Genomic DNA, 144179 nt, shown 5'->3' on the forward strand with positions numbered 1-144179 from the left:
AGTCACCTTAAAACAATACACAGGAAACATATTCACACACATGGAGCATGGGTATTAAAGGCACACAAATACTTGTTTTAAGGTACATACATGACTCGAAGGTATGCTGAATTCCTGTTATTCAATGTACAAGAGACAACAACATGTTTTCTACACGCAGAACTACAAACTTCCCATCTGAATGATAAACATAACCGAACAGTTACATTTTAAATAATAAGTGTGTCTCGACGCACCATTCAGGCAATGTGGAAGAAATGTGGAAGAAGAATTATCATCTCTTTAATTGCTTACTAAAAATGTATATTGCCAGGCTAATGACCAATGTTTTATTGTTGTAAAATCAATTAATAATCCCATTACTAAAAAAACATAACTAATGGTTGTAAAAAAATCTAATAAAGCTGCCAGATATAGTATATTATTAGCTGGGGGCTAAAGCGCTAACACCTGTTTGAAAAGATTGCCAAATTTTTCATTGACTGACTTCAGATTGCGCAACCAGTGTGGGTCTTCAGCCATTGATTTTTTAAGCCAGTTATCTGCTGAGTAAGCTTTATCAAACACTTTCATATCAAAGACCACTTCCATTAGAGGACCTCTGATTGACCTTCTGTAGACATTGTTCCATGTTTGTAGAAAATACTATATCGAGTAGAATACTACATGACAATAAGCATTAGTCTATTATAATTCAGTTTATCTTTTATTTCTGAATGTCCTGGTGCTTTCTAAATGCTATGCTAAATTATTATTCTTCCACAAATCTGACAAAATTATATTTAAGTGCGGTTGGCTAAGAATAAGTGTCCCTGGGAACACTCCATGTTCACATTTTTACTGTTCTTATAGGGGTAGATCATGTGGGCTAGCCATTCATTTCTGTGGGCTAGCCATTCATTTTACATGGTGCCATAGCTCCTGTATGGGCAAAAGGGGAAGAGGTTGTCATGATCCTACCCAGGCTGCGGAGCTGCATACCTGTCTTGTTTCAGTTTCCCTCTTTTACTTTGATCCATTCCTGGATTTCCTGTTGCTCTGTTCTGATCTTCCATTCCTTGCTTCTGCTTCAGCTCTTTGCGTCAGCTCTGTTTCCTTTATAAGGTGTGCCCCACCTGTGTGTTCTGTTTGTCTCAGTCTTCAGTCTAAGGTATGTCTCAGTGCTATGTGTTTGGATTACATGTATGGTTTGTTTTGTACCACTGTCAGCAGGGATTAGCGTTAGGACCCAACGTCATTGGAGTACTTTGGCGTAGTGGTGGGCTAAGCATACTATGGCCATATGATGTGACGGAATCTCCAATTGTTATCTCATAGTTCTAGGCTAGTTCCTGTATTCATGTTTGTCTGTCTCTTATGTTTCTTGCCTGGTCTCCCTATCCCTTGTTTGTTATGTTTCAGCCATATTCTCTGCTTAGCTTCCACACTCCCAGCCTGCAGCATCCTGCACATGAGTCTTGTGCTATGTCTCATGCCTGTTCCAGGGTGCCTGCAGGATTTACCTTCATTCTGGTTTATATCTGCTGCTATATTAGGGCGCTGGTATCTGGCTGCACAACCCTAGATGCTCAACACCTGGGTGAGTGCCGTTTGTCCCACACCAGGCCCTGTCCTGAGACTCCGCTACGGCATACTGAACTCCTGAACTCCATCTTCGGGCGCGCTGGGTCATTACAGTCGTCCGTATGCACCCAGTTCCCTGACAGAGGTCCATCTGAGCAACCGTGGAAGGTCTATAGAACATCATTAAATGGTCTACCACAGACTCCAGTAAATATCCACCATGAGCAATGTTGGTGCCTACCTGTGCCGGCCTGTAGACTACCCCCTCCTGAGCCAGCAAAGGTAGGTGGGTGTGTGTGTGTAACAGGTGTGTGTAAGTATGTCACCGCATGTGTGTTAGTATATGGGGGACCCCGGCATTTTTTGTTACGCCACTGACAAGAGGATGAGATCAGTTGCACAAGTGGCAATAAAAGTACATGGGGGTTGCCATCATATATTGCCAACTGGGCATTTGGTCAGTGTGCCCCATGCCGATTCTGGGCCTGTCTACAGAAAGCAAATCATCTCCACATATGTATAGCTTATGCTACTTATCAGCTGGAGAATGCTTAAAAAGTTTTAATCCTACATTACAAGAAACCCTACTTTGCTCAAGAAAAATCCAAGAAAAACAGAGCATAGACATGGATCAGTGGACCCAAAAATATCTAGATAACCAAAGCTTACTCACAGCTAGGAAAGAAAATATACATCTGCTCCAAAGATATTTTATTTTACACTTACAATGATTTAATGTGATAAGTTTAAAAATGCAGTGTGAAACAGTCTCTTATGAGATATTTTGGCAATTTATCTAATTAGCTTTAATTTATTATACCCTCTCACTATGTACTTTTGAATGATAAAATGATCATTACTAACTAATTCAAGATTAGAAAATAATTGATCTTACAGATCGCTTATGCATGATAAAAGAACATTACTGAAGCGAGAAACACTAGCACAGTGGGAAGAAAACACGTTGTATAAATGAAATGAGTGCTGATGAAATGGAAGGTTCGAATTCTTCCTGCAGCTAAATCCTGTAAGAGTCTAACACGGTCTGTAATAAGAATATTTACTTTGTAACCTTATTGCGGATTTATTTTACAAGTTGTACAGTGATTTGGAGGATTTCCATTATTTATGAACTATTTGACCTTGATCTCATTAAGTACTTCTGTTAATTTTGTCGCCGATGAGAAGGTCTTAACAGTGGGGAGACAAAAGGACTATATTAGCAAAATGACAAACCACCCAGCAGCTTTCTTGATGATGTTTGAGCAGGGTCCTTCTCACCTTTTGTATCCGAATCCGAATTGGTATGTGATGCACTATTGGTTATCTCCTGTTTACCCAATATTCAATGCGGAATAGGATGATGCTATATAAATCAATATAATAACAAATGATAGAATATAATAAGATTAACTGCAGAAAAAGAATATATATTGAAAATTCTAATTAAAAAAGATGACACCTTAACATTGTAAAACAAAAAATATATACGACAATAAATTGTGCACAAAAACATTCTTATTATGGATAAAAAAAAAATAAATGATGGGATAATCTAAAAACCTGAGGTCACGTGAGATGTCACTGCACGGATTAGCTTGTAGAAATGTAGAAATCTACTGCCTATACTACACTTTACAAATGTCCTTCTGCAGCGTTCATAGGGGGAAATGGTATATATAAAAAATAAATGTTTTCTTCCAAACACATGTAATTTATCAACTTTATTCTGAGCTGCACCTTACAGTTCATCTCTGTTTTTACTTTTTAACCTTTGATTTACAACGCAGAAAGATTTCTGTGAAACTAATTACACGCCTTGTCAAAGAAACTAGGTTCGGGACGCTAAACAATGTTATTTTCTTTTGATTTGGCTCGATTACTCAGTGGGTGGAAGGGGCGTATTTTGAAACGAGTTGCAATTGGAAAATCGGGGGGGTAAAAAAAGATCATATTTATTGCCTTTCTGGGCAGTATAAAAATAATATTAGAAACGAAGCACAAGAAGACAATTTTTTTTTTTTGTTTTCCTTATTTTTTTTATTCTGCGTAGATATGGAAGGCAACAGACCCAGACTGGCCATCTGGCCCACTGGGCAAATCCCATACTACCCAAACTCCAGCTCCAGTGGCAGGTCCCGCAGTGTGTGGAAGGGGCTCGATACCCGCGGCTGTGAGAGTTTAAAACCTAAACTCTTAGTGTCCTCACACCTAGAACAATGGAGAAGTACTGGATCAGAGGTACGTAAAACTGAAGGGGGTAATTGAAGAAGGGGTTATGTTATTAAAGGGAAAGGGCATTATGTTATGGGAAAGGTTAGAAATATGGCCAATAAAATAAGGTAATTATGGTTTAAAGCTTCAGAGCGAAACTTGACTAGGAAAGGGGGCTGGGAGAAAGAATGATGGACGAAGAAGTTGAAAGAAGGTTCACCCATTAACTCTATCAATCCAAAGTGCAGGGAAACTTTTACTATATCGCAGCCAACATACTCTCTCTTAGAACAAATATTAGCTTCACACTTTGGTTGGCTTGCGCCTTCCGTTGTATACATCTATAAAAGAAATTCTAAGTATGCTTCCTTGTTAGCTGTAACCATCTGCTGGGTAATGCTCAACGTCCAACATTAGAATTTGAATAATACTTGTATATTTCACAGACAAAAACCATAGGTGCATTCACCCTTAACTTCATTATACTGAGATCTTAAGGCAGATGTAGTGCTATATATATTCAAGGTCCTGCTTACGTGCAATAAAATTTGCAGATGATGCAGATTCGAAGACACCTACAACATTTTCTTTAAATATAGAACGAAAGAGAATGTTGTTTTACATATTCTGCATACGATTACCTTATGCTTTTTTTTTAATATGTATTTTCTACCATGGGGACAGTCAAAAAACCATTTGGCAGGGTGATTCGTGTTCATGATCATGAATACATATGCTCATTATTTATATCTGTCTTGTAGGTAAGTCACCAGGTTGGATTGGCCGTAGGCTTTTGTTAACATGACCTCACCCAATGGACAATGCTCTGGAAACCAACCATCAATTCCAATTAAATCCAATACAGATGGAGGTCAATCTATGCTCTGAGTCACAATCCAGGTGTATGAATAATAATAAAATTGGGATTTAAATGCAAAAATGGCAGATTGTTTGTGTGTAATTTTTAAATATCCCCTGGGGCCCCATCTCATTCCTTGGTGTCCTATCTGCCACTAGCTGGTACTCTCACAGCATAGTAGCGCTACTGTTCTGCCATCAGGTGGTGATAATGTGTAATTGTGCCTACCACACACCTATGTACCGTTCATTCACACGCACACACAGAAAAACTCTGACTTTCAAACCATAGCACATCTTTCTTTTTTCCAAGAAGCCTTTTTCTGTTATATAGTTAGCAGAGTAAATGTGTAACCATTTAATAAAGAATGATCTCACTGTATGTTCCAGATCATAATCAAATAGACCTCATGAGTAGTGTGGATAAATCCACATTATTACAGCTTTTTATTTCTAAGCGAGACAGGATTCCGTCTGCTCCATTTTCCATATTACATAAAGTCCCTTTATATTAGCTTTTTGTATGGCAATAAAATATGTACCTGAACCAATTGGTCTGTATTAAATTCTGATTTCTTTATTTTCATCCCCTTCAGCTTGGGCCCCTTCTACAATATTTGATGTTTGAAAACCTTCTATCTGTCCATCTTGTGATGAGTTTGACAGATAAATCAATGCTAGCTGTAAGTCTTCTCAGATTTCCACAATTCAGATATAAAATGCATCTGTGTAAAATTAAAGTAGGGGAACAGTTTGCCGGAGGAGATATAATGGAATTCCCAATAGTCTTTTAAAAAGCAATATCACTCGTACTGCAAGTTTGTTATATAAGTTAAAAATAATATTCGGGGTATGTTTCTTTTTTAAACATATTGCCATTAACATGTTGAATTCTATACAATGAAGAAATAGCAGGGGCATAACACAAAATGCTGTCCCCCCTCATGGCACTTCTGTGAATTTGGTACTTTGTGGTTAGTGGTACTCGATGATCGATTGCATTTTTGCCCCTGTCTGAACAAATAACTGAAACGATCAGAACTGCTTCTTGATAACCTAAGTGCAAGAAATTTTAATGGATCTCTTTTTTTAACGCAACCATTGTGAATTTATTTTATATTGTCGTCTGTATTTTATACACTTCTGAACTAAGGATCGGATACATTTCTGGACGAGGGTGCCCAACACATTTTATCGAAAGCCTGAAAAACTAGTACATCACACACATAAAATGTTCACACTCATCTTTTTATTTAGAGACACACTCAAGAAAGTATATGAAATGCAGAACACAATGGTTCATACATAAAATGAAATTGCTTGACAATACATTTGTTACACAGATTTAATTATAATACATCTATTACAACATTACATGGTCTTCTGGCCCAGAAACTTGGTGTTATGTGGATTGCAGCTATTTTCTGACACTGTTGAAACCCATGAAACGCTTAAGGCTTTTCCATATTTGTAGTTTGTAATATGGAAGTTTATACTAGGTATGTACCCAAGGTGGTAGAGTCTGAAATTTAATTAAAATGCAGGATAAAAAATTTACATTTAATGTACCATAACGACTCATTTCTAATGCATGCACTATTATTAATATTATTATTATTATTCGATCACTTTGGGTTGTTATTTCTTAGAATTATCTATATGGAGTTTGACTTTCAGTTACTCTGACCCTTCATGCCAAGCTTATTGTCTTGGAGTTTCAGGAAATCTTTTTTTTCTCTGATTTCAGTGTTTTTAAAGGTGGAAATATTTCCTCTTTCTTGTTCAATAGTTACTTTTATCCATCTAACTAACAAATCAGTCCCTATGATTACAGCATGAGAGGTTGCCAACAATAGGTTTCCTGATGTCCACAAGAATGAAACCTGTAGATAACATAGAAACCAAAAGTCTGTCCATTAACAACTGATTGAATGAAACTTTGTTTCTTATGTGTTTGATAGGCCCATAGCCTTAGCTAATAATAAAGAGTGACTTATCAAAGAAAAATATTCAAAAAGAAATGTAATCTCAAAGTAGGGAACTGAAAAGGTTCCCAGTGGCTTTGGAGTATAGCTGTCCTACTAACAGTGAGCATACTGGTGGAGGAAACATAATCTCTTTAAATTACAACGTGAATGTGGTTCTCATACCACATGACTTGTTAAAAGGTGAGTTTCAGGTACAAAGATACAGTATGGCGGGGGCAGGTATAGAGATACAAAAAATATATAGTAATCTGAGATGGCACAATAAAGTCATTATGTTCTTCATTGATTTGTAAGACAAATGAATGAATATCATGTGACCTGTGAACTGCGTCTGATCATATATTGGACCCAGGGCAGGAATTAGCCCCTAAAATGTGAATATGGCTATTATCATATCTTCAGATAACTTAAGCACCAACTGATGTGTTTTTTTCCGGGTGTACAAGATGTTGTTGAGAGTTAATTTTTCTTTAATGATAAGAAAACTCTGGAATTGATAGGTTTAAGGATGGCTTCCCCTTTGTACTTTAGTTTCAATGTAGAGATTAGAAAAAAGTTAAGAAAAAAGACGAAAGGAAGAAACATTGATGTATGTTTCAATGACCATATCGCTAATATCTTTTGAGTAGGTTGACCTTTAACAAAGACTCTGATCACCAAAAACGTACATTATTGTGTGGGCCCCCCAAAAAATTTTTTTCCCCAAAAATGGCCAGTAGACATTATTATTTCTATCTTTTGTCAAACTTTTATTTTATTTTATTAATAAAGAATATGCAGGGGAACAAAATGACAAATCATCGAACTCCATAAGTGAAAATATGACAAGAAGAAAAGGAACTGCAGATCGCGATGCTGACAAATGCTTGTAACTGTGACCTTCAAGTAACTGAAGAATTTATAGAAGACATTACCATTCACACTCCAGTAGTTTACATAATTCATTAACTTTGCTACTCCTATTCAGCATGTGTCCCAGCTGAAGAATTTACCCAGGGAAATTTATGTCGATATAAGGTTACAGAATGTGCTAATAACATGATCCTATGTCAGCCCCCTTTGGAAGAGTGAAGTAAATCCATTACAGTAACAGAGAGTATAATACATATCAGTTTTATTCATATGGCACATTATTCTTTGGATTCCAACAGGGTCATACTAGCTTTATCACACGTTTCATTTAGAGAAAGCCTTGTATCATTGAAAGTCACAGAACATCACTATATTTTTATAGGGTTCTTGAACGAGCTGGGTCATCACCGATATCACATAGGTATTTTGGTAGTGGAGGGGGTAATCAGACAAAATGAGGGGTGCAGTAAACTAATATGAATTGGCAAGTTGGAAAACCACCAATGTATATGTTTATTACATCATCCAGGCCTTACATAGTGTCATTTATTAATAAGAGAGTCTTTAGACGGGCCAATATTGGTCATAGTGACTGTAACACATGGTGGTGTGTTGGCATAAGTGAACAGCAATAAAACGGGTCATGGATGCATCTAGAAATGTACTGTAGTTTAAGTATACTTTTATGGGCAGCACCTTTAAAAGAAAACTTTAAATATATTTAAACTGGGCGTAGAGGTACCTACGAGTGGACATCACACCTCATCAGAACTGTATCTAGATCAATGATATCAGGAGTATCTTCAAAAGTCTGGAATCGATGATTCAGTCTCGCTAACTATATAACTATGTGAGGCTATTCAGTGCCAATTAAAAAAAAAAATCTTTAGGATTTACAGGAGGTTTTGCAGTAATATGAGGAATTTTCTGCTGTGATTTTGTTTTGGCCGACTAGTCTGACACTTATATAAAAATATAAAAATATTTGATGGTTTCTACGTTTGGCACAGAGAAGCAATTGATCGCTAGTACCCAGGGCCAGGCTGGCAATGATAGGGCGACCCTGGCACTTTAAGGCCAGATACCACCTGGTGACACATGCGCGGCCGATGGATATTCTCATGTAGCATGCGGAGGGGCATATACAGCTGTACGCTGCAGCAACTGGTCTGCCCAGATTGGGTGACTCTGTTGCTCTGTCGGCCAGCGGCCCATGGGGCATTTGTCCGCCGTGCAAAATAGCCAGTCCGTGCCAGTTACTACCCCATCCTGGAAACTTTAGAATCATGTTTTACTTTTTTCGTTCTAAATTTGAATAACTGTGCTTGGAAGGGGTACATTTGAGGGTCCTGGGGTCACATTTATGTGTACACCTTTACAGGTTAAGCAGAGTATAAGAAGTAGCTCCACATTTAAAGCTTTTATCTGATAATTATGTTGCATAAAGGGTTTATGTTTAAGTTTAAACTCTTAGACATTAAGTAGGGCTGTGAAATTGTACATCAACTGACTTTTAAATTAAAGATGCAGAAGTTTGGTTTCATTGAAAGGTTATAGCGTAGAACGTAAAAAATGCTGTCTTGTAACACCGTTTAACTTGAAGCATTTTTACCTTAAAAAGGGGAACTAAGACATTGAAATTCACAGTAAAGGAACAGTTCTCTAAAAAGATTACTTTTATTGTATAAGAGACACTGCAGAGCCCCATACCATGTCCACGACAAGCTAACATACCGAAAACACCATGCATTGGAACATAATTATTCACTTTTAAATGAATTATACGTATTGACAAATAAAAAAAGACGCCACAGGCGGATTTAATCAAATAATATAGTAATAATAAAAGCGCCGTTGGTAACAGATACAGTTACACGGATTCTGTTATAAAAGCAAAAATACTTCCCTGATCTTTAATAGTGTTAAACACAGCACCGCATGATGCATTTTTATATATATTTTTTTTTATATTTTTCAAGTACATTTTTCCATTGCTTCATTACTTCACCTCCTGCACGGTGAAATGTTTCACCATAATTATTCTTCTTTAATATTTTCATTTTTTAGACCCCCGGCTGTGGTCTTTTTTTTTTTTGCGTCCGTTCTGTGCTTATATTAGTGATGTTATCATCAATTTTAATTTACAGCTGCAATGCCAGGTAAGACTTCAAGCTGATTCATCAAAGACTGGGGAAATAAGGGCAGAAAAAAAAATCCTTCGGACAGCGTAATGTATTCCAACAGCTGTCATAAATACAGAACAGCATGCATGCTGCTTCCAAATATGAGTTAGAAAAGTTTACTACACAAAAGATTATTTTAAAGGAAAACAGGATTATAGATTCCCTTTAAAGTAACCACAGCGGACGACGACTTCACGGTCCCGTCTGAATATCTTATCTGTGTGTCGCGGTCTTGGAAGCAATTTGTCATGCAACCACAACTTTGTGTAAGTGAGGTTATGTTGCCGAAGCATAAAACAGAATACAAAAAAGGACAGGAAAGATGATTCACGTTAAAAAGTAAAGTCAAACGTAATATGAAATAAGAAGTATATGAAACAGACACAATGCCACTAGGGATAATGGTGGGACTTAAGAAGGAGTTGGAATTTTTAGTGGGATGAAAGCCTACAGGTGAAAAGTCACTTTTTGGCCTTTTGCGAGACAAGATTGTATCCATACTCCTGCACAGAATGTGAAACTTTCATGACTGTCGTGTACACACATGGAGTCAGGCAAAGGCTTGGCCACCGTAGATTGGCTGCTCGCTAATCCTTCAGAGCTCACTTAAAAGATTAGGAGTGGGTGGTGCTAGGATTCCCGGGACTGGGTAAGGAGTTTGGAAGCAGGCAAACAAGCACAGACTTTTAATTCACTTCAAGCTCCAGCTGTCTCTTCATGCAGCTGCAGAAACAAGAAGAAAACTGTAAGAAGGAACAACAAGCCTGTAGACTTCAAAAACACTTTAACTTGGGGGGAAAAAAACCTGAAAACTGATTTATTTTTTACAGAAAAGAAAGCAAAACTGAATTTTTTTCAAGCATTCATGAATTAAGTTTGAGATTTTTCTTCTTTTTTTTTTTTGTTCGTTAACTATCCAAGCGTTGGTGCAATCATGCGGTTCCAATGGAATATCATAGCTTGGGCAAACTCCTTACTTCTTGGCTTTATCGTCTGGGGCTCTGCAGAAGAATATGATTACTATAGCTGGCAGTCGGACAATTTCCAGAACGGACGCTTCTATACCAAGCAGAGCCAATGCGTGGACATCCCTACAGATCTCCATCTCTGCTATAACGTTGGCTACAAGAAAATGAGATTACCTAATTTGCTTGACCACGAGACCATGCCTGAAGTGAAACAGCAGGCTAGCAGCTGGGTTCCCCTGCTGGCAAAACGATGCCATAGAGATACCCAACTATTCCTGTGTTCACTTTTTGCTCCAATTTGTTTGGAAAGACCAATTTATCCGTGCCGGTCACTTTGCGAGGTCGTGCGAGACAGCTGTGCGCCTGTCATGGAATCCTACGGTTTCCCTTGGCCAGAGATGTTGAACTGTAATAAATTCCCCCTCGATAATGACCTCTGTATCGCAGTGCAATTTGGCAGCAAGCAAGTCACTCAACCTCCAGGTAACTATCTTTCCTTTTCCTGAAAAACTATAATCAATATAAAAAGTTGTCATAAAAAAGCGAATCGAAGTTCGGAAACATATTCGATAAACCTAAAAAATACAAAAAATTGTTAATGTGAAAAAGTGCAGGGTATATTATGTCATCGGTCTCAAACGGTTGTAATTTCCATTTTTTTTTTTTGCAGTAAAATATCGCTTATTATTAATCAATGCTTTGCACCAAAGTAATGCTGCACGTTCCATGGTAACAATGTAACTAGTAAATGTAAATTACTGTATGATTTAAATACTAAGCAAGGTGCACATTACTATGGTTCAACAGGCAGCGTGGTCCAACCTCGCCAATAAAAATATGGGAAAATACAAATAAAAATTCATAATTTCCATCAGCAATAACGACGTAAGAAATATTGTACGTTAAATTTGTCTATAGGTATGCTATATATAGATATATTACGCTTGCAAATAAGTCCTATAGCATTCTTTTAGATTCAACGCAGCAGATGATTAGTTAAACCTCTCAGTTACCTTTGTGTCTGAACCCTTTAGGTACCAGACGGTTTTACAGTGCTTTACCAACCTTTCAACACTTAAAGCGTTAACAATGAACTAAATAATAGCTGTGTTTCAGGTATTCCCTGATATGTGATTGTCTCTACACTTCTGACTGATGTGCTTAGGATAATAAATAAAATAAAATAAAAATATGTAAAAAATTGCATAATACAAAAACACATAAAATTACATAAAAAATAAATAAATAACAGGACAAATATGTATAAAGGTGTAAATACATTATCTTATTATAATGTTAATAAAAACATAGTATCTCAGGAGGGAATGTAGTTATAGGTATACAATTATTTGAAAGTAAAATGTTTCATCCATAAAATGAATGCTGGAGTAAGCTTTAATGTAAAGTAGCATTTGGCTTAGTCTCCTAAACATTACCTCTTTTGTTAGAAAGAAAGGATTAGGTTTAACCTTCATTATCTGCGCACAGGAGATAAGAATCAAAGCTTGATTAACATGTTAAATTCAAAACACCGGCCAATTTGCTTTATTTTGAAAGTAGAGATTTTCTATCACTTTTGTACATTTGTTTGAATAACTTTGATCGTATGAAAAGAACGGCGTTTCCCGAAGAAGCCGCTTCCATAAACTCAGAACATTTTTAATAACCAGAGGAAAAAAATAAAAAAGCTTTCCAGGTCTGACATTTTTTTGCAGGACAGATAAGAACGTAGACGGGGAAATTATGTGAGCGGAATACATTTGCAAGTCCTGCAAGACTTTGGGCTGAAAGTCTAGTAATGGGGCTTGATTATAAACTGTGGTCAGGTTACATTTTCTTCTTAAGCCGGAGGGAAATCCTGTATGTTCGTGATCACAGCCTTCAACTGATATTTCTGAAGGAAACAGTTCCCTTACAGCGAAGAACACTTTTTTAAAAAAAAAAAGCACAGTGGAATAATTGTGTCCGTCCGCTCCTTACACTCTGCTGTAATCGTGTGGCTTTTAAATGTGTGATAATCTGGTGGAGATTTTATGGCACTTTTGTGATGGGTTTCCCAGTGGGAAGTAATTAGGTTTAACTCAACCACAGTACTTGGACCTAGTATGGTATTAACTAATGGACCTTCGAATATAGAGCTGAATATACAAGCATCTTAGAATGTTAAATACTAACTGTTATAGCCAAGAGCATCCCCATTAGTTTCCATTTTATTTTTATCTTCATAAATATGGATTAAAGTCATTAAAGCAGGATAGTAAGACCCGGTCATCATGATGAAATACTTATCTTCTTGACAATTATACCATATACATAGGATATTTCATGAATGAAAGGGTGCTACACATTTTGAGGACTTTTATTTCATGTATTGGTTTGTCTCTGTCATTTGGTACTGTATAAACAAACATTATTAATAATAATAATAATAATAATAATTAAAATAGTGATAAATCTATACAAGCAATAGAATCCGGTCAAAGACAGATTATTTCACGCAGAAAAGAATGGTGGGAGCCAACATAAAATAAGTTTCATAAAACTGAGGCTGTTAAAAACAATAATTGCTCATTATTGGGCTTGGGAGGGAGATGAAGGAATAAGCCAATAAGCCATTCACATCACTAAGATGCCAAGATGTAACTGACCTATATATATATAAATGTGTGTATATATATATATATATATATATATATATATATATATTTCTATATTCTAATGATATGTAATGGGTTAACTGCTATTTTTCTTACAATAGTACCATCCTGTGCATTATTTCTATTTACTTAGAGGGTGGTAGATAAGTGGGACAGTCTCCCAGCAGAAGTGGTAGAGGCTAATACAGTATACGCATAGGATACTTCATTAATTCATTAATTTAAGACAAGACCAAGAACTGTTTAAGGTTTGAGTTTTTACAGACGGGAAAATGGGCAGACTAGGTGGGCCGAATGGTCCATATCTGCCGTCAAATTCTATATTTCTGTTTCTATGGTATAAGCCTGATTTGCACCACATTGTAAGGTGATGTCAACACTTACTGTGTGCACTTAGTGTCCTGACAAAGGACCTTATTCACTAAGCTGGCACTCAATGTTTACCCGTTTTAAGACACTCTGTGCAGGTCTGCTGAAGTTGGCAGGACTTGGGTGCAAAATTAAGCCTTCCAAGGAATCCAAAATAAGCCCAGGTCATATAAGTGATGATAAACTCGGGTTATTGCATACAATCTTATATATACCTTATAATAAGGAGAGTCTGGACATTTCTCCAAATTATCACTGCTTGGCCACTCTCTCCACAATGTCCGATTTTACTTAACTGTCTTATAGACGAAATGATAAACCAGATAATGATAAAAAGAAAGACATACTTAATACCATTATGTAGCAGTGAATACTATTTCTTCTTCCCGTCTCTTTGTACCCCTTTGTCATACGTCATGCTTCTGTAGAATAAATGGCTAATAAATGGCAGCCGATAATCATACTCACCCCATGCGCTGTTTTCTTTGCTTGTGGGACACGTAAGCTCTTCCAGTCACTTTTGCTGAGTATTTGGTCTGCTTCTTGTTAGAGGCGGATAAATATTTTGAAAAGATTCCCGATGGAAAGGGATACTCGGTATTTATATATCCGAACATCCGACCTTTGGGATCTTAACCAAAATAGAATGGAGGCTTCCATAGGTCCCTCGTGTTAAGAGGAATGTACCTTGAATATTCACAAATGACACGCGGGTTTTATTAGAAAATGTGTTTTATTCTCAGTATCCGAATTCGTCTGCAGCTGCAGTCAAAGGAAAAAAAAAGAAGTGGTAAATAAATTGTTCTCAGAGATTGAAATAAATCAATAAATACATGTACATAAATACCCAGAAACATAGAATCTGACAGCAGATCACAATCCATCTAGTCTGCCTGTTTTTCCTAAAGGCTCACACTAGAATCAGTTCTTGGCCTCGTCTTAGATTCAGGTTAGCCGTATACCTATCCCAGCCATGTTTTAATTCTTCTACTGTATTAACCTCTACCTCTTCTGCAGGGAAGCCGTTCCACTCATCTACCAACTTTCTTATGTTACATCTAAGCCCATGACCCCATGACCTCTTGTCATGTATTTAGTTATATAGTATCTCTCACACATATACATTTAGACACAATTGCGTGCACCCTATCACATAATAAGAATACTGTTCATTGTGGGTGAAACAGACGGAGACCCTACTGCCAACGAGGCCACATAATCCGTAAGTAAGACTACCCAGGCTGGTGGCCGCAAGTGAGAAACACTGAACTATTAGGTGTGTATGTACGGTGTTCCTTTCATAAAGTCATGTATGGTTCTACGTTGAGCATTTGTGCCCCAGTCCGGAAAGCTACGCTGATGCCCCACATCCCTGGAGCGGGCTTGTTTATCCTCTTTTTTTTTTTTTTTTTTTACACTGGTGGTGTTAATTTAAGACTGGGTGCCCACCCAGAAACGCCATTGGTTTCCTGAAATCGAGTCTATCTATTAAGACAGTACGATAATGGGCCAAAATCTGTAGAAAGTGGAGACAGCTTGCAGGTACCAAAGTAACGTACCCAACTTATCTGTGTACTTCCCTTGGTTTGCCAAGTAGAGGAAGGTTCCTTATAAATCATTCCATTGTGACATTTTCATAAAAGGAAGATAATTGTTATAAATCTGGAAACTAAATCGATATCAAAGACCCCTCGGGCTATGCTGGGATATTATTTGGAAGCAAGTAAGACAAATGAGCTTTTGGCTACAACTTAAGAGCTTTTATCAGCAATTTGTCAATGCACAGTTCTGGATATTAATAAAATCCACCTCATATCTACATCGATGTTTTTACTACATTCTTTTTTTTTCCCAGCAGATAAGATAATGTGCATTTAAATCTTGCAGAAATATTATTTTAAAGCAATTGCAGAACTTTCGGTTCTCCTGATATAATAACGGCGACACTAAATGCTATTCTTCCCTGTAATGGTGATTTCTATCCCTTGGCACCTATTATATATTATTGCCTCATTTCCCGTTGTGCTGCCTGCTAGCGGCGGACGACGTTCACCTATATTGAAAAAGGTGGAAAGAAGCACCTTCCACCCAAAGAAAAGGATGTTTCCCCAGCCATTCCCGTGATGTTTAATGGCACACCACAGTAGTAATGTATTTATTACCAATTAACCTAACCTGTGTCAAGTTCCTTTGTTTACTTGGAGTTAAATTGATCACTGTTACAGACAAATCTCATAGCTAACCTCCCCTACTGTCACAGTTTTCGTGAGACAGTCCCGATTTTCGCCAGTTGGGATCATGGGCTTGTTGGAGAGAACCACTGATGTCCCCTGAGTGTTTCCAGGAGCTTTAAAATCAATGCAGGTCTGTGCTGTTATATCACAAACCTCCATTACAGCTTCCATTTGCCCCACTGTGGCACTCTTCGGGTAAGGTGGGCCATACCCCGCGCCTGCTCCCAGCTGCAGTCCCAACCAGTCCTCTTCTGGTCATGCCAGTTTACACAACGGAAATGTTGGGGGGGGGGGGTGTAGCTAATAGCCCATAGTCACAGTCCTGATTTCATATGGAAAGCTTACATTCTCTAAAAATTAGGACCATAATCCAGAAGGCTCTATGGGTCTACTGTGTATTGCGATAAATCCTAATGCAACGCTCCACATACACTATTTTCATTTACAGCCTCCGTTGATCTTAGTAGACAGGTTTTCATCACCAGGCATGTTTTTTTTCCGTGCAGTAGGATGTCCCAAGCTTGAGATGTCAAATAAACGACTGTTGGTTTTAAGCACCTTCTACAAATTTTAATGTGGCTTATTAAATTTGGTCTTGGGGTTCCTTGCAAACAGATCACTCCTAGAGCAGCGAAAAAGGAAAAGACAGCATAGCAAATGTAGGTCAATATGTGAAGTCTGAGCATCAGCACTTGGTATAAAATATTCATGGTTAAAATGTTCTCTAAAACTTAGTCCATCGAGTAATCACATCCAGAATAAAATTACATTCAGTGCAGCAGAGAGGTCAGTCTCGCTAGGAAAAGATTGGGAGTGCATTTTTATGTGATGTAGTCACAGGAAACATATCTTTTTAAAGTTAAAAAAAAACTGGAGGTTGAGACAAAGTTGTCTTTTTTATTTTCTTTGCTTATCAGTTCATATTCCAAGGCAATGACTTAATTAGCACAGCTCTCATTTATCACGGCGTCTAAGGGCACGCCGGACTACAGTATGATGCATGCAGTCCTCCATGGTCATTATCCCGGTTCCTAAATACAGCTCACGCAGCATTTTTCTGTTTTATCCCAACTATTCTGGCAGTGAATGCGCAAATCAATTTCATTAATCGGTTATGATAAAAAAAAAAAAAAAGAACTTGCTTATAGTTTTAAGGTGATTTGTGTCCAACGCTGACCCCTTCTTTGTGGGAAGTATCGCCTATACTTGCGGAAACATAGACCATTTAGACCATTCCGCAGGACACTGCGTCTGGTTGATGTAATTTGTTGTAGAAAGCAATGTTGTCAAACATTTTCATGGGTAGAGTTGTGTGCGTTCAGACACAACAGCAAGGACGAATTACCAGACAGTATGAGGATCATGAAAATAAACCTTAATCACCACGCTGTGTGTATGAAAAATATTACCATAGAGACTGAGAAATGGCATCACTGACCAATGTTTATTTTGGGGGCTATTCCCTTAGGCCAGGATTGACTTGAGATGTTTGTAACTCTGTAACACTGGGCAAATGCCTGGTGGGCTTCTGGTCAGCCTCGGTCCGTACTCACCAGATCTGCTGCTCCAGCTGGCTGGATATGGCCGGCTCCATGCTAGTCAAGCACAAAAACGTAAGTGCAGCCTCTCCTATCCAGCCGTTGGCTGCTATTCTGTCCTTGGAGGCTGCAAGCCTGAAAATGCCAGGGTCGCCTTGTCATCCCCAGTCTGACCATGTCACCAGTTATTTGTATGAGATGATATTCAGCTTAGAGACCTTCCACAAAGGCTCCCTAGTGAACATTTTCAAGTATGCCCACCATCTACCTCCCAAACTCACGGCCTTTCCAATTTGGACAAGCTCTTCTGCATCAAATACAAAGCATTACTGAAGGGAAAATGTTTTTTGGAAATAAGATTCTCAGGTATGAAATCATTTCTGGTATTGTGCGGACTCTACCTTAGTTGGTCTCCTCCTGGAACATGGAGTAAAGTAAGTGGAAGGTAGACATAGGAATAATATATCTGTGTCTTCCTTTTCATTATTACATGTAGACACAGCAGGTACAGAGGTATCTGTGTCTTTGAAGATATAATGTATTTTCTCCATAGACCACCAAGGAACTACATAAAAACTAAAAAAACGTTTAGGGAATTCCTAAGCCACGCGCGTCAACGGATTACTGTAAATGTATCGCATCCTACAAACTGTTTTCTTTTTGTGGCCAATCCAAATTCTATTGAGTTCTCTTGGAACGACCAATACGTGACCCATTTATCAATTGACTTCCCAGCAATGCTCAGTTTTTGGTATGCTCTACTAAATGCAGACGGGCCTACCTCTTTAACCTTAAAAAAATTATTTTAGAATGTTCTGAATCCTGTAATCATTCGTCTAAATACAAAAGAAGCTTTGGTTGGAATGAGTAATTCAAACAGTTGCGGTGGTCGAACTCATTAGTAGACTTCTACTGTAAATTATTTTCACAACTGTGCCTGTAACTTAGATAAGTGCCCAGACATTAAACAGTCATTTTTCAGAAATTTCATTATGTGGCCAAAACTTTCAACACGTTGCTAAATGTAAATTCAGGAGGTAAAAGGAGTGAATTAATAAGAGTCAGAAGACCGAGCCATACCACCAACACATTTTTTATCTCACACGTGCCAAACACAGCATGTGTCACCAAATTATGTCTATAAATTAGCAAACTGTGCTACGGCTTGAAGTGTTTCAACACGTTGTCCTAACAAAGTAATCTGGTTCGGTCTTGGCCACGGCAAATACTGTTTTGATCAAATCAAACAGATGACTGATATGAGAATAAAGATAACAGAGATGATTGTGTTGGTGAGCGAGAAATTTCACACAAAGGCTTTAAAGTATTATGTTGACTTAAGAACTTAATTAGACAAAACCACTTTTTTCATCTATTATATATTTCCATTCATTCAGCATGAAATTACAGGGCGTAAGAAAATATTAGAGGTAAAGGGTGATTTTGAGGCAACATTTAAAAAAGTGGTGCTATTGCTATAGAAATAAAAACATGTTTTGATGGTGGACTTGGTTGCTATGGCGATAATACCACTTTTACAGTGTTGCACAAGAAATTACTTTTATAAATGGGGTTTTGGGTTTTAATAAGTGTCATTTACGTAATACCAAGCTGTCTTGTTTAAGACAGCTCACGTACATCTCACTGCTTAGTGAATAAATCCAACTGACGTCTTGCCATGGAAATGTTGGACAAAATGGTGAAATGACTTTGAAATAGAATCTCCATACCCCCACATCTTGTTGCATGTCAACAAATGGAGTCATATTCAGTTTTCTAGTTGGAACTGTCAATGTTTTCAAGTTCTTATGGCGTTATTCAACTTTTATAGAGTTATTAAAATGCCTTGGATACCAAGTTTGTGCGATACAATAGATTTGCTTTTTTTGCCAGTTGAGCTAGTAAAACGCAGACTGTCTCTTGGTTTCTCGGTTGGCTTGCTAAACTGTCTTAAGTTAATCACAGATATCAAAGGGCACTCTTGCAATATACATACGACTGGCAAAGGTCTGCCTCTTTATCTGAACCGTATGCTCACATGGCCATCACCCAGGCCTTTGAAACATGCCCTGGTGTTTTAAAATAAGTGTCCCTGTGCATTATTTGTAATGAGATTATCACTTTTTAAAACCTAATTGTTTTCCCAGCAGCATGGTATAAAGTTCGTGATAGAATTCTGCTGGCACTGTAGGTGGAAGCGTGTACGGGGCATGTTAATGCCTTTAGGGAAGTCCATGCCAACTACTAAAAGAGAATAGAACCTCATAATGTTTCAAACATTGTTTACAAAAAAGTAGCTCTATTTGATCGGAGATGGTACAGACTTGATTTTTCCCAAAGCTGGAATTTCCATTATAAGCGGTAGCTGCTGCGGATATGTGCAATGTTTGAAAACTAATGGTATGGATGAAGCGTTCCATGCCAAGAGTTTAAGGGCAGCTACCTATAGCCTTGGGATGGATTTTTTTTATCTGCAGAACCATGGAGGTGGAAAATCAGGACAACTAATTGGGAATTATTTTGATATGATTGAGTGACGTGGCGAAATAAATGGGTTTTCTTTTTTGAATTGTAACCTTTGGGGATTAGATTGAACAACCAGGAGTTATGTAGGTATCCTCATATATTTTGTATAAAAATAGGCTTCTGTTCTGTAACTTTCAGCGAATTAAAAAATTACAAATATTATTTGGGAAATCAAATTTCTAAATTGTGGAAAGCAAGCAGATTTTCCTTGGTAGAGAGACAAAAAAAATATTGGAAAATTCAAAAGCATATTTGTGATGGAAGAGAATGCTTAAAGTCGCTAGACATAGAGATTTTACTACTAACATTATCCACGCAGCCTACATTGACAGCAGCCCACATTAATCAGGCTGGATATCACGTGTCCCAACAGATATGTTGATTGGAAAATAAATGTTCGGAGGTTGCCCTGTTACCCGAAGTGTCTATCAAACAGCCCAGGGTGCTGACAAACTGCCTGCTTGACAAACTGATAACCATGCTGAGATTTCAACACTCAACTGACACCACATTCCATCTTTACCCCGGGGCTTTGGTTGCGCAGGTTACATTTTAAGTCATGTTCCTTCTTATCTGGATACGTTAAGATTATACGTTCTTTGCTATTCTACTCTGTTGTCCTCAAAGAGCTGATGTAGACGGCTTTTTAAAAAAGTCTACAATTGATTTTTTGTGAAATTCCGATCTATGACTCACAGGAGATAAAAAGCTTTTTACAATGTGAATCATGTACAATTATTTTAGCATACCTCCAAACTGTGCTGATTTAAGTGGGTCAGTCGAGACGATTCGATCATCCCACTGAGATACCCCATTGTCTGTTTTTCATGGGCGATGGAGATCATGGATCATATGGGCTGAGGATCTACCATGACCTTTGCAGCACAGACTTCAGCCATAGGATCCACATGGCTTCCTAGGAATGAAGCTGTGCTGTGGGATATGACATCATATAAGCATTTTACACCTATGACCACAAATAGAAAATAGGTGAGAACCTTCTACCTACTTAATCAGAAAAGTATTCACACTTATAATATATGTCATTTTATTTTAATGGTGTAATTACATATTGATGAAGAAATATGTCTTTTGAGATCCTTTCCAGGATATTTTTATTTTTACTTATGTTGATCATTATAAAGACAAACAAAACCCGCCATATGCTAATTCCATCCAATAGGGGAACACGTCTTTAATGACTCCAAAGACACTTGCATACACCTGTATAATTCATAATATAATAGTACGACTTGAAAATTTGGTTATGCAGAATTGCTATAAATATTATTGTGTGATCTATGAAACATAAAATACTATCTGCAAATGGGATCTTATTTGAAGGCAATTACGTATGTCTAGACAAAACAAAATAATAACACAATCTATATTTTATATATTTAAAAGATCGATAAATGCCTGCTCGACATCATAATATCATGAAACGTGAATTAAACTCTTTGAATTGGTAATTATACGCAGTGTTTTGACAACCACAATTTTCCAAAATATGTTCTAAAATGATCTTGCAACACATCACAATTATCTGTATTGTGACAATAATGCTATTTTCAGTCCAATTCAGTCCCAAAATTACACCAGCAAAACAATTCAATAAATGCAAAATAATTAAACTCTCTGAAAATGAAGCAACAATTTCTAATAATTAGTTTGCTGGAAATATATCCCTAATAATAAAATAATAGCACAATATTTAATAAAATCAATGGAGCCGGTATTAGTGGCTGCTAACATCTGCTATTATTGTAATATAAAAGAAAATGACTTCTTCTACCAACTACTAGGTTTCAAATATGTAGTTTTACATTTTCAATGGTAAGGTGAGTATGGGTTAAATGCAAGCCATAACCTGACCTTTCCATGAAATTTCTTACTGAACTGATCCTGATGAAGTCGCAGGTTCCCAGCCAGTTCTATGTTTCCTCTACCTATGGTAGATGAAAGTGTATTTGATATTTAAAAGGTTCTACTGCATCCACAAAATTCTAACTGAATACAACATCAGAAGCATTGTTCCTAATATCAAACGCCTTAACCTTTCCCGGAAGAACTTCTTATGGCATATATAATTTTCCATATTTTTCAAGGAATCCTTTGCTGTCACAGATGAGCTGCACATGAGCTACAGAAACTGAAAAAAAAAAATCTTAAATGTTTCTATGAGATGTAACTTTCATAGGAAAGAATAAAAAAAGACATATCTGCTAAAGTTTATTTGCTTAGCATGCTATATAGTGACATATTCCAGGGGTAGGTCCAAGGCTGCCACAGTCCCCCTGGTACAAAATCAAGGGGCAGATCGCCTAAGACCTAAGTTTCTCGCTGCACAATATGCTGGCTACAAAAGAGATCTTTGATCTACCTGACCTATTTACGCTACAGAGACTGGGTGAGACTGATGACGTACTATTAGTGCGGCCGTCAGCTTAACATGCGTTGCTGCATGTTACATTTTTATGCTCAAGTAGCGTGTGGCCAGGATTATCCAGCTGTAGCCAGATGGCCAGTCCAGGCCTGTTATGACACCCACAGCATTGAGTCCACCGGACAGATGATTTGAAGTGTTTCATACAAAAACCTTCTCCATAGGCTATAAGTAAGCCTTTTGCATGAAATGTTCATATATCTTACTGGCTTCTTTCTGTTTCCCCATTATGGTTTATATATCCAGACAACTTTAATTACTTTGCATGTTTTTGGACTGGAGTAGCCCAGATGATTCCGATCTTATTAAAATATGTCTAAAATAAAAATAGATTTTGTAAATATGCTTAAAAGCCAGGGATCACTTATGATTGTTCTTTAGGACAGAACTTGTAATCTCCTTTTTAGATCTTTAAGTATGTGCCAACAATCTTGAAGTTTTCTTTTTGATGTGGGGCATTTGAGCCGTGTTGGCATGTAGAGTGGGTATATCGACACAGATCACCAGATATTGCGTTTTCAGTAAATCCACCCTGTATTATTTCATTAGAGAGCAATTTGCATATAGGATGTATAGTAATTCGCAATGAGAGAGAGCAGTGTCCTATTTTGCTCAAGAATGCTGTTTGAATTAATTCAAACTTACTGCAAATCATCTAAAATTGGTAAACCATATGTTTTCTTGAGAAACATTTTTTTTTTAATTGAGTAATAGCCCTGAAATTATATCTAATTGGCTGCTGTTTGCAAACAATTTTACAGAATTTGCAATCATCAGGGATCATAAAGGATCACCGAGGGTCACCAAAGATACCACTTGCAAGGGAAAAGATAAAAATAATTCATTTTGGGAGTAAAATAATTTCTCACTCGTCTAACTGCCATCATAACAAAATAACAAAAAATTATATATACCGAGTCCAGAGCCCTCCTGTCTTCTCAATGCCCATGCTAAAGTAGCAACAAAGAAGGGCTGACCTTACTAAAAATTTAGAATATGAGATGGTAAGACTTCTGTAGTACTTGTGATCGCGTATCGAAGTTGTATGAAACCTGTCCATGTGTCTAAGATGTTTAATTGCATGAGATTGTTCAAGCTATGGGAGGCTACTGAAGAGTTTATACTAATTTGGGCTCCAAGGTCAAATGAACAGTAGCAGATTGGCTTCTGTTTCCCTTCTTTGAGATGGTGTGGATTAAAGTATTTAGGGTAAGCTTTACTTTTTAAAGGTTGATTGCATACATTGGTAAGTGCAACAGGGAATTTGGAGGAATCCTGAAACTGTAGCCATTAGGCAATAGACCTATACAGTATAGAACATTGTTACTGTTTGTTCCTTTTGTTGGTAACAATGTATAAAAAATGAGTGTAAATGGTACAAATACTTTATATAGTCACTATAAAAATAAACTATATGGTATGTCTGGTGAAAAAGCATCCCATTGTAACTTTTGAAGCAACAATTTTGTGGTCTCCTAAAACTTTGCAGAAGTTTACTAAACTTTACCATTGTGATATAGAAACATAGGTTGCGATGGCAGATAAGCCGCACCTGGCCCATCTCAAAATCTTACACTTATTAGTTCTTTAAGATATTGTGAAGCATATCCTATATAAAACAATAAATAAAACTAATAATAATAATATCCTAAGCCTTTACTACACTTGCAAACAAGAATATACACTTACTCAATACCCTACATGTAAATTACTACTTTTGTGTATTATGACAATTTTCTACCCTCCACAATGAGATTGTGTCCCCTAGAACTCATATTTTAAATAACCTTAACCATTGACATTGGCCCTTGACTCCTATCTTACTTAAAGAGGTATACACATCATGGCTGCATCTACTGCTGGTGTGGACAGCCAGGATATGATGCCAAATCCTAGTACCCAGCAGCAGGCGACACTGAGACCATAAACAAGGATACGTTTCTAATGAGGTCTATGAGGGTGGTTGCGCAGAATCTCACATTTAGTTGGGGGGTGCATAGGGGGGCGCTTACCCAGGGGCCCAATAGATATAAAGATGGCCCTGCATGCATGTTAGAAACATTAACAGCCCAAATGGACATTTGGCTTGGTGAACCATGGACTGGTAGAAGCGGAAAAATAAAGCAACAGTCAAAAAGAAGAATCCATCACAGGCACACTAATAAAATAAATATTAAGTCATAACAATGCTAAACATCATAATTCTTGAAGCTTTCAGTCTAAATATGTAGCGTATTTATGAGTTGACTATATACCAATTATTGTATCAATACACTGTTTTAGAAGGACACTGGCCAAGGCGATTGCCAAAGTAAATGATTTAACTGGGCCACCAGTAATTGTTATAGCTTGAGCTGGATTTTAGAAAACCGTATTCAGGTGAATACTTATTCTGAACACTAAGCGTACTTTAAAAACAAGTTAAGCACTCTTTTATTTGGCACAATTCTGGTCTCAAGTGAACACATTAAGTAAATTGAAATACAATGGTAGTTTGTGGAGTGCGTCCCACAGTCTGTGCCATGCATTATGTGTAAATGATTGCTAATAAATTACGTTGCGTGCCAGACGGTTCTTGCCAAAGTTTTGCAGAACGGAAATCTGTAGCAAAGATTTGGCATTTCTAACATACAACCGAGTCTTTTTTAGAAACGTTTATATAAACACGCTGCTTTCGACGCTGGTGTATCAATAATGTTTTGCTTTAAATTGCAGTCACCAAGATCTGCACTCAGTGCGAAATTGAGCAAAAATCGGAAAATATGAGAGTACAATTGTGTGCAAGTGACTTTGGTAAGTATGTGTCCTCTGTTTTTTTTGGAATTCTTTTTGCTTAAGTGATGCTAAAGCACTTCCAGCTTTTAATGAAGTTCACTGCATTTATAAATAGTCTTATAAAGATGCCGTAATGTTTAGTTGTAAATATACCATCGGAGCTCATCCATTTCCTTGCTCTATTTGCCTCTACCACTTCTGCTGGGAAGCTGTTCCACTTATCTATCACGCTCTGACTAATGTAAACTTTCTCTATATTACATCTAAGCCTCTAGCCCTCTATTTTTAAATGATGACATCTTGTTCTAACCTTTCTCCATCCTCAGATGTGGGTCCTGTTATGTGATGCTATCACTATACCCTTGTAGCATTATCTCAAGCAGATAACTGATCAAAGGGAGCAGACAAGCATTTAGTGACAAGTGCTTTAGTGACCAGCACTCTCTGCCCTAGTCCACGATCACGTATAGCTGGCAACCTAAAGCCTACAATAAGAATAAAAGATAACAAATAATACTAATTATTAAATTGGTATTGATATGAATATTAAACTAATATCGCTTGCATCGAGGATTTAAAACCCACAAACCTAGGAAATGACATCACAATCTTACATCACAGAAAAATAGGAGCGCTTACAAAAAAGTTCCACCATGTGCTTTATGTTTGCATATGCCACCAAAAAAGTATGGTTCTAGACAACTATATCTGAACCAGAACTATTAAAATATAATTTAATTAGGAATTCTACAATATAAGCAATGTAGTGATGAACGCTTGCCTTTTGGATTATAATTATTTATTCTAAGACTGTGTTGTTGTATGATGGTGAAAAAAAACCTGTTTAGGGTCTGGGAGCCTGGGGAAAGAAAAGCAAAAACATTTCTGTACTTTCCAGCTCACCCTACCTAATTTTATTGGGAAGATTGAGGCGCATTTCCAAGATTAACATTATGCTTAAGTGATAGGCTGTAGAATCTCAGGGTGTGGATGTTTTAATTGCAGCTGTGTATATTCCACTATGAAAAAAGAGTGTGAGCAAATTTAATCATTGTGTGATGAAGTATATAACACATACCAGATACTGTCTGGAGACTGTCAAGGGTGGTAACTTTTTTGGGGGGAAAAAAGCAAAAAACAAAACGCCATGCCACCAATCCTCTATTAACCCCTTAAGGACAATGGGTGGTCCCTAAACCCATTGAAAACAATGCATTTTGTCATTAAGGGGTTAATATATTTTTAAGGTGGATAGAACCCATTTTTGTTTTGTTAATTTAGCACCATTACCGAAACTAGCGTTACTAAAAATGTACAGGGCGGACATTAACACCTTGGTTGGTTGATAGACTATCCCTACTTAGAACATGGAAGCCAGAGAGAGGTACTTTGTGTCTTGGTTAACCAAGACATTCCGATATTGTGCTGATATTAAAGCTTATCCCTCCAAGCTATCTTCCGTCAGCTGTTTCTATAAATCACGGCCACACATATTGTTTTCATATGAAACTTTTGAATGTTTCTCGCCAAAAAAAAAAAAAAGACTTGAGAAAGAAGGAAGCAGATTTATTCTTGTTTAGAGAAAAGTAGACATGTTGCTGCTGATGGCTCTTGTAACGGCGTTTAAATCAATTGGAAAATGACTTCCTGTGGCAAAGGCCTCTGGGTGATGTCTTGTTTAGTGAGCTAATTCGATTAGGGGGGAAAAAAACTGTTGAAAAGAATGGTTGGCTAGCAACGCAGTATGTTTAAAAGGAAAACATTTCTTAAGCCGGAGGTTAAGTCATCCTTAGAACATATAAATATATGTTTGTGCGATAAAAGACTTTGACGTTAATAAGAAAGTGCAATTTTATTTGGATTCGGATATAGGCTATTTGGTTATAAAACTACAAACGTTTAATCTGTTTGTAGAATTCCTTAAACTGGAATGTATTTTGTTTGCAATCGTTTTCTAAACCAGGCTATGAATAATCTTATGAAGATGAGGCCATAAACCTTTAAACCCTCACCACCATGTTTTAATGTCAGATGATAAAAATGCAAAGTTGGCCATGGGCCTTCATAAGGGCATAATGAACCGCAAGGTCCCCAGTCGTACTCTTCTGGGAATATCATCCACACATAGGAATATCTGACTCTTTAGCCAAAAGGCCAGCAGTAGGAGCGAAAATTCTTGGTCCCTCGAAAAGAGGGTCTTCAAGGAGTGACGGCAGCCAAAAGGCCAGCCCATCAAAAAAAGCATCCATCACCTGCTAGCCAAAAGACCAGTGATTAAAAAAGAAAAAGTGCAAGGAAGGGTCTTGAAGTGGTTTTAGTGCTTTTACCAGCTCGCCCCCAGTGAGTCCTCGGTGTGCCCCTCACCAAAAACACACCCGAGATGTGCATCCAGATTGCCCCATTCTCAGGAGACACTAAAGGCTTGGAGTGTTTCTCTCTCTCTCCCTCACAAGTACCACACTAAATGGTACGGTGACTGAATGGAGTGATTCTGGATATATTTCCATGATAAAGAGCAGACCAGTAAATAATTAAGCAACAAAACACTGCAAGCACAAGTATGAAGGTTGTGGACCCACTAACACACTACTCAACCCTATCCGACCCCCCCAAATAAAGACAGACACCTGCATATTTTAGTAACAGAAAATAACCTAAAACCGTTCTTGCCTGGCTCCATTAAAATCTTCTTGGATGCTCACCTACCTCCTCGTCAGTGACAAATTCCCCCTAACTGTCACCAGATACCCTTTACAAAACACCCGCCCATCCAAAAATAACCAATCACACCGTACTCACCCCCACTCACACCCTGTCCATTAGGCTACGCTAGCTCCCAGAGGGCTAAGCAGGGGTCAGATCGTGTCCTCAAGATAATGACTGCACACTGGAAAATTAAAACCCAAAAGAAATTTGGGAAAATGTAATGAGACAAAGATGTTTACTCTGGTTGAAATGTTTTAACGGAAAGGGGAAAAAATCTGTTACCAAAAAGATATATACAGTATATATAGAGATATATATATATATATATATCATAATAATAAGACAAAAAATTATAGATAAAAACAACGATAATATTGTTAAACAAACAATAACACACACACATTATACACACATATTTGTAAGTGTTATATTTAAAAAGCAGTGGATGTGTTTAGAACACCAAATGAAGTGTAATGGTTGTTACATTTAAACCTAATGTACACTGTACCGGTTGTACCAATGCTCTTCTATCATGGAATCCTTCTTAATAAACTTCAAAATAGGCAAAGCATTTGAGAAAGTCCAGAGTCACTTCAGACATAGACAGGGTATACAAAGACGTGTACAACAAAATCCAGGATCATTAGCAGCAGTGCCTGACCTCCCACTACTACGTTAAGCTTAAAGGATAGGCAAGGATTAGATGTGCAGCCCTGGAGACGATTACTACCCTAATCAATATCATTTAAAGAAAAAAGCTGCACCCCTCACTGATAGGCACTAAGTATAACGGCTGTGTGTCCAAACTAGTTAGCTCTGTCATTAAAGTTCCAGTCTCATGATGTCACTAATATAAAAGATACCATAATGACATCACTGTTACTTAATGAATCATTTTAAGTAACCTCTAGATTGTAAGCTCGTTTGAGCAGGGTCCTCCTCACCTGTTGTCTCTGTAAGTCAAATTGTTATGTTATATACTACCTGTTATGTCCTGTCCACCCATTGTACAGCGCTACGGAATTTGATGGCGCTATATAAAACAATAAATAATAATAAATAACGAAGGAGAGCTACTACACACCTGTCAGTGGCTAACCCTACTAAGTCAATGAAACATATTCAAAAAAATAAATTGGGGCTGAGTATGGGACAATCACTAAAATATTCAGTTGGTTGCCATGTCTCTTATGAAGTATTGTGTGTTTAACAATTTAAGCGCCGGAGGCATTTTGAAGCATAATAATGTCCTATTCTTGTCTGGCGCACAAAGATTTAATAGCATCTTTTTTGTATACTAAAAATTAGCATGAAACAGGTTTGTTGGGCCTTTATGATCTTGAAAGTTACGTATATATTTGCTTTCATATCTTTCCCATATTTACTTTATATTAGTTTCGCATCCTCTCCAAAAGACCATTATCAGAAAATCTAAATCAAATATACAGGCGTTATTTGAGTCCGGTTTTGGTTCTCGTTTTCATATTTGTTTATATATTTTTAAAGGCTGCAAGCAATTTCTGTTTCTGATTAATATGGCCGATAACGTCTTTGGTATAAGTTAACATGTTCTGTTCATTATGACATTTGGCAGAGAAGGATTAATCAGCTGTAATTTCCTTTGAGGCTTTGTGATTGAGAAGAATATAATAGTTTACTACACAAAATGTATGATAGGTTGTGAAGTGCATGCAAGGATAAATCAAATCCAGAGAAATGTACCCAGATTTACTAAAATGTGGCGTAAATGAAACAGTTTGAATCAACTGCAACCGTATCAAACCCAGGGAATGACTAATAGTTAATGGATTCCTGATACCCCATCAGTTTCAGAATTGCCCATCACCCCTTCTGAGAACGCATCTTATGACACTATACCTTGTAAGTGTTCACTTTATTAAGTATCCAATTAGAAGCAATGTTATTGATCTAAATACATTATAGCATTAACTAATAGGACAGCAGTTATGTTCTTGAACAAGTTTCAATAAATTTAAGGTGTTCTGTTAATAATAATAATATTAATTTTAGTGCTGGTCTAGAGTGAGTAGGCCTAGGGTGGCAGGTCAAGGGCGGTGGCAGCTCCTCTGCCGCTCAACTATGATCCTGATCTCCCTATTGGGTAATCAGGCTGCCTATAACGAGCCTGGTTTAAAGGGATATCATTGATCTCCCCAACCGGCCCAATAACACTATGGAGGGCTGCGTTGCATAGCGTTTCCTTTAAAAGTATCGATATAATGTCATATCCCCATGCTCAGTAGTAAGGACAGCCACGTTTGAGGTGGCGCTGACCTGGGTGAGGCCTAGGGCAGCACTGAAGATAACTCGGTCGAGAACCGACAACATTTAAATAGCTTACCCTATAATAAGTTCCTGCTGGGAAGAGTCTCAAATTGTAGCTGAAATGTGACATTAAAGAACAAAAACCTCCATTAGTCTCCCCTTTCATTGGCGCTTTATTAGTATATTTAATCTTATCTGTCTTGTATATTATTTTATTATCAGCACACTGGCCGGTATTGCAGGAGTCCAGTGGCTGAACCACTGGCTCATATTGAAAAGCAACTAATGTTAATCTGAATCGCTGTTTGTCTACATGTTTATGTAATTGGGTACAAAGTAATACCTCTAAACATAAAACTGGCAACAAAGATACACAAAGTGTTCAACGACATGGAGCAGGATTCCAATCTCTGCTTTGTGCATTAGCTCTTAGTATTACTACTTGTGTTAAGCTAACACCAAGCTTGGTTATAAAACAAGGCAAATAGTGATTTTGTAAGAACCCGGAGTCCTTGCTGGAAGAGTTCCCAGCACATAACACATTTATTCATTTGAAAAAAAGTTTTCATTTTGTGGACTACAAAAAAATAACAAACCAACAGAAAATTTAATCAGTCTATGTGTTATTGGAATTGTACAAATGGTTTCCAAGTTAAAGCTAGGTTGTTGATTTCTTCCTCCTCTCTCTTTTGCTCCACTAAAGTCTAAGCTGGATATGAAACATCTTTCTATTAAAAGATACAGAATGGGCAGCAAGTCAGTAGGTGGGCATCCCGGGCATCGGTCTGGTATGTAAGCAGGGCTGGTGCAAGGATTTTTGCCACCCTAGGCAAAACATAATTTTGCCACCCCCTGGCTCCACCCCCACAAGCCCCTCCCCCTTTGGTCCTCCTAACTGGCTGACTCGCTCCCACTCCTCCCAAAAGTGACCGCGAGCTGCTGCCGGCGCCCCCTCCAGGTAGACACACTAGGCAGGCGCCTACTTTGCCTATAGGTGGCACCGGCCCTGTATGTAAGCAAAAACCAGGTATTATAAATACAACGATAGGGGCAAGGTGGTTGTCCATTATAGCATGCCCTGTCCTCCACTTCCAGTATAAACAGTACAACCCATTACAGAATTTGTAATAAATTGCAATGGTCAATGGTCATTTACCCATGAAGCACCCATGTGCATGCAGGCATTAAGCTATATTACAGATACCGAACCTTAAAAAAGTATTGTTTTACGCACAGTGTTTTTTAGGCAACGACTTGGCTCCAAAGTCTGCGCTCAAATCACAGCTGCTTCCAAAGACTTATTTGAGAAAATGCTCACAGCCGCCTCGCTAATATCAATATTGTTTTTTTGACGGTTTCATTTTTGTTCTCCATTAACCCCCACCTGAAATTTGGAGCTTGTAACATTGTTTACACATCGAAATACTACATTGACTTCAAGAATTTGCCTCCTAATTACTTTCATTAGTTAAACCATAGTTTACAGTCATAGAAACAGCTGAGACCCATACATTTCACACTGCCCCGGAATGCAAATCACAGCTAAACTGTGTGAATACGAACGGCCCTTAATTAAAAATCATTACGGTACAGAATAAGTAAAAAGTCCTTGTCATGCTTTGTTGACTACTATCCTTACTCACCCTCCCTATCTGTCAACTCAAACAGTGTTACTTCATAAATTGTAGATAGCAAAGCCAAGAAACAGTGTGGAGGAGGAAACTGTCTTTTTGGCTGAGTTCCCTCAAATCCTGGCATGAGATGGGTGTTGTGGGAAGCTGAATAATAGCCAAATTGGATGGTAAGAAGTTTATCTTTCTAGTATAGATAGTCAGCTCCTCAATATGGGAGGATTCATTAGCATTATCTATTATTTATAAAGTGCCATACTGCTATTATAAAGGAGGGAAATAAGAACACTATGTTTAAGACAATTCATGTTATCTCTGGACATTCAATAAAGTTGTTCCAGGATCAACAACTTGTGAGAATATCTCAGCGTAATGTTCATCTCACTTGGGAATTCTCTCAGACTAAGTTCACTCTTTTTGACAGCTCATTCACATACATCTCCCCATGTTGAATTCATGAACCTGAATGAATGAATTAATGCGTATTTGATATGAGGGTGCCAGGGCAGTGCTCCAATTCAATGTATAGCCAGGGGAGGGTTGGCATCTTCTGGCATCGGGGGTATGTAAATCCAAGTCACCATTACCACCACTATAACAAAACATGGAAACACAGACACACACAAACACTAACACACATACTTACTGTAACTCTCAGGCAAACACTCACTCTGACATCCACTACATATACTCACTCGAATGCTCAGGCACAAACTCACTTACTAAGCCCCGAATCCACAAGCGGGCCTGCTCTGGAGAATTAGAACCAGGCCATAGGGCAATTCCTCCCCCTGGGCCAGCCTTTCCCTCTATATAGCTGACTTGGGAAAAAAAACCTGGAGAAACTCATACCGTTATGTACTTGCTTCCAACTGGATAAATCTCCTTAGTTTCCCATTACTTTTCACTCTTCCCATCAGTAATGCCTGCAAAAGCAATAAATTCATATTATATATTATTGGAAAATATATTTCTTAATGCTATAAAGCAAACAAGAGCTACTTGGCCAATTACAGATTAGCAGCAGGGGAAAAGGTTCTATCTCACAAAATTAACCTACACATATCATCATTTTTACATAATTTTATTGCTACGACCACCTCGTTATCCCTGTGAATGTCTCCTGTCACTTTATATAGGAACCCTGCTTACAGTAGTGGAGGGTGAAGTCTTAGACATATTTGGGAGACAGTAATCAATCAGAGGGATCAGTTTCAAATGCTAAAGTGCAGTGGTAAGTACAGCGAGGGCCCGGTGAGGGCTCTGGCATGACCTAGTGGAGGGCATTTTATAGCCCAATGAGAACCTGGGATCTCTCTGGTCCCCGCGTCCGCTGGTCAGTTTCTTCTTCCTCAAGCTAGGACATGATATTTAGCCACATCCACTCCCCAAACACCCTGACCCTTCACTAAGTCTCTCGCCCCAGAAGAGAGAGTGCTCTGGCTAGCTTACCAGGAAAAGTTCCCAGGTATGCCATAGCCTATGGGTACCTAAAATCCAAATGTAGTCATGCCTCTAGAGAATACTCAAATCTTTAATACAGCTGATCGGCTACCAAATGAAATATTTTAGAAAACTGGAGCATCATATTACTGAAAAGGGAAAAATCAAAACTGACCATTCAAAATGTAAGAATGTTTGCCGGGCCCTAGCCGTAACATGTTATTTTATGGTGACTAATACACAACATTTACATAGGGAAGCTATTTGCATTTTAAACACATGATTTTCATTTTACAAACTACCCGTCTGTAAATAAAAATGCTGCCAGGAGTTTTCCTGCCAAGTTTTGCTGTCAACAGCTTGGTGACTGTGAAATATGGAGCGACCCACCATGAGTTTTCTTACAATTTGAGGAATGAAGCTGAGTGCAAGCAAAACATTCGTTACCAATCAATATCTTTTAATATCAGCATTGCATTTCAAACTCGTCCAAACGCCGTCCTTAGAAACAATCGCTTCACAGGATTTTAGTAATATGTCTAGAGTTCTCTTGAAATTTTGATAGATTTATGCCTCTTAATCTATTCCACATGTTGAGTTTCCTCTCCACTCAATAATCTCACTTTCCTTTTTTTGAAAAAGTTAACTCTTTCATCCTGGGTTTTAATTTATTGTATAACGGAGAAAGTATAAACATATTAAGCATGAAATTAGTGGTTATTCACGTTAGAGTGAGATTCAATTTGGCTAGTAAAAAAAAATAGAATTCTTAGGGACAAAGAATATTGTTTAGCACATTCCATGTTGTATTCAATGGTGATCGAAAGTAATGAGGGCCTGTGAATGTAAAGGTTCAAGACCTTGTGCTGATGCATCCGCTACAATGAAGCATGAAAGACAAATCAGGCCACAAAGATACTGATCTGCTGTTTCAGCACTAGATGTCTAGGAAAAATTAGCCACAGATGTTCCCGAAGTTCCATGTGCCACCTGCATCCCTTGCAATTTGTAGTTACCCTACTGTAAAATTGTATGTGAATTATTTAGTGCTGGTAGGGAGCCTACCCTTGTGGGACGCAGCCAGGACTGCCCACTGACATTGGTGGTCCCAATGTTGTCCATTGGCGGCCCCGGTGACGTCAGTGGACGTTCCCAATGACATTGTAGGAAATACTCCCATTAAAAGGCAAAATAGTCAGGGGGTGCGTCAGGACCCCGGTCCCGCGACCCTGAGAATTCTGGTGTTGACCCAGAGAACTGGAGAAGCGGCTGTTCTCGATGGAGTTCTCTATTCCAAACCTGGAAAGTTCCCAGGTATGCTCATCTCCCATTGACTAGAATAGGAGATCTACTGAGCATGTGCAAGAAGCATACCCTGATACGCTCCCTGCTTTCAGTAGAGGCAGCTGGGGGAGGACACAGAAAAACTCCAATAACTAAAGAATGCCTTCACTGATTTACATTTAGTACAAAGCACTGGAACACATGAAAAATGGACTCCAATATGAATTTAACATGGCTGGGATAATTCTTTATCGATAGAAACACTTATGGTTACAGTTTGTTTCATGGAGATAACTATATCTCAGCAGGAAACTGTTCTCATGGCAAAGGCAACCCACAAATCAGAGCGGAAGTGTAGACACCATAACTGCAATTTCACAAAAATGTAACATGGAAATAGAAATGCATCTAACAATAGCAAGAAAATCCTTCTTTTATTCTGTACATTATACGAATGACTAGAGATTAACCCTAGATGTTTAACCCTTTCAGTACCAGAAAACTATTGCATACACTCTGGCACTAAAAAAACATTAGACACAGAAAGGGATTAGCTGCAGCACAATGGTTAATTGAAAGCAGAAATTCAGTACCTTGTCATACTTAATACACTAATTAGCCCATAGTTTAACAAGAGAACAAGCCTTTAAGACCGTGAGTTAAATAGCATGTGTTTGCCCTAAAATATTTTTCGTTACTTAACCGAAACCTGAAATAAGGTACCATCTTCTCCTGTCCCTCTGCATAGAATCTTTACACAGTTCTCGCCTACATTAAACACTTAACTACATTTTGCAGTGTAAATTCTATAAGAAGGCATCTTTGCTGAATTATGGAGGTTTAATGATATGGGTCATTAGAAGAGTCAGCTGCAGCACTTCTTGTGTGGCAAAAGTAAATTGTCTGTAATCCGGACCTCGATGTTTATGCAAACTACTCAGGCATTCAGGCGGTTAAAATATCTATAGAATTGGAGAGTACCATTACAGTAGCAACTGCAACACAATTAAATATGACACCATTAGTCTATAGAGTCCTATGTAAAATTCAATAGCCATGACAAAATTTAATATCTGGCAGATCTGTCACATGTGAGACAGGCCGTGAATGCAAATGTAAGGATAGACCTTTGTGCATGATCCCATACATTGTAGAAGCTTCAGCTCCTCCACTCCTACTTCCACCCATTGGGACCCTTTTTGGGCTGTCAGTTCCCCCTGCTCCATGCAGCTGCTCCAAGTCACCTGGTACTAAGACCAACCCTGGCAAAAACAGCAATTTGGTCTGTCGGTGAATTTTCCAATTTTCAGGGTCACACCGCCTAAGGATAACGCCTTTCTTTTTTATTTTTATCTACTGTTATTGACACTTTATCACTGTTGTGTCCAGAATATCTTTACCTCCTGAAAGTTATGGTTTTCTTGAGGACCTTTATTAGATCCATATGGTTGTCGCCATTAATGAATCACTGCAATTAAATATTTGTTAAAGGGTTAATATTTGAAGTGTCACAGGGTCAGTTGATTTATAAAGTTCCCGGGTATGTATATAGCTCAGATAATAAGACCTCTAAGATGACTTTCAAGATATATTCTTAACAAAGCATTAATGTTTGCCTTCATTTGGATCATTACATTTGGGGATCTCTGGGATAGGGTGAGCTCAAAAAGACCTATTTATATATCCCTCCTAAAATCTTTTACAGGAATTGTATAAGCAAAGGTGTTCCTATCCTGAAACAAAACATACAAAATACAACTAATTTATCACAATTGTTAGACGGCAATGCTGGACCTTTTCCACATTAATTCTCTGTCAAAATCTTCCATCTCCAAAACATGTCTGCAGTTTGGAAAGTAAAGTGATGACTTGTTAGAGCTAGAAGCATGTGCGATATAGCTTTCCCTTATAGTTCAATTACTCTTGTTAAAAAGGGGGCACATGGCTTGTGTCTTACCAAATTAACAAGGAAGTCCTGCCTCGTATCAGCTTGACAGGTCTGCTCTGTTCCTAAAGACTATGAACGATAACCTTGTGTAGAATCCTTTCCATTAAGGGAAGCTTGTCTCTTGGCTTAAATGAAACACGTTGTTTTAAAAAGTTCCTTGCGTTCATTGTGTACATTTGTAGATTTCTAAGGTATTGTTCTAAAACTCACATAGCCAACATATACACAACACTGTGTTATGACTCTGACCCAGACAGCCGGGGGAACAGGGTTTCACATGGAGACTCAAGGTCAAACTTAAGACAGTTCCCTGGTATGATAGTACATTAATAGTACATTAATAAAAAGATGATTCACACAGTCATCAGAAAGCACAGAAATGGTCTAATAAATATATATGACAGCTAGAAGGGCATTGAATATTAGCCACCTTGGCTAACTGTTCCCCACCTACTTAGACATGAAGCCTGAATGGACTGTGGAATTGGTGGTGACAGTGTCAGCGTTTGTTAGAGATACTGTAACTCTGAGAGACTGTCACTGCCTACACATTATGTGCTGTGTCTAAGATCCCAGCAAGATTCCTGCCATAGCTGGATTTAGGCCGGGGTATTCTGCACTCCCTCGCCAGCAGTTTGGACAGACAGAGAGGGACTTCCCAAAAGCAGCCTGTCTAGTTTCTATGGCATGAAGGACCTGATCGCACCCCAGAGAGGAAAGGCACTGCTAGGCATCAAAAAACAAACCACAGTGGGGAGGTGGCATTTATTTTCCTCCTTTTAGCCTGTGGTAAATAGCCTGCTCCTATATCATGTACACTGCCCTTCTTAGTCATATTGAAATGATATATTAGTGACAAAGATTCATTCATACCCGCCAGCAGTATCTTCCATGGTACCAGGAAACCGAATGACGCATGATACATGTTCTATGGTGACATGACACATGAGCATTCCGATAGAACACCCCATCTCTGCCTCTTTCCCGCATGAACAGTGCTTGATTCAGGCCCCATGCATGCAAGAACTGCCCCACAAACATGACTTTTCCTGTGATAACGTTTGTTGAACTTTTGCGAGGGGTTTCACGGCCGTGCTGCATCTACGTTATTTTTACAATGATATGGTAGGTGCTAGCGCCAAAGATAGATTGAGATTTAATTTGAATAACAAAGTTATAATTTATTTAAAATACAAATAATATAATAAATATAAGACATGGTTTTAAAATAAATTCTGATTGTTGTATTGGATACATTGTGTCTAAAATTGATTCTTTTAAAATTGCGTCTTGTATTTTTGGTATTTTAAATAAATTATAACTTTGTAATTCAAATTAAGAAAGTCTCTACCTATCCTTGGCGCTAGCACCTACCATATCCATAGTTACCTTATCCTCTTATCCTCATTCGGGAAGTGCTCCAATTAGGCGTCTCTAACAGCCAACACTTTTCTTTTTCTCTTCCACTTTTCTTTCTCTTCTCTCTCCCATTCACTCTATCTACCCCCGGCGCAGGTCTATACACATTTTCTTATCTATCCCATATTTGAATTATTGATTCCTATCATAAAATTGAAAAGAAAGGTTATTTGCTAAATGTAAATTTACATATTCCAGTACAGAGTTAATGTTTAATGGGTTTGATAACATTTAACACTGAGTTTAGTGGTTGCATGTCTGTTTTTTCTGCCAATGGTATTAATACGATGGTATAAAGCCCCTTGTATATTTGTAGCATGTAATAGTGAGTTTAATCATATCATCGACTTGCTTCATTTTTTCCGTGCAAGAAATACATGTTTAGGTAAGCACTGAAGTATGAAACGGTCAAAGTTATCCTGATGCTTAATTGTCAGCATGTGTGTGCAGTCAGTGGTTTGTTTAATGGCGGCGTTGAATTCAGTGGTATGTTTAATATACTTCAAAGTATGCTGCAGGAATTAGTTATCTATAGGAAGCCCGATAAGCACGTATTAGTTAACTTTGAAGTACTTGTTACTGAATGCTAGCAGTTACATGGTTCAGTCATTTTTCATTCATGTCAATGCTGGTCAACTTATCGCGTTCCTCATTACAAAGAATTTTGATAATAGGGAAGAACAATAAGGCTATGTTCGGATAAGGAATCTCGAATGCAATGCACCTTAACGAACATTTAACAACATATCAAGGGCACCAATTATGGGTATTACAAAAACTTATCTCTGAAACAATATTGTAAGGCTTTTGAGTCTATTCACAAAGAATTGCTTTGAATATTTAAAAAAAATATAGAAGTTCAAAATCACTTAGCACGCAACTAACCAAAAAAAAACTATTCAAGGATAACTCATTGTGTAGAATGTTGTAAAACACCAATAACCAAACTAGAAAATTGCTAATAATATTATATGTGAAATAAACCAAAGTAAATAAAACATTCATTAAAAGCAAATTGGAAAAGTTTACTCCAGTAAACGTACATTTCTGTTATAATCTATATTAAAGTTGTTTAATTATGTATCATCGTTTGAGGGTCCATTGGTGTTATTATATCATGATGTAAACAGCATTATTTTTTTTTCTTTATAAATAATAATCTCAGTGGTATAACAGACACCCTAGATCATTTGTAATCACTAAATATCTTAAAACTCTTATATGATCTGCTAGGAAGGTAGGACACAATCTTAAAGAATAATACCAGTAAACCAAGCAACAGACTAAAGAGTCACTTTGCCCCCCCAACACAAACTTTTTAAGATTTTCCATTATGTTTGTAGTAGAGAGGGATTAGTTAAAGCTTGCCAACGAAAAGTATATAAAATTCTCTGCAGGCTGTTGCACGTTCCTATGAGATTGGCCCAAAGCAGATTATCAGTATTTTGAGACACAGAAGTGTGGAAGGATTTATAACACCCCAAGTCTGGGTTTCTTAGCCATATTATATAATATGTTTAATTAAAATAGCATTTTCTCCCAGAAAATTGCCCAATACAACCTCACTCAATTTAAAACCTTCTACCTTTTTTTGTCTGTTAACAATAGGGATGTTGTTTTTTTAACTGTCATTATAAGTAACTTAATAGAAATATTAATGTTAAACAAAAAAAAATATATATATATATATTATTATTTTTTTTGTACTACTGTTACAAGACTTGTATAAATACAAAAGCTAATATTTCAGATAAGTCCTTTATCAGTTTTTAACAATGACTGCAGGGAGGGACTGGAAAGTTACATTAGGCCAGGACTGGCCATCTGGCACACCGAGTAAAGGCCTGGTGGGCCACTAGTCAACAGCAGCCTCGGGCCTTAAAGTTCCAGCGCCGCCCCATCATCACCGTCCCTAAGTACACAATATGTGGTGTTGTGCATTTGTAACAGTAATATATTCTACACAGTCGTATTGTTTCAACCAATGAATGACCAGAAACAATTAGATTGCGTCAGTAAATGAACTATAATTCCACAAAGTTAACACGTTTCACTCCATAAACTGTGGGCATACAGAACGCAAAATATAAACCATATCCAGCTACAAATAGCAATCATTTTACAAAAATAGCTCTGTCTGACACATACAGGGATCTAAATCCAGGTTATATTTAAAAAAAAAAAAACCTCACACATTAAAACTGCAGCCTGGAGACTGGCACATTTTCAAGTACTGTTCTCTGATATAATTTATTAAAATGATTTAAGTACAAGACTCATAAGACAGGACCCATCTGAATTGGTGCACATATTCCTAAATTCATATTATGCATTTAAAAGGCCTTTTCAGACGGTACACGGGACCATAGACTTAAGGGTATTTGTGTTGTAGTTATTTAGAGAGCTAGGTCCAGGTATTGGCCACCTTTAGAGACAGATTCCACAAAGTTCTTAGTTGTCACATTGATTCAGCATGGGAGGTCTGGAGCTTAGTTCTCTGAATATTTAGATCAACCAAGAAAAAAAAATCAGAAAAGTCCCTCCGCTACAGAAAAACCCGTGCATTTAAAGTTAGAGATCATTTTTTCTTGAATCAACCTACCACGACGAGAACTATTAGAACAGTAAAGGCAATCTTTTTTTTGAAGTTTCAATATGTATGTAGGATACTGTTCTAGTTTATGGCAGGACTACCTTCACAAACATGGGGCAGTGTGTTAGCTTATTAAGTGTCAACAAGCTTACCGTTCTTGCAATATATGGTCCCAATATTAGAGAACTGCTTGGTCCATTAAAAATAAGGAATAACGCTTTTCAGAGTGAGAAAATCTCACACGATGTTTCAATTTGTATATTTGAAGACCTTGGACACTTAAAGATTTCAGGCACAATATCAATTTTCTAAATGAAAAATCATATGCTCCGGGGGAGGTGCGCTTAAAGTTAAACTTGTAGGATTTCAACTAACTTTCAGTTTTGTGGCCTTAATTAGCGTAAAATAATCTTAAATAGCACCAACTTCATAATATTCATCAGGATTATTCAAATGTTGTATTCTTTCCAAATCATTTACCGATCACATGGCTAGCAAAACATGTAGATTGCCTTAAAAAAGCAGCCACCCAATATTTAATAATTTCTTGGGACACAAAACCCTCTGTTTATCATCTGTATTCCCAATGTCTCTGTTTTCTAGACATGTAGAATATTTTTTGGGCATTAGTGTATCAGAGTTTTCTAGAGCTTTATTCATAATGTGTATAAGGGACAGACATTTGGTTTATAAACTAATTAACTAAAAAAACTGCCTAATTTACATAAATAAGTGGTGCATCGACCACATAAAGCATTTCAGTGAAGCCCCCCCCAACCTCTAACCACACCCACGAAGACAAAAGTGCCCCTCTTTTGTAGGTATGCTTGTATGGGCAGACGCTCACGGATCCTAAGTAAGGTGTTAATTCACTGAATTAACGAGAACAGGAGGCAGATATGATGCTTAGATAACCGAGAGACATCGATAGTGAAGTGAACATAGCTTGCTTTATTATATCATGTTACTTGGGCATGAGAGCCTTTTAAACAACAAATTATTCAGACCCAAAGATTGTCCGTGACTTTTTATGAGGGTGTTCTGCCATTTACTGAGACTACACATTCTTGTTTTAAAAGACACTTTAAAAGTATTGTTCTAGATACACATCACATTTAAAGCTAAATACAATTAAGTAGACAATATTTCATGTACTGTACAATGCCCTGAACTTTTTACAAGCTAGTTTTGTGATTTTGGTACATTTTAACATTATTAGTTGTATGCTACTTCTGCCTATCCAGCCTCCATTCCCTGCTATGATATAACATGGTAAGAAAAGCAAAAATGTTTTAATTCTTAGATTTTATGTTTCTCCAAACAACATTGTTAGCTTATTAAACCTAACGAGAACCTAATTTCTCCTGCCTTCTATGAGTTAAGATTCCCTCGACAGGCATATCAAAGAAAAATGATTGATCCTGCCTTATCTAAAGAATTTGGTCTAGAGCAAAGTAAATGACTGATAAGTTGTGATGGGTGAAATGCTCTACAAAAGCCAAAACATGGAGGAAAACACTTCTCATTGCCAAGGGAAGTATAATGTTATATATATATAAAACAGTGGCATCAGGAAGACTTAGCACAAATCTCCCTGCTCCTCCACTACATAGACTCCCAATGATTAAGGTTCCACTTCATAACAAAAAACATAATTTGGAGCAAGACAGAATCCCTCCAGGACTATAAACTATAATAGACCTAAATACCGTACATTTAGCACAAATGTTTAATGCCCACTAATCACTTCCATCTGACCCATCAATAGTAAGCTGGTGGCAATGTGTAGGATGTGTTACACACACAATTATGAATGGTCCAAAGTCTTTAATCACAGCAGACCAGTTGACTCCATTGCTGTCCCCAACTATCTTTGAAAATCCTCCATTAGACTCCAATGAAACACATTTTCTGTTCATAAACAACAGTTTCCCTTTCAAATAAAGAGATACAAGCTGAATTTCTTGGGCTGTCTAAAAACACATAGCTAAACCACATTCTTTGGCATTAGTAGAGGTCTTTTAGTAAAGTATAATTCTGTAGCACAAAGGTGTTTGAACTTTTTTTCACAATAAAATATGGAACTTTTCACAGGCTAACAGAAATAAAATATGTGTTTCAGCAATTCTCCAAAGCAGCTATTAATCCATCAATTTGGTTTACAAGTTTTATGCAGAGATTACATTGTTTACTGAATCTTAAAAAGCTTTGCTTTTTTACCATTATGTAATATTTTGGCACATTCAACCTTGTCTTGAGACATAATAAATTACTTTCTCGATAAGGAAAATAGACGGCCCTGTAACACTCGGTTGTGTATGCATTTTACTTTCCAGCAAGACTGACTTGTTTTTTTGAACTCTTTCCAGTTCTACGGATGCGAATTAAAGAGGTGAAGATTGAGAATGGAGATCGTAAGCTCATAGCAGCTCAAAAGAAGAAAAAAGTTCTAAAAGCTGGGAAGCTGAAGAGGAAAGAATTCCGTAAGCTTGTCCTCTACATAAAGAACGCTGCAGGATGCCCGTGTCCCCAGCTCGATAACTTAAGCGGCAGCTTCCTCATTATGGGTCGGAAGGTGGACAATAAGCTTCTTCTTACTGCTATATACAAATGGGACAAAAAGAGCAAGGACATGAAGTACGCTGTGAACTTCATGTTCTCCTATCCATGCTCCGACACCATCTCTCATGGTGGATCACACGTGGGATCTTTTCGCTAAAGCTGCTTTTCTAGAGAACTTATGTGTCACCCTTTCCCAGCCTTACCAAATGGATTTTATATTTTAGTAATAGCAGTAACATAGTATACTCGGCTTAAAAAAGAAAGATTACTAGGGTGGTCAAGTTGAGTGGTACAGCTGACAGGGTGAAGAATGTGAGTTTTTGAAGAAGAAACCTTGTGAATTAAGAAAGAATTGCGATGTGGATCTTCGTCTGAAGAATATGTTAAAACACATTTTGTAAGCGGTTCAAGAAGGCAACTGAAACATTACGTTTATAGTTCCAACTATGTCACGCTTGTTGAAAGCATTAGTGTTCTTAGCTGAAATGTATTAAGTCGCTAGCGGTATAACACACGAGGTTCTTACAGACTCGTGGTTCACCCGTGACTGGGCAACCTTATTTTATTATAAACTATCCTCAATAGCATATCACATTAGCATACCATCATTCTTTGTAAGTACATTATGCAGCTGTATGGAGAAATTTTCATCTTAAATCATTGTATATGGTAGGTTTGATTCATGGGTTAGCATAGATGACAAATGGACTCTGTCATGCAGAAGGTCCCAAGTGTATGGGTTCTTGGAACAATACGTGGCCAAGCAGTTAGCAAATATATAAATGTTTGGATAAAAAATATTCTATTACCTATTTTTTTTCAGACTTGTGCGTCACAGTAAACCTCTCCGTGCCTCTATGCCCTAGCATGTATATCACAAATATATACATAAACTTATTTGTTGGATGATATGAGAATTTAAAATGCTCTTAGACTATCTTAAAAAAAGTTTTTATGCTTTGAAGACAATTTGAAAGAAACGAATGTGATTATACCGGGGTACGTGTATCTAAATAGTTAACCAACACAACAAAATAAAAGGGGTTTTTTTGGATTAATTTTCTATTTGCATATGGAGCAGTAGGGAATTTGCCAGTTTAATACGCCATGTCCACATCAACAAAAGAAAGTAGTAACTAATAAATAGTTGAATTAAAATATGAAAATGGAATAAACGCGTACAAGTGTTTATCTCGCTGTGTATCCAGAATACAATTGTTCCCCGGTAATTCACTTCAGCAAAAACATTAATATGTAAACTAGGACGTGTAGTAAGAAGGTCTCTGTTCGTTGTTCTCTGAGAGCTCTCCATTTCGTTTCTGATCACTGCTGTATCGGGATTTGCATAGAAAGTCAGTTTTGCTTAATCGTGTTTTCTAGAGATTAATTCCAAACTGAAAAATAAATGTGTTTTTCCTGTTATTAATCACAACTCAAACTATGCCACGGACATGTAATAGGGAAGAAAGGTCCATCACTGCTCCTCCTGTCTAGAGGTTCCACCAGTAAAAGAAAAAGCAAATAAGTACATTATTAATTATTTTAACAATATTCGTTTTGGCGAATATGTTGTTTGCATTCTATTCAAGTAAATATAGATACATACTCATTATTTGGTTAAATGTCTACTTTCTGCCCCCTCTTTTTTTTCCGCTAAGCTACTTTAAAATGGCACTTCTTGGGAAATTATCATAAATCAAGCCACAAATGCAGAAAAATTAATTTGTTTGTGTGCAGTTATAATTTTTTGATATTTCATTGCTGCGTTGGTTGTTCTGGATCTACCCCAGTCTGTAAGGTTAGCAAAAACTCTAAGTGTCCGTCGCTTAGTATATTAAATATCTAATAAAATAAAAAAGAGAGAGACAGCAGGACAATGGGAAGAGATGGGGAAAGAGCAATATAATTATTTACAATTTAGGATCAATGCAAGGCGATTCTGACCTCATAACGGATACGGAAATGTCAAAATGCATATGACGTAACTGGCTGCATAAAGTTTGGCGTGGAAACCTAGTTTTCTGAGAAAGTGTCCAAAGGCAGAAAGTAACGTGTTCCACCCTTTTTGGAATGCCGCTGAAAGTTTTCACCAACCTCTGGTACATACCAACGTGATGTCTTTCTGCCACTCTCTTCTTATTTATTATTAAAAAAAATGTTCCATTATTTAAATACTTTTACCCTCATTCAGTTTTTTTATTTCAAAATTAGACCAAATCAATTTTGTTCAATATTTACTGGGGAGGTGGAAGTCAAGCACAAGCCGTGAAGCAATAGGCAACCTTTCCATTGGGCTTCAACTGTAACCATGCGGCACAATGGGCTGTTACAAGGGAGATTTCCCCGACCAGCCTTTTTACACCATGGTGGCTGTGGCAGCTCAGCAAAGCCTCAACAGACTTCATTAAAAGGTGCTGCGCGCCTTTAAGACCCAGTGAGCCGGGATATGACATCATACCCCAGCACTCAATTTTGTTAAGCCGTACATGGGATGGGAGAGGCAAATATACATTCTTCTTTTCCCTTTATGTAAAATACGTTTTCACATACACAAAATACCAGCTACAAACTTGTGTGCATTACGTATTCCAGTAGTTCAGCATATTGTGTGTTATAAAGATATATCTCTCGAGCTATATTGTTTAAACTACAGAAAATCAGAATACACAAAAAAGCGTGTGTTTTCGGGAACATCTTAAAATAAATTTCATGACTTGAAACACAGCAAAGGAACAGAGATAAGTACATACTTAGAATCAGTCGCTGTAAAAATAAAGCGTCCTCTTACTAACCCATTAATTCCACACATTACTCTTGCACATTAAGTCATTTTCATGGAAGAAAGAATAAAGAGAGGCTCTGAGATTTGCAGTAGCTCAAGGAAGTGTTTTGTGATTGGATTAGGACCAGTTTAGAGTCCTGAAGATTCCGTTTCATGTTGGATATAGAGCGCATAACTCAAAATTATTGTTACATATTAAAGAAGATAAATAAAAAAAAGTTGTAATTTTTTGCAGTGTGTTCCGTTTATGTGAGAATTATACATAAGAAAATTATGGGGATGTGTAAAATGAATTAAAATGTATAAAATGTCACCTTCTGAATTAAAAAGGCTACCTATCACTTTTTTTTATCACTTTGTATGCTTATTGTTTAAGTTTATGGTTGCTCTTAGCAGAAATAAATAGCACATATAGAGAATAAGTATGCATTTTACAAACTGGCTAAAAGAACGTACATTAACGTCTATGTGTTAGAAATGTTTATTTTCATGTAGTTGCTTTATGATGCGTATTCTTCATTTTAGCTCCTTCACTTCCATTGTAACAGCAAAGCCTATATCGTGAGTGTATTATTCTTCACCAGTAATGTATGTGTTCCGTACAGAGTGATTTTCAATCCTGTACCATTGTGTTTTGTTATTATGTTTCTAAAGTAAATTATTTAATTTGCTAAAATGAGTTGTGTTCCCTTGTCTTTTTTTATTTTTATTACAAAACAATGATCAGATACTTAGCAACCATAAAAAAAGAACCACAGTTTGTTGAGTTTCCCCACATGGATGTCCCAGCACTACCAAGGTGTCAGGGAACCTGGTGAGATGACGCCAAAGTAAATCTGGGCCTCTTGGAAAGCATTGGCTGGGTGCCTTAATAATCAACCACGGTTCATCCAAGTGTCCTATTTATGAGAAACAGTTCCCCATTGCAAGGGCACATTTCGGCCTAGGCTGACTAGGCCTAGGGCTTGGTTGGAAGGTCCGGGGAACAATCAGGCACCCTATAATGCCACGTTATATCACTGATATATGATATCACTGATCTCCCGAACTGGTCCATCAACACTACGGAGGGATGAGCCATGTCGGCACAGTGCTTCATAGTTTCCTTCCACACTTCCTGATGTCATATCCCGATGCCTAGCGGCGCTAGGTTAGGCCTAGAAAAGCACCGAATACATTATTGCTTCATTCGAGTGTTTGGTGCTAATGAGTGTATGACAGTTTTCTAGAGCCCTACAAAATGGCAGAGATGTGTTTAACCATTAAACTGTAAATAAAAACACATTATTGTAAATAAAATCTATTATTCTTCAAAATGTTTTTTTCACGTAAATAATTAAACACAATCCAGCAGTCACACCTAAACACGCTTAGAACGAATGTGTTCCTCTTTGGGTATTTACAATGTTAGAAGATGTGTATCAATATTTAGTCCTGTTACAATTTCAAACCCTATAGCTACTTATTGATCATCATAATAAATCAATATTATATTATAATATATATTGCATTATTGGAATAGAAACTTAACCCCCCCCCCCAATTGCTTTGTAACATTTTACATCTTTCACAAAGCTTGAGCAAAAACAATATTTGTGCGGCGTTTTCCACTCATTATATAACATTCATATTCTATGTCAGAGGGACAAAACCGGCCACATTGGTTACTTACCTAGATGAAATGGTTACAGAGATGTTCCATGCTCTGTGGACATAACATCATTAAGAAATCAAAGCGGGAAGTATTAGTGTTAGTTTTATTTTAAATGAAGAAATCCTAGGCATGTATTACACATAAATAAGTGATGAGCGATCCACACTTTTTAATATAATTGCTTCCGCACTAAATACATAAAACAGTATCTACTGTGGTTTTTATAAATGGCCCTCTTATCTCAGCTATCACACTGTTTGCGTAGGTTAATGTCAGAGGGGATGAACAGAGCTTTAATAGGATTTCATTAGGTGTAAGAGGTCCTTCCGAATTTAGATTATTTTATTGCTTAGGAGTGAAGAAGCAGTGTATGAGGAGTGCAACAATTTTTGTTTAACCTCAACTACAAAGAAAGATATTTAAACCCTAGCATGGATTTGGGTTCCATCATCAGTTTTGCAAAAGAAATCCTCCTTGTTCCCTTGATTATAAACACATGAACTCCCCCTGACACTTGTTCTTATCCTATTTCTTTGTTATCTAGAACCAGGCTGATCAGGGCTTCCAATGGTAGAGCTCTTCCCTCCCCTGCTAAACGCTAGCCAAATGGACAGATCACCTTGTAGCAGGTCATAATCTAGTACCCTGAGTCTCTTTATACTCTTGGACATGTAGGGACCAAGAGAACACAGGTACACATATATCCCTTGTCTTACATTTAAATCGCTGAACCCAACTACCTGCATGTGAAGGCAGAAGAAGACGACAATGGCACAACTGCCCCACTTTTGTATCATGAATATGAGTAAAGCGCAAGAGTATCATGTAATATTAATTTAATCTACTCGTTACAAAGCCAGCTTCATATGTATTTGGTTGGTGTTACACATGGTTTATTGCCAGCTTTGTTTTCTGTATGGTTATGTACTTTATTAGGTGTGTCTATATCTCCTATGGCGGTTTTGCCTAGATTTCTGATACCACTGAGACCCTTTGTCGAAAAACAGGTTCCTGGTAATGAAGAAGTGTTTGGGATCCATGCATAAAATATATTTTTTATGACAAGACAATTTGTAGAATATAGTTCTTGGCGCTTTCACAAGCTATTTGCGTTCCTTTATGTCATCTCATAATTACGCGGTGCCAGAACAACAAACCACCCTCACAACAGCCAGGCTCAACATATTAAGCCCACTGTCTGAGAGTGGGCCTTTTTGGCCATATGCTCTAAACCTGTCCTAAGCTTTAAATCTGTCTTATACCAAATACACATAGTAGACTCAATGATTTCATTGAACACAGCCAAACAGTACATTGTGATTGTTCATTTGTTTGTTATTACCCAGAATTCTTGGCTGCGTTTAAGGTGCCGTGAGACTTAGTCTGTTTGTGTTAAAAAGTTAAATGTGCTGATTTATCCACATAACTCCTGTTGCTGTCAGTAAAAGTTAACAAAAGAAACAGGCTCAAACCGCTTTTCCCCTTAAACATGTTACTTTATTTAGAGACAATTCAAATGTTTTAAAATGTACATTTCATAGGAAACACGCAGCAGTCACCAGTGGTGTATTTAACTTAAGCGCTGTCCTAGTCATATCTCGACACTCTTAAAGACATCTTAGGATGCATAGGTGCCTTTCACTGCACCTTATGGAGGTTGTGCTGGCTTGACACAGTCCTCCATATTGTAAATGGCCAGGTTGGGGAGATCAGAGATCTCCCAGATAACTGGTCCATTGAGCAGTGTCACACTGAAGACAAATCACCCAAAAGATGAACCTGTCCCCTTCATCTGCCCCCCCCCTGGACGTGGTACCTTACGTCGCTGATTTGGGCTGTAAATTTAATAGAAAAAGCATATTTTTTTAAATACTCATCTATGATTGAGGAACTATGGAAACAGCTTGGAAATCCAGAAATGCAGTGTCCTAACTGTCTCACAGCACATGCGCAAGAGATCCATACTTTTCAATGGACACATTTCTCCACTTTCCAGAAAAAAAACTAAGCATGAACATAATCCTTGGTCCACCAAGACAAAACAACTGCAGCGTTTTACAGCTGGAGAGCAAGAGGGTGTGTAATTTTTAGCATTTGACAGCCACTGGAGAGTTTGTAAAGGTGGTGGCATGAAATCTTCACCATGAGTGGAATTCCACTCTAGAACATGAAATCTAGACAAATGTTTCAAAATCCAAATTGCATCCAATTGAATATCGTGTGATATCCTGAATACATCACAACTTAATTGTTACATTGTATCCAAGGCCAGAAAAAGTAGCAACTTTAAAATATCTCTATATTATGATTTATTTCAAATGTGAAAAACATGCATTGTTTAAGTAAGTGTAATATGCACAGAACTCATAATACTTTATAAACCATTAGTTTCAACTCATAGACTTTATGTTTCGATAAAAGGGGACAACCTTGAGTCTCTACTGAAATAAGGGCTGAATTGGGCATGAATAACACATAGTTAAATCTATAAGGTGACATCATTCAACTTATCACCACAAATCACCTACAACTTATCTTTTTAGCAATTAAAGCTCACATAAAAAACAGTAATGTAGCACAAAAAAAAAGATTTTCCCTGTGCGTATAACTAGTTAGAAAAAAATTTATTTCAAGGCTACTGGTATTATTTCGCTAACTCAAGAAGACAGATCATTACCGATTGACCTCTGAACTCTTGTTTCTCGAGTCTTCTAACTGCCTTTATTCTGCCGCGTTAATACCCTCGTCTTCTAGCTAGACCTAACTTGGATTAAAGGAGCTGAAACATTATGGGGGCTGAAGAATATTTCTCTTGGCAAAGATGGCGATGACTTTTTACATACAATTTAATTAATAAAGAAATATTATAAAGAAAGAAATATTATAAAGGTAGGTGATCTACCAAATATTGTAGGCAGCTACCAGGGGAACGAGGCATTTTAGTTGGCTCTGTATCCGTTGACATGCTTCTCTTGAGATGAGCAATGAATATGTATTTAAAGTTAAAGATAAAGTACCTTGAGGGAGGAGGATTGAGACCTTAGTGGCCATACATATCTGTTAGTGTCCCATGTTCTATATATACACCGTATATATACCAAATGTTACAGCTGATATGGGAATTATCATAGTGCCTAATATTTCAAAAGGCCAAGAGGGACACGTTTTTTAAGATATTGGGTGCGGTTAGGAGCAGATTTTTACCAACACGTTCTGCTACATCATGTCGGTTTCCACCTGCCCCCAACCTCGTTCAACCCCACTAAAGTTTGTCTAGGGCTAGTCCTACACAACATACAGCTATTCCTGTCCCTCTGAGAAGCAGTTCTTCCATGTAAGAGGGAAGAAGACCTACCCCAAGAAGTTTCTATGTATAGATAGGCTCATAACCAACAAACATTCTGAGCTAGAAAAGAGGGACATCATGGAAGAGAGACAGAGGGATCTGGGTTCCAAAGGGGGACTGCCTCTTCTAAAAGGGGGATACGTTCAGCATGTATGAGTTATAACGCACAACATGCCAGAGGTTGTTTATCCTGAGCAGCATAATTATCTCAGCTCAACATTTCTGTGATTTATTACAATAGAATCTGTAGAACAAAAATCCTCAGACAAAAATAATTTATCGTGGTTAAATAAAGGATCAGTTGGATAATCTCTTAACATAAATGCAAAAATATTATTAATGCTTTGGAGCAACAAATTAATCAGGTTATACTATCCTATCATACCTTGAACGTCCAACAGATCAAACAGATTTGACATCTGGTAAATGATGTATTCTTTCAATATTTAATACTTGCACATTTTCAGACAATAAATGCAAAATACTGTCATTAAATTTAGACAATGCTAGGGACACAGACGAGTGGTTCAATATGCCAGCAGTAATGAACAGATTTGGGATTAGTCATAAAGTCTATAAATGGGTTAAATTACTAGATTTTATCATGCATAGATTAAACACACAATTTATACTATTTAATTGAACATTGTTCTTTTACTTTGCCTTATTAAGCCCACCTGTACCTGTTTTTCAAAATCCACGGCTATTTCTGCGCATTCATTTCAAGGATAGAACTCAAATGTGCAACCAATGAGAAATGTACAGCACTAAAATTACCTTTTTTGACCTTATTATGAGTTGCATGACTCACTAAAAGGTTTAATGGGATTTAATCAGACTAGAAAAGCTCTGGCCGACTTGGCAAATGCCTAGTGGACTGCGGGCTGACCGTGCCACATAACCACCCGATCTGCCGTCCAATCAGGTGCTGCAGACTGTGGCTGTACATGTCCGACTGCATGTCCAGCCACCTGCTGCACTTTCATCATCAGGCAGCCGCTGGCCTTAAAGTGCCAGACCGCTCTGTCATAGCCAGATGAATGTTAGGCCTCTTTGTACTCTTTGTAATCTTTGGGTGCGATGAAGCTATAGTATATCCCCTCTTTCTTTGTCTTTCATTAATGAGTATTGACCAGTCTATGTCTGAGTCTCACTAGGGTCAGTTACTGTTTTAACCCACAATGTGTACCAAATGGACATACATCAACTGGAAGAAAAAGTAACAAGGTACTTTCCCAGAAACCTTTCAAGAGTTCTGATTCATAAGAAAATGTCAAGAGACATCTCTCAAAAAGGTTTATATTCCAGTAATGAAGTCCAATACAGCGACAAACTGCATTGATCAATAAGTGTACCTTTTAAGACACATGCGGACAACAACACAGATTAACTAAAAACGATACAGTTAGTTGTATACATAGATGGATCAGACCTTCTGCAAACCATTATAACTGTGCAGAAACCAAATGTGGCAGAAGAAAACCGATTATAGCTTGTAAAATTAGTAACTATGATAGTTAAGCTGCTATTACGTATTGGTTGATTATAAAAAAGTTGCCAAATAACCACATAGAGCACAAATCCGAGCTATCCATATGGACCACTGTGGTCCCCTCCATGAATTATTTTAAAAGGTTGGTAGATGTTCTCCATACTGGTATAGTCCATTTACAGAAAATAAAGTGTTATTTATTTTATTGTACCATATATAACAAATTAATCAGTGAATTATCCCATTAAGTCTATGGAGCATTTTGTTATCAGTGCATAATGCATGAAGGACAGTTAGCATGAGTAACACATGTACTCTTTCTCAAAAGTCAGCAGTTTGGAGCATAATTCATTTGGATGAGTAGGCGAATGAGAAAGTTCAGCTGCATCTAATAACAGAATACGAGGCTGCACTTAAAATGGGTATCATCTGATACAGTACAACCCAGACCTCATTAGACAAGGTGCCTCTGCCTAGGGTTGCCTCCTGCCGTCACCGATTTCACGGCTTGAATTAGGTAACGTCTTTTTGTTTCTACTTACCATCAGGTAGACGTCTCTTAAATTGCAGTTAAAAAAGACTTTGTGGAATAACCTCTCACCCAGCGAGTGAAATTGCCGGCTCGTAGCTGTAACAGGATAGCTGGGTAACACGAGAGCCTGTGTCATGAACACTCTCAGCATTAAAATTATAACTGTAACATATACAGATGAGGCAAGTGACAAAAAATAAAGTTATATAAATAAGCCATAATTTGCATTTCATTGAAGCCATGTCCTTGGTCTTTTGCAGATGCATTTTAGATGTAATACATATGTAGGAACCGTAAGTGTTACAATATGAGTGTACAGTAATTTTTACCAGATATTACATTTGTAATATGTATGAAGTTACATGGTGAATCTGTCTCTTCTTCTGCCCATTCTGTCATTTATTAGGATTTATTTCCCTTTTCATTTTAGAAATAATCTAAGAACTTTTTTTTGCAAATCCATGTTGCACTTAATAAGTCTGCTTCAGAGACGCTGAAATTGTACAGGGCCCTGGTGTAGGACAGAAGTTCCCAACCCAATCTTCATGGCACGCTAACAGTGCTAGATTTAGTAATTACTAGATACTATTCCAATAGGAAATTCATAAAACCAGAAGCATTTATGCCTTAAGGACTGGTTTGGAAACCATTGGTGTACACAATCTGAACTGTCTGGTTCTTTGACTTGACTCCTGAAGGCTAGTCTAACACGCTCCGACTGCCAATGCTCTTAAGCCAGTTGATCTTCCTTAGTATCCTGGAAGCAAATGAAAGAGACAGAAAAATATAGACTAGGCTTTAGTCCCATTGTCGTAAAATAGCCTTAACAAAAGAACATTTTGTTTTGGCATTACACTGGCCAAAGGATGACCCATCTCATTGAACAGATCTTGGAGCATTTAAATATTTAGGTTCACTCCCATGAACAAGGGTTTGGTGGCTCGCAAAGACTGCTTCAAAATTAAAGATATCTATCCTATAAAATACCAACTAGTGAGACAAAAAGTCTCTAGTATTCTCACTGGATACCAAATTTGATTGCTTTTTCTGCTTTGTGACACATATATTCAATCCACCATCTATTTGTATGACAGCTTTTCCCCCTATCTTTAGTTAAGGCTAAGTCCACCCTAGGGAATGCACATAGATATGTGGTTTTCTCCCCTAAAATGGGAACATAACTGATATGGTAAAGGATACCTCCACAGTTCAAGGATCGGAAACAGAGATATTCTCTCCATTGAAGTCAATGTAAGAGGTTATATTAATATATTTGATAATGCTATATTTACTTCCCACGTATGGAAAAAAAAGGGTTTTTTTAGCTTCCATTTCAAAATATTCCAATAAATAAGCCTGTTGTCGTTGGTGTACATGCATAAACAATGAACTTTGTAAACATATATTTTGGAATCTCCGTAAATCAATTAAGAGATCCAACATACATAGTATGCTATGAAACATTTGGGTAGGTGACATCTCCAGCCAATTTGTGATTTATAGTCTAAATATTAACAGTGACATGTCCAATGTTTAGATGTTTCGCCATCACATTATTCCACATACTGCTAACCACGATCCATCTTTTCATTAGAAAAAAAAAAAGAAGTAGCATGAAACACCAATGTTGGCTGTGGTAGACCACAAACATGTTTTCATCTGTCGCTTAAGCCTTGAAGCCCTGAAAACATTGTGTGCTTTTCCTGTACATGAGGCCGGCATCTAATCCAAACCACAAGTTCTTTTCGCTGAATTCTCTAGACAGATATTTTCAGTGATTGAGGCTCTTGTTACGCTTAGTTCAGAGATACAGTGAGATGAGCGAATGAAGAAACTATGTCATATCAGTCAACCTGTCTGTGTCCATTTTTTTTCCTAAACGATTTTGGAACCGGAGAGAAAAAAATAAGGATTTACTTGAGAAGCTAGCAGTAATTTCTATTAAAAAAAATGACTTCACACAAGGATTGTTTTTTTTTTTGTTCAGTTCATAATAAAAATAAAACAATAAAACTGAGATGCTCGGAGAGGTAGTCCTCCAGACAAAGGTCATCCAGAAAAAAAATAAAAATTAGAAGTTGATATTAGGCATTACAAACAAACTATGTTCCTGCTTCCGAAGAAGATGCAGCCCTTCCACTTATATGAGAATCAACACAAGTTCTAAGTAATTAGTTTTGATAGATTTTGAATACATCTGACGTATAAAAATAACTATTTTTCTATTTAATGACTAGTGTTGCCTTAAAGTAAAAAATCATAAGACACTGTGGATTTAACTTCATTAATGAAATGTATCTGGGGTCGAGGAAAGGGGCAAATGTAGATGGGGGATCCTGCAGAATCTCCCCCTGCATTTTGCCAGGAAGACCCCACGAAAATAATTTTCTTCATATAGGATAATAAAATCAATGAGTGCAGCAATCAAAAGGTGCATTTATATATGACTTTTATGGGGAAACTTTTTAAAACACAGTTAGTGAACAGAAAACTACATTATTCTGGTAAATCATTTAAATATATTTATATAAAATCTGCTCAGAAAATTTTTGTTTAAAAAAACAGCTTTTGCTCGGATAAGGCTTTGCCAAAATATTTTTGTGGTAATCATTTTTTTTTTAAATTGTTGGATGAAAAATGTCACAGTCTGTTTGCCAGGAAGGATACACAAAGAAATACTCTGAGATAAAATAATCTGGTTGCACTTTTAAGCAGCGTCATATAACAAGTAAAGGTTATGAGGGGCGCCGATTGCGCGTGTCAAAATTCAATGCTTGTTATATGAGTGTGATATCGACATTGAGTGTTAAAAAAACCTTTTCTTATTGCATTTGTTTGTATAGACACAAGGAGGAATAAACCGTCTGTAATATTTGTGCTTGGTGGAACACGCTCGAGATATGACCTGTATTGTTGAAGAATTTCGCCTCTTCTTATTTATAGCAATTGTAAAGGCAACTATGAAGAAGACAGGTGAAGTCACATGATGTAAATTATATATATATATATACTGTGGTAAAGTGTATGGGAGAGTGGTTGATGGGATATATGTCTCACCTGGTTACCTCAGCCAGGCATGGTAGCAAACCCAGGTGCTCTCAGGTGAGGCTTCCTAAGCTCGTTACTGGGGAGGAAGCCTTAAAAGAGAGGGCTGTTAGGTTTGCAGAGGGAGGGAGACACTGAATGAAGGAGCAGCTCCAGCCAGCGCTGCAGCCCACCAGGTATGAAGCTTTACCCCATACAAAACTGGTTACTTTGCTTTGCGTCAGACCTTAGGCTGCTAGAGAGGTATCCTGCTGTTTAGTTAGAGCCGGACAGGCTTATAGTTTGTTTTGTTTACAAGGTGCTCTGTGACTACAACATCTAAATAAACACGCTTTTACGTTGGAAACCTGTGTGAAACTGTCATTGCCGCCCCATGCGTGAGCTGTCCCCTGCAATACATATATATATATATATGTATATATATATATATATATATATATATATTAGTAGACAGGTTATATAGATTCTATAGGACTAGAAAATAATTTCATCCATGCCATGATATTAAAATTTGGAAAGACCCTTTTTTCTTTTAAGAATAAAGAACAGACAATCTTTATAGAGGTATTTTAAAAAAAAAATATTAATCTGGGTAGTTTTCACTTATGAATAACACCGTGAATAAACCAAAAATACGTGCTTCTATGGTGAAATGTAATAAATAAAAATGGAAAAAGTAATAAATAGATCAGTATACAAAATAATACTTCCCAAAAAGTGTCGTTTGGGCAGCTGCGGTCGCTTTTTGGGAAGTATTATTTTGTATACTGTTCTAGTTTTCACTTATCCATATTCATCAGGTAAGTCACTTAAGTAAATCCCCAAATATCTTTTCATATTGAATTTTTGACAATGTAGACTTTGTTTCTCCATAGCTTCTTCAGCCACCTTCCTGGCCATTTTTTAATACTTGTATCAGAAAAAACATGGCGGATAACTTTTTTGTAAAGAATGGAAGATATTTTTAAATAAAAGTTTTATCTCAATGTGAGTTTAAGTTTTTTTTTTTATTTATTAGGTCTTTCTGCAACTCCATAAATTGAGAGACCACGTATAGGTTTATTTATGGTAATCCCCTTTTTCCATATGCAATAGATATATCATATGACCACGCTAGATTATACAGCCACATACATATGAATTCACTTAGAAATGTGGAATTTTAAATTGCGTTCATCAAGATCAAACGTGAAATAAAACAAAATCCTTTGCCAGCTTTTAGGAAGGGTCAAGGAAATAAGGATCTGCGTTGTGAGATTACAGTTACAGAAAGAACCAGGAGGGATGCAGGGAATTTACCCTGTAATAAAGTTTATTGGAGGAAAGTTTTCTCTCTCCTTTTTTGAGGAGAAAGCCTTACATTAATGATAGAGATAGCATAATTACTGAGGGTCTTGGCACGCCGTGGACACAGATCAAGAGATATTTGGGAATAAGAAATTGAAATACCGTAATAAAAGATCCATTCCAGATGGACATATACATCAACAATTCTGAGTGTGATTTGGCTTACAAGAAACAGAATTTAATCATATGCTCATTATAGGGGAAAATATAATTACCATAAAAGTAAAAAAAAAAAGAAATATATATATATATATATATATACGAAATGTTTATTTTACATATATTTGAAGATATTATTTGGTGCTGTTTCGAAGCTTACAACAACTAATTTCAAACATCTGAGATTAGATGAAAAGAATCAAAAATCAAAGTTATATGACTGGATAGATAATTGGATAAGAAACAGAACTATATTCCATTTTAAAAGAAATCTTTCGTTAGTAGCCACTTCTCAACGACATTCCACAAATGAAGACTCACAATAGAGCAACAATAGAAAAGAAAAAAATAAATAAATGGAAAAATACATTTTACAGGGTGGAAATAAGTTTTGCTACAGAATAGTGCAAGAATTAAAGCAAGCCCAGACAGAGCATCTGGCACACCGAGCAAATGTCCAGTGGACCACTGGCCCATAGAGCCACAAACTCACCGATCTGTTGTTACATTAGCAGATCGGGTGCTTCAGTGGACGGCCACCGACTGGATATGCCCAGCATTAAACCACTCATATACTCCAGAATTTATCGCACTTGTGTCATTAATTTCCAATTAAATTAATTCCAGCTTCCAAGATTTTTCACTGTCTAAGAATAAAATTTCTTCAGAACAAAAGCTTTCCTACAGTTATACTTTACATTTGTTCATAAGGTAACCATGTAACTATAGGTCCATATTTGGGGCAATATAAAGTGATTGTGATTACACTACACGCTATAAACTAAACCTATACAATCCTTTATTTGATTTGTGAGCATACAACAAAACAATCAGCACACACCCAACAAATACTATTTAAAAGCACCAAATTGAGGTGCATATATATATATATATATATATATATATATATATCAGGGACTCCATTACACTATATAGCCATATATTACTTAGCCCACCACTATGTCAAAGTACCCCAATTTTGGACACTCATCCAATTTTACATAGGTGTGTTGCTTACTATGGAGCTTAAAGTGTGGCAATGCCCTGGTTTTTTAACACAATGAGACTTTTCTGCGATTTAACTCCCTCTCTGGTGACACCATTAATGAGGCGGCTATGTGCTAGGTGAGGTGTTTGACTCTAAGGTCTGGTCAGGATCTGCAAATGGACCCAAAATAAAGAAAGCACGATATAAATAAGGATATAAATTCAGATTCCAAGGGGATTCTGAAATTACCCATATGTACATACAACAAACAAGAATCAGCGCACACCCAGCAAATACTATTTAAAAGCACCCATCAAAAGCACAGGAACTTCCATCGGTTTCTGCCGGAGGGTCTTGTACACCCTAGGAGGATCATGGAAAGTCTAGAACCTATTCAGAGCTCCAAATCCAGAACTAGGTGGTACTCACTGACACATCCTGCTCTAGAGTGGCAGGTCCAGGAGGGCTGCAGCCCCCTAGTACAAAATCGTCTGCCAGATATGATATCATATCCTGACACTCCATTTCTTAAAGATGCTGAACGAGGAGAGTAGTGGCTGGGGGTGCTGGCCTAGGTCAGGCTTAGTGTGCCCCACAGGTAAACACATCACTTGTTGTACTGAATCATCTTCTGGGAGCTCTTGTAGCCCCTCCAACATTATGTCCAACCAGACCTAGTCTTGTTTTGCAGTTACACATTTTGAGAAAGACAGCTTTAGACCTCCAACCCAACAATTTCTCCAGATATGGGGACTGTTCACAAGCTTTAAAGCCCATTTTAACCTTTTAACTTCCAGAGTAGAGATCAACATGTTGCAAGGAACATTCCACTGGGAATTATTTTTTTCCATGTCTAGAAATAAACCGATTTTTTTTTAACATGACATAACTGAATTTGAAAATACTCTGACCAGTTCTTAGAAAATGCCAGCTGCTTACAGTAATGAATTGTTACATAATGTATCATTTTGTTATTATTCAGTATTATTTTGATTCCATTGCTAAACTTGCTTTGGCATTTCTTGTTAAATATGTCACCAGAACCCAACTGAACATTAATTACAAAATGCAACATGACAGATCAATCATTTATGGGGCTCTTGTTTCTGAACATAAGTGCATAATAGCGACAGACATTACAGATGACTGAACATTGCTAGTCCCGCTGAAACAATTGTATTACAAACAGATCTACGGTTTTATGAATCATTTATTAAGCTGCACAGATTCTGACGAGAATTATCTGATACTAATCCAAGCAGCTGTTAACAGTGTTACAAATATTTGCAAATAAATGGTCTAACTTTTATAGTAAAATGGCCATAATGTGAAATTACATTACTAAATGTAATTTAAATGGACCTCAGAAAGCAAACAGATGAATGATAAAAATATTGGTAAAATAATGTAACTAATAAATCTCAAATTCTCGTAAGCAAAATCTAAAGGGCTAAATTATTGGGAATTGTGAGCATTATTATAAATACTACTACTACTAGTAATTATTATTATTATTATTATTTTATTAGTAGTAGTAGTAGCAGTGGTCGTATGTAGACTCAGACTTGAATCATTCCTTCGTCTCGTCTTAGATTCAGGATAGCTTTATGCCTTTCCCATACATGTTTACGTTCACTCACTCTATTACCCTTTACTACTTCTGATGGAAGTCTGTTCCATTTATCTACCCCACTCTTTGAGTTATTCATTAGGATTGCCACATTTGGATACAGTTTGGGACAGACACCAGCACAGGGGTTTCTAAACTGTGTCCTTAAAGCTGTTGCAGGACTATGTCCCCCATAATGCTCTTTCAGCTAGAGCTGGAGGGCCACATTTCTGAGACCTCTGCGACTAGCACAGAGAAAAAAGTAAATAAAATAAAAGAATAAATCATGAAAAACTTTAATTTACTTATTTAGATATATTTAGATATATACTCAATTATAAAGCATAATAATATTCTATTGGAGATTCATTAAATAGAAAGCAAACAATAAACTCCCACAAGCCATCAAATGAAAAATGGAATGAAACAAATGAACGTACTTCTCAAAACAACTTTACAAGAATGAGTAGCCTAATAGCCCCTTTGTCAATGTGAAAATTTGAAAAAATGTGAAAAGAGCGCAAACCTACAAACCTACAACCATACATAGACTCCTTGACTTATGTCAACTACTATAAACATTAAGACTTTTTCTCACACAGCCATATTTACATATATTAGTAGACAATGAATAATCATTATTATTATCTTTTATTTATATTTTTTTACTTATTTAACAGCTGTACTTCACAGTTTACAGTATAATAAAGTTGAGACACAATAAGTACACTATTTATAAGTACAGTAGTAAAATTTTGATCAGGGTACTATGGGTAGAAATGGGGTCGCCATCCCCATAGAGCTCACAATTTAGTTTTTTTGTTTTTTTTAAATTTACAAAAGTGCTAATATAAACTATTCAATGTTTTCTTGAGAAGCAATGAATGTTCGATTTCCCTATACATTTAATTAACATAAAATGTAAAGCTGTTCTAAATTCCATTCCGGTAAATGTCTCTGGATTAACATTAGATGAACTGCAGCTCATACAGAACTACGTCAATGTAAGGGCCACCATGCACACCTTGGCGTACCAGCAGGTTCTATCTTCACAATAAGAACACCAACACAGTCCACTTACTAATTCCTCCTTTCTGTTCCAGTTTTATTGCTTGTATTTATGAACTGCCAAATCCCACCGAGGGAGAAAAAAAAACTCTTACTGAAAACAGTCCCTTAATATATATAGCCAATAAAACAGTGAGAGCATTGGGTAAGGAAAGTGAGCTGTCAGTATCCCGTACACTAACCATAAACCATGCAACTTTGAAATGTGAAAGCAAAGGGTTATGAATTATGTCTGTGTGTGGTGAGCAATAAAGGAGAAAAAAACTAGACATTTTGTCAGTCAAGGGGTACATAATATTTATCTACAATATTAATAACACCTTTTACACCACATCTGTTAAAAAGCATTCCTTTTGTCATTAGGTCATCATACGTTACAGCACCCTCGGAGAACCTGTGAGTATCGATTTACTGCATACATAGTCTGCCCGTGAAACAGACCCATTCCTGTATTTTGACTGCAGCATTTTCTCGTTAACATCTACCGCATCTTTTTACCTCTGGCACCAGGCCTGGACTGGCCATCTGGCACACCAGGCAAATGCCCAGTGGGCCGGTGGTCAACAGCACCACACGCTCACCCGATCTGCTATTCCAGAGCTAACAGCCATCGGCCGTAACGAAGTCATCAGGCAGCCCCTGGCCTTAAAGTGCCGTAGCCCCAACTATCTCCAGTTTGGCCTTGTCTGGCATGCAAAGTATTAACAAACGTCTTTGTCAATGGAGAGCATACATTATATATGAATATGTAATCCAAATGTTCTAGATTTTAGTACATTTTGTTTTTATAGTTCCCAGCAGCCCAATATAATGATAAATAACAAATTCAGAATCACTGACACACTAGAGGTCTTGTAAAATGTCCCGCTACTTCCTATACTGCTTGTTTTATTTTATTCTGTCTTGTAAAATAGAATTTTATCTTATTTTTCGGCAGCTTTTAAAGAATGGTAATATTAAACAATGAGAGTTCATGTTTTAAATGGTTTTAGTTAAATGGAGTAGTTAATGTGTGTAGTGTTTACAAATAACGGTTCAAGAGGGTCTGCTACTTTCCCCAAATACAATATTTTACAGATCTATATTTGTTGATTCAGGCAGTCTTTGTAAGACATTACAGCCTTTCTCCTTCTGTTATTGCACCTCATTGAAAGGGACGGACTGGCTGCCACGTTACCTGCCCCCACTGTAATTTTGTGGCTGCTTGCACAGTGTGTAAGCAGCTCCAAGGGAGTAAGATAAGGGTGTAGGTTCGGGATGAGAAATGTCAGAGGTGTGACGTAAGGGGTGGTGTGAGAGGTAAGAGGTATAGTGGGAGTGTGGTGTGAGAGGTAAGAGGTATAGTGGGAGAGTGGTGTGAGAGGTGTGATTGAGTGAGTATGTTTTACCGTAAGTGTAATTTAGAGGGAGTTTGTATTTACATCAGCAGCACTTCACTGGAGACTCCATGTCAAACCCAGAAAATTCCCTACTATTAAAAAAGACAAGTATAATTTTTATAGTACTTATAGTTAGTAATGGACTTTAAGGTCTCGGAGCCCACTCTGTTGTTTTAAAATCCAAAGCTCAGTTGGGTCACAACTCCACTACATTTTGACAGCCTCAGCAGTTAAAAGATCAAGAATAGCTGAATGGCTTTGTCTAGTCTGCCTTGGATTATTATCTGCCAATATCTAACAAGGAAAGGATTGGTTGTGCCGTTAACCCCTTCAATCCCCTATAGACGTACCGGGACGTCCAAAAAACGCCCACTAAGAAACCTCTATGGACGTCCCGGTACGTCGAGCCCTTTGTGCACCGTCAGGGACACATCCCTGCTGCTGCACGGGAGACCAGGCTGGACTCCCCACTGACAGCAGAAGCCGGCTTTGCCGGTTTTCTGCTGTCCGATCGCCTGTAACAGCTTCCGGCATGAAAGCCGGTAAGCTGTTACACATAAACTGCCCGATCGCGCGATCGCAGTTTCAAACGATCGGGCATTCCCTTCCGGGTTGCGTCACTGCTGATATGCAGGTCTGTGAGGACCCGCATAGAGATCACAGTGAGATCGGTGAAGGGAAATCGCGGGGAGGGGAGTGAGAAACCATCTCTCTCACTCCCCCTCCCGTCCTGTAACAGAAAAGCTGGGGAAAAAAACGGTTAGTCATTTAAAAATAATATTAAATAAATCATTACAATAATAATATAAATAATACTAAAAAAAATTATAATGTGAGCTGTGATGTCACTGTGACATCACTGGCATGTTCAGGAGGTCCCTAGGAGGACCTCTAACCATTACTGTGTAAAAAAAAATATATAAAAAATACAAAAAAATGTTAAAAAATAAAACTAATAAAAAAAATTCTTAAAAAAACCTTACTTCCCATTGCCCTAGCATAACATCTAGCCAGTATAACCATCCTGCCCCTGTTCACAACCCCCAAACCCGTTAAGCCATAGGCATACAAATTATACAAAATTGTACACCTGATAGTATGCTCCCTGGTGCTGGGAAAGTCTGGGAAATCTATATAAATTAGGTATTTCTGAAATCAGGACACCTGAATTGATAAACTTGGAGGGGATTTTCGATCACTTTACCTAATTTTGATTCAGAGGGAAAATGTAAACAAAAATTAGCATCAGCACCCAACGGCCGTTTAGATTCGATTTCCAACAATCTGATGGCTGCATAGTGATGGGAGTAGCGTGAGGGGTGAAAGGTGAGTGCGAGGGGGCGGAGCTTTCACCCCTCACGCTGCTCCCATCACTTGGCGGCCATCGCATACGGCCGCTGGGTGCTGATGCCGCCGGCCGGCGCTGGTTTAATACTATTTTTTTTTTTTTTATTTAATAGCCGATCCGGCTTGCCATATTACATTTAAAAAAAAAAGTATTAAAGTAGCGCCGGCCGGCGGCATCAGCACCCAGCGGCCGTTTAGATTATATTTCGGGCGGCCTGGGGGGCAATTGCCCCCCTGCCCCCCGGCCCAGCCCACCCCTGATGGCAACCTTTACTGGTGCTAATCAGAACCCCTTAGTTCTGTCTTTGTACTACATGACTCTCAGTCTCATACCTTAGCTATGGTACCCCCTGGAGCTCCTTGGACTGTGCTTGTAAATAGTTGGGGCCGCCACCAACTTGACCATTGATGTATTAGACACTAATCAGATAATGCTACAGCAACTGCGCCAGATTTTGAAAACCCGATAACTTGATAACCAGTTGTGAGTTTGTAATATTATGCGGAATATCCCATTAGCACTTATTTCATTATACAGATATAAAGGCAAAAGCAAAAACTGCAATTTAAATGTGAAAAACACTCATCTTGGTCATTGTTTCAGGACACCATGCTGTTCTTAATATTCCAAACCGCTTTCCAATTTCCAATCCTTTCAATTTACAATTTCTAATCAGATTTCACTTTCCAGCCTCCTTTCCAATTTAATTTCTAATTTTCCAACATTCATTCCAATCTCGAGTCATCTTGATATACCCTTTTTCTGTTACCGGAATGGAACTGGCACAAACTAAATTGATTCTCTTAGAAATTAAGTGAGAAAAAAAAATAAAGGAACCAGTTGACAAACTTGCATAGCAGACAGGATATTAAACTTGGGGTACGTGAAGTCACATCTACGTACTTTGGACGCCTCTTTAATGTTCCAATAAAACACAGATTGGAAACAACACAATGTAGAGGGGGGGAAATGTAATTATTTCAGTCCAATGAAAATCAATAAACGTGTTTTGGCTTAAAAGAAAATTCTGTCAACAGAGAATGTTCAAAGAATACTTAAAAAATTGTTCAATATTTTATTGTCTCCAAAATCGGCAAAGTAAAAGCTTTGGTTTGATGCATAGCGCCAGAGGTTTATTACATACGGGCACTGCCCTAATCCTTAGTGTGGTGTGCTGGGATATTGTGTCATATGCCAACACTTCATGCGAAACCACCATGCGAGGCTTGGCGTTGTTTTTGCACCAATAATGTATATCATATTTTTCTACATTGTTTTAATATGTAGCATGTGCCATGTCAAGTATAGCAGGATGGCACATATGTCACTAAACTGGTAATTCTTTTTGGGTGTTCTTGTTATAACTTTTATACAAAGTTACATTTCCAAATTGGGATGCCATTATAAATCCCCCATTGCCTTACTTTATTTTCTGCTAATTTATTAGTGTTCAAGACGGGAGAAGAATTAAGAGACAGAGAAATAACTCCAAAATATTAGTTCCAGCTCCTAACGTTTGGTTCATGAGAGTACCCTTTCCTTGGGTCTTTAAAAAAATCAGACTGGAACCTAAAGGAGTTTGGATAGCTCATAAAATAAATCTAATTATATGCTACCCATACTTATGTAATCCTAATGAATAATAAAAAATAGTTATTACAACTGAAAAAAATGTAACAGGATTCCTTTCCATCTTATGAACTTATACAGCTGTCATGGTTGTCCCTTTCTGGTGTCTACATCTCCCATGAGAAGTCGAGAACAGAATTATGGTATCTGTCAGAAAGAAGCTGCTCTGACAAACAGAAGCTTCACTCTTGGGTCCTGCTGGCAGACAGCAATGTCTTCGTGTTGGAAGTGTTATCCAAGTGGAATTGTAGGGAATCTGACTGCCAAGAAGGCAACTATGTTCCCTTAAAGTTTAATATATCTTTCCTACATACTGATTAATGACAAGAAGTGCTATGTTTTCAGTGCCCACAACATTCCGAGTCAAGTTCTACAAAAATTTTTGGAAAATACAAAGGTCTATAGACATTGAAGCCATTTAGGTCAAATTATAATTTTATTTGATGATTATTTTAAAGAATTGTTAAGCTGAAGCTAAAAATCATTCCCCAGTCTGATAATCTTCAAAACAATATCAGTGTTTATTGAATAATATCTCCTACAATATGCAAACAGGTCGTCTCTGGAATGGGCAATAAGTAAAAAATTCAAAGACCTTTTATGCAGAATTTTGTGTAGCATGATAAATGTCAAACATTTGCAGTTATTGTTCTAAAATTTAGCTAATCTAATAATTCAAAGTTACGATTCGTGTCATGTAACTGATTAAAAAAAGGTAAATATAGAAACTATATTTTATCAGAATGCATTACCAATTCCTAGTTCCGATGCAGCTGTAGATGCCGATGCAGCTTTGTAGCCATCATTGTTGAATAATGCATAGTTATCAAGATTTCTTGAGGCTGTCTTGTTGATTGGACTATGCATTATCCATTGCCACCACGTCCTTTGTGTCCAGAGCCGGTCCCCTATATAATACATAATGAAGTTGGTGAAACCTCAACTCTCCTGTCAACTCCCACTTCAGTAAATAAAAAAACATTTATCTCTTTATCATCATATTTCTTTTGCAAAGGAAGGATATTGGACATCATGGCTTTGGAGTATAATGTATAAGGACGGGACAACATCCATACATCCGTCTGGAGTTAGGACTGATCACCTGTTGCACCTACTAAATTGTCCATAAAAAGAGCCAAGTCGTTAAACTTTCATGAGGCTACTGAAAATTAAGATTGTTATATATATATATATATATGTATATATATAAATATATATATATATAAATATATTCTGTAGCTATGTTAATTTTTTATTTATTTATTACACTATCCTCTTGACCTGATTTCTATAGCAGAATTGTGAATCCACCTGCTATAAATACACTTAGTAGGAAAACTTGTTAGCTTTTTTTCTTTTTACTTCTCACGGAATGCATTACAGTATTTTAAGATTAAAGGCAGCCGTGCTCCATTAACCATGTGATTGATATGCGCTGGAACAAGCTACTTTGTGAGAATTTATCACACAATATTTCACATGATTTGTTTTATGAATGTACAGTTGGGTTATGTGCGAGTAAACTTTATTTGCATATCATAGCGTTCACACTTAAGAAAACGGAGTGTAACCAGCTTTTTGCATGTATATTTAGAAGCCCTGCGTTATTAAGTTACATTCACCAAGGTTGACAGCTGAGGCTGCAGTATAGCATAGTTTTCGGTTTACACAGACAAGCTATCAAACCTGCATGCGCATGGACAGAATGGTTTGATCCATCCAATCTTCTGTGGTTTTAAAGCATTTATGTAATGTGTCATACCCAATTTATATTTAAACACATATACATTTGCATATGCATTATGATCGTTTTGACCGGTGCTTAACAGTTACCAAAGAACAAAGACAAATTTCAATACCTATTTGTTTTATAAAATAAAGTGCCCTTAAGAATATAAAATAAGTAATGGGGCCACCTCAAAACATGTTATCTCAACTGAAATTAGCTCCCATAATTAAGTTTGATTTTATGATACACAAATGATTTTACAAAATGCATTACTCTTCTTCTAAGAAATTTACTCAATTACATACAAAATTATCAATGTGCTAGAAAGCCTTGGCCCTAGACATCCTAGACATCCTCTAAAACAGCAGCGTCTCCTTCAGCCTTCTGTAATTTGTTTGGGAAAGGAGCTGACGGGATTAACTCCTATTTATTGGTTTCCTCAAATTTAAGTATAATTTGGAGCCCAAATGCATATTATTTCAGTTTATAGCCCAGTGATACGTTAGTAGAACGGTTCCTACAGTAAAAATGTTGGAAACAACTAGCGTGGCTCTTTCATACTAAATGTAGCAAAGGAAAATTTGAGGGCTTCTAAGTCCTAATGTTAGTGTAAAGAAAAGAAACAGGCCAATTTTTTCTATGGTGAATGTTCCAGGTTTTTGTGCTAATGACTTCCCATTAGGTAGTTATATTATTAAATATATTATATATATTAAAGCAGATATTTACAAGATCCATTTGTTTCCATATTGCTCCATGCAATATGTTGTATGAGGCAATCCTTTGATTTTTAAAATTATCCCAAGTTGTAAATGTGTTCTAGGAAAAGTGATTCTGGTGCCATGTTTTAAAAGTGTTTCTGTGAAACATTCCACTGGTTTCTAGGGTGATAAGACACTTTCCATATTTCTAAACTACAATCACTTTGTTACACAACCCCCCGCGTGTCAGTCCACTGACGTTTGAAGGTGTTCCTCTGAATGTTATGATCAGTCAACTGAACGTTAGCTTTCACTCGTGGAATTAAAGAGCATTAAGACAAGTCAACTTTATACAACAAGATATAAATTGTGTATATTTCAAGTCAACCCTCCACAGACAAATCACAGAGTGAAGGGCTGGAGCATCTGCCAGGTAGTACCGGACTATCCCAGCTCATCAGTCTCGATGGGATAACATGAGATTTTGACAGGTCCAAATCTATCAGAAGAAAGTCATACATATATACAAGTTATTCTTAAGACTCTAACAATTACAGTTTCTAAGATTGTTTTGTTGTGCCAGCTGGGATGAAGACAAGTGTCATTACTCAACATTTGTGATTATTCTATCAATTGAGCTCGGGCTGGAATTTTCCATCATTTATTTAAAGATGGATAATTTTACAAACATTATAGGTCTTCTGCTAATTCCCTTGTGTTTACACAAGAAATGTCTGTTTACCTATTGCCTAATGATCATCTCTTTCTTTTCATTTTTTTTTGGAAAAGTCTTAGGAAATATCTTGCATGTAAGTATCTTTGCTTGAGCAATAACTTGTAACATACCACCCAGGAACCAACAGATAGAACCTTTTTTGAGATGTTTGGTCCAGACCTACAGCATTCATGGAAGCTCACATTTCCTCCTTACTCACAGCAGTTAACTTTCTACAGTATATTTTTATAAAAGATCCAGACTTTATGCTATTGGCGCCTGGTTAAAACCCAATTACAAATGTATTTTTTTTGGAGGAAGAAATAATTATCTACTTTCTACCTTGCAAAAAATAATTTTATTCAAAAACAAAAAGAAATAACATTTTATTTTGTTTTTGGATATTTTAAATTTGTTGGATCCGTATAGGACAGGCAAATCATAATATAGATTTCTATAATGATTTTAATAGCAAGAGTATAATGGGACATCATTCAAATCAAATGTTCAGTATTTTATAGAATTGTAGTGGTAATTCTTTTCCAAAACAGTTTATATGAACAAACATGTAAATGCCCCAACAATCTTTAAATATTGAATATTTCAGCTTGGTTTAACACTATATAAACATTTCATAAGGATATTCATATTGGCCTAAATGTAAAAGCTAAAAGTAGATTAACAAAGCATATTGTTGTTATTATTATTTTTATTATTATTTACTATTATTATTATTAATAGTAGTAGTAGTATTTTATTATTATTTAATTATTACTATTATTATTTACTATTATTATTATTAATAGTAGTAGTAGTATTTTATTATTATTTTATTATTATTATTGTTATTTAGAAAATAATATGCTGCTGTATAAAACTTACATTGTAATAGCACACAAATAATTTTATTTACTTCCAGAGATGTAGAAAAGACTTCTCAACTTATTCTAAGCACGTCCTCCAGGACAAGTTCTGTTAAAAAACAAAACTTGGCTGGGCATATTGTAAATTTCCAGACAGAAAGGTGCACAAAACACCCAAACGGTTCAAAATTTCCATCTACAGCATCACTAGGCAAAATTTAATGCTTATACTCTTGTGTGTAGAAATAATTCATGGAGCAATATTTATTCACACTTCATCGGCCATTAAGAGGTAACAGACTATATTTATTAACTGAGAAACCAAACATCTTGCAATGCTCAGCGCTTGGCAAGAGTATAAGATATTACTTTGTGTCAGGTCATCTTGTGATTGGGTAATTATTCCTATTCTTTATGTGTGATTTATTTAAAGGTTGTTGCTCAAGGGATCCATTCATTGAATGGATCTTAAGGGACATCATCCTCTACCCTTAAAAAACATGTGTTTTCATGACATGCAGTTCAGATAAATAATTGTGTTTTAGTGTTAGAATTGCCAAAGGTTAGAGAGTGTGGATATTTCATACTATGCCTACCTGATTCTGTTAAAGCTTTATAAAAATAAAAAAAGAAATTAAACCGTAATCCCACTTAGCAACATAAACTACAATTGTTTCATAATAAATGTAGATTTTTGGCAGAATTAGTAATAAAGTGTGTATTCAAAAGAAATATGAATTAGGCTAGTTTTGCAGACACTTTTATGTACACTGTAAAAAATTCTGTTCATTTTACAGAAAAAAACTGGCAGCTGTGGTTGCCAGAATAAATCTGTAAAAAAATACATTAAAAAACTGTAAACAACTTTACAGTTTTTAATAGTAAATTGTACAATTTAAAACTGTTGTAATTTATAAAAAAATGTATTTTAAACTGGTAAATCCAACACATCTACAGACACCAGACAAGCCAGAAGGCTTGTTTTTCCCTCAGAAATCTCGTGGTGTTGCCACAACCACAAGGGATTCTGGGTAGGCGCATGCAAATAAATTATCAAAGATGTACCAAATACAGCATGGGCAGTGGATCACCAAATGCGTAGGAGTTCTTTTGTCAGGGAAGCTATAAATAATAGTTAATGTATTTTTTTTTTTTATGTGACCTACTACTATTATAGATTTATTACATATAATCTATTACTACTAATCTATTGTTAGGCCTGCTCAATTCTAAACAAACACAACTAGTCTTTGAAACTCTTCATATTAACATAATTTTACTGTAAAGAATAACATATACATTTGTAAAATGTAATACATTTTCGTTCTGTATCTGCCTGACAGAAACATTATTTTAACACTCTCAGCTTGTAAATTTCACTGTATTGTGCTGCTTTTTGTATTACAGTTTTTCTACGTTTAAACAGCTATAATCTCTAGATTCTTCAAATAAATGTGATTCTTTTGGCGTATTCTTATTGTAAAATTAACAGTTGTATTTGGTTCTGGATTTTACAATTGTATTTTTGGTTTTTCAGAATATTCCTGTAAATTTAACACAGTTTATCGTTTTTCAATTTACACAATTTTGATGTCATGATTTTACAGCATTCTACAGTTATTTTCACAGACATTTTTTACATTGTAACTCAATAAAGTTTTGCTCATAAATCAGAAAGTTTTAAGATGAATTCTGTCCTCTCTTACCCTGTAAAATTAGTTTTGCAAGCAAACGGCTGCATCTTCATACCTAGGAACTTCCCAGGGTGGGCCACCAGGAGCTCTCAGGACTTCATATGGAGATATAATGAACCATGTCAGGGATGGGGTTAGCCACAGATAACCTTGAATTAATGGGGGGGTGGCAGAGGAAAGAGGTCAGGAGTGGACAGGGTCAAACAGCGCTTCCCTGTCCAGAGAAGGGTAAAAGTGTCCTGAGACCCTGGGAAGCAGTGCTTCACAAAGAGACTCCTGGGGAACCTGATGAGCTCCTAGATATGTGCATCTTTTTTTGGCATGAGAATCCTCTTTCTTCATGATAGCGCATTTCTGAAAAACCTGATTCCAGGTTTCTCCCTTCATAATGCATAGTGAAATCAGGTAGGTGAGCAGTTCAGATTTTGGGTTATTGACTGATCTGATTGTGTAAGTTTGTTACATGGAGGCATATCATAGCATTGGTTTTGGGACAGTAGAAGTTAGCTGTCGTGGTTGTTTGGACGAGGGGGAGACAAGTACCTGTGCTTTGGACTGTTCGGTGGTGAATGGCCGGCAAGGACGGGTTATGTTCCTTTACTGTGTTGGACATGTTTTAATGGTTTTATGATTTTGTATGTATATTTGTTTATCGGTTATTTATTAATTGTTCATACATTGGTTGTTTGTGTTGTATATTTCTGCACTTATGTAATAGTATTTTTAGGCCAATACAATTTGGATATGGTGTTTTAATAAAGTGAGCTGGATCTCCTGGTCTTTATTTGGTGGGGTTATAGTGGTGGCTGGGTGTTAGAGCACAGTACTCACTACCTTCATACATGTATAATACCCCACCTGGAGTGTATGACATGCAAAATAATCATTGCTACTTCTGGACTGCAGAGACGTTGAGTTTGAAATAAGTCTTCCTCATGTATGCAGTTCAGCTTAAATATATTGTAATTACAGAACAATATGGGACCCAGATAAACATTTTTGAATTAGCTCCAGTCTTATTTACCCACCAAGTACTTAATAAAACTTGAACGAATAATGGCACAAACTGCCCTGTGGACTTTAAGACCAGTGGCTGATAAAAGCGGCTGCCTACAGGTCTTGCTCCTAAACTCTCAGAGTGTGCGGCTGCACATGTCCAGCCGGGGGCAGCATACATAAACACAAGCTGGCGTAAAGGTAAATGATTGGCGCCATGTGGCACTGGCCCACTGGGCATTTGCCCGCTTTGGCAGATAGCCAGTCTGGGCCAGTCAAGCTGTCTTACAAAATCTAACTAGCCAAGACAATTCCTCAATACACATTGATCGACTTGCATCAATATCCATTTTCATGTCACTTTTGAGTTGAATCTGTGCCAACTTGGTGCATGAAGCCTATTTCTAGTTCAGAAAACATTTTTTACCGTGGAATTTGAATATACATCCACCAATTTATAAACATTTTGATTCGTAATGATGTATTTCATTCACATTTCCACCGAGCTATCATGGTAACTGAAAAATTATTGTCCCCAATGTTTGCACAATACAATTACATCCCTCACCGCTGTTTTAATAATTCAAACAAAGCAAACTAAGGTGATAAATGTTAAGTACCGGAGAGTTTGGCAGCTTTGACACTGAAACTGTTGCTTTTCTTTAAAATGTGTAAAGAAGCCTTTGACACAAAATGGCCTATGTACTTCAACAACCCTACGCCCTCATTCATCACTTTGCGTTACTCGGCTCTGTAACGTTTCATGACTCTCTGTTCCACAATAAATCATTTCTACCAAAAACAAAAACCATCAGAACTTAGGAGCTATGTCTTAACTAGGGCTTGTCAAATATGTTGAATTCCTTTCTCCGGATTCCGAAATATATTATTCCAGTAAAATAATTGCTGATTCTTATCTTGGTTTTTACGCAGTGATTGACATGCTTTAAAAAAAGAAGTGGTAATGTGCTTTATTTCAAAACATTTTATACTCCCAAAATAAATCCTAAAATAACATTTACAATATTTGGACTGAACAAAAAAACGTAATGTGGAGGAATCTTTGTAAAATAAACTTTAACAGGGAGCCTAAAATTGTAGTTTTGCATCTAGAAATATTTGGCGCCCTGGGGAATATAAAAAATTAGAGCCGTTATCATATCACAAACCGTGGTATTTTTACAAGAAAGACAAATGGATATTCGGATAACCTTTTTAATGCCTCCTTGTCTGCTTTGGGAAATTGAACCTACACTACAAGGAGACTCATAGAACAGCTCTTGAAAAATATATTTTAAACAAGAAAGGGGCAATTTAGGATAAGAAGAGAGACCTGGAGAGGTGCCATGCTGGGATTAATAAGTATACGGCAGCTTCTTCCCCAGAAATCACGTAGAGCTGGGGGGACATAGAGTCTTGGGGGGTTTGCAATCAGGTGCCATACCTAGACCGTCAAATTTGTAGAGTTTCTTGGTATGCTGGGAACATTGGTCAAGATGAATTGAGATGTTGAGGTCCTTTTGGGATTAAAGGTTGGCAAGTGGAGAGGTATAGAGATGGTGTCCTGTACAGATTCTCCATGAGAAGCCAGAAGGATAATTTTTATCTTGCTATAAAATTATGTAGTTAATTAAACAGAAAAAAAACCTTAAATATATTAATTTATGTGCCCAGATTTGTTAACTTTAAGGGTCGTTAAACATTTCCTTGATGAATATTACTGTTACATTTAATTATTGGTGTCCTATAAATGTGTTGCCACATATTAATTGATCTTGTTTTCACTTTCCTATACTGAGCAGAAAGTCTCCTTTTCCATAAATGTAAAAGGTAGCTGAATATTATCCACAACCATCTATGTAATTAACAGTTCAATAAACTCTGTAATATATTCTACTATACATTTTCCAGGGTAATCTAAAAGACAATATTTGTTGCTTAAACCTTCAATGCTTTTAATTTCACATACACTTTGACTGCTGTATACATCCATTACACGTATATAGTTTTTGAAGGCATTGGTGGTTTCTAGGTAGACTCCATAATTTTGCCCACTATCCAGTAGTTGACAAAACCATTGAAGTCATTACTTTCCAGGGGTGATTTTATACCATATCACTGGTGGTTACACATCTGGACCTTGCAGTATGGCCTTTGGTGGTAGACTTTAGGAAACATGGCGAAGACGTGGCTCATTTGGTGAGATGGACCCTACACCCTTTCTGTAGGCTCAGTAAGAAATTACGCTAGAGCCTACAAGACCTCCACACATTATTCTGTAGGTAGGAAGCAGTAATAATCATTGTTCAAGATACAGAGCCATTACACTAGATTATGGAATTCACAAAAGTAAAAGACAAAAGAGAGAATAGAAGTTCATTTATAACACACTACTAAATTTGATAAATTAGCTTTAGGATCAATTAGATCCTTGAAAATAATTTTGCAACAAATGCAATTATATAAAATTGGTTCATTTCTTACTAATAATAGTAGTTTTTCTTTAAATTTGGTAGATTGAGATTAAACAACCTTATTTTGCTAATTTCGTGCATATATCATGGCAGAAGACAGCGCGCTTATTTTTAATAAATGATAATACGCTACATGCCAAGGTAAATACTGCATTCCAATTCCAGACTCTAAACGTAATAAATAGGTCTGTGGGATCTGTGTCTTCATTGTGTGCCTTGTAAGTGCTGCTCTCTGATTTTGTACTTTATGTGCTTCTGTAAATTACATTGTTTAAATTCTGCAGACATTTCTAGTTGGAAACCACAGAACAAACTGGACCAATTATAACCCAGGCATCAGTAGATACAGATAATAAATGTGTCCTACAAAAATTTAATGGAAAAATTCAGCAACTCACCCCTGCCATTTTAGTAAGAATCTGCATTTTTAGTAACATCCCAGAAAAATGAAACTTAAAGTAGTGATGTTTAATGCCTGTATGTTATTAACCACCCCATGTTAAAAAATAAAATAATAATTTTATTTATATGTCATTTCATTTACATATTATATTTTATCTATTTTTTCTTCTTGGCTATTAAATGTAAGTGTATAAGATTCCGGAAATTGAAAACAGTATTTTTTTTAATACTAGCTATTTATTGCTGAATAAAAAGTATGAAGTATTTTATATGAGCTGCATTCCGAAAATGTAAATGCATAAAATAATCTTAAAAAGCTATTTATATAATCTATCGTTATTATATTCTTAATCTCTGATAGAAGTCAAACCAATCGCTTCCTTTAGAAATCAGAGGAGATTTGGATTCTAAATATAATATCAGAAATGATGAAGTTGTAGTAATGTTCCACTTTCCGAGCAGATCAGGTCATGGTAAAGCTTAGGAGGCATCCTAAAGTCAGGGCATGCTGAGCTCAGGCAATGTTAAGGTCATATTTCAATAAATAAGCAGACAAAATTCATCCAAAATACTGAGATAGGGGAACAGAAAGTTTAAATAGTTAAATACTCAATACTAGGAAACAATTAAGAGACTCATCGTAACACTTAGGAAAAAACATTAGTGTTGGGTCATACGAAGGGCAACCTAGGTGCCTATCTTGCCCCCAAGATGCTGGGAGCCCATCGGCGAACAGACACACACACATACATCTAACACACACACATATATATATATATATATATATATATATATATATATATATATAGCAATTGGATCGCTGTCCTTAAATTTTACCTGTTTACCTATTTACCTATATATTCATTCTAGAAGGTTGTTAGGCATTTACATTGAGTAAAACACTAAATTCATTCTAATTTCATCTAAATTATAAGATGAGTCATTAAGCCACCTATAAAGAAAGAACAATGCACTGATTTTTGCAGTATATGGAAATCATGTTTTAATTGATGTTTTTTTTAACAATTTCTTCACCATTTGTAATACTGAATTTGCAGATTTCGCAGAGGAAATGAAATATAGTCTTTATTAACATTTTTTTTTCTTTAGTAATTAGTATTTTCTGCTGACCCGCGTGGTATACTATTACTTGTAAGATAAACAATCAACATAAAAAAAGCTAATTAGCATTTTAACACAATACATAGATATTCTTCGCTTGAATACTACATGGTGGGAGGCCGAACTCAATGAACCATTTGTCCAAATTGTGTGTTGCTAATTAGGTTATCATGAATATAATGGGAGAATCTCAACATCTTTGTTCTATTATGGGAAACCAACTATAATGAGGTTTTAAATTATCAATACAACTTACAAAGTAACCATAACAAATTAAAATACTTTTAACAAAGGAATTATACAAAGGAATAAAGGAAAACTAACACAAATAAGCTAAAACTATAATTAAAGACAGCCCTGGGAACAATCTATCACTTATACTATTGTTGCTTTTATTTAATGTTCCACACTTAAGCTATTAAATTATAATTTGTAAAAACAACAACACCTCTTTATTGACCCAAGGTATAGCTATGTTACTATATGCAAATTTCCATTGATTTCCCATGATTCTCATTATTCAAGAATAATGCATTGGAATCCTACTGCCAGCTGAAGAGCAAATGTTGTAGTGAGTTTTCATATTTTGCACACCTAAGACTGGCACAGATGGGTAAGAGAGAGGCTAAAAAAGTAAACGAGGAGCTAATATTTTCACTTATTGTATATATTGTTACATTTCAGAAATTACATGTTTTGTTACATTATATTTACATTATCTTTATACAGAAACAGCAGATTCTGTAGCATTATTTAAAAAAAAAAACATTCAAACAATTAAAGTATTGACAAACTGAATTCACAATCATCTTCGCACAAGATGAGACATACTGGTACAGTAAGGGAAAAGGCTCCTGTTCTTGTGAGCTTGCAATCTATTCCTTTTTTTATGGAAATGTTTCAGACAGGGACTATAAAGATGGCACGCTCATCGATATTGAATAGACTGTATAGGGAAAGTTTGCTTCTGTAGACAGAAAAAAGAATATTTTATTATGAGTTGTGGGGCTCCATTAGAAAAAAAGAAATAGCCCTTAAAGGAGCGACATAAGAGTGGAATAACTAAATATGACATGCTTAGTATGTATACTCATATGAACTGCTGCAGCAGCGCCTTTAGGGCTACTCTGAAGATCAGATTTACTGTAAAAAGCAATCTTTTTGCCTATATCCACGGTAACGCCTGTAAAATCAATGACAAGTGTGAATTTGGGCGGAAAACACATGTTTTAAATCACTCAATGAAAATGGAAAATTCAATGGGCCTACTTTACCTAAAGTAACGGTTTGTTTTAGTCTGTTAGTTCTAGCGTAGTCAGACCCTTTGAATGTATGGACTGTGGGAAGCTCTATAAATAAATGATAACAAAAATAGGGTCTATTCGCTAGTTAGCAAGTCCAAGTAAGTTGGCTAAAAATGTGAGTTTGTGTCAGTAAACTTGGAAGAGTTGGACAAAAGTCTAAATTTGTGAAATCCAGCTCGCAATTACAATTCTTTTACACTCAACTGCAGGAGAGTTAGGTGGAAGAATCAAGCAAGCCGCTGATTCATTAACCTTATTATTCCAACACGCATATTTCACCTTAAATACCATAGAGGATGTGAGGTGACAAAAAAAAGAGGGGACCCCCTATTAATCATGAGTGGGGAGTAGCCAGAAAATCTTAATGAATATGCAAGTTGGTATATGAATGTTAGTGTGCGAAATCATTTTAATGATATCCAACCCTTATCATAAAATATATATAAAATACTAACAACTTATAAAATGCTTTGGAATGTTATCGTTGGAATTGTTTCACATATTATTCTTTTTGAGGGCTAATATCTCCACGCTTTAAGTTTGGAAGGATTTTTTTCATAAATATCTACCCTTTGCTTAAGGCACAGGAGTAAATATATAAATAACAGTGTGAGTAAAGTTTTAAAGAGGTATCACTGATGTATATGATTCATTTTATGTTTTACCGCTGTCTCGCCCGAGGCAAAGGAATGACATATGATGCAAGTGAGGTTTTATCCAGGGGGCTAACCATGAGTAACGTGTGGCCTGCTGTGAATTTTCTTCCTGCTGTGATTTTGTCTCTCATGAATAACCCTGTTATGCAAATAGATAATGTATAGTGGTCTCGGCATGAACTCATTGTTACTTCTTATAATGTCTTAAAGGAGCAGATAGTACAAATTTTAGATTTTCGGAGGTAAGTGAAGCAAACTATGTGTGCATCGCTGCTTCTATGTGAACAGGGCCTTGTCTTTCCACAGGGAAAAGGGGGCAACTACCGAGGGCCCACTCACAGCCACCCCTTTTCTCACAGAGTCTTTCAATGACCTGGCTGCCCCCGGTGTGTCACCGTGTCATTAGAGGAAGAGAAACTCCGGAGAAAACATGGCAAAACTGAGAAGGACACATGCCAACAGCCCTCCACCTCGAGGCTTCTTACATAACTTTTAGCAGGGCCCTTCCTGTTTGGGTTGTGGGCAGGGAGTGTTTCCTATGGCATGTTGTCCATATGTCTCCCAGACAATAATCATCTGTGTGTCACGTTGCAGGTGTGTGTGCTACCAATGTTCATGGGTACATCAAAATGGAGGGGCTAAGAATAAAAGAAACTGAAACTCAATTCACTTTACTAGAGGAAAAGCTTCAGTATTTATTAAAAAATGAAAATTATAACTATGAAAAGGCACTTATAGCTCAAGCAAAGCTAGACCAGCTCCAATCCCCTTTGACATCATAGTTTTGAAGGCATTTCTGATTGCACTCAAAAGGATGCAGGTTCCAGTGGACCTTGGGGTTGAGGCAGTGAGCATGGCCTAGATGGACCTGGGTGAAATTTAGTAAATATCAGTGATAGTTTCCACTTTGCTAAACAGGTTTTGTCACCCCTCTGGGCACTTCATCCGTAAGCAATACTCCTGTAGTCTTGGTTGTGATTTGATGGCCAAATTTTTTTGTAATGTCAAATTAAAATACTATTAACCTGGCTTTTGAGATTCTTTGTGACTTTTCTTTGGAGTTTAGCGTTTAATTCCTGCCAAAAATAAATTAGCAGAAAACTTGCCATTTATAAGAATTTGAGAGAACATTTTTTTTCTTTTCTGAGAAGCATTTACTGCAAAGAGCAAAAAACTCATTATTCACTTTGTGCTTATCGTGGAATTCCCAACTGTCGTTAACTCTATTGTACGCACATTCTTGACCAATGTCCCAAAAAAAGGGGGGAAAGAAAATCTGTTCAGTGTATGTTAAAGGTCACATCCCAGCATAACAATGTCATAACACGTTACGTCTTGAAATTTTAGACAAACAAATAGATTTGTGATTTAGAATCAATTTGGGTTCATGAAAATGTAAATGGTACTAATGGGTTAAATACTAGAACCATTGTTTAAAAGAAAGAACATTAACTGACATAATCTTTAAATACCAGTTTGTCCTCACTATTCACTCTGTTTAATCTGCTTATTCAGGGAAAATGGCACTGATCCAAGGCTTATACCACCATCGTTTCCAAAAAACCTCTTTGGAAAGGGGATCTACAGATCTATTCTTATCCATGCCTGGTCCCCTCATTTTGTCTCTTTTGCATGCCTGTCTGTCTCACAGTCTGGGGGCCTGTGTTTGGCTAATTTGTTTGATTCCCATGTGAAAAGGGTCGGTCTGCTTGGAAAAGCCCATGCACTCCAGCGCTGCAGTTCAGATATATTCCCTTGGAGAGGAAATTAACTCATTGGTACACCCTATTCAAATCCAGGTCAATCGGGGATAGAAGAGGGCAATTATGTGTGAATAGCCGGATATTAGAGGGTCTCGCAGCCCAGTGAACCCTTTGCTTAGTGTTTTTGAAATGGGCATTCACAAATGCTAACAAAACCACCCAGATAGGCTTCTTACCATTATCTAGAAAAGCTATACATAAACAAATGTGAGCAGCGCATACACAAATACACCTATAGCTTCATATGTACCGGTATATTATGTTATCTGTTTATTTCAGAGTTAAAGACAGATTTTTTGTACCAAATATTTCTGGACTAACAAACTATCTCTAAATCTCTATCTATCTATCTATCTATCTATCTATCTATCTATCTATCTATCTATCTATCTATCATCTATCTATCTATCTATCTCTAGAACTTTGGACAGGGCTGTCTCTGATTACTGTGACATCATGAGGGGGAAGACAATGGCAGGATTTACAAAGATGTCAGTGGCATATACCCTGGAAAAAATTCGACCCTGGTCAGACAGGCCCTTTCTAAACTATTTTGAACCGGCACGGGGAGACAGGAAGAAATATTTTTAGGGGTCGCACTGAGGCCCCTTGAGACACGGGCCCCGTCGCAGCTGTGACCACTGAGACCCCTGTAGTTACGCCAGTGTAGGTTGCTGTCATAGAAGCTAGCAAGATCCATTGCTGCTTATGTATCTGTAATTCTATAATTTAAATAACAGCTTATATAGAACATGAAAAAAATCTGTTTGTTAACTTTCATCATAAGATTTGTACATTGGTAAATATTTGCCAATAATTTGGACAAAAACTACTGTATACTACAAATACTAGAATGTGAATAAAGAGTAACACATAAATTATTAAATACCAGTGCAGAGAAATAGACACAAGACAAGACCCTGTGTTCCACATTTAGGTTTTTCCTAAAAAAATGTTTAATCTCTGCTTATAGGATACATATTATGATCAATGTTGGCCCAGCTAAAATTATGACAAAAGACGCCCGGCATGGACATAGTTTATATGCTGGCAGACGTACGTTAGATCATATTAGGTGCTGGACAAATGTCTAAGTTTGAAGATACTCTATCTGCATTTCATTGGGAAACTTTGAGTGCATTGTGTTTGTGTGAGACATTAATATTTTCTACTATCATATTAGAGAGAGTTTGCAGCTTTGGTAATCTCAAAGGACATTCCAGACTGTTAATGGGAAGTAGGGGTATTAATACTTCCAGAGGTGAAAAGAATCGGGCATCATGCACGGTCTTAAATTAATGATCAAATTGTTAGGCTAGTGGGTAAAATTGACAGGGATATCATTATCACCCTGCCTGTATGGACACAGCTGGCTCCCTCTGGCACTGAAAACTGGCCGACTTGTCAAAGAGTAAAAAAAAACTCTTGAGCGGTGTTTGATTGCAACCATTTTTTACTGTTGGACAAAAGCCCTTATATACACTTAAATTTAATGCATCCAAGCTTATGGCTGTACATGTTCTAAATGGCGTAATTTATATTGTAGATTATAATAGCTTTTACTTAAAACGAAATGGAAAAACAGAATGTTGCATTATTAAAAAGTAAGAGAAAGGGAAGAGGTGTGCTGGAGTTCCATCTCGTTCGTTAATGGGGACTACAAGATCTTACCTAGGTCAACTGTGGGAAGTTGGAGACTATGTTCTATGAGCATTGAGACCTGTTTTCTGGAACAATACCTTTTTATCATCACTATAGGCTTCATCAAGATGCTCGGGATCTAGCTTGTTGGAGATGGCATACCTCTGAAAAGCTGATTTGCAACAATGAACAAAGACAAACAAAAGAAATGATGAGTAAGCTTTAGACACCTTACAATCAAGGGGAAAATTCTAGTTCTAAGCAGCATTTTCCCATGGTGCAGTATATGGCCCAGGCATGGGCCCAGTGTGCTACAGTCACGCAAGACATCCTCAGGACAGTTTTCTACTTCATCGGGCTCCACAATCAATAGAGTAAGGATCACAGTAGTTTTTTAAGGGTATCAGTGAACTCTATGTCTACTCTGATGGAGCCCTAGATGGGAACAGGTCATTGTCAATGACTGTCGTAGGTTGATCCACAGGTTTAAGACAATTCCATCATTGACAGTCTTGAGGAGGAGGACTAACCCCCAGCCTGCTCTCCTGACACCCTCATACTTTTGCCTTAAAACATTCCCAGTGCCCCACTTCATCACCTTTCCTGCTCATCTCCAGGTGTCATTCCTGATGCAATCCACCAAATGATATACCTACAGTATCTGTTTAATATTTGACTGTTTTGCCATGCTTACTGTTGCCTCTATGTACAAATTATACATCATGTATCAAACAGAAAAGAACATTTTGCAGATATAGATTAATGTCAATTGTTATAGTGGTTTTTCAGGATGAGTCAGATGGCACATTCGTAGAAGTCGTAGTACCATGGACTTCCCTCTAGGAATTGTAGCTCATTGTTCAACAAGGCTGTCCATTTCACACTGCAATAAATAATACAACTAGGACTTTGCTTCATGACATTTGTTACACGACATTAACAACGAGATATGTGTGGAGAAGCTAGATAAAGTGTAATTGCGTGCAAAGTAGCCATCCGTCAAGGACATGACAAACATGACAGAGAAATATTGTCTACACAAGAAAGGTAATAAAGTCTCAAATATTAAAATATAGTGTTAGTATGACTTTTTAAAAGGTAAAATCAGTAATGATACAGCAGTTTGCTTTTATTTTCAACCATTGATGTGTTGCATTACTCTATACAGTATATTTCTATTTGGAAGGTACCAAGAGCTTCTATGCATCTGCACAAGTGATCATTTATAGGATTATCACAACACCACTGGAAAAAATAACAAGATAGTCAATAGGAGATCATAATATGTACCATGTTAGTGCTGGGGGTGACACAGTGCGGTGCTGACAAATGTATGAGGGTTTTGATGACCAAGGGGCACTCTTTTATTACTCATTGTACACACATGTTATATTGTTGATGCTTGTGTTCTGCAGCATGCCGTGGGTACAATAAACAAAATTCAGCCTTTTGGCTAAAATCAAACTAGAACCCATAAGAGAAGAAAAGCTTGGTCACCAAGGACAGACAGCTACTGTACTTAATAGACTTAAGGTGCATCCCTACTTAGGAGCATCTGAAGTTTTAGCTCCCTTGTGTCATTACAGAGGAAAAATCTCCATCATCATATCAGTCTGATCCTGCCCCAAGGGCAGCCCAGAACCTAAATACGAGGCTATTGAGTGTCTGTCCTCTCTCTGTGAGTTCATCTCTAACTTGTTTTGTATATATTCTGTAATGCACTTGTGGGCGCAATCAGTCCGTTACATCAATCTGTCTGGGTAAGAAGATAGTAGCAGTGTCAGAGATACGCTATCATCGGTAGCTGCCATCTCTTGTCGGCCTTCATTAACATTTACTGGGCATATCTGGGAACTCTCAACATTTCTGCCCCAACCTCAGGATCTTGGGGTAAAAGTGCATATGCTCAGGGTCACACAGTCCGGAATTGACTCCTTGCTATTCTACACTGCAGTGATCATGTATAAGACACCCAATTGGCGATTTTGCTACCAGTGTGTTATGGTTGATATGCCTACTTGAATGCAGGTCATTTAGCGTACCATTATATAATAACAAGTCAAAGTTTCCATCAGGACCAGTAGAGCTATTTGGTAACACAACTGGCGAGCCTCAAGAGTCTCAGCTCAATCACAAAGTTCCCACGTGTGCTACTGGAACATCTTCTAGATTGCTGTACCCTGCATTGATTTTCAGGGATTTGAATTGGTCTCCAGAACCATAGTAACAATTATCTGTGAGGTTACTGCAATTTGTACAGAATTGACTAGATTAAATGCTTGAGATAAATATATTACACATAATTGACTAGATATAATCAAATAAATTGCAATGGAATAAATTGGTATTTTCTCCATTCCAGGCTATGTTAAAATTGCTATTCAATTATTGTTTAGAGTCCAACCCAATATCTAGTTAAATGGCCTGTATTATAGAAGAGTCTAGATTTCTAAAATCCAGATGACTGTCTTTGGAAAAAATGTAAACTAAGCTAAGTTTTCTATTGTCCCTGCTGCTTGCTTCTGGCATGATCAGCGTGTGTAATTATATATCGATTTACTTTCTTCCAATGTGATCTACAGCTATAATTACATACTAATTACATGCTGTTATGCATATCTGAGCAGCAAAAGTACACTGCCAGGATTATATTCCAAACGTGTCAGCATATACTAATCTAAAATGTAATCGTGCAAATCTTTACGATTAAATATGACTGGGATGAACAATAAGCAACATAGTTGTTATTTTTCTGCTACATTTTTATTTATTTATTTTGCTACCAGAAGCCTAGGTAAGAAATAGCCAGGTTCCCTGTACGGTCTCCAGGATATCCAAAATTCTTGATTGCCGTCCAGCATGTGCGGAGAAGGTCTATGGAAATATTAACCTTCAGGGAATCACCGGTTCTAGTTAAGTACATCAGGATTCCGCGTGCACGGCCAAATTGTGCGGGATGATTTCTCTACAGGACCGCTGGAATGTGTCCTGGTGGGCAGCACTAGTCGACCCCATCTGTCAGTCGCAGACAACATTCCTAATTGTATCGCATACATTTCAGTTCATCAAAACATAAAACATAGCTGTAAGACACGGTACAAACTGTTACCCAGACTCTACACACTTTCCAAGGGCTATAACCTGATAATATATAATCTGTCCCAACTGGAAAGCAACCTCATTTTGGTTAGGAATAAAGACATCAGCTGGTTTTATACAGAACAGTATCTGGAACGAAAACACAGAGATACATTTATATGGTAAAATGAGACCGTTCGCAATGTGGCATTCCTTGAAAAAATGCTATTAAAAGGATTTTTTCTTAAAAAATGTAATATATTTGTAAAATATTAAATATACAAATATATATATATATATATATATATATATATATGTTCCTGCTGATTCGGCCATTCTATTGGTTGCTATGGTGATAAGACCATTGGCAGGTGAAACATACTTAGTAGTCCATGTTTCAAATTAAGTTCCTTTGGATTTAATGCAGTCTGGTAAAGGTGTAGATTCCCTTCTCTTTGAAGCTGTACATTACATTGCAGTATAACTCGTGAGACCCTATACTGTAGATTGTAAGCTTGTATAAACTGCTACACTACAGTAGCTGGAAGGGATAAACTCACAGAAGGGAATCAGTTACCCAGATAGTTCGTGGTAGCACTTTACATGTGCTGGTCCGGGACTGATGGTCATACCAGGGAATGCTCCAGGTCTCACGTGGAGTCTCTGGGTGAAGATGCTGCTTTCATGGGTGTTACTCTGCTCTTTTTGCAGGATCCAAAGCAGTGTTTATCAATGCCATTTCCCTGGCAAATTTCCCTCCCTCTCCCATATAACAACTGTGGCTAGCCCCGCTACACTATTTCTGAAAAGGGAAAGCTCCAGGTAGCCGGACCTGGTTCATTCTCCACACTTGTTGATGGTATAAGAAGGGCCAACTAAAAGCTGAAAGTGGAAATAACTGGGGGTCCCCAAAAAATACTGTCCACCAACAGACCGGTGTCAGTAGCCACATCCTCCTTAAAAATAAATTACTATATAGAATTTTGAAAATAAATCATTGGGATTCTGCAAGGAACTTCAAAATTCTGACACTACGCAACGCCACAGTCTACTTACGCTTTGATAGACAGTGTGGGAGTCCTGAAATTCCAGTAGGCTTAAGGTAAATACATGAAATAACATAGTATTAACAATGGTTGAATTAAATTATTATATTCACCAGTATGGTTACCAGTAAGAATTATGACTGCTGATTTCCTCATTACACGCTAGAAACTGTCACATGTAAGGGTTTGTCTGCCACCTTGTGGCATCATTGCTGGATAGTGACCCATGCTGTCAATGTGATATCTTGTATTGAAACTGCCTTTAACCTTTTAATTTAATAATCATGTATCATCTATTTATACAGTGCCCACAGTTCATTCAGGGGTTTCATACCGTATATAGGGTGTGAAAAACAAGGAGCCCCTTCCCCTCCGACTTCCACCACATTTTATCAAAGTCAAGCACTTGGGTATGGGGAGTCTCTCATCATGGTGTCTGTGTCACATCCAACACATCCACAGTTTACTGGGTTACCAAAAGACAAACAACTACAAACATTTTCACATAACCTATATTTGTTTTTGTTCTTTTGTTCACCATGAAGAATACGCTACTACAAAAAATCATCTGACATGGAAAACCATATGGCACCAACAAGGCCCGTTAACATAATTTGTACTTGAATTAGTAATGGTTTCCGGCACCGAAACAACTTTGCTTCCTGAGCAGGATTCTTACAGCAGGATGTGAAGGAAATTATTTCACTAGTAAGCTGAAGCAACAATCATTTGTATATTATCATTATCATTATCATTGTATCATTTGTATATTATCATTATCATTGATTTATATATTACCAAACATTTATGGTGCACTTTACATATTGCATAGGGTACGACGTTACTCAAACCGTAAAGTAACAAACCAATGCAAATGGTGGAAATCGTGTTGCTCATAAGCTTACAATCGATTGGGGTAGGTATAGATGGGAGAAATGTATCAGCTAAAAAGATGGTATCCAAGGAAGAATGTGCAAACGTTAACTGAAAAGTTGTTGGTTTCTAAGAGGAGATGAGTTTTGAAGTTTTTCTTGATCTGAGTGTAACATTGGAAGAGACCTCAAGGGAGTTCCAGAGATAAGGGGTACTGCGAAAGAAAGGACTCAAAACGAGGGACAATAACCATACTCTGTGATTAGAGCATGAAGACATTAAGGACAATATTTTTTGATAAGGATATGGAGAGCATTGCGAGTTGGGACTAGAATTTTGTTTGTTTTTCTTAAGGCAACCCCCACAATTATATTAAAAATGAGTTTTCCAAATTAATTTGTTGTTTACCATAATATTTACTCCTAATCTGAGGAGAGGATTTATTTGAACAAACATGAGTTCATTAGCGTTGCCAGAAAGAATCAGCTCAATGTGGTGTTTGACCAAGAAAAGTCACCCAAAATATCACATGACTGACAACAATGGCAGCTTCCAGGTCTGGAACAAAACTAGATAAAACTAGGCTTTCTTTACTGTTAGTCTACAGTCCAACAGGCGGCCCTCCAGCTTCTGCAGGACTACATCTCCCATAATGCTCTTTCAGCTAAGGGGCTGGCTGAGGAGTATGGGAGATGTAGTCCTGCAGCAGCTGGAGGGCCGCACGTTGGACACCCCTGCTGTATACGGTACTGTTTTTAATGTTCAAAGAAAAAACTAATTTATCTTTTAAGTTCTGTCACAAGTATAAAAATAATTATGTGAATATTTATACATTGTTTTTCATCCAGTAGTCATCTGCGCTTCAGTGGTTATAATTTTCCTTTAACTATATTCCCAAATAACATTTTACCACATGTATAGGAATGCTATTTATAAAAGCTACGTTTTTTTTTTCTTCTATGAACAATTATCTAAAAATTATCCTTAGCCACTCATCCGTTAGATAAAAAAGCTATATTTCCTTCTATTGCTTGCTGCCTTAGACATATGATTCCCTCTAGTGCCACGCTGAAAGTCATGATGTATTGGAACAAAAAGCATAAGTGATTTATACATTAAATATACAAGCAAATGTCGATTACCTGCCACCAATAGCTGTAATGGTTACCAAATCCTTCTCCGAGGAATTGTAAGGTCTGTCCTTAGTGAAGGAGCGGTTCCTGTTTTAATGTCATTGCAGGTACATTTTTTCTTTTCTTTTTTTTTTTTTAACCTAAATGCACTTAATAAATTTAGAAATGAGAAATGACCCTCAGGTCATTCAAAGTTAATGAAAGACAAAAGTTTCACTTAACTTAAACTAACTAGGTTAAGTTTTTTTATTTATTTTTTTATTTTTACATACAATGAACCTTACTTTGCAGAGGAATGTCTTTTGTTGCTGCCTTGGTCACTCAGATCCAGCAAATAATCAAAGTTCTATACCACTGCATTTTGAAGGCATCATGGATTTGTGGGTAACTGCCATTCAAAAATGTTGACACGCAGCTGTAAGCTCTCTCTCACTCACTCCAGGTTCCACTCACTGTGTCTCTGTAGTTATTTCGATAAACAGGGGCTTGCAGCTGAGTTACTATTTCAACTCATTGGCTTCTCAATGCATTTTGAACGGCCAAGCCCATTAAGGTTTTCATGCAAGATTGAGAGGGTATAGGAGGGAGTATGCATGGATGACTGTGACTGTATGTGACTGTATGCCCTGGGTGCCACTTATCAAGGGGGTGCCCCACAGGCCAGCAAGATTACATGACCCTGTGGTTAAACAAGTTTGTTTGCGTGTGAAGTTGTATGTGTGCGTCAACATGAATGTGTTTGTACAAGTGTGTGAGCATGAATGTATATGTGTAAATGTGTGCGCATGATGTGTATATGTGTTTGAGCAGATATGTGTAAGTTTGTGTGAACAAAGATAAGTGTGAGTGAGCATGAATGTGTGAGCACGGATGTGTATATGTAAATGTCTATGAGCATGCATGTGTAAATGTTGTTGTGTGAGCATGAATGTACATGTGTGAACAGGGATGTGTATGTGTAAGTGTGTGTGGCAGCGTGGCCCTTTATGATGCATAGAGGTAGCATTTATGGTGGTGAGGTAGAAAAAAAGCAAATCTCTTGTAATCTCCCACCCAAAACCCAAATATCTCTCATTACAATAAAGTAAGCAATTATAACACTTCTCAGTGACTCTAGGCATAATTTACTCTCTTTCCTCATTAAAAATTGTTCTCATGTTAGCTATTAGACCCAGTAAGGACAACTGGCACTATTATAAAAAAGTTGCCAACTAGACTCTACAAAAGAAATCCATATAATATTTTTTGCTCTTTTGCTTATTTTTTTTTAACAATTTGTTATTTTTCTGTGGCCTCCGTTTGCCGCAGGTTGGTCCTTGCACACCGTGGCAAGCTCATAAAGCTTTTGTTGTTTTTGGCCGGTTTCTAAAATCCCACCTGAACTTAACTTGAAAGCTTCATGTGTTTTCAGAAGAATGTACTTCCATTTTGCAGCGTGCTAATCACTAACACGTGTCTACGCTTCACAGTCCCAGATGTTTCTTACATTCAGACCTTGCATGCAGAGAAGAGAAAGACGTGAAAACAAGGGGGGGCATTGTCCTGGCTGTCAACACATCAAGCGCAGGTCTGTCAAGCCTCACGTGAAAAGGGTGATTCTAATTCAGTGGTCGTCTGAACCTTGAGCCTATTACAACAGTAAAATTGGGGAGACCTAGTCGGCGTAAAGATTAGTTCATTATAAAATAATAAGACAAGGAATAGACAGACAATGGGCTCCTGTGGACCCCTTTTTTCTATAAATCACTGAAACTACATAATCAATGAAAGGAAGGTATGAATATTCAGATAATACACCCAACCAGCAGAACGCCAACTGCAAAAATAAACAGTGCGTTATCACCACTCAAGCCCATTCGTCTCACAATGGTCTATTACATTCATTTTTCCTCTTGGTTTATGATATCTTCTTAAATATTTAGTTAAAGGTTTCCAAGACAAAGTAGGGAAATGGGTATGTACATTTCCTTTAGTGTTTAATCTAACAAAACATTCAGAGTTTTAAAAAATGGACTTATGTGGTTACCAATCAATTCCATACCGTACTTCAGTTTACTGATTCTTAACAATTCCGTCTGAACAATGGACATCCACATTTACATTAATAGGTTATGGTACAAATGTTTTTTGGGCTTCTCCATAGTTGTTTACAGTCCTATGAATGAAAACTATGAAGTCTTGTACCTTGAGCTTCAAAATATGGGGATTGACCACAGGACAAGCTATTAAGGTTGTCCGCGAATTATGGAAAATCTTACATATTATTTATGGAGAATGGTATGGGTCATACAATAACCCCTTGGTTTACTTATGCTGCAATACAACAGATGAATATGTCTTTGGCCACGTTAAATCCGGCCAGACATAAATAAAAATTGTCCAATATTCTGATGCTTGGAGCTACTACACTGAAATAAATCATCCTTTAAATATTTAATGTTGGGTAGAAAGCCTGAGAAAAATAAATGTATTATAAGAAAAAAAGAACGACTTGTGAATTTTGATTCATGGCTATTATTTAGTACTAATCATACAATTCATCATTGTGATTTTTTTATTGATGAGATATAAAGTTAAGGTGGAGGATGGCTGCGTTGGCGTAACGATGACTATGCAGAGGATGGTTCGCATTTAGAATTTTATAAAAACATCTTATAAGAAATGGGTTCTTCTCCATTTATCACATTTTACACGAAAATAAAGAGAGGAATGATCCATTCTATCAGTTTTAGAAGTAGAAACTGAAATATCTCTGCACTCTTTATATATACAATCAGTGACACCCGGACAATGACTTTAATTGTCAAGGAGTAGAATAATGGCTGAAAAAGTGATTCAGGTGCAAAGATTTAAAGTGGTCTTGTCACCATAGCAACCAATGGAATGATGATAGGAGCATTCCTTAATTTGGTATGAGGATAGGACAACTTTTCATAAAAAGTAAGAGGGAGAAAAAAAGAAATGGGTACTAAAATTGGGTCAGTACTAGAAATGGGTCAGCAATGATGAACAAGTCAGCAACGCGTTTCACCCGCCACAGCGGGCTTCCTCTAGGCTAGACAGTGAAACGCGTTGCTGACTTGTTCATCATTGCTGCTGATTTGATGCTGCACTATTTTCTTGAAACCCTCATGTAAGGTATTCACTAATATTAAATTATATACTGCTTTCATAAATGCTGATTTTGGCTCTTTCCTTATTTGGAGGCTCTTTTATTTCCACACTGGGAAGCTTTCAAGATATCTACTTGGGATCCCTACACAGACCACCTATATTACACTCAAGTCTCAACACTATCCTATGTTTAGGATTTTTGCAAATTAGCGGACTGTCAGGACTCGGCTGATCAGGTCAGGTAGGAGCCCATGCGCAGGGGATACTTGGGGTTCAGTATGTAATCCACGGTGCATGATTATGCAAACAAAGACACCACAAACAGAAATCCAGGTAATGCAGTGTATTTCATGTATATAACAGGACCAGCAAATAAGGGTAATACAGTCTAAGCAAGACCTATGGCAAAATAAAATACAGGTAATAAGTCTTTTGGCAGGGAGCCCGCTTGGAAGGGCACGACAGACAGAGAGCCCGCTTGGAAGGGCACGACAGACAGAGAGCCCGCTTGGAAGGGCACAACAGACAGAGAGCCCGCTTGGAAGGGCACAAAAGGCACACAGCCCACTTGGAAGGACACAAAGCAGGGAGTCCACTTGGAAAGACACAAAGCAGGGAGTCCACTTGGAAGGACACAAAGCAGGGAACCAGGAACAGTACAGGTGCAGAGCCACAGCAGGAAGGTCCATAGACTTCAATACAAAGGCCCTGACTGAAGGGCAGGGCAGGTTCAGAAAGGCAGGGTAATCCAGATAAGGCCCAGCTGGATGTAGACTAGGGCTCAACCCAGGTAACAAGGCACACCTGAGTTCTGAGTGCTCCAGAGGGCGGAGGGTGGCCACTAGTGGTCGCAGATGTAAACGCCACAGGTATAAAAAAGCCATGGTTCAGGCAGTGAAAAATTGGTTCCTGACACGGACATTTCCAATGTTGTACCCTTTTATGCATTTTTTTGGACACCTTTATTTCCTATATACTGCACATGGTGGGGACACCATAATTCTATTGTATTGTCTGATCAGGACATCTTTACCATTTGTATGTTTTTTTGAAACCTCGGAAATATGTTTGGAAAATAAATCCTGTAAGATAAAGGCATTATTCTTCTAAATGTCATATCTAATTGACTAGTACTAGGTCACAAAACCACATAAAAGGTACTGATTTATTAGTAATTGAATTGCACATTTAGTAACTAGGTAGTAAAGGATTTTCAGTAATAGTAAAGAATGTTTATACTGGAATAGTGATTAATTCGTGATAAAGGGTTGATGTATTTATATATAGTTGGATTGTTTTTATTTGATTAATAGAGATTAAATAGTGAGTTAAGATCACAATTGTTTGTGCGTTAGGGATGCCTTTTTAAAGTCGTGATTCATTAGTAATTTATATGGGTAGCCTTAATTGTATGGTGACTAATTAGTCATTTAGTATTGCTATTATATATAGTAATTAGAGATACCTTGTTTAAATAGTGATTAGTGTTTTCTTTAAGAGCAATTGTTTGATTCCTGATGACTTACTGACTTAGAACAGTGACATACTTTATTTAAATGTTTGGTGATTTATTTTCTTGGAGATTAATTGGAGAATCGGGATCAGATTATTTGAATAATAATTACATGACAGACTGGTGTCACTTTATTTGAATAACAATGAATTGATTATTCATTTTTATAGTGATAAATTGGTAGATGGGGCTTATATCATTAAAATAGTGATTAAGGGGTCATGGTTATTTTATTTGAATTATGATAAATCCTCATAAGTGTTAGAAATTTTTTTCCGTTAATGAGAACTTCATATGTCGAGGCAGTTTTACACTCCGTTCCTTGTTTAAAATAGACTCCTATGCATTTTACTGCATGAAAATCTGTGCAAGTATTCTATTATTAATGGAATTAAAAAATAAGAGATATTATTTTTCTCCCCAGTCCTGATCTGCTGAATTTAAGTATAGTTCCCACAAATACTATGTAGCACTTCTGTAGCACAAATATGGCTTTTATTTAACTGTACGGCTGGAGTGTTCCTGTGACAGTAAGCCACTAGAGCAGACATTGGAGTTATTCTATGTTAACCCCTTTCGAAACCAACAGCATACAAGGTATGTCAGGAAAACATTTCCATAGAGGACCAATGACGTACCTGGTAAGTCATCGGTGAAAATTGGTCCTGGGTCACCATAATCATGATGATTGCAAGACCACTGTTGTTGCTGACAGCTCCATGGCCAAAGTGGTCATGGTACTATGGGTCTGAGATATATGAAATACCTTAATTATAGATTGGTAACTTAGGTCAAATATTTAGAGGTCAATTAAGGACACATAATTACCTAATTTAAAGACATGTTTTATAAATCATTATTTATTAATTTTTGAATAGCATTGTACTTGCTTCATAGGTGCCAGCCTGCGCATGCTTAGAGAGGATATCCCTTTAACACCTGATTTATCATTATTCAGAAGGGCAACACCAGAAAAAAACAAGTCACGGGATTAATTTAATACAATGTTATATATTTTATTCCCCACTGCAGTTTCATTAAACAAATAACAAATTTAGTAATACTAACAGTAATCTTTTTACATTTTTCTCTTAAAAACCACACACACAGAAAAAAAAATATTTAATTAAATCATTCATATATGAAAAAAATCTATTGAAAGAGAAAATACAATAAAAATAAAAACATTTAGAAAAACAAAATAACAATACACAGGAAAAAATGAAGGCGAGTAGTATATCTTAGCATGAGATTGAGATACCAACAGGTAACGAGTAGTGGTAATGGTTGGGCACGGGCTGTCAAAAGAGAAGCATAGATTAAAGGAGCCAGCGCGCTACCTGTTGGCTATCCGTGTTATAAGTGAATGTATAATTAAAGACACCCTCATTTTATTCAGCGTGTGTTTGAAGTCATGTCCGTAAGTAGTCAAGGTGCAATGAATAGGATCCTTAGAGTAAATGCTTTAATATATAGTCTCAAATGAGAGGTTGTAAGGGTCCTGTTAATAATGCAAAACGTATCTTTAAAGTCTACACAAAGCCTCAAAACATTAACCTTCTGAATGATGAATGACACTCATTGTATCAACAAAACAATATATATATATATATATATATACCGGTATACATACAGTATATATATATACATACAGTATATATGTAAGATAGGGTGCACTAGTGTTTTATTTAATGAAGAAAGCATAAGGTTACAGGTTATCAGTCGTGGTTTTGCCTCTTGTCTTCTATTTTTTAGCTGGGGGAAGCACCCAGGCATTGTCTATTTTTGTTGAAGTTGCATTCTTTATATATATATATATATATATATATATATAAAATATAAAAAAATCAATGTCCAGGTTTAAGAAAAAAATAATCATCATCAATACATTCAGGGTTCACGCTCTGTAATAAAATATTTCGTTCCATATAAGACAAGACAGAATAACGCCTGTATACATCACAAATAAATAGAATAAATAAAAAGCATGGGTTTTAAACATTTCTTAAAAGGTACATTAACCGTTGTTGGAAACACCCAAAACATGTTTATTCCCATGGGATGCGTACAATGTAAGTATATATAACTTCCAGGGTTAACTTAGATTGCTGTTGAGAACAAAAGGGAAAAAAAGATCATGTAAACCGAAATACGTATATGTTGTATAATGTGCCGCACAAAAGCGAGTAGAACATATAAACAGGCTGTTTACAAAGAAAATATTGTGATGTCAAAAACTAATAATTACCTAGATATAAACACGTGTGTCAGTGCGTATATATATATATATATATATATATATATATATATATATGGATTATTCTTATTATTTAGCTTTATATATTTTACTTTTTTAGAACAATAGTGCGTTTGTGCTCAGATGCACCATATGCAGAAAAAGGATTTACATATTTTACATTTATTACAGGATACAGTAAATAAAGTATTTTTTCTCTACAATATAAACATAGTATAGATTTTTTGGAATGGTTAAGGATATTATCCGGGAAATAATGAATGCATCCAGTGTTGCTCTATATGATAATATTGAGAATGCTTTGCCCAATTCAAGTAATAGATTATTTTTGTGCACACTTCTCCTATGTGGCACACATACAGATTGGTTGGTAGGTTGGTCTTTTTTCTCTTAAATTAGCTTATGCTCTAAACTGTATGTTTGCCAGTATATCATAACTCCCAAGAGTCCTGGTATTTAAGGGACAGTCCTGATTCTCAGGCATTATCCCATGTAGCTGCCACATTGTTCAGTTTTTCCAGCAAAAAGGGCCAACCCAGCCCTGCATAATGCATACTTAAATATGTTGAATGTTATTTCATACTTAGCCTCTTCTTTTTGGACAGAAGAACCTGCCCAGGGTGGTCTCTACATAATACCCAGTAACGCTGATGACATGGAATGTATAGGCAAGTAAAAATGAATTATCGTATTTAGAGAAGTCAGTGAGGTGAAATGCAAGCTGAAATTTTAATAAATAAACCCAAAAGACAACATATCAAAGGCTATAGACAAAAGGGTGTCTGTTTGGGGTGTGAGGGCACAAGGGTCAAACAGCTTACAAACCGTATTTATGTAAGGCAACAAACACGTATAATTACGCGGCTTACTCTGATAGCGGCCGTGGCATGTAGTTCCAGTGGTTGTAATATTTTAATATATTTTAAGCTTAATATCTTTTGCTCTGGAGCAAACTGATTTCTAGAACAGTGGCGCGTTATCCTCAAAGATATTAAGTTGCTAAAAAGTATCGACAACAAAATACCGACGGGTAACAAGATACCCTCATATAATTTTACCCGGTGCCGCTTACCGGGGGGCCTCCCGATGGTTTCAACGCCGAAATGATAGCATCCAGTTCTGAAGGAGTTAATAGCGAGCCATACGCGTGCAGGACTTGTTCTTGAGGAAAATAACAACATCTTGTCACCGTCACCCCCCCCCCCCCGTCCCGTCCCGGTCAGTGACGGCATCTGGAATAATGGCAGGTCACAGCCTCGGCTCATACAGCCTCTATTCATCTGCGAGCTTCTTGCATACGCTGCAGGTTTACGGAGAAGCTATTAGCGAGCCGACGCTGATCTGTTAAGAGGGATGATGCATCTCGCACGCGTCAGCCGTGGATGATGGACTCCGTGACATAAGGTGGCAGAGGTTCAGTTCTTCAACGCCTGCCGATCCAGACCTGAATCCAAGGCCGGCTGCAGATAAGCGCCATCTTATCACCCTTACAAGTTGACTGCTGGAGATAAAACGTTGTCCGTGCGAGACGGCATTTTCCTTTTTTTTTTAATAAAACGCATACACCGTAAAACCCACAAACGTAGCGTGGGGCTTCCCGGCATGGAGGGGACCCTTTCAGTACATCTCCTATTGAGAAGTGATATTTTTAGAGTAGGAAGTCAGTACTGTAAGGGACGGCAAACACAGAGCGATCTTCAAAGCTACCAAACCAAACAGTCGGTTCCAGAGCATCTGCCGTGAGCATCTAGAGAGGTAAACAGAAAATGTGCAATGTTCCAGACACACACGTGGGGCTCTAGAGCGCGCGCTCACGCCATGGACGTCATTTCCTACAGGACCTTCTAATCTTAATTGAGGATTGAGAAAGGTATTTGCGTTCGGAGTCCACAGGGATTATCCAGTTCCTACTTGCTTAACGCCTGGTTGCAAATAGCGCACACAAACACGGTTTCTCTCTGCGCCTCGGGAGCTGAAAAAGAAAAACAGGATTTTATTTCCCTGGAACTCGCAGCATTAATCATATGATCCTCGTCCGCTGCCTGACGGTTGCTTTCAAAACTATCTAGACTGAGTACGTGGTATATATGTATACTGAGCAGGTGAGAACCCTTTTAAGGGTTAGCACCTACCTACATATCACTGTCGAGAGAAGACCCAACGCATTTACCAAAAAGCACATAAAATCACACGAAGGTTTAAAACATATAACATGTAAACGTATATAGAGAGCCGTATCCGTGTTTTGTGACTTACCTGTGGCCCCCATAACTGATTTTGGAACTTTGTAAGAGCAGCACCTCGAACAGAAGCTATTCCCGCAGTTACTGCAGCTTCTCTGCCAGAGAGGATTACAAAGATTGGTCAAATGTTTGAACCGCAGTCACGTTTAGCATTCTTTAATGTTTGTTATAATAAAACAGAGGCAATAGTTGAAACTTTGGGCAGTTTGTGTAAAGTAGATTTTCTTTTCTGTGTTTTACTTTACAGAGAGTGTGGTAGATAACTAGAACTGCCTCCCAGCAGAAGTGGTAGATGTTAACACAATACGGGAATTTAAACATACACAGGATAGGTACATGGCTCCTGAATTTAAGATTTGGGTCTTTAAAGCAGTCTTTAAAATGGACGGACTAGATGATCCACATTGCTTTTATCTATCATCAAATTCTGTTTCTGTGTTTAACCACAAACACGCATGGAATATAAAGGTATTACTTACCCTCTTTTTCAGTACTGAGAAGTTGGCGCTGCATCCGGTACATGTGCCTGGAACACAAGCGGAACAAACACACGATTGACAGATAGATAGACTGCAATAAAACAAGTAATTGCCCCCCCCCCAATCCAATGAGCAGCCCCACAGAGGGGCATCTGGCTAGGGAGAGAGTGTTTACAGGAAGGCTAATGGAAATAGTTGGTACGTATGAGGAATCTACTGAATTATATGACACAAAGGTTGTTGATGCCGCTCCCTGTATCTGGTCATATTTATAATGCGCGATTCTGGTGCAAAACGAAGTGCAAGAAGCTGGAACACTTCATTGGCTTCCACTTAGAACTTTGCTACAGAATGCTTCTTTATACATAGGACTCTTGTGCACAAAAGACTATATCCAGCCCCCCGAATCCACCGAAGCACGCAGGTCATGTTATCAGACCCTCTAATTTGTTAAGAGATATGTCATGTCTGACGAACAGCCTGAGTTCCGTGCCTTGGGCTCCTTCAGTGGTAAAGGCTGGTTGGGTGTTCTTGACTTTGTCTGACGCACACAATCTCCCCTCTTGTACCTTAATTAGTGGCCGCATTATTCAATGAACTAACCGGGTTAACAAGGCGGTGTAGTAAGGAATGTATCATTTCTAAAATGTCACCTTTTCCTGGCTTTTGTCACTGTCCACGTGTTTTTGACAAGCACCACCTTTAGCAAATGACCTCAAAACCACGATATTCCACAGGCTACAAGAACAGCAGAGCTTTCAGAGGTCATACCGTCCTCAGACTGCCACGCCAACAACTCATGTAACCAAATGTATTTTCTTCGCTGACATGATGGCATTAACTGAATCCAGATATGTTATTCTGGGAACGTGTGCCCTTTCGATTATAAGCTTGTTTTGTATCATGGGGTCTGTTCTCGCCCTGTGAAGAAGGGGACAACCAGGATGTATGGAAGCCCAAGTCCATCTGGGTGCTCTTTATAGAGGGGGGCAAAAAGATCCTAACCTCCTGTAGACATTTTGGCCCTTTCAGGGATTGCGGCTCCAGAAGATAAACGCTGGCAAGCAGGTAATCCAATGTGGCTCTATCTGGCATGATGGTGTTACCCTTCCTCTGACAACGTAGAAGCCTGATACCAAGGGCTTCCGATAAAAAAGTAAAGTTTTAAAAAACACAAGTCCATTCTAACAAGGGATTTCTATGACTGGTACTTCTATTGCGCACAGCTGTGGAATGCAGCGGTGCCTTCCAAGTGTACTTAAATTAATATGCTTAAAATGTTATATATAAAGGATTTCCCAGTAAACACCATTAGCATGTAAAATGGTTGAGTGGAAGAAAATTACTGTGTGAGAAAAATAGGTTATTTTGTGTTCTTGCCTGCCTCTCCACGCATGAATGGAAAGTTTTCTTCATCACCCCTTAACTACTATATTTATTGCTTATATAATGAGTGGAGGTCTCGGCAGACATACTGGTATAGTTGGACTCCCAAACCTGGACGCTGAATGGTCTATCGGCTAAAGCGGTTACATTGTTGCCTGATGAAGTGCCCTATTACAGCGTGAACGCAGGGTGTAGCAAAGGTGAAGTTCCATATTTTTTTTATTTTCTAAGCTCATTTAACATCATCATATTGTAAGTAACCCATGTGCTGTAAATGTAGACGGTAATAGTGAAAAAAAGGTCATTTGCACATTTTATGCGCTTGTGGGGACTTGGGGCGAGTCTAATGTTTTATTTATTTTCGTAAAATCGTAATTCTCTTATTTTTTTTTGGACAAAATAGCACAGTGGAATCTCCTTACTGATGAAAAACTGAACGTATTGTAAGCGAAGCTGCTTGAGGTTTACTGGGATATGTCCTTTAAAGCTCACAGCTGTCACCACTGATTTGCATCCCACGCTTTATATAAAATCTAAGGTGAAAAGCCTTAGAATACAACATACTCGAGAATGACTTCCATCCAGAGATCTCAAAACCTTTATTTCATTAAGTTCCCTGATGTGCAAAGAAGAAGTAGAGGTCCCAGTGTCTCCCACAGATATGCGTAGATGTGATGGATGAGATGGCATAACTAATGATATCACAACGTCCCCTGTTATCGCATCTCTCCTAGCAAGTTGAATGTTAATGTCAGACAACTTAATCGTTACCAGTTTAAGATTAAACAGACCTAATGACATGCCATGTCTACAAAATACCTTCCTACGCTGTCAGCACACAACATCTGTAGGGATCCACTGATCAGACTCGGATCTATTTTGACATTTAAAAAGAGACAAGGCTTCAGGTTGAGTTTTTTTTGTAATGTAAATCATACGGGAGAATTGCGAATGAATGTAGCTGGAAAAAATGTCATTCATGGACTGCAAGCATCACGATAAAGAACTAAGAAATGGTATTGTCTTCCATAGGAGTCTTGTTCTGATTCAGGTATGAATCCCATCTATTTCTGAAGGATGATAGAATGTCAAATTCTGGTTCTATGCCCATTAAACAGAATATACTCTGAAGCATTATCAATAAATCACTTGTAATGGCGACCACACTGTCATATTATGGGTTTTCTAGTCTCAGAACCAAATATACCTTTTTTTTTTGGCCTCTGATTTATTTGTTCTAATCTCTTGGGCAGTATAAGTTAAAGGCATTTTAAAGCTACCTGTCTCATTCAAAAATTCATTAATATTAAAGTATGTGTATCAAGTAACCGAAAGCCAGAAAAAATGGATTTGAAGCACTTAGGCGCATGATGGATATGATGTATTTTATGATACGACAACCTGTCTGGGAATATAACAAATAAGGCAAGTTATTGGGTAGTAAAAATAAACATAAAGGCTTCTCCGAAATGCAATCTTCTAAGTTAAAGAACTTGGTTAAACATATTGAAACATATTGTCCTAATGCTTTGCATGGTAATTTTAGAAAGCAAAGAAACAACAACCCAGGAATAACCTGAAAAAGATCGATTTATATTTTAAAATGTGGACAAGGGATGTCTCTTTGCCCATTGAGTTATTCACTACACAGGGCCAGCTCAGCCCTTCTTGATGGTGAAACTACCAGTGTTGGCCCTTCATAATGGATTAGTCAAGTAAGATACTAGAAAATGGGATGATTCCATTGTAACAGAGCATTCAAGAATTGGGGGCATTGTGAATGTTAAGTTATGCATCCATCTTTCATATCATTCGTATTGCGAATTGGCATCTGCATTGTAGCGTCCTCCATGACTCCATGTTTTGATCTTAGTAGGACATTTTAGATGTGATGAGCATACACCATTCTTCTGTATCTGGAAACTCATCTCTGTGTTGTTTCTTTACACTCCAGAAATTAGCCACCTCACTTCAAACTATTCTGTTTTTGTAAATGTAGCACTTTCAATTATCAACATTAGTAGCTAGACCAACACCGATAGGCATGACTTCGGGCAGTACCTGCTATATAGTGTTTAAAGACCTAATGGGTCATTATCACAGGATTTCATATAACACAACCCATAGCATTAAGAGCTGCCGTCTGTTCTGGCCAAGTTGTAACCTCCTTATGATTGTTATGGGACATGAGATGCCGTTGTTACCTGTACTCTCCTGTAACAAACATTTAAAGACTACTGGTAACAATTAAATAAACTTGTAACAAAGTTTACATTGTAGCAGTCACAGTAACTGTTAACGCATAATAATATAAGTTGTTTTGTGCTATTTGATTGCACACACAGGCTGAATAAACAGAAGGTGTAACCGAGTACAGAGCATGTTGCAAAATTATGGCAGTTTGCTACAAAACCTTCTATGTATTTCCTTGGCAAGCCTACTGAAGACGAAGAATGCCTATTAACGTATTCTGTGAGTACTCTAAAATGCATTAAAATGGATTAATTAAAAACAGGGGAACATAACCTTAGGTAGAAGCTGCAGCTACAGAGCTGCATCGCCCCTCCTCCTCCATGGGCTGACAATTCTTCACAATGACTGGCTGCTTTAGGTAGCCAATCAGTGGCAAGAAAGCACTTCCACTGAAGTCAATTGGAGCACTTTCTGCACATGTCCCATTAGACCCCGTCCGCAGTGATTGCCGAGCCAGCGCTGGAGCTGACGGGCAGTAAGTATATTAGATGCAGAGGTGTCTCCTTCACATAAAGTAGATTGGTGGTGGTGGGGTTAGCAAACGCATTCCGCAGAATCCCCCAGACATTTGCCAGGGGGCACGTGTAAATTTAAAGGGTCCTTTTCAGATATCATATGCATTAAAGTGCATATGATGGCTGGAATGTACCTTTAAACGGGCTTTCATTTCAAAACATTCTGGTTAATGAGGATTTACAATGCTTAGGTTACCACGCGACCCGGTAGGAGACAAGCTTGAGCCATTTAATCATCACTCAGCAGATCAGCAGAGCAGGGCCAAGGTTCAAATCCAGAGACTCTAGAGGTATTTATGTTAAGACACTGGAATATTCGGATCATATAATTCTGTTAAAGTAGATTACTACCACTTGAATGATGTAAACTTTATAGCTTCTTTGAAATACAATGCGGTTCTCTAGAGAGGGCAAAATAAGGATGTATGGAGAGGAAATGGGAAGGGGTAGGTTCCACAACACTCATTTATTACAAGAATTTCTACAGTCAAACAGTTATTACAAAATATCAAAAATGTTGGCTACTCTAAATGCACAGGGAATTAGAACACTGAAGGAGAATGGAGGAAAAAAAAGCACTTAATACTAAATATGTCTTTTCTGAGATACTGTGCTCAAATACTAATGAGAAAAGCAAAGGCCATGTCATCTGAGAATTTATATCCCTTCTGTTGCTTTCTCATTCACTAGATCCACAGATGCTGTGCATGGCAGCCATACGTTCCTCATTCTTCATCTCCTGGGATCGTGGGCCTCGGGTTCTAACTTTAGTCTTCAATTCCAACGCGTCTATAGATTTCTTTATCCTTTAACGTGATGGCGACGTTGGTATGAAAGAAATTGCATTAATAATGATCATTTCTATCAATATTAATATTAAAGTGGTGATTGCTTCAGTTTGAAGCTAACAGAGAGACGTTCTTTTGGTAATACTATCAACAGCATGGCATAAATATTTGACAAAAAAAAAGTTAATCAAAAGTTCTAAGTGCTAATGTAGAATAGGAAATCTGCAAATTTGATGATATGTAGCCGAGCCACCTGAGGTTGGACAGCGAGATAATACTCAATCCTACCTCTAATGCAGGGGTGTCCAACCTGCGGCCCTCCAGCTGCTGCAGGACTACATCTCCCAGGGAGGGCCGCAGGTTGGACACCCTTGCTCTAATACAAAAGTCATTTCTAAGGGTGGACGGCAGGTGAAGAGGACCTTCATAGTGTCTTTAAAACCAAAGGCAATAAACGTCTAGTCTTTCTACAATATCCTTATGTTATAGGGCCATGTTGGTTTGCTTCCCTTATTGTTATTATAGGTATATGTCCCCTGCAAACAAGGGATGGGTAACTTAAAGCAATGTATATTTTACCAGCAATTTACCAGATCCAGAAGCACTTTGTAACCATTCTGACAAACAACACTAATTATATAACACCACATTTATTTTAAAGGGCCTGTCTTACTTCTGCAACTTTATTTACCCAGACATTAGGAAACTGACCCCACGATACAGGGCTGACTAAGGCCCTCTTGGCAGGCTAGGCTTTGGATAATAAAAAAAAATACTAAGATGAAATTAAAATCTTCAGTCATTTTTTTTAAACACATCCCTAAATGCGCAAAGTGGTACACAACATGTATGAGCCACATGCTTCAGTGCAAAAGAAACGGTACGTGGGGAACATTTATTGTGTAACTAAACAAAATGAGCAACAGACGGCAAACACAGAAAAATATTCAGAAAATAAAATAAAATTCAGAAGTGCGAACGGACTTCCTGCCCCGAGCCCCCTCTCCATAATATCTGCTCTCAGCTAAGAGGCCGAGAATAAACAAAACCTCAGAACGTTCTCCCCCTGGACGCCTCGGTATAATGAATGGACAGGAAATGTGTGTTATGTAACTTTCGGTAGGCGAGCAAGTTTGGATAAGATTGGGAAAAGTAGAATTGTTTTCTCCCATCTGCTCTTGGCCTGGACCATACATTCTGATCTGACACGGTGATCAAGTAATAGATGCACGTGTTATAGAATGGAAACAAAGGATGTTTTAAGAGCAGAAAACGGAAACACAATAGGGGTTGATAGGATAATTTATTGTATTCTTCGAAATATAAGTTGCATCAGAGTTCTAAAAGCAGCTAATGAGAATTCTGGTGTATTTGTGTGTTAAATTGGCAGTAGTAGTTTGCATCAATGCATACTTCCATTCTGGGGAAGAAAAGTGGTGTTGGCACTTTAAGGCCAGCAGCCACTAAATGACATCCATGCGCACACTACGCTCTTACATGTTCCCACCTGGTGCCTGCACTTTAAAGAAGTGTTCGTTAAGGTAAATTACTTGCACCATCTAGCCCCAGCCCACCAGGAATTTGCCCAATTTGCCAGATGGCCAGTCCGGACCTGCATACATGCCTTTATGCGGTGTCTTCACAGGTAAATTATACCTACTTCAATAATAGTAATAATACAACATGTGAGGGCACGATGATTGCTTAACTCCAGATACCATTTACAAGATCTTAATAATAATATTACTGTTCTGCCCAGCAGGGTTTGAGAATCTTTACAGTTCACCTTTTTGCCACCTTAGACTTCTTTAGTAAATTATAGCTCCATCTAGCGGTGTTAAGTTGTATTACACCTTGTTTTCTAATTAAAGAATAATGCATTGTGGGTGATTGCAAGGCATTCTGGGAGGGAGGAGCCTCCATTTTACAGTCTTCAGTCACCAAGACTCATCATCAGAGCTGTCTCTGTATGTCTCCTTCCAAAACTCCACCATCTGTGTAATAGCATATCTGGTGAGACATTTACTTCTGTTTCAGGGACATTATAGTATTCAGAACTGTTCAGTTATTTGTATTATTACTCAGGAAAGTTAACTGTTAGACTGTTAGCTAGTCATGTCATTCTATGTATAGGCAGCCATTTTGCCATGTACTTAACTGTTATGTAATGTCATTATACATGCATTTCATGTGCCTTGTACTTATACATGTTATTTGTATCCTTATAGTTTTACCACATCACATCACATGTACGTGCTCATGCTAATGCACTACAATCCTGTTTTGCCATATATACTCAACAACCTGTTCACCAATAAACAAGTTAAACCACAAAGAACAGTCCTCTTATTTGGAAGACAGGAATGGTTTATACTGAATGTCAGACTGCACACTGTGTGAACGTGTAAGAAGACAGAACAGTAAAACAGATCGCTAGTCACCAGCGATAGTGGATCTGACTGTACGGAGCCGCCATCAGCAACGCAGTCCTATGTACAAGATTGCAGCGGTGGCCATACAGTCACAAGAAGCGAGAGTGCAGCCCCCAGCAAGCGTGACACGATCCAAACCACGTTGAAGTCCGTTCCTAGTCCTACCTAGACTGAGTCTGCACAGAGACATTAAGCAGCCAGCAAACAGGCACACCATGTCCACTAGCAAGGCATCAACATACGGGACAAGGTCACGAGCAAGCCGCTCTAGCAAGTCATCAATAAAAGAAATGGCTGCTCTCGCCCGTGCAGAAGCTGAGGCTGCAAAAGTAAGGTCTTCCTTTGCTGCACAAGAGATGCAACTAAAGAAACAGACAGCGTGTCTGCAGGCGTCACTGGAAAAACTCGCAGCGGAGAAAGAAGCCGCAGCCGCAATAGCCAAAGCAGAGTTCCTAGAAGCCACGGAGTTCGCTGAATCTGAGAAACACAGCCAAGTACTCGGGCCAGACCTAGATCAACAAGATCCAGCACAGCGCGTCTCAGAATATGTCCATCAGCATCCCAAGACAGATGACAACTATGATCCAGTACATCAACCAGCTTTTACAGAGTGCCAAAGATCCTACCTTGAACCACAGTACCTCGAGCAGGACGATATGCGACAAAGCGATGCTGACCACAACTACCACCCTAAAGAACAAAAGCTACATCCTTCGCTTCGACTTCAAGGGACACCCTTCGCGTCAGAACGGTATTATACAGACTTCCCTAAGCCAGAAATCTCTAAAAGGTATGGTGATACACCACACACTCAGCATAACAACAGCACACCGGGTAGTATTGACGCTAACCGGGCTGCCATGGACTTCGCTAAGTTCTTTGCTAAACGGGAGCTGGTTACCAAGGGACTTGTAAAGTTCACAGATCGCCCCGAGAACTACAGGGCATGGCGAGCCTCCTTCCAGAACGCCATAAGGGACTTAGATCTTTCCTGTAGTGAGGAGTTAGATCTCTTGGTAAAATGGCTTGGAAATGAGTCTGCTGAACACGCCAGAAGAATCAGAGACATTAACATAAACTATCCAAGCAAAGGCCTAAAGATGGTGTGGGAAAGACTTGATGAGTGTTATGGGTCAATAGAAGCTATAGAAAATGCTTTATATAAGAGAGTCGATAATTTTCCCAGAATAGTGGGTAAGGGTTACCAAAAGCTCAGGGAACTCAGTGACTTACTAATAGAGGTACAGGTTGCTCAAGCAGAAGGAGATCTGCCAGGGCTAGCATTTCTGGACACCGCCCGAGGTGTTAATCCGATTGTTCTAAAACTCCCTTATAACCTACAGGAGAAATGGATCACGCATGGTTCTCATTATAAACAGGTTCATAATGTACCATTTCCCCCCTTCAGGGTGTTTGTAGACTTTGTTGCTCAACAAGCAAGGATCAGAAATGATCCCAGTTTTGACTTTACATTGTCATGTCCCACTACCCCTGGTGTCAAACCTCATAAAACACCAGTGGCAGTCCACAAAACTAATGTTGCCTCCACAGGTTCTCCTTACAGGTCATTTAAATCTTCTCAAGGGAACAAACTCGAAGATCTTACCAGACAATGCCCCCTGCACAAGAAACCACATTCTCTACTAAAATGCAGAGCCTTCAGAGAGAAGTCCTTAGAGGACCGCAAAGAATTCCTCAAAGAAAACAACATCTGCTTCAGATGCTGCAGTACAACATCGCACTACGCCAGGAACTGTAAGGTCAGTGTGACATGCACAGAATGCGGTAGCACAGAACACAACACGGCTTTACACCCTGGACCACCCTCTCAAACATCATCCCAAGGAGAGGGGCATGACAGAAAGCAGATAGACACTGACATAGACACCCCAGCAGTCACTTCTCAGTGTACAGAGATCTGTAAAGGACTTGCAGGAGGGAAGTCCTGCTCAAAAATCTGCCTTGTCAGAGTTTATCCGGTCGGTCACCGAGATACGGCGATCAAGGTATATGCAATCTTAGATGATCAAAGCAATAGGTCTTTAGCTAAATCCACCTTCTTCGACACCTTCAACATCGTTGGGCCCGGTTCTCCCTACTCCTTAAAGACATGTGCAGGTACCGTTGAGACGGCGGGGAGGAAAGCAACTGGGTACAGGGTAGAGTCCATAGATGGTCATACCTGCTTGTCCCTGCCAACCATACTGGAGTGCAATCACATTCCTGACAACCGGTCTGAGATACCTACACCAGAGGTGGCAGCATACCACCCCCACCTGAGGCGTATAGCTCACTTGATACCGGAACTGGACCCAGAAGCCCCAATAGTCTTACTCCTTGGAAGAGACATATTACGAGTTCACAAGGCTAGAGGACAGATTAACGGCCCCCAAAATGCTCCATATGCCCAGAGACTTGACCTAGGTTGGGTCATCATAGGAGACGTCTGTCTAGGAGGAGCGCACAAGCCGACCTCAGTCAACAGTATGCTCACCAACACACTTGAAAATGGACGTCCTTCTCTATTCCAGCCATGTCAGAGTAGGTTCCTGATAAAAGATTTGCCACACAGCGCTCCCGTGCCTTGTCCTTTCGTGGATCCCTCCTGTGAAGACCACGCCTGCGATGGTGAGCAAGATCACTTAGGGTGCACAGTCTTCCACAGGACAAGAGAAGACAACAGGGTCGCAATGTCCATAGAAGACAGGCTGTTCTTGGATATCATGGATCGAGGAATAGTAAAAGACAAGTCGAAAAGCTGGGTCGCACCTTTACCGTTTAAACCTGAGAGACGACGCTTACCTAACAACAAAGAACTTGTCTACAGTCGATTTATCTCCCTCAAACGCAAACTTCAGAGGACACCAGAGATGAAAGAACATTTCTTTACCTTCATGGAAAGAATATTCCAGAACAACCACGCAGAGATTGCACCCACGCTCCAAGACTCAGAAGAGTGTTGGTACTTACCCATATTCGGCGTGTATCATCCTAAGAAACCAGGACAGATAAGAGTAGTATTCGACTCAAGTGCCAAATGCGAAGGCGTCTCGCTAAACGACGTCTTACTGTCTGGTCCAGACCTCAATAACAGACTTCAGGAGGTACTTTTACGCTTCCGCAGAGATTCCGTAGCATTTATGGCCGACATACAACAGATGTTCCACTGCTTCCTTGTCAAGGAAGAACACAGAAACTGCTTGAGGTTCTTCTGGCACCGCAACAACGACCCCAATGAGGACATTGTAGAATATCGAATGAGAGTGCACATTTTCGGAAACAGTCCTTCCCCTGCAGTTGCTATCTACGGTCTCAGACATTCAGCTCGAGAGGGTGAAGCAAAGTATGGGACGGATGTCAGGTCCTTTGTGGAAAAAGATTTCTATGTCGACGACTGCTTGAAATCTACACCCACGAACGAGACCGCAATCAGTCTCCTGAAAAGAGCTCAAGAAATGCTCGCTCTATCTAATTTGAGGTTGCACAAAATCGCCTCCAACAGTCTAGAGTTAATGGAGGCCTTCTCACCCCAAGACCACTCAAGTGATCTAAAAGACTTGGATCTTAGCACAGACTCCCTTCCGATGCAGCGAAGCCTCGGTTTGCTCTGGGATTTAAAGGCAGACACGTTCACCTTCCAAATCAGCAAGGAAGAAAAAGCCTTCACACGCAGAGGAGTCCTGTCTACCATAAACAGCTTATATGATCCTCTGGGATTCGTAACGCCTGTTACCATTCAAGGTAAAATGTTGTTAAGAGACTTCACCACAGAGACGGCTGATTGGGATGATCCGCTTCCCATGGAGAAAAAAGACCTGTGGACAGGATGGAGGAAGTCTCTAGAAGCTTTGTCCAGCCTTCGCGTGGCACGACCGTATGCTTCTGTGCCATCAACTGAAGTCAAGATGCAAAGACTTTATATCTTCTGCGACGCTTCAGTCAAGGCGATTGCAGCCGTAGCATACTTGAAGACCATAGATGTCAAAGAACAGTGCCATGTGGGTTTTGTTATGAGCCGGACTAAACTGGCGCCACTCCGCGAGCACACGATACCCAGACTGGAACTCTGTGCTGCTGTGCTTGCAGTGGAGTTGGCCGAACTTATAACAACAGGAATGAACCTGGAAATCGGGGAAGTCGAATTTTACACGGACAGTAAGGTAGTCCTAGGATATATTTGCAACGAAACGAGACGCTTTTATGTCTATGTCAGCAATCGGGTGCTAAGGATCAGGAGATCCACTTGTCCTAAACAGTGGCACTATGTGTCCACACACCATAATCCTGCGGACCATGCGACTAGATCTGTCGCAGCAAGTCACCTTAAAGACACAACATGGTTTATGGGTCCTGCATTCCTGTACCGTTCAACATCTTGCAACATTGAACCTGACTCGTTTGGATTGGTAGACTCAGATGCTGATGAAGAAATCCGACCTGAAGTATCTGTTCTATGTACGGTGACTTCGGATCACCAACTCAAATCTCATCGTTTCGTCAGGTTCTCCACCTGGATGTCGCTTGTTCGTGCTATAGCCTGTCTAGTTCATATCGCTCAGTCTTACAAGTCGACATTACCTGAGAGCCAGAAGCCCTGCAAAGGTTGGCACCACTGCAAACATGCCTTTACCGCTCCTAATTTGGAAAAATCCAAGAACATAATAATTTGCACTATACAACGTGAATGTTATGCTAAAGAAATAGACTGCCTCGACAAAGGCCAAACAGTCATCAAGGATAGCGCTTTGAAGAAGCTTGATCCCTTCATTGACCAAGACGGGTTGCTAAGAATAGGAGGCCGTATTCAAGAAGCCAAAGTGGGATTTGTGGAGAAACATCCTGTAATAATTCCTGGACATCATCATGTCACAACTCTGCTCGTGCGGCACCACCACGTTCTAGTGAAACATCAAGGCCGATTGTTTACCGAAGGGAATCTACGAGCTGCCGGACTATGGATAATTGGAGCTAAGAGGTGTGTGAGCAAGCTCATCTTCAACTGCGTTACCTGTCGCAAACTTCGTGGCACGTTCCAGAACCCAAAGATGGCCAATCTTCCAACTGAGAGGCTCAGTACAGATCCTCCTTTCACCAACGTTGGTCTGGATGTATTTGGTCCTTGGTCAGTAGCTACACGGCACACTAGAGGTATTCACGCCAGCGCAAAACGCTGGGCGGTCATGTTTACTTGTATGTCCAGCAGAGCTGTCCATATAGAAGTGATTGAATCCTTGGACACTTCAAGTTTCATAAACGCACTTCGACGCTTTATTGCCATCAGAGGGCCCGTGAAGCATATTCGTTCAGACAGAGGCACGAATTTCGTCGGGGCAGTGAGAGAACTTCAAATTCCTTCCAACTTGGACACTACCAATGTGGAAAGATACTTGAATGAGCAAGGATGCACCTGGACCTTTAATCCACCTCATTCTTCTCACATGGGCGGCATCTGGGAAAGGATGATAGGGATAGCAAGAAAAATCTTGGATTCTATCTTCTTGCAAGTGGGGAGTACAAGACTCACACATGAAAGTTTGACCACCTTCTTGACAGAAGTTTCAGCTATCATGAATGCAAGACCGTTGACTACTCTTTCCAGCGACCCTGAAGATTTGACCATTCTCACTCCTGCCATGTTACTCACGCAGAAGACCAGCAGTCCGAGTGCTCCTCTTGGAGAATTCAAGGATAAAGACCTCTACAGACGACAATGGAGGCAGGTGCAGAGTCTTTCTAATGCCTTCTGGGACAGGTGGAGGAAGCAGTATATCTCTACCCTACAGTCGAGAAGGAAGTGGCAAACTAACAAGCCGAACATCAGACCTGGGGATGTGGTGCTCATGAAAGACAGCCAGTCGCACCGGAATGAGTGGCCACTGGGACTCATCACCAACACATTCCCAAGCAAGGATAGGAACGTACGCAAGGCTGAGGTCAAAGTATGTAGGCTTGGCGAGTGCAAGCTATTCCTCAGGCCAGTAGCGGAACTTGTTTTATTGTTTTCACCTGAGATACCTAGTAGTGGCGTCAGATGACGCCAGACGGGGAGTGTTCTGCCCAGCAGGGTTTGAGAATCTTTACAGTTCACCTTTTTGCCACCTTAGACTTCTTTAGTAAATTATAGCTCCATCTAGCGGTGTTAAGTTGTATTACACCTTGTTTTCTAATTAAAGAATAATGCATTGTGGGTGATTGCAAGGCATTCTGGGAGGGAGGAGCCTCCATTTTACAGTCTTCAGTCACCAAGACTCATCATCAGAGCTGTCTCTGTATGTCTCCTTCCAAAACTCCACCATCTGTGTAATAGCATATCTGGTGAGACATTTACTTCTGTTTCAGGGACATTATAGTATTCAGAACTGTTCAGTTATTTGTATTATTACTCAGGAAAGTTAACTGTTAGACTGTTAGCTAGTCATGTCATTCTATGTATAGGCAGCCATTTTGCCATGTACTTAACTGTTATGTAATGTCATTATACATGCATTTCATGTGCCTTGTACTTATACATGTTATTTGTATCCTTATAGTTTTACCACATCACATCACATGTACGTGCTCATGCTAATGCACTACAATCCTGTTTTGCCATATATACTCAACAACCTGTTCACCAATAAACAAGTTAAACCACAAAGAACAGTCCTCTTATTTGGAAGACAGGAATGGTTTATACTGAATGTCAGACTGCACACTGTGTGAACGTGTAAGAAGACAGAACAATTACTATATCGACACCTTAAATATCCTTTAAGTTTAAAAACCAACTGCTAGAAATAACGGAAAGATGAAAAAAAAAATCTGTACTTTTGATGGTTTTCCTGCTCTGCGGTAGGTCTTAAGGAATATAGCAAACAATCAAAAGATGTTATGCACCAAAGTTCTGGTTCCTGACAACTTGTGTATCATCCAGAGAATACAAGGATACATTTTATTCCTGTTTGAGTAGGAAAATGAAAAGAAAACAAAGTTTCTTGGGAAAAATGTATTGGATTCCAAACAGATGAAGTCCCACGGTGGAAAACGTGTTGTTGCTGCAATGCCTATTGTACTAAATTAAATAAATAAGGTAACACCAGACTGTGTGATAAAATGCGTGGAATCTGAAAATCACTTTGCTTAAACCAATATTTGCATTTTTTTGCTAATATAAACAGCAATTTACAAAAAATAAATAAAAACGAAATCGCAAAACGTTAACCTACAGACTTCAGCTGCAGAATCTCCATGCCGCTATTTGAAGTGTTCGAATAAAGCCCCACACATACTCCTCGCTCTCGTACATAAATGGAAGCGTGTTAAGCAAAGACAATTATCAGATCTGTCTTTTTATTAGTAATGTCAAGCGCATTAAAAACTACACAGGCCTTTGGAGAAGATTTTTCTGCTGCTATGGCAACAAAATATTTTACATTTAAATCGGCCTTTGGGATATTAAAAAAAAATCCAAAAAATGTAAGCACACCCTATAATGCATATAAATAATATTAATAAATAAAAAAAAATGCATTCTTATTAGCGCATTTGACTGGAAAACTATATTGTTTAGAGTAGGCTTTAAAAGGGTTAAAGAGTATATAATGCACATTTTAAAGACTGTTTTCTCCAAATGGGGTAAGCTGTGACCTAACAGTGTAATTCTATAATGAAAAAGCTACAAATTGTTGTACAGATCATTAGAAATAACTATGAGTCATACCAAGACACTGGGGAACTTAAGTTAATCTGCAAGATAAAATTTGACGTTTCATTAAAAAAATAAAAATTATGATTTTGATTTACAAAAAGAAACTAAAAAAAAAAAAAAAGTAATCATGGGATTTAAAATCAGGGCACCCCGGCTCCAATAACCAAGTCGTTATGGTTAATTGCTGCATTTAAAAAGGTCACGTTGCAATTCGATTAACCGTCTGGCAAATCCTCCAATAAAATGCCACCACAAATTGAACTTTTAAAAAGGTTTTGGCTGCTTCCAACAGCCTTCCGGAGAGGCACTAAATAGTGTAGAAATCTTGAATTTTATGATCTTAAGTGTAGCGCTGGGAGAATGATCTCAGCAAAATAATTTGCACAATCTCAATTGTTTTAAATGGATTATTCAACGTTTCATAGACTACCAATTATTATTGTGGCTTTCAGATTAGATTTATGTCGCTTTATGTTTTATTCCTTCATAAGGATGGTTGGGGGAAAAAAATCTTATATGTGAGAGGGTCATCATCAGATGTGTAATTAAACCAAAGATGCCATCCAAAAAAAAGCACAGAGGCGCAATCACGGAACGCTTTATCTTTACATTCTACTGGCCATGTAGCTTGCAAATGCATGGATCAAAAATTCAAGCTCAAAATTGTCAGCGTAGAGGTACGAATGTCTACTACGCTCGCAAAATACCCTTTTGAGGCTTTCACCTGGTAGCAATTTGGCTAATACCTTAACATGGAAACACATTTTCTCCATGATTAACTTGGGAGTCACAATCATTATTCATCATGAACGTCTGAAAGGTTTTTTCGCAATTACTTGGAATAGTAAAAGACTTTTAAACGTTGGTTTCCATTACCAAAAAAGATTTGCATTTATAAACCTGAAATGTATCTATATACAAATACACACACAACACATACACAATTATTCTTAATACATATTCTGTTTATCTGATATCTCTTTTGTCTGCCCTGCCTCAACCCTGCAATTTCCTTAAAAATATGTAGTTTTAGTTGAAACTGTTACTCATTGAAACTCAGTGGCACATTTGGCCAGGTATCACACACTTTCGTGTCATCCGCAAATTTTTACTAATGATGGGGACGGCTGCCGGTTCTCCGGTGCTCTACTGAAATATCTAAAATCTCTGGTGCCCCTTCCTTCTCACTGTGTTACCCCTAGCAACGTGTCCCACTGCATATAGCAGTCATCTTTCTCCCACAGGAAGATAAATGCTTTAATTGGTCTGGTCTATTAAACCTCATTATTAAGTCTCAACTACCCTGAGACATAAAGCGAGGTGGAACTGCTGTGCTGTCATGGGAGGGGGGGGGGGGCAACTGATGCCCTTAAGTATTCCAAAATGGCGGCACGCATGACGTACACAAAATAAAAGTATTTTATAAATAAAAAGTAATTACTCATTATAAATCTAAATTAAGTAGAAATAACAATATCACACCAAGTAAGTCAAACTCATTGTAGATGTGTTCAAACAGTGATGGGGTAGACAGATGAACCTTGTAATGAAAACAGTTTATTGCTGTTACCCTTCATGAATCCTACGCCCTTCCTTCTAGTTTTTACTCTCTTGCCCTTCTCTAATTCCTACTTCCTGTCTCCGCCAACATGTCTCCACACATCTCTGTATATATGCAACATACACATTCTACACTCATTTAGAAAAACAATAAATCGTATAATCGATAGAAATTGGAATGTGATTGGCATCCCAGGCTTCTAAATATCCTCATCTGCTTTCTGTACAAAAGAAAATTAAACTGTTCTGGAGGGTCGCATGAGAGCAACAGCCTGCGATTCTGAATTCATGACCCAATGTTTTGGAAGGGGAGTCATTTCTATCGGCAGAGAGGCATCTGAACGTTATAATCGCACACGCTGGTTCCGTGCTGCTCCAGCATGACTCCTGGCTACGACGGGCAAGCATTCGGCTGTAACTTAAAAAAAAAAAAATTGTAGACTATAGCCAAGCAAGAAAAAAAAAACCTGAGGGAGTTTTTATAATTTATCCTTCATGCATAAGTACAAGAAAGTATTCCAGATGGTATCAGCATGTACTGAGCTACCAAACTCCGGCGTTTCACTCCCAGGTTATGCAATATATCTTGCTCACGTTATTCGAGATGGAGAATTATCGCCGGCTCAAAACCACCAGCTTACATGAAATGAATGATTGGCCTTAATAGGTTTCAGCAGTAAAATCCTGCCGGTGCGACGGAACCTTTAGGGGTTTTCTACATTCTTTTATAGATTAAATTCAATATAAAAAAAACCAAATCTGTTGGAAAGGTAATATATTATAATAAAAATAATAATAATAATATGAGGGAAGAGGCTTTTTCTACCCTCAGGTGCGGTGGAGAGACCTCAGACTCAAATGGTGGCGTTCAGACTATTTAACTGGATGGTCTAATGTCTCTGGCAGTCTCACCAACCAAGAATGCACATTAAGTTACTTAAAATATAAAAATATTGTTCTTACCTTTAGGAGAAGTTGCAGCAACAGAGTTGCAGCAGAACACCACATCCGTGGTTTGACGTTACTGCGTTAAGCAGCCAATCGGTGGTAGGAAAGCATTCCCAGTGAGTTAGATACCCCCTGAAAAGCTTCCTAAGCCAGCACTGGAGCCGACTGGTGGTAAGTATATGACGTGGCGGGTGGTGTTTCGGCTGAAGGCAAATATGCAAGCCCAATAGCTGGGTTGGGGGGTGGGAAAGGGGCAAGTGGGACCACTCGGCTATCATATGCATTAAAGTGTCTCTTTAAATAGATGTTGGAATGTAAAACATGACAAACTCGCACATGTAAAAGGTCTAGGCAACGCACTTGCCAAACCGCTATCAAATGGACCGTTCTTGAATTGAATTTGAATGGGGTAAGGAATGGGCATGACAGAATGAGTGGCAGCAATCCTCCTATTTCTCCCTCTTTTAGACCCAAAATCATCTTGAGCCCAAAGCGTATAGTGAACATGAATCCATAATAGTATCCTACAGCCCTAACACAAAAATGATGCAAACAAACAGAAAATGTGTTCATAATATAAATGTGTAAGTAAAATAAATAATATTTCTCTGAAGTAACCATCACAACAGCGAGTATAAAGTTTGGATAGAGCCCTGCCCGATAGTCTCTTCGGCCGTTTGAAATGTCAAACGCTGCTCCCCACCAGGGCCGGTTGTTGGCTGTGAAACTGAGAGCTCTGGGCAAGACATTTAGAGTCTCCACATATGTCGCTAAAGCGGGCTTATACTTTTATAATCTCAACAATGGGATGTGAGCCGAGTAAGACGGTGCAGCCAGACACGCTGTACTTCTATCACTTATTGCTGCTACTTAAAAATCCAGAAAAACCAAGAAAAAGAACATTTAAAATGTGCATTAAACTGTTAAAAAAATGCATTTTGATTTCTTAAGTAGGTGGGTTAAAATGTTTTCCAAAAAAATTAAAGAATTAATTAATAATAAATGACTGCTGAAGCATTGAAAATGTCAACAAATCAACAAAGTTTTGGTGCTGGTTAATTTAAACGCTAACCACAAAGAAGCGGATATTGTCAGCCGCCGGTGGCAGGGCCAGCATTATCTAATCACTTGCCCATGCGGAGGCTCTCTCTCTTCTCCTTAACCACCCTTAAAGACTACCTAATCCAATCAACGTCAATCAGCAGCTTAACAATCATATGGACCCAAACAAAAGGAAGTTAACACAATGACTGTTCCCATGATAGAGATATATATATATATATATATATATATATATATATATATATAATGGGTTTTCAGACCTATATATAGGTTATTGTAATCATTACGTGTCTATTGAACATAAATGCAAATATAAAAGTTTAGGATTTAGGAAAAGAGACAGGCTGGTTTTAAACAAGTTGGCAATGTATCTACTGATACGCATTCTACACAAGCATTAGCAGCAGGGGTTAAATTAAGACGCATGCTGCTCTCAATTAAAACGTTGGTAAAGCCGGCTTACTCCATGTTTATTTTACATTCTTTCTCCAACTAACGTGAAAAAGGCACACTAAATGTCTCATGTTTCCAGTTAGAAGCTTTAAGCCCAAACTTAAATCAAAGTCCACGGCGGATCAGAAATAAGAGAATGTTTGTCTGTGATTGCATTGCTTAACTCGCGTGGCCCCGTAGCTTAACAGTTCATATCTCCAGAGATAGCAAGTATGTACGTCCCGTGTACTCGCGTTCTGGCAACTGTATTGTACACTGCGGTAACAGAGCAGAACAAATCCTTTTCTATTAAACAAAGGTACAGTTGTTCGCAAACTCAAAGTCTAAAGACCAAAAACACTTAGTTCCACTCAATCTAGGGTTACCTTACACAATTCGGGCCACGTGAACGGAGCTGAGTTTAATTACGGTAGAAAAACCGAGTCTGCTCCAAGCATAGGTTTTACGGCAATTTAAGAACACAAAGATAGGAGGCATAACTCGCTACAGATAGAAACCAAAATAGCCTAGCAGGCGGCTTCTGATCATTGAGGTGATCTTGTGTCAATCCCAATCCACAGCCACGTACATTCATCACCCTGTCTGTAACACATTGTAATGGAACCAACTTTGAAGCTCCACCATGGAGCTCGCGCTCAAGCAGTGATACAGTCAGCCGGTTAGACTGGTCAAACGGTTATTACCTGCTTCTATGTTTCTTGAAATGCTCTGTGATAATACAGTTTTCATAAATGAACCCAAAAAGTTATTCAAGAGACCAGATATGTTAAGAGGGTTGCGCTGGCTCATGTGGCTCCTCAACAACCATCTGTGCTTCTGCTCATAGGAGTTACCACTGTTTACACTGATATAACCCCGTAGATGCTCGAGAACTGGTTTGAAAACCAGTGGCTCCTTATGTTCTTCTTGTACCAACAAGCACAAAATTTTTTATTTTTTTTTCCCACTTTATTCTAAATCAATGTTTGCTTGGAATTACAAATAATTTGACATACCCAAGTTATTGGTGGGATATCGCTTGCGAAGCTTCTCCGTAAGCTTAGACACTTTGCTTTTGATGGCCTCGTTTTTACTGAGAAATCCATTGTCCTGGAGGTTTAGGTCGTATTCCACAGCACACTGGGACACATCGTCATCCTCCTAATAAAAGACACAAACTTCTGTTAACCGCAAAAAATACATACAGGTCCGGACCAGACGTGACATAAAGAACTCCTCTCACCACACAGATACTCATTAATGGTCTCCAAAGAGGGCTATAAGTTGCATTCCGGTCTCAGCACTTGCGGTATGTATCCTATGGGTGTTTGCGGATTCCTTGCTTTGTTATATTTAATATTATAATCAAGAAATCAAAATACGACTATATATTTAAACCATACCTATGTCTATAGTCACCAAAATATAACAACTTACCAAGTCTACACGCGTGTATGTTTTACACAAAATTGTGCTGTATTCTCAAAAACTAAAAAACACAACTTTTTTCACAATTGCCAATACACTTTTTCTTTCAGAGAAAGGCCTCCGTTAGATTTCATGATATTCAATGTTTGTGACAGTTTGTCTTTTGGCACAAGATAAACATGTTAATTGCATGTGAAATATTAAAAAGCATAAAACACGCTTACATTGTGTGATCTGCATTTCCCGTTACTACGCACACCATAACCAATTACCCTATACATGTTTCAGGGTGGTTTGTCTGCACTCACCAATGTCATCGGTTGTTGATCCTTTCTCAAGCAGCATGTAGAGAAAAGGACACAATTAAGATAAGAAAAAAAAATGGTAATGGCCAAGTGAATTTGGATGATGGCAACCTCAGGTAGGAGCACAGACAAACCCCAAATACCAAACCATAAAAAAGGATATTACACATAAAACAGTATTTATAGACAAGTGTATGAACGCCTGTTGCTTTTATTTGAAATTGAAACGTGGACCTATACAAGCTGCGTCGGGGTATTCCTCAGATTACCCTACTGCAGGGGAAATCTAGGAGTCATACAAAGAAAGTTCAAGTGTTTCCAATGAAGTTTAGCTACAGCAATAGGCAAAATATTAACTCAAAAGGTGAAGAACAAATTATTCAATAATGAAAGAGCACGCGCATCTAAATTTCAAGGGAAATGGGATTTGGGATTCAATGGCTTCATAATGCTTACAGAGTTGAGCTTAAATGTCTATCTATAAGACTATTGTTAGAACATTGTTAAAATGTAAGGCTGGATTTATTTAAACAAATGGTTGAACGCCAGATAGCAAGAGGTCTCCACGACCAGAAATATTCACCACTCTTCCAAGTCCGCAGGTGAAGATACACTGATTTCATCCTTGAATGGTGGCTTCATACCACGTTGGCACCCACGGTATTAAAATTAACCCTCCAATTGTCATTCATGAAGACTTACTCACCTCAATAGCGTCTTTAAATTCTTCATCAGGCTCTGCTTCCTCTGCCTCTTCTACACTCCCAGGCGAGAGGTCCTGGAAAACACAAAATATCCAGTTTAGGTTGAATTTATCTACAATTACCAAGCATACACAAAAAAAAGATCAGCATTCAAATTCCCACAAAAAAAAAAATATATCATTATTTTTGGAGACAGCAAGGAAAGGCTTTGTTCTATAAAAAGAGATTTTAGGGCAGCAAAAAGAAAAGGAGACGTCTGGAAGACCTGGTAAGTTTTCTGAGCTGTAGGGTCCAGAACAGATCCCTTAGAGACGTGTTTTAAACAGAATATCAAAGTCCAGCTAATTTGCTAATTTTAATTAACCCCAAAAAGACAGGGTACCATATTTCCCAAGTGTCCGGGAGACAAATGTCGCGATACCCCTTATCTAAACACCCTAGAGTACTGCAGCACTGAGCTCAACTAATAATAATACAACCGGATAACACGGGATACATCAAATGAATCAATTTAAAAAGGCCGGCCAGCCTGAACACTCACAAATAAAGCGCAGAAAACTCATTCTCAGTACAGAAAAATCAATAGTGACGTGTCTAATTTTAAAACGCAATGTTGAATTAAAGTTAAAAATTAACAATATCAGCAAAACAAACAAAAAGTGCTGCCTTCAATGAAGCCAGATTTATTAAGAATTAAATTGCATTTTTTTTATTTTTATTTTTTTTTTTTTTACACATTTTCCCTGCTTCCCTCGAACCCAGTGTGTCCGTTCACTGAAAACAAGCGATCCCCTTCTCAACAATTTATTTACATGTGGCTTAGAGACGTATATATATATAATTTTATTCACGAGTTAAAAAGTCATGACTTTTTAAAACGCATGGACAAATAAAATAAATATTCCAAATAAAGTCTACTTCTTAATTGTATGGGATGCATTCATATCTATCCCGCTCTCCAGACACTGATGAGAAAAGAAAAAGAGAATGGAAAAAGAAAAATAGGAGAAAAAGAAAAAAGAAAATATTGCAGACTGTGCTTCCAGGAGATATAAATGGGATTCTCAAAGGGAAAATATATTTAAATATATTTATTTATGGAAATGTCAGCAGTTATTTCGGCGAGCTGGGGCCTAGATCAATAAGAGGTCCTCTTATAGGGAGCCAATATTTGCCCTATCGTGGCTCTTTTTGCCTCGTCCTTGTAAGTAAAAGGTGTAACTTTTTCCAGCACTGCTGGAACCAAGAGTTTTTTTAATGCTTTCAACAGAAATTGGGACATTTCTTCACGAAATCCTACCAGTTTATGGCTTGCAAACTCTGGGCTGTCCAAGCAGGAGGGAAACTGAGGAGACAGAAAATGAAGGAGGAGAGAGAAAAAAGTAAAAAACTTATTAAAAATGATTTTAAGATTGGGAGAAAAAAAAGCCAGGAAACAAATACCTGATGGGAATGAAATATTCAGGGGGAAGTGAGGGGTCGGAATACTTTTCCGAAAACACGTTCATTATAAAAATAAACAAAAGAAATATTTCAGCCCACAAAAGGACGGCTGGGCAGACGGCCAAACGTGGACAAAAGAATAAAACTCTGCCAGGCAGCGAGTGATTTAACAGATTCCATCCAAATTTAATGCAAGAATAGAAACGAAAAACGGTGGGATCCAAAGAGTTCCCTCCAAGTTACCAGATGGGAAGTAACCCTGGTGCCTGGGTAGAGCAATTGGACTTGCGCATTGTCCTGGGATCATTAATAAATCAGACATCGCATAGAATTCATAAGGCGCACAGTAGATTTCTACGTGGAAAGTAGATGTAAAAGAAAGTGATCTGCTGGCCTGATAACCTTTTAAGTTATTTCAAAGCAAATTCTTTCTTTGCGTGATTATTCTCCAATTACTTGGATTTACAAGAACATTGCTGGAAAGGGAAAGGCACATTGGCGGAATTTATCAGATTGTTGTATTTTATAAAGCCGAGACGCCGCAGGTTCTTATCTTTCCGACCACTTACATAAAACGCAAATGCCCCATTATCTCAAAACGGCATAGCGTTCGACTTATAAATTGGCTTTAAAGAAAAGAAAGAAGTGGAAGGAGACAACTGCTTAAAACGGACATCTACGAAAATGGCCACGCAAAACAATAGTTTATTTAAAATATATAAAAATAGACAAACAATGACTCTTTATAAAGGTTATAGGGATAAATACACGGGAACTCTACAGGCATCGTTGCCAAATACTCCGTGTCGGGGCAGACTCGGTCCCAGTTGAGGTGAGCGGCACCTGGCCCTTTCCCCAAGTCAATCCACCCTTAATTGGGGGACGTATGAAAAACCATAGGCGTGCTAATAAACCTAATATTACATTGTTACCCTATATAGAGCAGCATTTTTCGTGGAGCCCTTTGGGCGACACATACCTCGGGGCTTGTTGGAACAGGTGTAGGCGTGCGATCTGATATGGTGCCGCTGTCTACCTCTTGAGGATCTTGTAACGGTTTTAAGGGATCGTTTTCTGGGCCGCTTCTCTGTTGTAAAGATGCTTTATATTCTGCTACAACTAGACGAGGCAGGAGATAACGTTAACGATTATTGTTCACTTTTATCACACATTGACGGTCGGCAAAAAAACTTTTGTTGTCATCAAAAATTACTTGCAGGGGTTGGCAATCCTTAGAGTGTACCTGGGATCGTTAACACATTCTGCCCGGCAGCTCTGGGGCATTTTTTTCCAGTCTGTCTAGTAGCTGCCTGATAAAAGCCACCTAGTACTGAGATAAGCATTGGCTAAGCCTAATGGGAGTTATGTTTCGGGGGCAGTTGCAGCAGACTATAACTTCCATCAAACATGCATTGCATTCTTTTTCTTCCCCCCAGCATCTGTCGTCCACAGTGCTCATGCGCATGCATTCATTTTAGGGCAAGCCACACTTTTAAAAGCTTTTTTTTTTTTTGTATGACTTTGTTTGACTTTTTAAGCAATTTTTTAGTATTTTTACCCCACGAAAACAAATCCTAAATTCCAGAAAAAAAAAAAGTTTATTTTATGCAACAAGCAACCAGCCGTTCTAACAGTCCCAAGTGTGACATCGTAAAAGGTCAAATTTAAAACTAGAATAAAAACACTTAGCAAAACCAAACAAAAAACTTTTGAATGATTCAGTTTTGGGAAGAAAATGAAGATTTTTTTTCTCCTAATGTATCCCTGGTATAAATCCAACTCACAGCGGTGCCAACAATCATTAACCACTGGCAAACGTTACTGCAAAATTCCTTAAATCCTTATCTTTCTTCTAAACTCGTGCAAAGGTAAACATGACTCAGTCTTCCAAATATCCTCGTATTTGGCCTTATCAACCCCGTATGATAGATCGCGCCCCCAAATCCCACCTTCTGTCGGCTTTAGAGTTCATTTCCCTTCGAGGATCAAATTCGGTTATCAAAGCGAGCGGTTCAGGTGGGGACCAATTAAGGAGCAGCGCCCGCAATTACCTGCGCTAACGGCTGCCATAAAATTAGAAAATCTGAACTCCTTGAAATTGTGGCTCTCAAGTTTCATTCTCTGGGTCGCTCTCGTTTTTTTTCTTTTTCCATCTTAAAAAAAAAAAAGCCTGGTAGTCATTAAGAAAATCCGTCAAACGCAGTACGTGTTCTACGTGGTTCTATCGTTATGGGACCCCGTGCGCTAGCAAATCATTAATTACGGTCCTAATTAAAAAATATCTACTGATAGAAACATAGAATTTGACCAGAACCCTTCGGCCCATCGAGTCCGCTCATCTCAGTCATCCGGTCTAGAGCGGGTTCATTCATATCCTATTCCGAGGTAATGATATCTGAGCCGGGTCGGACTGGCTTTGCCGAGGCGGCCCTGGCACTTTAAGGACAGCGGCTGCCTTATGACGTAGGTATACCAGCAATCCCTGTTTGACCACAGGTGAGTAAATGCAGAATTTCTTTAACATTCTGACAAGTAAGTGTTCTCTGTATCGTTTATTTTTTTTTTTGGTTTCCACTTAATATAAACTGTGTGGAGCACCACTAAAGGGTTAATACATGAAGGATCTCAGGGTGAGCTCATTCAGAAGTTTCAAGGTATATTCACCACTTATTTTCTCAGTCCTTTTCTATACGGCGCACAGCCAAGGCGTATAAAGCTCAGTGTAAGTATGAAGCCGTTGCAGATGGATTAACCCCTTGGGCTTGTTGCATACCGAGAAGCTTCTCATGATAGGTTACGCAGAGCTCGCCCTCGTCTAGCATGCATAGACACGGCGCTAACTGTACACGGAGGGGAGAACCTTTAACGGACAGGGAGTAAGAGGGGAAGTGGCAGGGAGCGAGCCAAATGCCGCTGCTCTCCCCGGAGAAAGAGGAATCTGACCCGGAGACCCAGACAGGCAGCGCTTCACCCGGGTCAAACCCAGAGAGTTCACAGGCAACGTGTTTTGGGGTCAACTCCCAATGTAACATCAGTTGTAATGTTATTTACAGGTAGAAATAAGCAACAAGCGTTAGACACCTGCTTGAAAGCACCACTTAAACATTCTGCTCTCAAGTTCTGCACCATTATTCCTCCTGGCTCAGTTACTGCACTGCTTTATTACGATTATTATTATTATTATTCATTATTATTCTTATTATATTGTTGCTGATTGAGTCAAGTGGTCTTCGTGATGTACATAAGTTTTATGATTTTTATTTTTTAGAATGCAAAGTCTTTATAATACATAATGACTCCGAGGTGTTGGGGAAGTGTCACCTTCAAAGCACCTATAAACCCTAACTATGGGATGTACTTTTGGCATCAAAGTAATGGTTAATGAGATCTTGTCCGCCAGCAGAATTATAAACAGAAGATAGGTTTATAATACATCCATTGTTTTTAAATTTGTAACACCATTACATGGGTTTATTTAATGTACTGAACTACAAAATGTATCCATGGGAAAGGTACCCTACTGTTCTGTATATTTTTGCTTGGTTGAAGTTTGCACCCAGGTATATATTTCTCCATGACTACTACATACACTATCATTCAAAAGTTTGGGGTCACTCAGAAATTTCCTTGTTTTTGAATAAAACGCAGATTTTACCCATTAACATAACATAAAATGGATCAGAAGTCCAGCGCAGATGGGGTTAATGTTGTAAATGACAATTGTAGCTGGAAACGGCTGATTTTAATGGAAGATCACTCCCATTTTCCAATGGCCTTTTATCACTCCCATCACTCCTGGGTTCCAATGGGCTTTTATCACTCCCATCACTCCTGTGTTCCAATGGCCCTTTATCACTCCCATCACTCCTGGGTTCCAATGGCACGTTGTCTTTGCTAATCCAAGTTTAAGTTTAAAAGGTTAATCGATCGTTAGAAAACCCTTTGGTAATTATGTTACACCTAGAAATATCCTTGTTTTCCATGAAAACAGCTAAGTGACAACAAACCTTTGAAAAGTAGTGTATATTCTACTGGTTGGGCAGACTAGATGGGCCGAATGGCTCCTATCTGCTGTCACTTTCTATGTTTCTATATTTTATGTATACACAAATTACACACACACACACACACACACACACATCAAAGTTCTGTCTTTTGACTTGAAAGCTGACATTCACAGACAAGGGGATTCTATGAAAATCTAAAGATAAGCAGCCTTACATTGAATCCTCAATACTCCTTTGTCAGGTAATGCTCCACCATTTATATGAGCTGGTCGTTCACATATTTTACACGCAACCAAGAAATGCCGTAATGGTCTAAACGATTCCACCGACACAACAGGATAAAAGTCACTCGAGTTCCCGCACTCAGCCTCACGGCATCTGGTGTCTCACCAGGTTCAGACGAGGAAATGTTGTAAGACACAAATGTTCACACTAAACGTAATTGCCCATGATCCATTCCATCCATAATGTTTCTGCGTGCATTGAAAATGACACTTGGACAAAATGCACAAGGCACCGTCGGCTATTAACAGTGCTCGCCAGATGGAAACCATGCGCAGCCCCCGCTGTTATTAACACATACATATGAACACCATTATTGTCTACAGACGCACACTGACACTTGGATTCATCATCCGTGGAACACTGAAACCAAAACCAAATTCTCTGTCTGAGCGCCGTTCAGACCTCACAGTAGCTTTGTAAGAGGCGTCCTGCTTTTTTCGACATTAGACACAACAGTATCTGTCCAAAGGACGACCCAAAGCCAGAAGTAAAAGCTCTGAAATTTATGTCCCGGCATCCAAACTCAAACATCTGTCTTCACTTCTTGCTTGGAAAGTCCGCAGTTTGAAAAACATGAAGGAGGAAAGACACACGAAGGGCTGCAGGGAATTGTCAGCTTCCAGGTTTTGGTCGAGCAAAACGGACGCTCGGATGTTTAACGAGATTTAGGGACATGGCATCGGTTCTGGATTGGGAGGGGGGGGGCGGTAAATAAACCATCTATGATGTGATCAGCAGATATTTCAACAGCTCAGTGTTAATGAACAAGCAAGAGGACGTTTCCCAGTCAGAGCAGAGCTGGTGAAGAACGTTTAACCCTTTAAAAGGCGAATCTACAACCTAAACGGTGCATATGACACAAGAACTAGAGAACGGACAAAAAATCTCTGAGTTCTCTGCAACATCGCTGTTCAGGTTCAAAAACATAAGAGCTGCTCACGCCAATGAATCATTTATATAGCACATTGATTCAGTTTAATCTGAAACCTGTCTTCAACCCACTTATTTTGCTTATAATTTACATGATGAGGTTTATAGCTGTGGGTCTGCAGAAGAGCTCCAGTGACACCCCAGCCATTAAAAGCATAAGACAGTAGAGCCTTCCGTTTAAATGATCATTAAGCTTCAGCAGTGATTTCTGCGAGAGTTACAGGGGTCTAATGAGACCCCACCGTCCATGCGCAGCGTGACCATCCCTTTAACTATGTAAGGGCCAATCTCAATGTGCAGGGCCAGTTCTGCCCTTCTTGCTGGAGAAACTGCCAGTTTTTATATCACACAAAGAAGTCAGCAAACAGTCTCTCCTACAAGCAAACCCCCGTGTGTTATGATTTATTAATGATGAAGCAGATCATTATTGGTCCTAATGCATTTACAGGATATGAATCTGCTAATCAACTAATCAGCCGATTCGAACAGATCATCAGATCAGCCTGACTTCAGACTTTAGCTCCCTGGCATGGATTTATTTCAACTGTTGAAATAAAGCGATGAACAGAGTACAATGCACCATCCAGTCCTTTTTCCGTTGCGTGATAAGCAAATAACACCTTCATATGCAGACCAAGGATGGCATTTCTGGGTTCTTACATTATGTTCCAGCAACAGCTAAATGGGGCATGTGCAGGTTAAAATTAAGAGTGACACTGCTGCCATCTAGTGGATTTTGTGTGTATAACAACCATATACCAGGCAGGTCAAGGATGCAAGATATATTGCACACAGGTAGCACCCACAGTGCTTAGGTGTTTAGTTAAAGGGACCAAACCAGGAGAATTGCTCATTAACATCAATATCCATTTTGAAGAAGCAATCCCTGTGACCACCTCATGCAAGGGGAGACTGGTCCCGTATACTGCATTGTTGTTAATTCAGTGTGATTTCTAGAAAGTCAACTCACCAACTGAACTAGGCAACTAGGCAACTGAGCCAACTGAGCCTGCAAAGCAGGAGGAACTTCTTAATAGGACACTTCAGCCATTATATCCCCACCTCTCCCAGCTACATAGCGTGCAGGAGATATCCAAAGACATCTCTATGCATATGATATACTCACTACCAGTCATCTCCCTTGACAGCTTCCTAATTTGTCCCTACAGTCATGTCATTATTTAGTAACTGTTTGGCTATGGGGGGGGGGGGGGGGGCACTGCCTGCATACATATACATTTTATTTCCTTAAATGACTCCTTGGTTTGGGAAATGGTTTATCCAATCAGTTTCACAATATTTTACTTAAAATATCAGCAAATGGGAAGGAGACAAGCCAAAAGTTCGTATAATCATGTAACTACTAATTCAGTTATTATATATTTAAATAAGTACAGTGAAGTTCAACAATACCCAACATAATAATGAATGTGATTTATCCAGATAGTGAAAAATAATAAAGAATTAATCTTACTGTGATCAAAATACATAACAATCTACAATGATTAGGAGACAAAGCATACACGTTCGATAGGAAGCACACTGCCACCTAGTGGCACCGTACCAAATAACATAGGTATGCAGCCTGAAACGTGCACTGGACAGCTTCTATGCTAAGCTACCTCTACTGGATATGTTTGGCAACTACATGTTTTTGTTACTATTTTTTGGAACTTTAGTACAATTTGACATTTAGTTAAAATGTTATTATTCAAGGAGTACCGTTCACCTGGTATTCAAGATGGTTTATTTCCAACCTCAATTCATTTTGTTTTCATGTGATTAATTCAGTTATTTTAATATAAAAACATAGGCATCCAGTCTTATTAAAAAGAAAAAAAAGAATGAATATCATAATGATAGAGCATAGAGAAGGGCTCTGCTTACCTCTGTAAAAGTCAGCGTTCCTCATGAACAAGGTGCTGTTGATAATGGCCAGAACCCAGCACACGGGCAACAGATAAAGAATGCAAATCGAGCCCAGCATGAACCCATAAAACCTGAGGGAAGCAAGAAAACACATTATGAACTTCTTTATGGGGACATGAGAGGCATGAAAACCAAGAGACAAGCATCAGGAGCCTTAGTACAACTCAGGCATTCCATACAATCCGCTTTCTACCCATGTCAACTGTTATCATCCAGAAAGTAGGTGCTGAGTTATTGAAAACAGAACAGCAGCCAATGGGGCTGACAAGAGGGTGCATTCTTTATTTTTGGAACCCATATAGAAATAATCTAGACATTACAGCGGCAAAGTACAAGTTCAAGAAGATGGAGCAGTTTGTTTGACTTTGGTCCTCCATAGACTTTCATTAGAAAGAGTGCCCATCTGGGTGATTAAGACTGGGCCATTCTACTACCTAACCAGTGACTTTCATATCATTTGGTCCTGAGGGGTTTTTTAAACAAGGATTTTCCTTTTTCCATATTTGATGTACCCAAAAAATTGACATCGTAAAGATACTAATTATTTGTGTTAATACGTAAAAAAATAAAATAAAAACTATACTAAAATATTTTTTTTTTAAATTAGTGATTTTGCTAAAGATTTCTTCTACATGGTAGATGCCACTGCTGAACAATGACTCAATTTATTTTTGGCAGCATCCCCTTATTACAGCCATACCCCTTTTGGATGCCTGTGATGTCACAGTGGTATCACTGGCCTCCTCATAAACTTTTTTTTCTTTTTATTTATAGTTCATTTTGTGCTGATCACACTGTGATCAGCAAGCAGGGCTCCATATCCCCGCACGGCTGATTGCATTGTTTGTGATTAGCCAGCAGGGGAAGCCATCAGATATCCCAGTAGGGTTTGGACAGACCTTCTTGGGTTTCTTCTCTCTGATGCGTGATCAGGCATTCACACTGTAGTTTTGCAACGGCAGTCTTGCTGAGCGCCATTACTCCTGATCTATAGGCAGTAAGCCAATCAATCTCTTATGCAGCAGCGGCAGACAAAGATGTGTTCTATCATGCGACCTGCACACTAGCCTGGGAGACCTCAAAAGTGTAGCTCCGCAGTGTCTCATAGACAGGCTGCAACGGGCAGAGAGGGTGTAGGGGGAGCTTCAATACCAATTTACATTAATGTTACAAAATAACAACTGTTCCTATAAAAAAAAAGTATTACCAAAAATATAAACATCACTTGTATGAAAACCATGCATTAGCGTAGAAAAAAGTGAAAAAAGACAGAATGTTGCAGATGTCTAGGAACGCAGCACCATTGGATTACCACGTGTAGGGAAAAAAATTGAATAGCCAAAGTTTGTATCATAACCTTCTTTATCAGTACTTACAGGGCATTACCCTGGGGATATATTATTATTATTTATTGTATATTCAGTACAAATCTAGGCTTCTCCTAAGTGTTTACGCACTGCTTGTGTGTATGTTTGAGGAAGAGAGCCCCGTTGCATTCTTTTCACTGGTTTGCTTACTTACCGCACAGACGTGGAAGGATTCTGCCAGTACAGGACTTGGTAAATTTGCTCACAGCTGCCACAGATCATGTGCAACATGCCATCGAGGTGAACCAAGCTGCCGAACACAAAAGACAACAGAGCTGCTATTTTTTTCTTATAGCCTCACATTGCACAAACAAGGTAACGGGCCGCACAGAACCCCGACAGTCACAAAATCGACTTATTTAATGATTTGCCAACACTTACAAGCTCCGGAACTCCGTCACAGCCTCCTGACGGGAAAGCTTGACTTTCTGCAGCTCCTCACGCCGGATGCTGTAATATTTTCTCCGAGCGAGCGCAGGTTCGGGGAGATGTATTTGCGACATCTCTTGCAGATATCCAATTAGCGCAGGAATTGAGATGAGAAGAGCGAACACAGTGAACCACGCAACTACAAGAGAAGTCAAGGGTTAATCAATAAGTGACCCAAAGTGCACTATTAAGGACTGTGTTGTACAATCTCTATTAGTAACTCTTTACTTCATCTTCTAAAGGTAAGTGATCACCATATTTATTTCAGAAGACATCCCCTCTATAAGACCAGATCAGAAATGTCCAAGTTTACTTGCTCACCAACACACACATTAAAGATCGGTGATTAATTCCTGTTATGCAGCCAGATAACCGCAGTAATAGATGGTGGACGTCTGTCCATTCACTCTACTCAAGCTCCTTACTGTCACTTCTAAACAAAGGCACGGCGGTCATGTGCGGCCGCACACCTGTCAACTGTGACACAGGTCGCTTGCACTAGCGATCCAGCCCTTGGCAAGGCACACGTCTTTTGTTAATACTGTTTGCTCGGTGAGGTTAAACATACACCCCATCTGTACCTTCGCACGACACAAAAGACCTTATTTCTAGTCTGCAAACAAAGTGTATAGCATGAACATAGTTGTAACATTTGCATTATACTTCATGGTTTACCTTCTGGCCAATGTCCACTGCAGGAACCGAAGAAATATTTATCTTTACAGGCTGTTCTATCCAAATGTTAGCAAAAGTTATATCTATATATAATATATTATATTATATATAATCTTTATTGAGATTTTTCCATAGCATACATTACAATGTAAATTATATATATATATATATATATATATATATATGTGTTCCAATCTCTTTTTAAGCAAAACTATACAGTATCTTTTATAAAGTACAATGAAACAATTCCACAACTGCGATCTTACCTTCGTTTAGAGTTAGCAGCAAAATATTTAGTGTAAAACACGTTAAAAAAGAACAGATGGGCATCTGCCATCTATGGAAATAAAAAAAACAGAAAATTAATTCCTTCACGTAAATTAAGAAAGCGCGTTTCCGCAATGCTGGAGAGAGTTTCCGCCAGGCATTTATAATAACGCAAAGTATTATACGCAAAAGCATGTCGGCATTTAAAGGGGCATTTGGTTTTTACCAGCATCCTATGCCAGGGCGCACGTTTCGCAAAAGACAGAGGTCCCCCTAAAAATATGGCAGTGAAATAAGAGAACGCTTTGCCCTGGCCGAGGGTTGGCAGCCGATAAATCTCTCTCTATGTGTTCTTTGACTACAATTCAAAGTGCCTACTTTACCTGATAATCGATAAAGTGTCAAGTTAATTAAATATCTTGGCAAGTATCCATAAGAAAAAAGTCTGGGAATACCTGAAAACCTTTGTAGATTAAATGCTATGCAACCCTCTAGAAAAAAGATTTTAGATAAATCTCGGGATATTCTAATTTCCTAAAGGTTTAGGAATATCTCAGAAATGTCGTAAACACAATCCATACGATGCCATAGTCCTTAAAGTCCTTTGCATGGATTCTAGTGTATTTTAGTGCATGCAAACAGGTGCAGGCATTCCTTAGTTATTGGCGTTCTTGTGTGTCATATAACTCCTCCCTCGGTTGTCTCTCCTGCTCGCAGGAAGTATACCATGGTATGCTCCTTGCACATGCTCAGTAGAACTCCCAACGCCCCAGGTTCAGTAAAGAAAACTGTGCAGGGCTTCAACTAAAAACACTAACTTTCTGAGCAGCAACTTCGGTCATATAGCAACAGCACACATCATACATGCGCAGGGCTCAGAATACACATATATCTGTCCCCAATGCACGCTAACCTAGTCCTGTGCAAAAAAATCATCTTTAGAATTCGATAATGTGTAGAACGTTAGTAGATTGTAGACAGTCTACTGTGTCTGAAGCCATTGGATCCTAGGATCAAACACCCCCCCCACACACACAAATGTAGGTATGAGGACAATTTGTGATGACGTTACCGCAACAGGTATCTGATTCCGTCCCAGATATCCCTGACGGGTTCCAGATACATTTCTATTCTCTTGTAGGAAACCACTAAATTAAACAGGTCAAAGGTCTGTGACTTGGCAGTGCTTTGAGGAGACTCAGCTCGCGACTCCGTCATGGTGGGGCTTCCCTCCGACCAGCTTCCGCCACCCAGCGATGCCGCATCTCTCTCTGTAGCCTGCATGCTAAAATAAAAAAGGGGATAAACTCATTATAGGGATAGGAAATCAGTAGTATATATCGTACTTTATATAATAGAGGAAGAAAGTGCTATTTTTTTATGACTTTTCCACTACCAAATTACAAAAATGGACACAGCCACCACTACGACCCATGGCTGCTGGTCCAGATAGCCAGCGATCAACAGCATCCAAAAAAACAGGAAGTAGTGAACGCATGGCACATCCGACCAGCTAAGGTGGCAGTTGATAAGACAGATTACGCAAAGACACCGTACAAGGATACATGCATGACTTTTCAATTTGTGTTATTATGTGAAATCTTATGCTGCCCGGGAACTAAGATATTTAATACTTGTATTGCTAAATTTTTCTTTTGTTTGCTTTTCTTTTGCTGTTCTGTACTTGGAAAATTGTGGTGAAAGAATTAAAAAAATAAATAAATAAAAAGGAACTGATGTGGTTTTATTTTGTTCCAATAGAGAAAGGACAAAATAGATGACAACTGGAAACTGTTTGGCCCTCAACAGCACGTTTCCAGACAGTAGGAATCTGAGCTCACAAGTACGGAAAGTGATTCTGATTGCGAAGGTTGAAATGTGGTCTTATCGCCAGAACAACCAATGAAATGACCCAATCCGTGGAACCAATCTACTGGTTACTATGGCGACAAAACTACTTTGCAAAATAATGTATTTATATACAACTCCCATAGTTACCAACACTGATGAAAGTTATAGGAAATGAACGGAGCTCCAAAATGAAACTGTTTTTGTTTTTTTAGTTCGGAACACAAATGAATATTATTATTTTACCTATTCTGGGTTAGGATTGGATATCTTCAATCTAATTTCACTGCTTGGTGTGACTTCTGGTTGTTTGTGAAATTAGCACATAATACACCAGAAGCATTTCAGGAAGTATGATTATCTAGAAAATGTTACAAAGGTCAAATTTAATAAAAAGCAATGCTAGATAAATAGCATTTTTTTTGTTTGTTTTTTAAGGCGCACTACATGTGGGACATGAAAAACACGCGACATTGCGGTAAAATAAGTCACAATCCCTGTCAGATGTATTTCTAAGAACAAAAAGTTAGAGATCTAGCAATTCAGCCCTGTTACAATACGAAGGCGATATTAATGTTCTTCGCAACTTTTAGGGTTTTTTTGTTTGGTTGTTTTTTTTAATCCACCACAACTTTCAAAACTGCTCAGTCCCTTTGATATTTCACAATTAATTGTGCAATTACTTTAACTGACATTATTACATTACCAGGGACCCGCTTAAATTGATATCCACCAATAAATGCACAAAAGAAAATGTATTATTATTTATTGATTTATATAGCGCCATCATATTCCGCAGCGCTGTACAATCCATAAACCGGCCCTTACAAGGTAGTGCATCGCATAAGAATTGGGACACAAGCGGTAAACACGACCCTGCAAACAAGCTTACAATCTAGATGTGCTTTTTTTGTTTGCATAACTTGGGACGCAATGTATGAAACTGACTCAATCAGTGTATTTAAAACGGAAAAAAATATGAATTACAGCCAGGTAAAAAAATTATTCTGACGGTAAATTAAAAGAAAGCTGAGTGGTATGAGTAATAAGTATATATAACATAGTAATATATGACCAACGCACTTGCATATGTCGTCAGGCAATTATAATTTTATATTATAATTAAAGTGGCCAAAGCATTGAAAACTCACTTATTTATTGGAGAGGAGGCAACATTCCAAACATTCTTAGCGCAAGGAACGGCAAACACAACCAGTAAGTGACTTTATCTTGCTTTGTTGTGTTATAAAGGGGCTTTCTATTAGAGAAACTAAATATCTAAATTAAAATGTCACATTTACTTAAAAATTTGATTTTTAGAAAACAGTACTTTATATATTCCAGGCGGTTTTACACTACGAAGATGGGACGCGTCCAACCGAAATATCAAACAGAAAAGAGAAACCTCCCCTAAAATATATTTATGACGGTAATAAGGAACATCACAGATATGTTATTTCTTAAATAGCCAGAATTTACCTTTTAAGGTTCTGTTGCAACGACTTTGATGAATATAAAACATTTACTAACAATTTGGATGCCTATATATATATAAACATATTTATTCATAATTCTTTAAATCTAGTTTTAAAGATTTGACAGAAGAATGACACTGATTGGATGTAGGATTAGATTGCCATTGCACCATGTAAATTCAAGAAAGTGCTTACAATATCCTGTACATAATGATATAAATCGGGCATATTAACTAAATAAGATTTATTTCACATTTGGTACAGAAGCACTGTTTATTTATTTATATCCAACGAACACCCAACAGCAGGTGGTACTACACACTTTATTTTTAAATGATGGTGAAATTTTAACAATAAAATATAAGTGTTAATCTAATTTTACACACTTTAAACACTTTAGTTTTCTTTGCTAAACACATACTTAATAGACTGTTGCGTGTCAAAAAAATTAAAGATTGTACAAAAAAAGGGAATATTATTTTCCATGTTTGATAAACACAGTAATAATTGTTTAAGTACACAGATTAGCATCTTGGGATGTTTTATTTACAAACTTTTTACTAAAATCTGTCCGTTTAATAAGATTATAGGCAGACCGGCCTGAGGTGCAATTAGCCTAATGAATGTTCTCAACAGAAATAAATATATAGTCTTCCCCTCTTGTGACCACCATGGGAGTTCTTATGTATTCTAAACTATATATTATTGTTTATTGTTTTACATAGCGCCATCATATTCCATAGTGTTGTACAATGGGCAAACAGGACATATACAATACATGATATGATCTTGCGAGGAGGAACCTCTTTACCTAACGTATCGGTTTGTCTGTCAGTTCTAGTTTTGTCGGACCCTTTGAATGCATGGACTATAAGAAGCGCTGTGTATATTATTGGCGCTATATAAATAAAGGGTGATAAGATGACAAGTGCTGAAGGCTCCAGGGTCACCAGATCTTTATAACCATGGGTCAGCTCCATGTATGAACACTCTGGGACTCACTGTAACATCTGATGATCCCACTGACATAGTTTACTTAAACTGCACCCTGTGCCTTTAATAACCCCCACCTCTCAAAGAGGTTCTGCAGCAGCACAGACAGTTGTTATTCTAAGAAGTAACCCAAAGACATACACTCTCTGCATTTAAAGACACAGGACCTGGTTTATTGAATAAATGAGTTTTTACACATATGATACAGTATATGCTGAACATAGTAAAGCCAGACTGTCTTTGTACATAAGGGGTCACCTTTTCTGTCTATTAATAGCTATAAGGTAACAGCTCCAGAATAACACAAGATGTGGGATCCAAATGATTCTCTGTGCATCTGAAGGGATCCCCCAAATCCTAATCCCCTGTAACATGCACTCTCTAGCATGCTGGAGGAGGCAGACAGGTTGCTGGGCGATGACACATGCCAGCTGCACAGCACATACATGTTACACACATGACACCCCCGGCCTCTTGCTGTCCCCATTCGTCATGCCGGTCTTACCTTCTCTTTCACTGGCACATTATTCTCAGTCCTTTTAGTTCCTATTCTGTGGATTCTCTCAGCATTTCCTGTTCAGAGTCATTGTGACGTCACAGAGGAACCAGCGGCTCAGGCTGGGAGTGGGCAGGGCCATGAGTGCCACTGTATTAACTCTGTCGTTGCTGAGACACATGGGCTGGGCAGCCAGTAGCTCATTAGCTGGGGCTGGAGGGCGGCGGGCGGTATTTACTACTGGAGGCAAATAGCTTAGACAGAAATACTAGACAGCAGTAATCGGTAGAGAGTCATAGGCTTGGGATTTAAAGAAGTAGTATTCTTTTTAATGTTGTTATTATTCCTCACTTAATAAATGCTGTTCAATCCAAAATATAGAATGACCAGATTTTATTTCCTGTAAAGAATGCCAAAACTAGAAACCCGGCAAACTTTACTGCAACTCTCATCATCCTCAGCACACACATTATAGCCCAACACACCAGTGAGATCAGTGTGTATTGTGGTAATAGGAAAGATCAGAGGACTTAGATGTCATTTTTATTTCATTTTTTTTATTTAGTGTTTTATTTGCAATTTTCAATATAGATTTTGGAGCTGTATATGGACATCAACTGGATCTTTTCTGGTGTTGGTCTGGACTGGAAGTCAGTAGAAGCAAACAATGTGCATGTGCTGGTCAGCAATATGGGAAATATTTGCTGGTCATCATAATAAGTGGTTACAGACTTGAGCATTTTTATAGATTTGCTCCCTGTTTGGAAGCTGCAACCCCAACGCTGCAAGAAAACTACAACATTATCTAGTTACTAATCACTTGCTACTACTATACAGTTGTTATTACATATAGCCATTTGGACACTTGCATAAGGCGTGTGGAATTGAAATGATTTAACTGTAGCGTGGTTTAATTAATTCATTTGCTACTGTATTCAACAAAAAGAAAGCAGTACCAGATTTTAGTTATTTTGCAAAGCAATAAGATAGTAACATAGTTATTTAGGTCGAAGATCCCAAAAAGAAAAAGATCCCCACTGTTGATCCAAAAAGGGGATTTACAACTGTACCTGAAAAAGGGGAAAAAATCCATCTCAACTCCAAAAATAAATCACTGGAACAACAAGCAATAGCTAATCATGTCCTTACAACTAGTTTTATCCCAGTATCTTCTTCTAAAAACACATTTGATAGCACAGCCTCTGCAGGTAATTATTATTATTATTTATTGTTTTATATAGCGCCATCAAATTCCATAACGCTGTACAATGGGTAGACAGGACATAACAAGTAGTATGTAACATAACAAATTGACTAACAGAGACAACAGGTGAGGAGGGCCCTGCTCAAACGAGCTTACATTCTAGGTAATACATTCTTGCTGCTTTATTATTCATTATAAAAGATGAAACTTCATGTATTACTTTTAGCCGTTATGGATTATTTAAAGGGACACTGCCATTGTAGTTTCATTGATTTCAATTATACATTATGAAGGCCAAGTACCTTTAAGTTTCAGCTGCAAATCAAGCTAGGTTGGCCCATTCACAGAAGGGGATTGCATTGGGTCATATAATGCAACATGCAACCAGGACATGACGTTGTGCACACATACACTAACCAACACCATATCATTACACATACACTAACCAACACCATACCATTACACATACACTACCCAACACCATACCATTACACATACACTACCCAACACCATACCCATACACATACACTACCCAACACCATACCATTACACATACACAAACATTCTCCAACACCATACCATTACACATACACTACCCAACACCATACCATTACACATACACTACCCAACACCATACCATTACACATACACTACCCAACACCATACCATTACACATACACAAACATTCTCCAACACCATACCATTACACATACACTACCCAACACCATACCATTACACATACACTACCCAACACCATACCATTACACATACACTACCCAACACCATACCATTACACATACACTACCCAACACCATACCATTACACATACACTACGCAACACCATACCATTACACATACACTACCCAACACCATACCATTACACATACACTACCCAACACATACCATTACACATACACATACACTACCCAACACCATACCATTACACATACACTACCCAACACCATACCATTACACATACACATACACTACCCAACACTATACCATTACACATACACTACCTAATACCATACCATTACACATACACTACCCAACACCATACCATTACACATACACTACGCAACACCATACCATTACACATACACATACACTACACAACACCATACCATTACACATACACTACCCAACACCATACCATTACACATACACAAACATTCTCCAACACCAAACACCATCATTCACCATCAACACTATAAATATCCATGTCTATCCATTACTGGGTAATACTGGGAAAATATTGTGGGTGTAATCTGGATGCTGGGACAAGTCCTGTGGGTACAATCTGTGTGCTCAGGCAAGTCCTTATATGCATATTATATAGTTAAAATGGTATGTCTAAAACAGACTTTGCTGCATATTTCACATAGGTTGTTAATAAATGTATTGCAAATATTTCTGCATGTATGTATGTGTATTTATGGTGTTTTATAATTGCCTCACTACTTCTATCCCTGTCCCCACCATGTGACCCACTAAACATGATTGCTGGAAATGCTGCTGAGCAGAGATGAGTGAGTGTGTCAAGATTGACCAAGATGCACACAGACCAAAAGATGGAAAGAGAGGAGGCACTTTACTGCTTATGCTTTTTGCTTCCTTACTTGTGAGTTGTGCTCAAGCCCAGCTCCACTTGTCATGGTTGGCAGTCCATAATGTATATATAAATATATATGGCAGTACATTGAAATGCTTCGTTTCACTTTAATTCCATTGCAAACTTCCAGTATAGTGAATAAACCCCAGAGAATTGTGTTTGTGTTGTTTGTGCATGTAAACTTGACATTATGAGTGTTAAACAACACAACCTATTGTACCATTTTTCATTTCTTGACATTCCCTGGGGTCTCTTTGTGAAGTAATAAGTAAAGGATCATTAATAATGCAGTTGTGCTATTTAAGTGCCATGTTGAAAAAAAGACATTTGTTGTATTTAAGGTATGAGGCAGTGATGGTTAATACAGGATAAAGAGATAATAACAATACCCATAGAAAATATGTAAGATAAAATAGTTGCTAATAGTTACATATAATAGCAAATGCTAACATACATTATGAAGAGCCCTATAATTGTATGTATTGATATACCATATTTGCTCGATTATAAGACATGGTTTTTCGTCTTATATTTGAGGTCATCTTCTAATCAGACCTCAAATAGATGTCTGGCTATAAGATTACGATCCAGATGCCCGCAGCGCTGCAGGGGAAGCGCTGCAGGGGACCTGGCTCCTCCTCTATGGCAGCCGATGGATGTCTGCACGATGTGCGCACAGACAACCTCAGCTTCTGCTGTCACTTCCGCTGGGGCTTCTATAACGGAGCACCGGCATGGCATGACCTTCTAGTGCTCAGTCATAGTAGGCCTGGTGGAACTAATGAGCAGCGGAGCTTTTCTACGCACATCACACAGACTGGTTGCCCCCACTAGACACCAAGGAGTCAGAAGCACGGGGGACAAGACTAGGGATGCATTGGTAAGTCAGGGGGGCGTATGGGGGGGGTATAAGGCATTTCTGGAGGCAGAGTGGCATATAGCAGGGTACAAGGCATTTCTGGGAGGCAGAGTGGCATATAACGGGGTATAAGGCATATCTGGGGGGCAGAGTAGCAAGCCTGGGGGCAGATGTGCATAACTGGGGCAGGTTGGCAAATAAAAGAAAGGTCATACACATGAGATCAGAACGAAGCACACGGAGCTTTAGCTGCAAGCACACTAACAGGAACCAAGCCAAACAATGCAAAGGCCCAGACTCAAGGGCAGAGCAGGTATAAAAGTGCAGAGCTAAACTCAGGTAACAGGGCTCTGCTGTCCCAAGTAATCAGAAAGGGGTGCTCCTGAGAGGGAAGGGTGGCCACTAGTGGCTGCAGGAAGACATGACAATAAATAATTATCGCATAGTCCAGGCTGACAGGGTGGAAAGCTGACAACAGCACTGCATATATGTTTGTATGACCGTGATGTAAAGTCAAGATTTTATTGAAGACAGGAGGCGAATATTACGCTTTATCTTTCTTTACTATTCCCATAGCATAGCAGCAGTACAAGAATTAAACAGTTACATTTGTAAAACTAAAGAAATCAATCCCCCAATCACTATACAGGAACACATATAACTATAAATTCCTCTTTCTTTGTATATTCACGGACCCAGAAACTAAGATCAGTAGACCACAAAAAAGCATTGAAGCGTCATGAAACTGGAAACAGGATCATTAGCCTAATATAATAAAAGAAAAAAGAAAAGCAAATACAGGATGGTTAGCAATTTTGTAAATAGGATGGGACAATATTCACCTCCTGTCTTCAATAAAATATAGACTTTACTCCACTGCGTTAGCAAAATTATAAAATTTACTGCAGACAGGAGGCTCACATTATGCAAGTTTAAAGCAACGAAAATAATTATAACATAGGTGATGTAGAAACCTGTAGACAACTATGGCCTCCCACCACAGGCCTCCATGTGTTTTAGCCACCGGGTTAGTTCTTTTTTCCCATTTGACAAAAGAGGAACAACATCTGTGTACAGGAGACCTTTCTGAAGATGTTGCCCCTTCAATTGTTGTAGGGCTAGATAATAGAGAGGAGCTGGGAAAACTGGATGGAGGCCAAAATCATCCCAACTATCCATTCTTTATAAGACTGAAACAAATGTTTATATCAAATGTATCTTAGAACTTATGTAGCATAGAGTGGTCTGTAAAGAAGTTATCGTTAATCCTAAAAATTCTATGTGTAGAGATGGAATGATGATGGACTTCTTGTGGTTTATGAGGAAACCTAGACTGGAAAAGAGATTCGGCGCCCAATGGTGTGAAGAAGAGACTGTGGTTGGGGGGAAGAAGGGGAGAGAGGGTTGATCGCAGAAGGAGGAGGAACTTGGAGACCATGCACTGGAATGTTCTTGGGGACGTTTTGTGTTTTTTTGGAAATAGTCTGCAAGATCTTGGGCACTAAAGGCAGATGAGGGAGGTGGTGTGGGTGAGGAGAGAGAGTGGAAGGTGGACAAAAGTCGTTTGGGCCTGGAGTAAAGAAATGAAATGAGGGAAGAAAAGTATGTTTGTTTAGCTAACTGAAGGACATGGAGGATGTGGTTAATGACTTTGAGACATCAGAAATATATTTATTTTATCCCTGTCCCCACCATGTTCCCCACCTAAATATGATTCCTGGAAACACCTCTGAGCAGAGAAGATTGAGCGTGTCATAGAGTGGCACGAACTGACCAAGCTGCACATGGACGAAAAGATGCAAGGGAGGAGGCACTTTATGGCTGTAAATAGAGCACCTTTTCTAGGGTCAAATATTTAAGAATATTACCATGCATTATGGGCGTTTTGCAAACTTTATTTGAAATGGAAGGCCTGGGACATGCTGCCCTTTTATTTATTATGGGCAATACTATCCAGGGATTTGCAAAGCCATAGTTCAATATATTTTATAACATGGGTAATGGGAACTCAAGTCATCCATAAAGACGTTATCCTCACTAAGCTTAGATTTAAAATTAGGAATACACGGGGCCCTAAACATTTAGTTTTTGGCTCATCCTTAGGTTTGCCGTCAGGGGTTAAAGGACCGTGCGAACGATTCTATTGGTCACCTGCAGGGGCCTCTTCTGGTTGATGACCAATAGGCTCACTTGCACGGCCTTTTTAACTCCTGACCGCGAACCTACGGATTTCCACTCCCATTAACCCCTGCGATGCTGCGTAGATAACGGGACGGAAATCCGTAGGTTCGCCGGCAGGAGTTAAACTTGGAGCGGGGAGACAGGCCAAGTTCCCCATCAGAAGTTAAAGGGCCGTGCAAGCAACTCTATTGGTCGCCTGCAGGGACCTCCTCTGGCATCAACCAATTGATGCAGGCGACCAATAGGCTCACACGCACAGCCCTTTAACTCCTGACGGTGCAACTTGGCCTGGGGAGACCCTGCTCCCACAGTTAAAGGTCCGTACAAGCGACTTACATACAGACTTTTATCTCTTGGAGTGAGACCAGTGGTCTCTCCCAGCCAAGTTGTGGCACCAGGATTTTAAAAGTCTGTACGAGCAACTCTATTGGTCGCCAGCAGGGGGCTCGTCTGGCATCAACCAATTGATGCAGGCGACCAATAGGCTCACGCGCACAGCCCTTTAACTCCTGATGGTGCAACTTGACCTGGGGAGACCCTGCTCCCACAGTTATGTGACTTACATACAGACCTTTAACTGTTCGAGCAGGGCGACCATGGTCTCTCCCGGTCAAGTTGCAGCACCAGCATTTTAAAAGTCTGTACGAGCGACTCTATTGGTCGCCAGCAGGGGGTGTACGTCATTTGTTGATGGCAGAGGAGGCCCCTGCAGGCCACCAATAGAGTTGCTCGTACGGACATTTAAAATCCTGCCACCAAAGCTGCTGCGTAGACCATACCGTGTTAAACCCATATTAACCCCTTCTAGAAAAAAACAGCAAAAAACGAAGAAAAAAATTAACAAGAAGAATGTACGTGAATATTCACCTGAACCGAACACAGGAACAGGTGAATATTCGCGGAATACGAAGATTCCCCCCTCCCCCCGAAGACAAACATGAAGACGAACACGAAGAGTTGGCCGGCACCCAAGTCTAATTGAAACCCATTTCTAAGTTGAAGATAATAATTGTAAGTACTCTCCTCGTGCTACATGGTAGGTCCTACTCAGGACAACATCATTAAATAAATTTCAAGCAATATGCAAGGAAAAGGAAATACCTTCCATAACAGTGTTACCAGATGTGCCCGATGTCAAGTGACAGACTCCTGATTAAGACTTCTGTTCCCAGCAAATTTTATTTGAAAATGAACCTGATATTTTTAATTAAGTGCTCTAAATGTCATACAATATATCTACTATAACAATGCATTATAAAATAAACTCCACAAAATGTTTAATTATTTCAATATCTACCTTAATTAATATTTTAGTAATATGAAATTATGGTAAATTTACAGATTTTGGCAGTTTATCTGTGATTAGACTTTACATAAAACAAAATGTGCATATTCTGTCCTGACATTACTTATATGATTGTATAAAATCCCCAGATATTGCCTACAATACTTTGTCAGTTTACTCTTTAGGGTACAGCTAGGGAAGAGAGACACTTCTGAGTAAAGAAGAACAGGAATAGGACATGACATCATCAGACACTCGCCAAAATCAGGTCTTTATATATTGGACTGGACAGGCAACCTCAACACTGCCTAGGGCACCAAGCTGATGGGGTGCAAGACATGGCACCTGGAGACCCTTAGGTCATTCCTGACCCAACTCACATGAGCAATGTACAAGCAAAAATGTATCTACTTAACTTGCTTTTTTTTTTACAAAATAATGTTAGTCACAACACAATTTTTACTTAAAAGCACAAAATATAGAAACAAATTTAGCAATATTTGTGTCCAGCAGAGTGCAGTGTCGTCTCATAGCATCACTACATACTCCTACATCATTGCTTTACCTACCCGCACGATATAACTAGAGAGTTCCCAGTATCCAGTCCTCAAACTTAAAACCTAAAACGTGACTTAAAGGAAATGGGTTAGAGGAATAAATAAAAAGCCGCGCACAGCCGTTCCAAACCTGCAGTCTCGTCTGTTGCACGCATAGCCAATGATTGTAATAAAAATAGCAAATTGTTGAATATTTTGTGTTTTTATCGGGTGATTTAACATAAAATGTTGACTTATATGTCATTTTAAGTGTTTGGCCCTGTGAGCTGAAATATCCGCTGCTGCCATTCCAAATAATTACACAATATGATAACCTTTTATCTGTGTTAATACATGAATCCAGTATAAATGTGTCCTTGCAATCGCATTTTATTGTGCATTAGTTTGTAATCAGTGACTTTATTCTGGACCATTTTGTTATAACAAGACAACTGAAACAATATTTTTCTGGTGAAATAACGTGGTCTAGATTACAAAACGATTTCTTATTTTAAACCAAGTTAAATATACAAACCTTTGTTCTGGACCCAGCCCAAAATTACATAATATATATACTTTATAGAAACCACCATATGGACAGGATCTTCAGGTCACCGAAACCCTATTTACCTAGCCGACTTACCCCTAATAAACGACCATGATAGAATACCATACAATAGATTAATCATTAATCATGTAAGTTAAATGCACACCAATAGCTGCCTCACGGACTCCCCATTATCCACTTAAAATTAGAATTTTAGCCTCGTGGCCGCACTTGCCCTACTCCCCGCGTCTCAAGTTTTACTCTTTAGGTTCCGCCGTCGCCCACACTCCTTTTCACTTCCCTTATTGTACTATGTAAGAGGCATTTACAAATAACACATCCTGCCCCTATTCCCTAGTTTATTATATAACAATCCATATGTATCATATGTTATTAACAATCCCATACTGTAACAAGAGATTGAGTTGCAGAAGATGCAAATATATGGGTCCCATGGTCCCCCCTCTGTCATTAGTAAATATATTTCCCTTGGTACAAATATTTAAATAAATTTGCATTATATTCCTCAACAGAACAATAATCACTAAGGAAGAGATTTATTTTTCACACATCAGTAGGAGTTAATACCCAAGTCCGTGTATTCTATATACCGTCCATTCTTTAATTCATGCAACTGTATGGGCATTTAAGAATGAAATAAATCACACATTTCGAGGGTGAGGGATTACGAAAAGCCTTGGAAAAGGGAATAAAATGGTAAATTATGTCACATTCTGTGGGAAAAGCTTTATTAAGTGTTACAGATGTTGCATTTGCATTTGTTTTAAAAACTTTATACATTAAAAATAATAAAAGGGGCCAATGAACTGTGGGCCCCCGTGAGAGCTTTAGCTAGAGGGGGATTCATAAAACAAGGCAGCTGTGCTGGGTCTGAATTGTGATATTGCTAAATAAAATATACATTTTTTTAGTAGTTCCATTGATGGATATCTAAAAGGAAAGTCCTATGGGAAAAAAAATCCAGCCTTTCATACAGTAACATAGACTGTCATTGACAAAAAAATCTGTTCTTTTCTCATTTTGTTGGATGTTTTATACTGGGATCAGTGTTCTCGCTGGGGAAAACTCATAAA

The 144179-nt window shown here is 38.2% G+C and overlaps 2 protein-coding genes across 2 annotated transcripts; one reads left to right on the forward strand and one right to left on the reverse strand.

The window, feature by feature from the left end:
* Nucleotides 1-10592: 10592 nt before the first annotated feature.
* On the forward strand, nucleotides 10593-43200 carry LOC149277634 (secreted frizzled-related protein 5-like). Its single transcript, XM_089502661.1, has 3 exons — nucleotides 10593-11109; nucleotides 25112-25189; nucleotides 42851-43200. Exons 1-3 carry the CDS (start codon nucleotides 10593-10595, stop codon nucleotides 43198-43200), a joined length of 945 nt encoding a protein of 314 aa, XP_089358787.1.
* Nucleotides 43201-96402: 53202 nt separating this feature from the next.
* Nucleotides 96403-131333, reverse strand: LOC149277635 (protrudin-like). Its single transcript, XM_089502647.1, has 11 exons — nucleotides 131122-131333; nucleotides 130049-130119; nucleotides 129060-129246; nucleotides 128833-128928; nucleotides 127270-127382; nucleotides 121140-121279; nucleotides 118720-118791; nucleotides 117297-117441; nucleotides 97218-97264; nucleotides 96752-96833; nucleotides 96403-96467 (listed from the first exon to the last, which is right to left on the reverse strand). Exons 1-11 carry the CDS (start codon nucleotides 131331-131333, stop codon nucleotides 96403-96405), a joined length of 1230 nt encoding a protein of 409 aa, XP_089358773.1.
* Between the last annotated feature and the right edge of the window lie 12846 nt (nucleotides 131334-144179).

Source organism: Sceloporus occidentalis, unplaced genomic scaffold, assembly GCF_023333645.1.
Source record: "Sceloporus occidentalis isolate IW3139 unplaced genomic scaffold, rSceOcc1.0.p SCAF_208, whole genome shotgun sequence".
Lineage (NCBI taxonomy): Eukaryota > Metazoa > Chordata > Lepidosauria > Squamata > Phrynosomatidae > Sceloporus > Sceloporus occidentalis.

Bases quoted from the DNA above. Each gene is read 5' to 3' on its own strand.
- LOC149277635 (XM_089502647.1), bottom strand. From the start codon at position 131,333: ATGCAGGCTACAGAGAGAGATGCGGCATCGCTGGGTGGCGGAAGCTGG. The intron at 128,929-129,059 runs GTAAGTGTTGGC...TGTGTTCGGCAG, and splicing joins GTGACGGAGTTCCGGAGCTT to CTTGGTTCACCTCGATGGCA. The intron at 96,468-96,751 runs GTAAGTCACAAA...TTTCTTTTTCAG, and splicing joins ATCAGTTATGGGGGCCACAG to CTCCCGAGGCGCAGAGAGAA.
- LOC149277634 (XM_089502661.1), top strand. From the start codon at position 10,593: ATGCGGTTCCAATGGAATATCATAGCTTGGGCAAACTCCTTACTTCTT. The intron at 11,110-25,111 runs GTAACTATCTTT...TTTAAATTGCAG, and splicing joins GCAAGTCACTCAACCTCCAG to TCACCAAGATCTGCACTCAG. The intron at 25,190-42,850 runs GTAAGTATGTGT...AACTCTTTCCAG, and splicing joins ATTGTGTGCAAGTGACTTTG to TTCTACGGATGCGAATTAAA.